At 42.0% G+C, this 144,179-nt stretch overlaps 3 protein-coding genes across 5 annotated transcripts in view; 1 reads left to right on the top strand and 2 right to left on the bottom strand.

Annotated features, from left to right (window-relative positions):
- Positions 1–25,353: 25,353 nt before the first annotated feature.
- Positions 25,354–31,746, bottom strand: kiss2 (kisspeptin 2). The gene is made up of 3 exons (XM_059986905.1): positions 31,667–31,746; positions 31,303–31,405; positions 25,354–26,061 (listed from the first exon to the last, which is right to left on the bottom strand). The coding sequence occupies exons 1-3, from the start codon at positions 31,670–31,672 to the stop codon at positions 25,748–25,750; spliced, it is 423 nt and encodes a 140-aa protein (XP_059842888.1). The 5' UTR covers positions 31,673–31,746; the 3' UTR covers positions 25,354–25,747.
- A 24,028-nt stretch (positions 31,747–55,774) lies between these two features.
- On the top strand, positions 55,775–136,570 carry LOC132403878 (glycogen [starch] synthase, liver-like). Of its 3 annotated transcripts, none has more exons than XM_059987652.1 (16): positions 55,775–56,091; positions 66,300–66,481; positions 70,902–71,093; positions 72,124–72,309; positions 88,806–88,950; positions 92,065–92,182; positions 94,281–94,401; positions 101,473–101,579; positions 102,808–102,867; positions 106,489–106,567; positions 108,102–108,215; positions 118,116–118,242; positions 134,036–134,131; positions 134,233–134,396; positions 135,206–135,286; positions 135,418–136,570. In XM_059987652.1, exons 1-16 carry the CDS (start codon positions 55,971–55,973, stop codon positions 135,607–135,609), a joined length of 2,085 nt encoding a protein of 694 aa, XP_059843635.1. In that variant the 5' UTR covers positions 55,775–55,970; the 3' UTR covers positions 135,610–136,570. The 3 variants fall into 3 exon arrangements, with proteins under 3 accessions (XP_059843635.1, XP_059843636.1, XP_059843637.1); XM_059987654.1 differs by lacking the exon at positions 55,775–56,091 and adding an exon at positions 56,394–56,646; XM_059987653.1 differs by lacking the exon at positions 108,102–108,215.
- A 6,099-nt stretch (positions 136,571–142,669) lies between these two features.
- The window catches only part of spx (spexin hormone), a 4,030-nt gene continuing 2,520 nt past the window's right edge, over positions 142,670–144,179 (bottom strand). The window contains exon 6 of the mRNA XM_059986904.1: positions 142,670–142,822. Coding sequence (XP_059842887.1) covers positions 142,820–142,822 — 3 coding nt within the window. The 3' untranslated portion in view covers positions 142,670–142,819. The remainder of the gene's footprint in view (positions 142,823–144,179) is intronic.

Here is a 144,179-nt window from a genome sequence, read left to right as displayed (position 1 = left end):
TCACTTTGTCTGACAAAACATGGAGGCAGCTTCATGAACTCAAACAGCCCCTGATAATCCTGTGACTTCAGTCTCCGAGATTAGTGTAGCAGCATCCTTCAAGAGGGTGAACTTTCACCTGACCTGACCTGGCCGAGTACTGGAGACCTGTGCTGGAGTATCGACTGACATTTTTAAACTCTTCTTTCAGCAGTCTGAGGTTCCCACCTACTTCAAGCAGGCTTCGATTATTCCGGTGCCCAAGACGAATGTCGTAACTTATCTCAATGACTATCATCCAGCAGCACTTCCATTCACTGGGATGAAGTGCTTTGAAAGGTTGGTCATGAAACATGTCAACTTCTGCATGAGGAGCAACTTGGATCTGCTCCAATTTGTCTACCATCACAACAGATCATCCGCAGATGCCATATCACTGGCTCTTCACTCTACCCTGGAACATCTGGATAGTGAAGGTACATACATTAGGATGCCTTCATTGACAAAAGCATTGTGTTCAATATTATTCTCCCCTCAAATCTGATCAATAAGCTTCAAGACTTTAGCCTCAATACCTCCTTGTGCAACTAAATCCTCGCTTTCCTCACTGGCAGATCCCAGTCAGTTCAGATTGACAAGAACTACATGATCTCCATCAACACACGTTCACCACAAGTCTGCACGCTTAGCGCCCTGCTCTACTAGTTTTATACTTTGGCTGTGAGGACAATCACAGCTCCATTACCATATTTAAATTTGCTGTTGTTGGCTGAAACAAAAGTGGATTCAAATCAAGAGATTGAAAATCTAGCTGATTGGTACCACAACAGCAACCTCTTACTCAATGTCAGCAAAACCAAGGAGCTGATTATTGACCAGGAGGAGGAAACCAGAAGGCCTCTTCAGGGGATCAGGGGTGGAGAGGGTCTGCAATTTTAAATTCCTCAGCATTATCATTTCAGAGGATCTGTCCTGGGCCAACCATGTAAGTGCCATTACAAAGAAGGCATAGCAGAGCATCTACTTTCTTAGGAGTAGTACTTTCTTGACATGCAAAGGTTTGGCATGTCATCTAAAACGTTGACAACCTTCTATAGATGTGTGGTGGAGAGTTTACTGACTGGTTGCACCAATGCCCTTAAACGGAAAATCCTACAACTAGTCGTGACTGCAGCCCAGTTCATCATGGGTAAATCCCTCCTCACCATTGAGCACATCCACAAGGAGCGCTAATGCAGGAAAGCTCCATCCATAATCGAGGACCCACACAATTCAGGGCATGCTGCCTTTTCACTGCCCACATCAGGAAGAAAGTACAGGAGCTACAGATCCCACACCACCAGGTTTAGGAACAGTTATTACCCCTCAACCACTGAGCTCTTGACCCAGAAGGAACAACTTCAGTCCCCCATCACTGATTCCACAACCTATGTATTCACTTTCAAGGACTCTTCAACTCATGATTTTGATATGTCACTTAGTGAGAGAGGAGACATACGCAAAACAATTTGCTGATTTATGGTGTTAAAGTCTGCCTTGTCGCTTTTTCCGAGTTCCCTGACTCGAAAATCAGCAACGAACTCTCCCCACCATGAGAGAAAGTGAGAAAGAGAGAGAGAGAGCATGATCCTGACAGCTGATCTAGTGGTCCCGATGTTCCATTTTCCTCCCGCAACACTCCAGTCGGTGGCACAGGCATAGAATCGGCTCATCTCCAGGGCCACGAAACCTTGGAACATTGAAGGTGCGTTTATGCCCTTGGGAAATCGAGAAAAGGCTGGCCGGTGAGACCCCCGGAGCAGGAACCATCTCTGAAAGTTTGAGTGCAGTTCTGGGTCAGGTTCTTCGACAGGACCCCTCCCACCTTGGAAAGAGAAAAGAGCGACATTAAAGGGAGAAATAAGTTGTTTCCACAGGAGCTCAATGATGTCACTGTCCAGCACCAGCTTAGTTCCTGAGGTTGATACCTTCTTCTGAAACTCCCTTCATCTTCCTGCCTCAAATTTAAGAAAGAATCAATGAGTTAAATATTTATATCACACTTGATATCTTCTAGACGTGAGACTCTCAATTTCTTTGCAAGATCAGGATGTAATTGAACTAAATAAATAATTGATTAAGTTGCCTGATTTGATTACTTAGCAGTCAATGGGAATAAGACAATTCTCAACATTTGCTTCTGTTGCTAAGCTGTAGCTGATTGACATTTGGTGGGAAAAACTGCCATGTTGGGTCCCCTTGACCCAGAACTGACCCCTCTTTCCCTGATAGGAGACTTTAATAACTTCTCATTGCTGTTTGCTTTTCAGGCAGCATTCATGCAGCAGATCATTCGGCTCACCCTGCCAACAGCTGCAAAAGGGAGGAGCTGAACCAGTCGCATTTAACCGAAGCTTCAAAGTTAAAAGAAAGCAGATCCGAAACTGCACACAGCTTCCTGTCTTTCACTCATGGTTATATTTCCTACATTACATCAGCACTGCCACTTTAAAAGCACTCTGTTGACTGGAAGTAATTTGTAACGTTTTGTGATAGTGAAAGGTTTTGCATAAATGCCAGAGTTTTTTTCTGATACATTTCAGTGTGTGTCTTCCCAATCCTCTCTTTTCCGTGTGCTAACTAGTCTGATTCACAGTGAGTCAGACCATCCCATTTGTCTAGAGTCATTCAGAGAGCTAGCAATGAATTTCTGAGCACTGCCCACTAATTTTGAGTAAGTATTATGATGCTTATAAAGTGGCACAGCAATTTGCAATGTGACCTTGAGGCAGGCGCTTTCCACAAACAATATAGATGAAGCAATTAAGGAAATGATGGAACAGGTGACTCTGAACTTATAATCAGTAGCTACTGTATGTTACTGACACCCTTGTTGAGAGACAACCTATTATTCACAAACAAGTTCATTTTTATTTACAATATTGCTGCAAATTACAGCTTAGCTCTAATTCTAGTCACCACAGCTTACAAGAAAAATGGAACCGTGCAAAATCAGTTGATAAGGTAACAAACTCAAGTAGCTACAAGGGAGGCACCAGTTGATGTTTTACCCATCCCAGCTCTGCTCCTACCCCCTTCTCACCATCTGAAAATCTAAACAGTCTTTCCAGTGAAACAATAATTCACTTGCACTTCCAATCTAGAGTAAAGCATTTGGAGATCCATGTGGGTGACTCTACACTGGAGAAGCCGCGCAGACTTTGCTGAGCCCCTGCATTCAGTTTTCAGGAGTGCCCTCATGCTCCATCGGTCTACAATGTTATCACCATCCTAATTCCACTTAGTCCAAGCTGTCTGTGTTCTTGTACATTGTCACAATGAGGCCCAACACAAGCTGAAGAATAATGCCTTGTCTTTTACCTGGGAACATTCAGACTTTTGGACTGAATGTAGATTTCTTGTTTTTATTTTTTATTAATAACAGCACTGAGTAGGCCTTTCTGGCCCTCGAACTGCACTGCCTGGCAATCCCCAATTTCATCCTAGACCAATCACAGGATAACTTACAATGGCTAGTTAACCTACCAACCGATTTGTCTTTGGACTGTGGGAGGAAACCTGCATGGTCATGGAAAGAACATGCAAATTCCTTACAGGCAGTGGTGAGAATTGAACCCTGGTTTCCTGTACTGTGAAACATTGTGTTAACCACTACGCTACCATGCCAACCTCAATCTATTTGTTGAGATATAGCACAGTGTAGGCCCTTCGGGACCGCAGAGCAATCCCCCAATTTAACCTTGGCCGAATCAAGGGACAATTTACAATGACCAACTAACCTACCAATCAGTGCATCTTTGAACTGTGGGAGGAAACCCACACGGTCACGGGAAGAACTTACAAACTCCTTACAGGCAGCAGCTGGAATTGAACCCCAGTCACCTGTGATAAACCGCTACTCTATCATACCACCTCCAACTCTTTCTTTCTGCCATCCATCTCTGATTTTGGTTTAGCTTTTCTCTTTCCTACAATAGACTGATACACTGAGCTGCTGTCACAGTCCAGCTGTTGGCAACAGGTACCCAGGTGAAGAAGTAGAACTGCCACATTAACTTGCTTTGTCACAGAACAGCTCAGAGTGTGCTCTTGTGGTTGGAGAGTGAGGATGGGAGATTTCCATCCATTCTGGCACGTGCTGGGACAAGTATGCAGCCTCATGTTCACCTTTTGAGCAGCTTACAGGTTTATTTAGTTCCAATAGTTCAGCAGTGACCAGCAGTTTCAGTCCGATTGCCAACAAGATGCTAGGTGACCCTCCAGTGATGCCACTGGTCCTATTATTTTGCCTTTGCTCAAGAATCTTCCCTATTTTCTCAAGCTAGACAGACAAATAACCACTGCCCAGGCATAATTGTAGTTAAAGGCAGTTTTCTTATTGACCAACATGTTGCAGTATGTAAGGAGTTGGTGTAAAACACCAGCACTTCTTGTCAATCTAATGAAAGGCAGATTCAAATTCAACAGCTATGAACCCACGAGTAAGCAGTGAGATCTAGTAATTAGAAATAAAATAACAATCCACATCAGGAAAAAGCATTACACTTCCTGTCTGGTATCTGTAGAAGATGCCAACAACTGAACTCATGGCTCTCACAATAAAACATTAAAGATATATGAGTCAAAGCTTTTGATCAATTGAATAGCACAATCAAATACTGAAGAATAATAAGGGCATTATCTGGATTCAAAATGCAGGAATAAAATTCTGTCCTTCAAGAGGGATCCCTACCCAAACTTCAAAATAAGCCAATTAGATAGTATCAAATAAAAACTCTCGCTGAGAAACGGGAACACCTCTTCCTCCCTTATTAAGGACAGAGAGATCCTGTGGTGTGTCGAATTGCCAGGTGAATGAGTTGTCTTTGGGGTACTGTAAGTCTGTGCCTTTCTTGATGCTTTGCTGCACACTTGAGAGCTTGATGGGAGTGTCGTTTTGTTGCGGATGGGAGGGGTCATTGCTTTGTTGCTGTTTACGCGTGGGAGGGGGCAGTTGGGGGGGCTCTGGGGTTCTAACATTTAACTGTCATTCATTCTTTGGGACACTTCTCTGTTTTTGTGGATGTTTGCGAAGAAAAAGAATTTCAGGATGTATGTTGTATATATTTCTCTGACATTAAATGTACTTACTGAAACCTATTGAGAATCTAAACCATATCTACGAACTGTACAAACACAAAATAATAACTTTGTTTTTACAGATTTGTAACCTCAGTTCATGTTTCAATCATTTTCCATAAGTCTTTTTTCTCCATTTATACAGTCTTTTTCTTCCTAAGTAATTTCAGAGTGTTTCACGAGCACGTGTGTAAGTGAAGGAAAGTGGCTACATGCTGGTTTAGTTATTTGGGGGCATTGTCGGGGACTACACAAGGGTAGCAGTACCACCCAGCTGTTTGAGCTGTCTTGATGGAACCCATGATCCATCACCCTCAGGAAAGTAAGATCATCCATTGAAGGAGCTGGTTTAGTGTCAACCTTTGTATGGATAAAGACAGATTCACCCATGCTTGCTGTGCTGCTTGTCAAACCTCTCCGATGCAAGGTCAAGGCCAGAGAGACAGGAGGCTGGCAGAACTGGCTGAAGTTCTTCTTGATGTAGAGGTCATGAGACTGGGCACCCACTTTCTAGAAATGCTAGTTCTGAAGACGTTCACAGGTGAAGGTTTGTGTGCACTCCCTGGGCAGATTCTTCTACTATGTAGGGTAAAGTAATTGGGAGAAATGTATATAATTCACAACTACCGACATTGAGTTGCGGTTTCACTTTAAAAGGCTGGTCTGATGTGATGACATAGTTACGTAAGGATGTTTAGCACACTTAGGCTTCCTCCAACTCCAATAGCAGGTTGAGGCTCCCTGCTAGAAATCTTGACGATGGACTCGATTTTGTTGAAGAAAGTGTCTCCATTGACTCCATGGATCCATAGTACTCTTCCTGTCTTTGCCAGACTAAACTGAGAGCAGGACCTGAAGTTAATTTGACCTTAATCTGCTTGCTTGCAAGTCAGATTTAGTCCAAGTCACTCCAGCAGGTTGAGTTCTTCATGAGACTTAAAAGCGAGGTTTACAGTGGTGTCCAAAAATGTGGACTTCCAAGCCCAGTAACTTTCTGGCTTATCGTCGAATTTGGTGAGTCCGGCCGACGGCAGGTCATCTCGCAAGACCTGACACGTCACGGTTAGGTTGGGGTTCATTGAGGGTGTGATGCTCCTTACCGGGAGGCTGAGCAGCATCAGCACCTATGTTCTTCTGGGGTACGCAGGAACCCTGGAGTCTACCACCTCCTGGCTGCATGTCTCCTTCATATCTATGGACAAGTGAGTGGCCGGTCACTGGATATTTTTAGAAGTCTGTCTGTTCAGTATAAGATTGAGCATGTGAGGGAGGCGGTCTCTGTTCTGTCCCATTTCGATAAGAGGTGTCGAGTTGCAGGTGTTATCTTGTGGAAGAGGAGCCCCCTTTCAGTCTCGATTGGCTGGCCTAAGTCTTCAGTGTCTACTGGTGGGTGTATATAAGAATAAGCAGACTGGTCTTGAACATACTTCATCATCCTCTCAGCTGAGTGGCATGGTGAGATTGATCTAACATGGTCATTGTCAGCTAGCTGCTCACACCCCCCTCGAAGACTAAAGCTGCGTCCGCCTCTTTTTCATGCTGCAGTGCCTCTAATGCAGCTTCCAGGCAACTTTCCACTACAGTTAAATCAACACTTCTCACTTTAGCACCATTTCTCTCTCTGCAGCTGATGCTCCAGCCCACGCTCGGGCTTCCAGTGCCGCCATGTTTGTGCTGATCTGCTGGACCGTCTCGATAATCTAGATGAACGTGTCGAACTGGTGTCGAACTGATCTGGTGTCAAGGCTTCTCTTCTCTGTTGCTGGCATTTTAACTTTCTGTCACACGGGAGCTCACAGAATCAGTCTTATCCACCATGGATTGAATCACCATTGAGAGCTTCTTTTTACCATTCTGCCCTTGCTCAAGAGTTCTCCCCAGATTCTCTGGGCAGATAACTACAGCCCCAGCATTGTTGTAGTTGAAGACAGTTTTATTATTCATCAACACGTTGCAGTATGTAAGGAGTACTTATGGTGTAAAAAAATGGTACTTCTCGACATTCTAACAAAAGTCAGATTCAAATATTGATTGAAATTCAACTTCGTAAGGACATGTTTGGCACAGCTTTGTAGGCTGAAGGGCCTGTATTGTGCTGTAGGTTTTCTATGTTTCCAGCAAATGCTTCTAATTACTAAATGAAATGTATAAATGAGATGAAAGATTTTTTTAACAATGTGATAACGAGCAATCAACCACAGCTGTGAACCTACAAGTAAGCAGTGAGATCTAGTAATTAGAAAAAAAATAACAAACCACATCAGGAAAGACATAACACCTATGTTAGTTCTTCTGTTCATTGAGTTGTACATATGGCTTGCTGAATCCCTCCCTATCACAGCGAACATGTGTAATTACACACAAATCATTGCAAGGTGGATTTACTTGACACCAACTTTAAACTTATGGAGTATAAACAGAAAGTAAAACCAGATTCGTCATTCCAGTGAAGGGAACATACCCATTTTAGAGGTTCGAATCTTTAGAATTTCATAGGGGAATCTCAGTCAGATTTATTGACCAAGATTTATTTTTTACTGCTCGACTGTTATCAAAATTCTCCCTTCATTGACTTCAATTGCATTAAGATATTTCCTTTAGAGGGAGGCTAACCAACTCTCTCAAACCCATTTTAAACTTTCTGACATGGATTATCCATTAAAAACCTAATGTACAGCAAAAGCAACACAACTGATTCCAAGTCTGCCCTTCATCCCCTCCCAATTTGTTCCAAGGCTGGTTATACTTACTGACTATTCTAAAACTGACTGAAGGTGAAAGTACCTCAAGTATATTTTTTATGGTGTGGTGACGATCACTGAGCACAGCCTGCTCTCACAAACTGTAATGTGATTTATATAAATTCCAACCAAGCTAAACTTTCAAAAAACTTCATTGTCAGTGAAAGACTTAGAGGAAACCCAGTGGAGAAACCAGCAACTCAGTCAATGCTCAAACTACTGACCTGAGGGGAAAAGCTTTTTAATGTTATGAGCATTTCAGATCTGGAATAGACTACTGGGTTTTCCGTTCACTACAGAGTACTGGTATATTTGAATGTGATTCAGAAAGGAAACTGGATCAGTACTTGAAAGGAAACTAACTGGAGAGCTACAGTGAGATACCAAGAGAACTGGACCTGGAGCGTGAACCCATTTGTCAAAGGCAAAGATCATTTGATGGCTCTGGACTTTACTCACTGGAGTTTAGAAAAATGAGACAGGATCTCTTTGAAACCTGCCAAATATCAAAAGTCCTAGATAGAATGAACGTGCAGAGGATGTTTCCTATAGTGGGGGACTCTAGGTGCAGAGGGCATAACCTTGGAATACAGTGGTGTCCCTTTAGTACGGAGATTAGGAGGAAGTTTTTTAGCCAGATGGTGGTGAATCTGTGGAACTCTTTGCCACAGATGGCCGGGGAGTTCAAGTCGTTGTGTATATTTGAAGCAGAGGTTGATAGGTTCCTAATTAGTAAAGGAGTCAAAGGTTACAAGGAGAAGGCTGGAGAATGGAGTTGAGAGGGATAATAAATCAGGCATAATGGAATGCTGGAGCCAACTCGATGGGCCAGATTACTTAATTCTGCTCCTATGTCTTATGGTCCAAAGTTAACTATAACACAAACAGCTTTTCCATTGCTCCAGTGAAAACAATCCAATTTGGTCCAACATCTGCTTATTCAACTCCTACCTAAAATTCTTCAAACTAGAACCTGCTATGATACTCTCCACCAAAGTACTCAATCAACATACAATGATTATATAGCTTGCCTGGTGTCTTGGCTATTGTAAGGATTGGCAATTTCTAGGTGCCAGATATTGGAAACAATTTCACCAGAGCATTGGTATAGATTTGCAGTCATCAATCGTGGGATAAGTGGGAAATGTCTGGTTAATTCTAGGGGACAGGGAGATAGTGGAAGGCCTTGAGTGTGCCAGAATGGATTCAGGAATAGAATGTTTGTTTCATCTGGGTCTGGGAAAAATGATGCATAAGTCAATAATGTCTTTAAGGGCGTTCAATGACTTGTGGAATTAGAGCTTTCCTTTTTTTGCTGAGCACTCCATTCAATAAGTCATTCAGTTTGAAATCCAATCTGGGTCTCCTGTCCTTACACCTACTCCAGGTGGGTGGGTATGCATCTATTCCTGGATCAATCTGGAATCCGCACTGGCCAAAGCTTTAGCATCATGAGACCACTGATGTTCTCAGTTCTGGATTTCTTTCTGTTAATCATCATTGGAAAGAGACAAGAAAGTATCTGCCATAATTTAAAAATCTACTCCCAAGCGATGCATAGGTGGACAAAGTAGCAAAAGTTGGCTAAAATCTTTAGATGTGAGTTTGAAAGAAGATAGATAGGTTTCGTTACAATCCCAAATTATTTTCCATGCATTAACTGGAAAAGTTTTGTTTTCAGCCAGAGCTGACCTCTCCAATTCTTATTTTCTCCTTTCAATAATAATTAATGAACAGTTTTCTGCTCAATGTTAGGAATCAGTCGATGGGTTGGAGCCATGAAGCTATGTGGTGGTCAATGTATGTGGGGGGAAAAGAGATCAAAATCTATCCATTGGCCTTGCCCATTATTCTAAGGTAATTAAACTTCTTTCTCCATGAGCCAGTCCTTAGAGCTTGGCTTCTAGTATTCACATTCTCTACTGCTTCACAATGGATAGTTGACCTATTGTTCATAAGACTGTCTACATGTGTCTACCCTTCACCTATGGTGCATCTGGAGGAACAACTGGAAGTGGGAGAGGAACATTAAAAAGAGCAGAAGGAAGAGGCCATTTAGCCCCTTGTACTTGCTCTGTCGTTCAATAAGAACATGCCTGTCACAACCATGGATTCGGCAGTGCATCAGATTCAGCATTTGCGCTGGTGAATATGCACGTGTCAGCTAATTATTATTTCATTGTGATAGTACTTAATTCCATTCATTTGATTGTAGTATTTGTCGAGATTTGAGCTACGCTTTGTTATCTGCAATCTACCTTGCCTGAGAAAATGAACTGTTGAGTCAACTGAGACTGCAACCTCGCGGTATTCATTTTATTCTTCGTTGTTCTTTTCAGCCACAGTGTTGGCTTTGTTTTCCATTTGAGTGGTTTAGTCAACAGCTCTGTTTGGCCTCACGTTTATTGTTTTAGTTTTCTCTTTAACATTGTTCGCAGTAAAGTCAGTGAAATATTGACCCACTTCAGTGTCTCTCACTTAGCACTAGGGCCATTATCGGCACGGGTGACAGCAAGTCTCGACCACACAAAGATGGGCCCAGCGGAGAGAGGGCAGCTGACCTTGGCCATGAGGTTCATTGGTCAGTGATTCGTTGAGGCAACAATGTTCCGTTGGAATTCCTATGTATGAACTCCTCTTTCTGTCTCCATCGTGACAGAAGGATCTTGCCAAATAATGGACCCAGCAAAGTTTGAACAGTGGCATTTTAACATTGGTGGCTTGAGGAGAAGGAGCCGTATATTCTCAGTGCATGTCCTGACTCAACATTCTGGGAGTCCCGAGTCTACATACCGAGCTTCTCTTGTCTACATCGAGTTTCTCTGGTATCCATTCCAAGCTTTTCAAGTCACAAGTACCCAGGTTCCCAGCTTTATGGTCCCGTGACTCGGATCTGCATAACAAATGAGCGCTTCAAGCAAGCTTTTCAATTGATTCAACATTCAAGTCAAGTGTAAATTCTGGAAAAGCGCTACTCCAAAAGCCAGTCCCTGGCAGGAGTGTGCAGATATACAAGTGAAGTAACCCTATCAAGAGTATTTTTAACCCCTTGATGAAAATCATGGTACAGATTGGGAGAATTGAACTTTCATGTAGCAAATTAAACAGATCTACAGAGAACCACCTAGCTTAGTGATGAAAGAAACCTATCTATGCTGTCGTGATCTGTAAAATTGACAGTAGATCCTAATTGTCTCTGGAAAAATTGTTAAAGATAAACCACTGAACAAGATTTGAAAAGGTTCCTTCTCTAGGCCTCAAGGTTCATGGTTTCAAGGTTTCCCAAGGACTTTTCTCTATGTTCCTAAGGTTTTTATTTTTCTGATTGTTTCCAAGGCTTATTCAAGGTTTCTTGATCTCCCTCAGGATTCCCCGGTCTCTCAGTCTATTGGGGCTCCCAGGCCCTTTTCTCAAGTTCCCCAGGTCTGGAGTTTTCAGGTCTTCTTGGGCCATCAGGTGCCAGCCATAGGGAGGGAAGTCCTGTAGTGACTTCAAGCCTGTGCAGGGCATCAGAACTTTTGGGCTCTGAGGTTTTAGAGCACCTGAATTAGGTAATTATTGCTAACAGTTGGTTAACTGTTAGCTAACTATTATCAATGGTTTAAAAGTTCCTTGTGTGCATTGTTGTTTTAGCAACTCTCTTTGTAATGCGGTATCAGTTTAAGTTTATTTTGATTAAATTCAGATTCTGTGTTAGTTTTATCCTTGAAACAGATGCTGGATTAGCTCCAATTGGAGGGTCCTCATTTTGAGAATGATTTGTCTCACCATGTCAATTTCTCAAAGTATTTCTGTACAAGCTCTTGGTTCTGTCTCTACATGGAAGTCTTTGGCTCTGATATTGGCAGTGCACACCATGGCACATATCTACCAGCATTACTGAAGGATATCTTGGACAAGTCCCTCATCTGGGACTTCCAGCAGACACAGGTCTGTGGTGCCTTGGGCTGCGACTAGAGAGGGCAGCCCTGTCACAACCACGGTTTTGGCAGCGCATCAGATTCAGCAATTGCCCTCGTGATTATGCATGTGTCATCTAATTCTTATTCATTGTGGTAGTATTTAACTCCATTCATTCTGTCCTAGTATTTGTTGAGGCTTGAACCCAGGACACAGCAAAGCTTCATTATCTGCATTCTGCCTTGCCTGAGAAATTGGACTGTCGAGTCAACTGAGACTGAAGACTAGTGGTATTCGTTTTATTCTTAGTTGTCCTTTTCAGCTGCAGTGTGGGTTTTGTTTTCCATTTGAGAGTTTTAGTCACGGTCCTGTTTGGCCTGGTGTTTATTGTTTTCTTTTCCCTTTAATGTTGTTTGCATTAAAGTCTGTGAACTATTGACCTGCTTCAGTGTCTCTCACTCCGCACTTGGGCCGTATCTGCACTGAGTGACAATGCCTGATTAGTCACATCAATGCCATTTTCCAGTACTAAACCCAATGCCAAATATCCATTAAAGATTAATTTGTATATATTCAATGACTGATTCCAAAAGTCACCACTGTCTGGATGAAGAAATTTCCTCTCACTTCGGTCCTAATTTTGAGACTGAACATGATCCCTAGACGTCCCAGTTAAATCCTCTAAAAGTTTTGTATGTTTCAGTGAAATGATCAATATCTGTGTTGAATCAAAGGTTCAATTTAATGTCAGAGAAATGCATACAATATACATTCTGAAATGCCTTTTCTTCGCAAAACACTCACAAAAACAGAGAAGTGCCCCAAGAATGAATAACAGTTAAATGTGAGAACCCCAAAGTCTTCCCCCCACCCAGCTTACCCCTCCCGCACGTAAGCGGTGGTGAGCAACAATCCGCTGTCCACCGACAAAACAAAAGGCTCACCTGCTACCGAGCACAAACATGAGCAAAGCGATAGCAAAGACACAAACCTTGTAGTTACCCCAAAGACTATCGCAATTCATCCGGCATTCAGCAACCCAAACGTTGTCTCTCTCCCTAATAGGGGAGAGGGAAGTGTCCCCCCATTTTCACAGTGAGGAGGAGACATAACAACAATCCACTGGTTTACGATGTTAAAAAGTCCATTTCGTTGCTTGAGATCTGTGCCCAAAGATCGTAGGTCTTCGGACCCAATTCCGGCCTCCCCGATGACACACGAGTCTCCTGCCGTGACACCGACCCTCAATCCGCCTGTCTCCAGTGCCCCGAGATCTTAGGCTTCTAAACACTAGGCTGCCTTTCAGGCCTAACCCTGGGCGTGCTGAACATCATCCGGTCCTGAAACCCTGAGAACGGGTCCCAGTCCAGCAAAGAACCGAAGTCAGTGTGTAACTCCAGGTCAGGGTCTTCAAAAGAACCCTGAAAGGGAAAAATAGAGTTATTAAAGATGGAAATAGAGCTGTTTCTGAAGATGCAAGCAAAGGAGTTGCCATTTAACACCACCTTAACTCTGCCTCTGTCTCCAAAAAAAAGAAAACACAAAATCAGTTATATTTTCTGAAAATGATGTAAAAAAGAAATTAACATTCAGTGAGCAGCAGTTCTGTGGGCAAAATCACCTTGTTGATGAGAGCTGTCAGAGGAGAATGGCCAGACTGGTTCAAGCTGACGAGAAAGCAACATTAACTCAAATAACAACAGGCTGCAACAGGGGTGTGCAGAAGGGCATTTCTGAATGCACGACACATCGAAACTTGAAGTGGATGAGCTACAGCAGCAGAAAACTACAAACATACACACTACCTCCTGTACATAATAAAATGAGTGTATATCCATGACTGTTCTATGCTCAGATCAGACATCGAATAACAATTAACATCCAGTCATTGAATTAATAAACCTACATTGAACTCAAAAATGGTACCAGAACTCACAACATCACATCTAAGGATAAAATCCTTGAGCCCCATCGTCCGTTCAAGTCCTTTCAGCTCACATACAAGAGAAAATCTGCAGCTGCTGGAAATCTGAACAACACACACAAAAAGCTGGAGGAGCTCAGAGGGCCAGGCAGCATCTATGGAAAAAAGTACAGTCGACATTTCAGGTCAAAACCCTTAAGCAGGACTGGAGAGAAAAAGCTGAGGAGTAGACTTAAAAGGTGAGGGTAGGAGAGAGAGAAACACCAGGTCACAGGTGAAACCTGGAGGGGGAGGGATGAAGCAAAGAGCTGGGAAGTTGATTGGTGAAAAAGACAGTAGGCCATGGAAGAAATAACATGCAGGAAGAAGAACCAGAGGGAGTTGATAGGCAGACAAGCAGATGAGGTGAGAGATGGAAAAGGAGAAGGAAGAGGTGGGGGCATTACCGGAAGTTTGAGAAATCGATGTTCATTCCATCAGTTTGGAGGTTACCCAAACAGAATGTAAGGTGTTGTTCCTCCAGCCTAACTCCGGCCTTCTCCCAGCAGCGGAGGAGGCCATGGATAGACATATCAGAATCAGAATGGGAAGTGGAATTAAAATGGGTGGCCACTGGGAGATCCCGCTTATTGTAGCTTATTGTAGGTGCTCAGCAAAGCGGTTTCCCAATCTACGTCAGGTCTCACTGATGTACAGGAGGCCACACCAGGAGCACCGAGCACAGTAAATGACCCCAACGGACTCACAGGTGAAATGTCGCCTCACCAATAAGGTCAGATTCGGGCTCTGAATGGTAGTGAGGGAGGAGGTGTAGGGACAGGTTTTTCGCTTGTAAGGGTAAGTGCCAGGAGGGAGATCAATGGGGAGGAGCAAATGAACAAGGGAGTTGTGCAGGGAGGGATCACTGGAAAACAGAAAGGGTGGGGGGAAGGTGTGCTTGGCAGTGGGGTCCTGGTGGAGGTGGCAGGAGTTTGGGAGAATTAGAGGAACCCTATCCCTGGTAGGGTGGCGAAAGAATGGAGTAAGAGCAGACGTGCTCAAATGGAAGAGATGCAATTGAAGGCAGCGTTGATGGTGGAGGAAGGGAAGCTCCTGTCTTTGAAAAAGGAGGACTTCTCCTTCGTTCTAGAATGAAAAGCCTCATCCTCAGAGGAGATGCGGTGAAGACAGAGGAATTGAGAAAAGGGGATGGCATTTTTACATGTAGTAGGGTGGGATGAGGCGTAGTCTAGGTAGCTGTGAATGGCTGCGGAGTTATAATAGTGTCTCTGGAGAGAGAGACAGTGAGGTCGAGAAAGGGAAAGGAAGTGTTGGAAATGGACCAGGTGAATTTGAGGGCAGGGTGGAAGTTGAATGAAGTTGACGAGTTCAGCACGGGTGCAAGAAGCAGCACGAATGCAATCATCGATTCAGTATAGGAAAAGTGCGGGATGGCCACCTGTGTAGGCTTGGCACATAGACTGTTCCACATAGCCAACAAACAGGCAGGCATAGCTGGGACTCATGTGAGTGTCCGTGGCTACACATCTTGTTTAAAGAAAGTGAGAGAAGCCAAAAGAGAAATTATTGAGAGTGAGGATGTTCCGCGAGGCAGAGGAGAGTAGTGGTGGAGGAAACGAGTTGGGTCTGGTGTCCAGAAAGAAACAGAGAGCATTGAGGCCTTCCTGGTGGGGAAGAAGGTGTATAGGGACTGGACATCCATAGTGAAAATAACATAATGATGGCAGGGAACTTGAAATCCTTGAAAAGATTAAGAGTGTGTGAGAAGTCACGATGTTGGTAGGAAGGGACAGAACTAGGGGGATAAAACAGAGTCGAGGTATGCAGATATGAGTTCAGAGGGGCAGGAACAAGCTGAAACAATGGGTCTACCTGGACAAGTGGGTTTGTAGATCTTGGGTAGGAGATAGAAAGGGGAGTTGTGAGTCGCAGGTTGGTGGCGATGGATGGGACATCCGCAGTCAATAAGGTTGGTGACGGTGTGGGAGACAATCACCTGGTGTTCCTTAATGGGGTCCTGTTCAAGGGGTAAGTAAGAAGATGCGTCTGAGAGTTGGTGCTGGGCCTCGGCAAGGTAGAGGTCAGTCCACCAGACTACTACAGCACCTGCCTTGTCTGTGGGTTTGATGTCCTTTCAGCTATTGGCTTCAATTTGACATTCTGGGACTCTTACCTCACCTGACAGTAATTTTAGCATCCCTCTCCATGAAGTTCCCTCTCCATCCCATTCAGTGGAGTGCTTTGAATGGAGTCTAACCCATTATGAGTACAATTAGTGATTCGCTATCACTTTCTGCTACGCATCCAAACTTTTTCACTTGTCAGAAATTTGAGGGCAACTTATCATGGCAACAAGATATTAAGTTACTCATGGAGGTTTGCTCGATTCTTTGCAGAACTGACTGCAGCTGTGGCATGTAACCATTGCCACTGGCCTCAGTGCTGAAGTGCCTCTAGCAATGGCCTGCAGCCATTGGGCTCTTGGACTGGCTTCTTCGCTAAAACTGGCTCAGTGGCTGTGGACTTGCAGGGGCTCTGCAGATCATAGTCTGTGTGTTACTTGTTTACCTTTTATCATTTGCACAAGTTGTCCTTCTTTTCTGCACACTGCAGGTTCTTTGTTGTGTGGGGGTTTTAATGGGTTCCAGTGTTTCTTTGCTTAGTGGCTACCTGTATGAAAACAAATCTCTAGGTTGTATACAGTATACATACTTTGATAATAAATGAACTTTGAAGTTTAAAAGGATTTGTAAGCTTGATGAACATAATCAGACTGGTACTGTTTGCTTCAGTTACTTCCGGTCACTGCATTTTTAACTTCTGCTATGCATCTTTTTCATATATTAAGACTTTGGGATAAGGAACATTTTTGGAATGTTCAAATTTCAGAATATTTGACATAGGACATTTAAGATGCAGCTTATCAATTCCATAACAACCTCACAAAGCTGCTAATGGCCTTCAGTGTTTTCCTAAAATCCTTGAAGCTGGCAGCATGCAGTTGGCTTGATCTGCAAAGCCCTTGTTATTGCTTCCTTTTTCATGACTACAGGAGTAATTCAAAGGTCTGAGTGAGTAGTCACTCTCTGGGAACAGTACTACAGTGATAACTACTTACATTGAATTCTTCACAGTGAGTTCTGGAAGGAAATTCTTCTGTGAAATATCTCACTGCCAAACCATAAGACCATAAAAACCAGGAGCATAATTAGACTATTTGGTGCTCAAGTCTGCTCTGCTCTTCCATCATGCCTGATTTATTACCCCTCTCACACCTTCTGCTTCTTCCTGTAACCTTTGATGCCCAAACTAACCAAGAACCTATCAACATCTGCTTTAAATATACCTGACGACCTCCACAGCTGGATATGGCAATGAGATCCACAGATTCACCACCATCGGGCTAAAAAAATTCCTTCTCATCTCTGTTCTAAAGGGATGTTCTTGTATTATGAGGCTGTGCTCTCTGGTCCTAGATTTCTTCACTATGGGATCCTCTCCATATCCACTCTATCTGGACCTTCAATTTTCAGTAGATTTCAATGAGATCCCCATCATTCTTCTAAACTCCAGTGAATAAAGCCCAGAGCTATCTAACATTTCTCATACCTTAACCCTTTCATTTCCGGGATAATTCTTGTTAACCTCCTCTAGACCCTCTCCAATGCCAGCACATCCTTTCTTAGATAAGGGGCCTAAAACTGCTCAAAATACTCCAAGTGCAGTCTGATCAATGCTTTATAAAGCCTCAACATTACATTCTTGCTTTTATGCTTTAGTCCTCTTGAAATTAATGCTAACATTGCATTCAGCTTCCTGTCCTCACCCAGTAGATTTGCATAATCATTCTTCACACACAGAGACAAAGGCAGCAATAGGACCTTGCTTCCCCTTTACTTCCATCCCTTATTCTATGGCCAAAAGGTAATGTCCCTACAACTGCACAAGTAATAGTCTCTTCATCACTGTAATAGGATTAAGGCATGAGCCACAACCTTTAGTAATATATTCAGCTATGTAAGTGCCTACTCCATTCCTAAATAGATTCCCTCTTGTAAAAAGGATACAGGATTAATCAAATATTTTTATCTAAATTTATTCAGTCTGCACCAGAGTTAATTGTATTTTACTGAGCTGTTGAATATAAATGATACACAGCATTTTCTACAGTATTGAACTTAGTCTGCTAGCTCATGGTGAAATATCAGGCTTTACCCCATTGAATTTTCTGGTATCATCTCTCATTTGAGAATCCACAACACCAACCACAGCATTCACAGAAGCTGGACCAATATACTCCTAATGTGGCAAATAATGCAAGCTTGAAGGGATGCAGGCAGAGGAACCATGAAGCTTGAAGAGCAAGAGGGGATTAAGCCAATCAGAATAAGATATGGTAAGTAACAGCAAAACAGGAATAAGACACAGAGGTGTCTCACCTTACACAGGAAGCAGGTACTGCTCCTCCCTTACTTTGGGAGCCTGGGGTAGAAAGTGTTGTACAGAGCAGTACCATGTAGCACTTCCTTAGGTCAGCATACAGGTTCCTCTGCACCTGCAGCCCGCAGGAGATGGTGTATCATGTATACACAGGGTGAAAGAGGTTGCAGCCTCTGTTTGAGTATATGAAGGTTGCTCCTTTAATTTAGCTGCATTTCAGCTCCATGCTCCTAATAGAACCATAGAACACTACAGCACAGAAACTAAGCCATTCGGCCCTTCTAGTTTGTGCTGAAACTTTATTCCGCTAGTCCCATTGACCTGCACCCAGTCCATAACCCTCCAAACCTCTCCCATCCATGTATCTATCCAATTTATTCTTAAACTTAAGAGTGAGCCCGCATTTACCACGTCAGATGGCAGCTTGTTCCACACTCCCACCACTCTCTGAGTGAAGAAGTTCCCCCTAATGTTCCCCCTATACCTTTCCCCTTTCACCCTAAAGCCATGTCCTCTTGTATTTATCTCTCCTAAGCTAAGTGGAAAGAGCCTACTCGCATTGACTCTGTCTATACCCCTCATGATTCTGTAAACCTCTAACAAATCCCCCCTCATTCTTCTACACGCCAAGGAATAAAGTCCTAACCTGTTCAATATTTCCCCGTAACACAACTCCTGCAGACCCAGCAACATCCTCATAAATCTTCTCTGCACTCTTTCAATCTTACTGATATCCTTCCTATAATTAGGTGACCAGAACTGCACACAATGCCCCAAATTTGGCCTCACCAACGTCTTATACAACCTCCCCATAACATCCCAACTCCTATACTCAATACTTTGATTTATGAATGCTAGGATTCCGAAAGCAACCTGATGATCTTTGATCTTTGGTCACCTGGTGTTGAGCGGGATCAGTTGTTCAGGGGATCTCCTGGTCAGTTTGCTTCTAGGCCCGGCCAAGATGACCATTCACAGGTCCAGAAAGCAGACAGTTGAAAGTCCTGCCTGAGCCGATAGCCTGCCTTTGTTCCAATGTTACATCTGTGCCCGTGCATCCCTGGAGAAGGAGCACATGGTTCAGTGGTTTCCTGGACTGTTGGGTCCAGAAGTGTGTTGCAATTATTATAATTGCTGTAACTTGAAACTGTAAATAGTACCAGGAGAGAGGAGTCATGGTTGGGAAAAGGGGAAGGGAGAGGGAATGGAGTGTGAAGCATGAGAGAGGTATCCTGTAATGATCAATAAACTAATTGTTTGGAATCAAATGGCCTCGCTTGGTGTACTTGAGCTGAGTGTGTCTGCACCTGCACCACCCCCACCCCTGGCACTCATTCTCTGCCACCTATTCCCCATCCAACCCTCACAGCTCTACCCTTGCCATTCCCAACATTCTTTGCTCCCATCAGATTTACAAATTCACTCTCCACTCCATGTTAGCAAACACATGTGTTTGGCTGTTTCAGGCATTTACGTATACATATGACCTTTGCACGCTATTGTATATATTTGAACATCTAAGACTTCACAATTGTATTGGACAAAATGGATGAATCGGCATCTGTTCTGTTGGTTGTTTATATGAAGGTTGCATTCTTTGGGGTGAATGAGGACAAAAGAATCTCTTACATCTGTTTGAATATAAATAACCCATTTTACAAAGACCTTTCTTTGTAGTGCTCCAGCTCCCTCTGTCTAAAGGTTCATGTCGCCAACTCCCTCACCTCCTTTGACTTCTAACCAACCTTAAGCCAATGCGATGCACTTAAATTTATCCACACTTCAACTCACCTTCTCTGCTCTCCTTTTGCCCTGCCCATAAACTGGTCTATGTAACTGCCCTCCCATTTTAGCTTATTCCTTAAGTCACATGGAACTTCTGCAACAGGGGCATGAGAGCATTGTAGATTCATCCGGCTCCCTCACTGATGCAGACCTCACTACCACTGAGGGCGCCTACAGGAAGTGTTGTCAAAAGAAGCTGACATCCATCACTCAGGACCCTCACTATCCAGTGTTATTGCTACCATTGGGGAAGAGGGACAAGAGCGTGAAGACCCACACTCAGCAACTTAGGAGCATCTTCTTACACTCTGCCATCAGATTTCCGAATGGCCTATGAACCCATAAATACTACTTCATTATTCCATTTTATGATTTTTTTTAATTAATAGAATTTTATGTGTTGCTCTGTATTGTTGCTTCAAAACAATAAATTTCAAAATATATAATAATAAACCAGATTCGGATTCAGATTTTGATCCTGATTCTGATCATTCCAAATATTCCCCCTCTTCATAATTAATCTCCCCTTGCTGTACTCCAATCTTTGTGATACTGATGCACCATCAATAACTTTTGGAGACGTGAGGCGAGATATAGGCTTTTATTGGCTGGAAGAAAGAACAAGCAGCAAATGACCACCACACTACATCCTCGAGACCGAGGCCAGGGCGGTATCTCCAATCGCCTTTATACCGGGGTCTGTGGGATGAGCCACAGGAGCAGTCAGTGGGGGGAGGGGGTGTCCAGACAGGTATATGTAGTTCACCACAGATACTCTTTATGAATGCCACCATCTAGTCCCCTCACTATATCCCCTGTAATAATCAGCCCCCCTCCATTGGTCTGCCCAATTGACAACAGCATGTCCACTGGAATGCTTTGCCTGCGTCTTTCATATTCTGTGACTGCATAAATTCCCAGTAGGACTCAGACATCATCCTCGAGCAACTGCAGCATTCACAGTCACAGTCTCCATTCTGAGAGTCATTAATTCCGATTGTACATTTATACTTTTAAATTTCCATAATTCCTCCTCTCTAAATTCAGTTGCTGCTTTCTTGTAGGAAGGGGATATCACAAACACCAGGGGTAAACCAGCTCCAAATAGTGGCTTCTCGCAAACCACTACTTCTACTTCTTAGCATGCTAAATTTATTTTAAAACTTCTAAAGCAGAATGGACTTAGGCCTCCAGTTCTTGTTTAGCAATTTGAAGTAAGCTGGGTAATTTCAGTGAGGTAGGGAAACTCACTGCACACATCTATGCTCTGTTTTGTACCAATAAACTAGAATGTGGGATGACTACTGACGGTGATAGTAAGAAGGATTTCTTTGATTTTTCAGCAAAAAGAATATGGTTTCTCTGACACTGAGTCTGTGGCAGAGTCCCTCTCATCCTGCAGTTTGAGAGGGAGAAGCAAAGATTAGTCATATCAGTATTAGACTAGAGTAAGGAGCTGGCCGAAGTTGATAGCAAGGGGACACTAGCTGGGATGACAACAGAACAACAATGGCTGGAGTTTATCAGTAGGACAGATACATCCCAAAGATTCTTGATTGGTCAGAGTCTGAAGGAGATTGGAGCTGAGAGAAAAATTGGATCAGCCATGATGAAAGCAGACTTGGTGGGCCAAATGGTCAACCCTGCTCCTACATCTTATGGTCTTATGTTCTAAGAAAAAATATTCTAATCGCAGTATAAGACAACCATGACTAACAAGAGAAGTCAAAGATGGCAAAAAAAAGGAAAAGGGAGATATATAATATAGCAAAAATTAGTGGGAAGTTAGAGGATTACAAGCTTTTAAAACCAACAGAAGGCAATAAGGAGAGAAAATATGAAAGAAAGTTAGATAATAATAAAAAGGGGGTACTAAAAGTTTTTTTTCAGATATAGAAAGAGTAAATGAGAAGTGCGAATAAATATAGGACCACTGGACAATGATGCTGGAGCAGTGGTAATGCAGCCACAGAAGTAGTGGATGAACTTAACAAGTATAATGCTGGAAGACACCAGCACTAAACCAGAAATTTGAGAATGTCAGTGGGCAGAAGTGAGTGTAGTTGCTATTACTCAGGTGCTTGGGAAACTGACAGGACTGAAGTTTCCTAAGTCATCTGGACCAGATGCACAACAGGGTTCTGAAATAGCTAGCTGAAGAGACTGTGGTGACATTATTAGTGATCTTTCAAGGATAATTAGATTCTGGAATAGTTTCAGAGGACTGGAAAATTGCAAATGTCCACTCCACTCTTTAAGAAAGAATTAAAATTATAGACCATTTAGTATGACTTCAGTGGTTGGGAAGATGTTGAAGTCCATTATTAAGGATGAGGTTTCAGAGTACTTGGAGGCACACAAAGAAATGTGCCAAATTCAGCATAGTTCCCATAAAGGGAAATCTTGCCTGACAAGTCTGCTGCAGTTTTTTTTTGAGGAAATTAGAGGCAAGGTAGACAAAGGAGAGTCAGTTGCTGTTATTTACTTGGGTTTTCAAAAGACTTTTGACAAGGTGTTGTACATAAGACAGCTTAATAAGAGCCCATGGTATAACAGGAAATAAGTTAGCAAGAATAGAATATTGGGTGACTGACAGGAAGCAAGAATTGGGAATTAGGGAGACCTTTTGTGGTCGTCAGCCAGTGACTAGTGGTGTTCCACAGGGGTGGGTGTTGAGACCACTTCCTGTCAATGATTTGGATAATAGAATTGGCTTTGTGGCCAAGTTTGTGGTCATACATAGGGAGGTGAAGGGGCTGGTAGTGTTGAGGAAGCAGGGAGTCTGCAGAAGGATTTAGACAGATTAGGAGAATGGACAAAGAAGTGGCAGATGGAATAGAGTGTAGGGAAGTTTATGGACATGCACTTTAGTAGAAGTAGTAAAGGCATAGACTATTTTCTAAATGGGGAGAACATTCAGAAACCAAATGTGCAAATGGACTTAGGAATCCTCATGCCAGATTCCATAAAGATTAATTTGCAGATTTACTCAATGGTAAGGAAACAAATGCAATATTAACATTCATTTTGAAAGGACTGGAATATAAAAGGAAAGATGTAATGCTGAGGTTTTAAAAGACATTGGTCAGGCCGTACTGGGAGCATTTTTAGCAATTTTAGGCCACTTATCTAAGAAAACAGGAGTTGGCATTAGACAGGGTCCAGAGAAGCGTCTCAAGAAAGCTTCCAGGAACGAGAGAGTTAACGTATGAGGAACGTTTGATGGCTCTGAGCCTATATTTACTGGAACTTAGAAGAATGGAACCTATCAAATATTGAAAGGCCAAGACAGAATGGATGTGGAAGAGATGTTTTCTATAGTGGAGAGTCTAGAACCAGAGAGAGATGAAAACCATCAAAATAGAGGGATGTCCCTTCAGACAGAAATGAGGAGTAATTTCTTTAGCCAGAAGATGGTAGATCTATGGATTTCTTTGCCACAGATGGCCAAGTCATATGGTATATTTAAGGTGGAGGTTGACAGATTCTTGATAGTAAGGACATCAATAGTTACATGGAGAAGGCAGGAGATTGGCGTTACGAGGGATACTAAAATAACCATAATGGAATGACACAGCAGGCTGAATGGGCTGAATGGTCTTATGTCTTGTGGTGTTATGGTCTCAACGTTCTTATTTTATCCACTGTTGCTACATCTGAGTTTAAGTGTTGTGACATCTTTTAAACTTTGTTGAATATTTCATTGTATTAATAGCTCACGACTTTCACTTACAGTGGCTCAGGAAAGAGTGAGATGAAGCAAACAGTACAGATAAGAAATTGTACAGTACACTGTATTACTAAGCAGTATTACTGATTTGAAACACAAGATCTGTAATTCCATTGCAAGCATTACTTTATAAATGTGCCAAATTAACTAAGGTGCAATGATCTTTTCTTTGGAATAGTTCAACCGGCTGAAGAAATGGCAGATGGAATTTAATACAGACAAGTGTGAGATATTGCACTTTGGAAGGAAAAACCAAGGTAGAACATACAAGGTAAATGGTAGGGCACTGAGGAGTGCAGTCGAACAGAGGGATCTGGGAATACAGATACAAAATTCCCTAAAAGTGGCGTCACAGGTAGATAAGGTAGTAAAGAGAGCTTTTGGTACATTGGCCTTTATAAATCGAAGTACTGAGTATAAGAGTTGGAATGTAATGGTGAGATTGTATAAGGCATTGGTGAGGCCAAATTTGGAGTACAGGTATTGTGTGCAGCTTTTGTCTCTGAATTACAGGAAGGATATTAGTAAGGTTGAAAGAGTGCAGAGAAGGTTTACAAGGATATTGCCGGGACTTGAGAAACGGAGTTACAGAGAAAAGTTGAATAGGTTAGGACTTTATTCCCTGGAGCATAGAAGAATGAGGAAAGACTTGTTAGAAGTATAAAAAATTATTATGGGTATAGATAGAATGAATGCAAGCAGGCTTTTTCCACTGAGGCTAGGGGAGAAAAAAACTAGAGGACATGGGTTAAGCATGTAGGGGGAAAAGTTTAAAAGGAACATTGGGCGGGGGGCTTCTTCACGCAGAGAATGGTGGGAGTGTGGAATGAGCTGCCAGATGAACTGGTAAATGCGGGCTCACTTTTAACATTTAAGAAAAACTTGGACAGGTACATGGATGAGAGGTGTATGGAGGGATATGGTCCAGATGCAGGTCAGTGGGACTAGGTAGAAAAATGGTTTGGCACAGCCAAGAAGGGCCAAAAGGCTTGTTTCTGTGCTGTAGTGTTCTATGGTTCTATAAGATTTGACTCTGATCTGATATTAATTCTTAACAGTAATATTATTGTTGCTGTGCTACTATTGTGATTTACTTCCAAAGCAATCTTTTCATTCAAAAAAATTAAAGTGAATTTGACAACTACTATTTCATCTATTTGTGAAATATTTTTGAATTGCCACATGTTTGATGTGTTCTACGAGCAAACTGTTCCAGTGGTGAATCTTGATAAAGTTTAAATTTTCTATAAAGTTATTTTGTATGAGTGGTTTCAAAGTGCCTCCCGTTTGATTTGGATGTTAGAATTCACTTGCAGTAAAAGTAATTTTGATTTCTAATTTCACCTTGATTAATTCTCTGGATGTCCTCTTTGTGTCTTTGAAACAAGGAACGTTTTCCAGGTGACTGAATGGGCCAGTGTATTTGACTCGGTAGCTGTAGCATGTCACGGTATGTTGTTGACCAATGAAAGAAGGTATTAAGAAATTATCCGACCATGTCTACAAATGTCTATGTATCTTTGAGGCCATTATCGCGCTACCCAGTTCACTGCAGCACAAGTTGCCTTATTCAGTTATTAATTGTTATTAATATTGTTATTCAGTTATTAATTGGTTAAAACTTTATCTTGAGCGGGTAATTAATGGGCACGATTTTTTTTGAACTTTCAAAACGAATACATAGACCAACAAATACATCGTGATAATCCAGCTCCACACTTATACTGGAACGGAAATTGAATTCTTTATTTGATGTAGAACCAGTTGAAAACTGACATTGACCGACAATACACAGAGAAATGGATCTAGAAGTGAGATCAGTGTCTTTGATATTCTAGTCGACATCGAGATCATTCAACACGCGAGTCTACTAAGATTACAAACTAATCCATTTCTGCTACATTTATTGTGTACCTGGACAGAATTAGCTCGCGTTACATTACACATGACATACAAAACTAATGCAACTCTGCTGGAATTATCAAAGTATCATTGGAACGACGCAGATAACAGCAAGTCACTTCTGGTCTCCATGGATACTGCAGTTTTACATCGCATTAACTGAAACGGGGGGGGGGGGTGGAACACCATTCAACAAGCCTCTAATAGAAATAAATCTAGCGCAGACTGTTAGCAATTGCTCTGAAGGACCAGGCATGCCGGTTTCTTGTGCTTCCAAAGATAAGGGAGCTTGTTCCCGTTTACCGCCGTTTTCCAGGCCATTGAGCTGGCGTCACCTCTCTTTCCGAACCGAAGTCCAAACGGGTTGAAGTTAAATTTACTCCTTTGGAATCTCAGTTTGCAGGAAATCTGACTCTCCAGGTCGCTTTCCTGGAGAAAGTAGCACATGCTAGACTGTTCCGATGAGTTCTGGCCATCTAAATTCCGAGCCAGGACGAGGGAGTTGCCGGGAAATTCGGACTCGCGGGCCGGGTATATTGAATCTGCAACAGGAGTTAAAAGTTGTTAAGAAAGGGGAGAAGGGAGAAAAAAAATAAAATAACGAACGTTACAAACGTTCAGGCAACGTCCGTGGAGAGAAAAAAAGAATCCAAGTCATTGTTTTAGCATAAAGAGTCATTGTTTCAGAACTGGGAAGGATAGAAAAAGAAGATAGTTTTAAATTAAAAGAAAGTATGAGGATGGATCTTCGATCTGAAGCCTTAACCCTATTGGTCTTGTCACAATCTGCCCTTACGTTTTTAAAGTTTGTGTTGAATTTTATTTCAGATATCCTGCATTTGCAATTATTTTGATTTTCAAACGTTGGAAAGTGGCCATCATTGCACAGTTCATTTTGATTCTAATGCGACCTGACACAAGTATATAAAATTACAAGTAGCTTAGATAGGGTCGATAGAGTCTTATTCCCAGGGTGGAAATGTCCAATGCTAGAGCACATGGTTTTTTATGGTGGGTGGTGGGGCATATGGGCAATGCAAGTATTTTTCTTACATAGAGAGTGGCTACTGCACAGAATGCACTGCCAGGGGAGCCGGTGGGAGCAGAAATGATAGCAATATTTGAGGCGTTTAGACAGCCCATGAACAGGCAGAGGACCAAAGATCATGTGCTGGCTGATAGAATTAGTTAGATTGGTCATGTGGTCATCTCATGTTGGACCATAGGGCCTGTTACTGTGCTGTATTGTTCTATGTTACTGTTCTAATTAAATGTTGTCCCAAAACTACCTAGGTTGCTAGGTACTTGTAAAAGTATCAAATGGTGATTCAGTGAAATTAGAATTGAAGTGCGGAAATAATGTTGATTAGGATAAATCCAGAGTTTCTTTGGATCTAATTATTTTGCAATGCAAAATCACATTGATAGCTAAAAATAAATTTTTTTCTTTATTTTTCTTCCGAACCAAAACTAGGTTAACAGATCAACTTTCATTTCAGATCAGGAATTTTTGTAAGGATGTAAGAAGCTGCAGAGAGTACAGCATTCAGCCCAGTACTCATCCCCATTATCAGAAGTATATTTAGTAAACACTGCATCAGCAAGGTAACATCCATTATAAACATCTCCTCCATCTGGGCCATGGCATCTACTCGCCACTACCGTCAGACAGAAACTTGAAGTCCCACACCTCCATGTTCAAGAACAGCCACCTCCTTTCAAACCTTTGGTTTTTGAACCAATCCACACAACACTAATCACTCCATTTGGCAAAACCATGACCTCTTTGACCACTGCACTACAATGGACCTTTCTTTTTGGTTCTAACTGTTTTCATGCTGCGTTCTAACTGTGTTTATGTTTACTGTGAATGCCCACAAGGAAGTAAATCTCAGTATAGCATATAGTGACATACATGTATTTTGATAATAAATTTACTTTGAACTTCACCCTTTCTCAAATAATTTATGTTTTTCCTCCTGTGAATGTTGTGTCTTTAATACTACGGTATATCTAATGCCACGCTGCTGTGAGTATTTTTTCATTGCCCTTGTTCACACATGTACAAGTGCATTTGACAATAGCTTTGACTTTGACTTCAAGATCACTGCAAACAGCAATTTTATCATGGATATGAAGGAACATTTATAAGCCAGCATATCCCACCCTTGCACCTTCAACAGCATTGATCATCTTTGCTGAATGTTCTTTGATACCTTTATATAACATAAAACAATTATTCTCCCCTTTAGAAAATGTTGCCCAGCATCAGTGGTGCGCAGAGTGATAGAGTAATGACAAGAAATGGGGAGAGTGTCAAACTTCTCCAACCCATTATGTGAATGTGCTCTCTGATAGCATTCTTAAATGATCTAGAACCAAAGATAAATTATATTGACTACCTGGAATCCAAACATCATTTGCAGAGCATGGAGTTTTTTTTTAACCTTCAAGCTCATTTTCCCATTGAATTTGTCTATGGGTGACTAGTGCCTAACTTCAAAACCTTTTATTTTTTTTCCACTAACAATTTTGTTTAACGTTTAATTTAACCTAATGTACCATTTCCATAGAGGGAATTTCATAGTGTAGCTGTTAGTGTAACACTATTATAGCAGTAATGACCCAGGTTCAATTCCCACCACTGTCTGTAAGGTCTTTGTACATTCTCCCTGTGAACGCACATGGTCCTGATCCAGATGCTCCCATTTTCTCTCACATTCCAAAGACATATGGGTTTGTAGGTTAATTGGTCAATGGTGACTTGGGCTTGGTGGGCTGGAAGAGCCTGTGACTGTCTCTAAATAAAATTAAAATAAAAACAGTTGGCATTGAGACATGTTCCTAACCTTGCTTCTCAAAAGACTGGTTCCAATATTTAGAAATGTCCTTAGCCCAATACTTCCTGGAATATTGATTTACCTGAATGTGGGCATCACTGGCAAGACCAGTAGTTTCTGCCCATTTCTAGCATCTCTGGTTGCCTTCAGAAGGCATTTAAGAGTCAACCCCTTTGCTGTAGGAGAGTAGCAGAGAGTAGCAGTTTTTCTTCTCTTTAAGGACATTAGTAATACCAAATTAATGGTAGTTTCACGTTCACCATTGCTAATAGTTTTTGTTTTAAATTCCAGATTATTAACTACATTTCAAATGCTGCTATGATTAGACTGAACTCAGGCTCAGCTGTAAAACTGGAATACCAGTTGTGTAATAGTTTAACTACTGCATCATTGGCCTACTCGTTGGTAGTAGCAGCTTCTCTCAGTCACTTCCCATTACTATTTTAAACTTTGATCAGTTTAAATGAACAATTAATTCTAGAAAGTCCACTTGGTTAGTCTAATCACTCTTCATATCTGCATCTATAGAGGTCAGATATTATCCTGGGAATTCTTCACTACACTCCCTCTAAGGCCAATATATCCTTTCTAAGGTATACTTAACAGAATTATTCACAGTACAGATGTGATCCAATCTGCACTGTACAGCTGAAGTATTAATTCTATCTGCTAGTATTCTACTCTTCCAGATATAAGGGTCAGTATGTTACTTGCCTTTTTGCTTCTACATGATATTGAAGGTATTGGTATGTATATTTCTTTAAGACAATGTCTATCCATCATCAAGGACCCCCACCACCAGGTTATTACCACCACCAGAGTAATAGTTATTACCCCTCAGCCATCAGGTTCTTGAACCAAAGGGGATAACTTCACTCAACTTCACTTGCCACATCATTGTAATATTTCCGCAACTTATGGACTCACTTTCAAGGGTTCTTCATCTCATGTTTTCTTTCTCTCTCTCTCTCTCTCTCTCTCTCTCTCTCTCTCTCTATATATATATATATATATTTTAATTTTATTTTTGCTTTTGCACAGTTTGATGTCTTCCGCACTCTGGTTGAATATCCAAGTTGGTGTGGTCTTTTATTGATTATGTTATAGCTATTATTCTATCATAGTTTTGAATATGCCTACAAGAAAATTAATTTCATATAATATGTGATTTATATGTACTTTGATAATAAATTTTCTTTGAATTGTGAACTTTGTAAGCTCTTTGCTCCAACCTTAAACAATCTTAGAATTTACTGATATTTCTTTCATTTTTTTCTTTCTTTTGCACACTTAAGGATGCCACTTACATTCAATGTTCACACACACCTTCTGCTACTAGCGCGCAAAGGAATTTAAACTTCACACAAAAGGTTGTCATCCCTATCTCAATGGCATATTAAGTATGTTTCACAATCACATTTCATTTTCCAGATTCTGATGTAGATGGTGTTTTGACAGCATAGAAATGTCTGCAGAATTTAAAACTGGCTTATTTAAACTGTTTTTATTGAAGGAATTATTCAGTGTGTACATACTTCACTGGGCAAAAATTGCATAGCACAAGATTTTTGTACACACTGATCATTACAAATTAAAGGGAACATTGCTTACATTGTTTGTCTTTGTTTAAGAAACTTCATTATCTGGCTTTGCACCCAACATTCAAGACATACGTTGGTGTGGTGAATGAATGAACCTCATTACTGGTTATTTAAGGCAAACCATTAGTCACAGGCTACTAGTTAGTGAACCTGATCTGTGTCTCTCCTCATAGTGTCCTACTGTTAAACCAGTTTTCAAACTGGATCGATAATATGCCTTAATTCAACATTGGCTATAATAAGGTCTTATTAAATGAAGGAAATCCAAATCAATAATACCCCTCACCCACAGATTAGTTTTCACCTCAGGTTTAAAAACAACAAGTGCATTAAGCACAAACTACACTCTCTAATTCCTCCAGATCAGATGAAATATTTCACTGTGTTCAGACACTCCTTGCTAAATTATAGATGTTGATTACTTTCCAGCAGCAGATGTTTGGGAACTTCTTTGTTTTCCTCCTCTCACCTTTCATAGTTTACTGCGTACACAGTTTTTCAACTGGAAGCGATGGTTTCTCTGTTGAAAAAAAAACTTGGGAAGACAATAGGCATCTACTTTTAATCTCCAGAGCACTTATTACTTGTCATTGCTACTGCTTAACCTATTTAATTTTTAATTTTAAAAGATGACAATTTTGAAGAAGCTTTTTGACTGTTCCAATAGTCCTTTGCTTGGGATGGTTACTATGTTCAATCTTTTGCAAATGCTGGTGCAAATTAAGTATTCAACAAAATTCTTAATCTTTGTTAAAACATTACTGTTAATCATTTTACGGTTCTCTCTTTGCTCTTAAACACCCTCTTATACCCAAACTTAATTTTAGGTCTTGTTGCATGTGGCTTTTGATATTCCTCATAAGTTGCTTTCCACACCAAATTTTGCAGTTCTTCTTATTGTTGCTTTAATCTAGTAAATTGTTAACTCAGATAACTGAATAGGGATCTGGTTGACTTAGTTTTCACCAAGAGTATGTTGTAATAATTATCAATTGTTCTTTTTCTCTCTGCAATGCCAGCGTTTAATTTTAGTTTGAAATTTCGAGGAAACAATGTTGCCCGAGGTAGTTGCCTCGACCAGAATCAAGTTTACTAATTGGTATGTTACTGAGCACCCTAGAGCAGTAATTAGATTTTGCAGAACCGTGATGAGAATTAGAATAAAATTATAACAACTCCGTTCAGTGGCAGGTATGAACATTCGCTCTCGATTGTCTTTACAACACCAATTTATAGTTTCCAAACTAACTGAAAACACTATTACATTATATTTTGACTACTTTTGTCCTTACCCAACGAACGAATATAATTTAACGACTACTAAACAGCTTGGTACACTTACCCACGGAAACAAATTTATCATTGGAGACCGGTTTCCCAAAGTATCCATTTTGGCAATGTACTATGACAGCCACGAACAACAGCAGCCTGATCATCTCCCGAATCTGCTCAGAGAGGATAAAACACAAAGCACACTGATATCGGTTCTTCTGAACTCGTTAAAATTTCTGGTTGGAAGGCAGGTAAGGACACGTCTCTCAATGATGAGCTACTTCAACTGACTGAATAACACAACACATCCCTGCTTAGTTGCCGTCAACAAATTCTAATCTGAATGAAAATTGTTTTAAGTTCTTTCTGCTTGAAGACAAAATGATGGGCACTTTTTACAAACTATCAAAAAACAAATCTACACTTCTTCTTACCTGCATTTTAATGAGCAGGGAGCCACGAGGCAAAATCGAAAATTGTCCCCACCGATCTAAGAAGGCTGGTGTTGGTTCGAGGCTGCCCGGACGGCGGGGGAGCTGTCCCTGGATAGAGATGCTGAAAGGGGACTCCAAACTCTCAGAGGTACTCCAAAATGGTCGAACCTGTCCACATGCAAGACGCTTTTATTCCCGTTCACGTTTGAAACCCAGTCGTCATATCCCCACCTACTGATGTACGTCTATTTAAATGTTTGATCCAGACGTTTTTGTGATTATTTATTACGGAAGGATGAATAAATGGCAAATGTATGATATGGAGTGACGGTGGACGTCAACTTTCGCGCTAGTTTCATATTACCATTGAATCGATTCTTCTCCAACAATACCATGGTTTTCACTAAACGTGTAAAGAATTGGGTTGATCTGCAGCAATCAATGTTCCGCCTTACACAAATCACACTCCCATCACGGTTTACTCACGGCCATTTACTAAAGTAGCGCAGAAGACTATTTGGCCCATCTTTGTTACTCGGGTGGCATGGTAGTGTAGTGGTTAGCACAACGCTTCACGGTACCAGCGAACCGGGTTCAATGCCTGCCGTTGTCTGTAAGTTCTCCGCTTTTCTCCCACAGTCCAAAGGCGTATGGGTTGATAGGTAAGTTGGTCACTGTAGGTTGTCCTGTCATTAGGCTAGGGTTAAATCGCACGTTGCTCGAAGGACCTTCCGCGCTGTATTTTCCACTACTATTTATTTCAGACTTCCAGCTACTGTAGTTTTTCTTGTCATTTTCTGTGTCTAAATAAAAATCCGTTCAAATAAAAAAATCTTGAAATAATTCTGTTCAAACTTCTACCGTGAAATTTTGGCCGAAGTATATAAATATATACACAGTAAAACCCGTTCGTGTTTCAGATACTCGGACCGGTTGCCGTTTGTTCTGATTTTACTAGTTAGTTGACTTTGTTCTGAAGTCTTCGTGAAAGTCGCTTTTGCGGTTCTCTGGAAAATCTATTTCAACTATTGAAATAAAAAAAAACACAATTACTGGATTAAAAACCGCACCATCCCCGGTCAATACACTTCCGTCTTCAGATTCACGCACCTCGCACAGTTACATAATGTTTCAACATCCCTGTCCATGCTCCAGAGAACAAGCTTTTTTTAAAAAAATTAAAAATAACCAAATTACAGCCTGCCAACAACAAGAAAATTAAGTATGAGAAAAAGGTAAACATTTTAATCACTTTTCAAGATCGATTCCTCTTGATTCTATCTATAAGATGTAGAAATCATGGGCGCTAGCCTCTCCGGCATCGGGGAATCCTTCAAAAGGCGATCCATCAAAAAGGATCCCTTCGCCCTCTTCTAATTGCTAGCATCAACAAGGAAGCATAAAAGCCTGAAGACGCTCATTCAACGTTTCAGGAACCACACCTCACTAATTTTGATCTCTTTTCTCAGTACTTATTTCGTTTATATGTATGTATTGTGCATTTCTGCTCCTGAAACGCCACAGAGTTTGAGGTATTTGAACAGATACTGAAATAGGAAGGACATAGAACAGAGGACCCCAACCTTTTTTATGCCATGGACCTTTACCCATTAACTGAGAAATCTGTGGATCCCAGGTCGGGAACACCTGGCATAGAGGGATGTGGACCTAATGCAGACAAATTGGATTAATACAGACAGACATCAATATTCGGCTGGGTCAAAAGGGACTACCTCTATGCTCTATGATTTTTGCCACAGTACACAGGGCAGATACCTGGATCTCCCTGCGGTAGAGTCAGATACAGACACTATGTTCAAGGGACATTTAGACAGGCATTTAAATAGGCAAAACAGAAGCATATAGACCTAATGTGGGCAAATGACTAAAAAGACCATTATAGACGTGGGTCCATTTCTGTTCTCTCTGACTGACAATAATTTGGTCTGATCAGTTGCTAAAGGACAACAAACTGCCTCATAATTCTTTAGCAGAGAGTGATAGGTTCTTGCTGAGTAAGATTGTCAAAGGTTATGGAGAGAAGGCAGGAGAATGGGATTGGAAGAGTTAATAAATCAGCCATGATGGAATGACAGAGCAGACTTAATGGGCCGAATGGCCCAGTTCTGCTCCATTGTGTTACGGTCTTGTGATTTCATTATTCTATGATACATTACTGATGGCATGAAAGCTACACAGCACTTAACCATTCTCTGTATTTTCCTCCAATCACCTTAAAATACATCCCCTTGTTGTACTGGGAAAAAGCAATCACTGACCACTTTATCATCTTATACACCTCAGTTAAGACTGGCTTAATCTTTCTTTGCCCTGTCTGGCCCTGGAGAAATATATATCCTAATATTTATCATTAAAAATTATTGTCTCATTTCTATATATATTATATGGTTTATATATGTTATATACATGTATATAGTTAAATGGCAATAAACTTGATTGACTTGACTTGATTTATATGCACATAGAGTGATGCTAGGTACAGGAGTATCAGTACAAAAGGTGACTGAAGGGAAATGATGGGTGTGTGGATGTGGTTGGGTGTTGATCAGCCTGAGGGTTTGGGGGAAGTAACTGTTTTTGAGTCTGGTGGTCCTGATGTGGATGCACAGCCTCTTCCTTGACAGCAGTGGGACAAACTATCCATGAGCAGGTGCATGTGATCCATCATGATTTCTCTGAACTTTATCCAGCACCTTTCTGTATTCCAGTCATATTTTGAGCATACCCCTCACGATTCTTGAATTTAAACCCCCAACTCATGAAGGCCAACACAGAATATGCCTTCTTAGCAACCTATCAATTTGAGCAGCAATTTTAAGGGTTCTATATATATGTGGACCCTGATACCCCTCTGTTAGATATCTACAGGGAAAGACACCAACAAATATGCCAGTAGGTGACCTAGCTCTATGGCACTCATTACACTGAAGATAAAGAATTTAGAATTAGCATTTTGCAATAAATTGCATGACTGGCTCCTGATAGCAAAGCAGAATTTTACCATTCAGGCCCTGATTGGCTCTGCTTTCATCCTCCCCAACCTTCCTCTCCCACTGCCTATGTGCATACAAGTGCTGGCATGGGTGTAACAGTGGAATGAAGGGATGGGCAGCAGAGAAGTACTTTGATACTCTAATGTGTTCACCAAGGTGCAAGCTAGGCACATTTCCAGGCACGACTTCTGGTTTCTTCAGAGCTCTAGCAAGCACCAGGCTAAGTAAATTTCAGCCAAAGATTAGTTGCTATTCTCCCATGGCTGTAAACCTGAAAGCACACAACCCAAGATCAAGGCCAGTTTCTATCTCACTGTTTTCAGACACTTGAACGGACCTTTTATAAGATAAAATGAACTCCTAATCTCACAATCTAGCTCGTTATAATCTTCTACCATATTGTTTACCTGCTCAGCACTATCTCTGTAGTTTTTATACTTTAATCTGCACTGTTGTTCTACTTCGTTTTACTCAATTCACTGTGTAATGAATAGATCTGTATGAACAGTATGCAAGAAAAGCTTTCTACTGGATTTTGGTACATTCGACAATAGTAAACCAATATCAATAAATAAGGCTTGCTGGATCCTGGTGACTTTGCAATGCAAAGATCTTCAGAAGTCAAGAATGAGGCATAAAACTTGTTGGTGATGGATGCTTATTAAGTGTTATAAGAATGAAGAAGAAATAAAACGACAAGCAAAAAAATGCTGTGGTCCTCTTATACTGAAAACTAGCTCAGGCTGGTTGAAAATAAAACATTCCAGTGAAATGATTAACTCATTCAATAGCTAAGTTTAGTGGCAAAACATTGGCGACAGAGGAGCTTCTTGAAATATACAGAATCATCAATACTGAAATTTTCACTGAACAATTACATGTATACAGGTGATAATGTAAAAATACAAGCAAGCCCTACAAGCCATCTTTAAATGTGAAATACCCTTAGAGATTAAGACCATATATTTTGGGTATATACCTCAAGAATGTTTGAAAAGAGATAAATATTTAATGAATATACTGTTACAATGGACATTTACAAAATGGAGAAGATAATAGCATCTGTTAATCATAAGCTGGAACAATTTGATTCATACTGGGAAAAATGGATTAACTACATAATACCCCGTAGGCCTGATTTTATTGTCACAAATCAATGAATATGTTGTAAAAAATCACTCCCTACTTGTACATAGTTCTTTCCTTTTGCTTGTTTTTTTCTTTCCACTCTTTTCTATAAGTGTATACCTCAGATAAATACTTTGTGGAGATTTGTGACATATATGACTATATGATATATATGTACAATGTCTGAAATACATCTTATGGAAATGTTTGCTTGATGATGAACTTCAATAAAAAAATAAAATTTAAAAAAATACAAGCAAGCAGAGTAAAAGTTAAACTACAAGAAAAATAATTTTGTTCTCTCGTCCAACAGGCTCTGGTAAAATGTTTTGCCTTTTCTATGGTTTGTCAAACATATAAGACTGAATGCAGGTCTGAACCCTGGTAGACAATGCTGCATTGGTCCAGAAATATGGAGCTTTGACTAGGACACAAGAGACTGCAGATGCTGGAGTTCAGAGTTTGACGGATAGAGTAGCATCTGTGGGAGGAGAAAGACTTGCAATATTTCAGTCAAAATCCTGAAACAGGATGGAAGGTGGAGAGGGGAGATGGCCAATATAAAGACAAAGAGATGGTGAGACAGGAGCCCAAGGTGATTGTGGGTGTGACATGACAAGCAGGTTGTGCCATGTTGGGGAGGAAAAGGAATTGGGAGGTAATGGCAGATGAATAATAAATGGAGACACACAACACTAAAAAAAGTGTGAGAAGCAGATGAGAGGTGGGGTGCGTGAAGGTGGGAGACAGCTGCGGGAAGGAGATACAGCAGGAACACAAAGGGTTACCAGTGCTGAAACCAGATAATTAAAGGTGGTGATGATGGGAACCATTAATGATTAAAGATTAACTTTTTTTCTCACACGTACATTGAAGCATACAGTAAAATATGCAGTTGACATCAAATCAAACGAGCAAGAATTGTATTGAGCAGCCTGCAAGTTTCATCACACTTCCAACACCAACACTGAATGCCCACAATTCACTAACTCTAACTGGTAAGTCTTTGGAAAGTGGGGGGAAAGCAGAGCACCTGAAGGGAACCCACAAGGTCATGGGGAGAATGTACAAACTCCTCACAGACAGCAGCAGAATCGAACCCTGATCTTACAGCTGCCGCTGTAATAGTGTTACTCTAGCTGCTACACTGTGCCACCTTATTAGGGGACAGGTGAATGACAAATGAAACCAGAACTAGATAGAGAGATAGAGGCAAAGAACACATTGACAATTTCTCCCCACCACTCCCCTTTCTGACCCCCCACCCACAGATGCTGCTCAACCTGCTGAGATCCTTTGATTGCTTGAATTTGATTGAATAGATTGCTTGTTGCTTTGAGTGGGGCAACTGCTTTAAGGTCACAGGCAGGGCTCAGTGATGACATTTAGCTCTGTATCAAAAGCCTGTCGCTTCAACACCTGCTTTGGATGAAGGGATGTCATAGAAGATGCCTGATAAGGTCAGAAGCCTATAAAACACAGGAGTAGGCTATTTAGCCCATTGAGCCTGTGCCACCATTCCATCATGGTGGGGAGTTGATGGCTATATGGAAATGGAATGGGTTACAGAGCAACAAGTGAGGAATAGAATTATTGGGATGACCTCCTCCCAATGCTGGGTTAAAATCTAGGCACCTACTTCATTCACAAGTTTCTGAGGCGAACTGTAGACCATTATTTAAGGAAGAACCTTTGTGTAACACACAAAATGCTGGAAGTACTCAGCATGTCTAATAGTTATGTGAGATCTCTGTTCCGCTGCAGGTCAGTTCATCAGTCTCATTCCTTCCCCATTTGTGATCCTTCTCCAGTCATGACTATCATGTTTGTAACTCCAAGCATAAAACTAAAATAATCGAAAGAAAAACATGGAGCCAGGAATAACTTGTACGCTTTTAGTTTTTACTTTTAGTGAGGTACACACACTTACGACATATGCCATTCAAGCATATTTACATACAACCCATAATGAATTATGTAAACCACAGAGAATGCTTAATCAAACAATATATTTAAAACATTACTCAAGTATTAATCAAATATTAAATACACAACAGTGACCCTGTTCATCCATCTGTGATCCAATGCATCAATGACTCTTCCACACCTGTGACCTTTCTGCATTCATGGCCTTTCTTTCTCAGTGACCCTTCCTCATTTATGAACTTTCCATGTCCAGCACCTTTTCTCATCTGAGATCCTTTCTCATCTGCCAGTCTTCCACATCCAGGTCTCTTTCCAAACCATATGCCTTCCGAAACCATGCATCCTCTCCACCTAAGCCCTCGGATCATCCTTTGAGCCCTGCTTTCGTTCATCATCAAGGGTATGCTCAAAATATGACTGGAATACAGAAAGATGCTGGATAAAGTTCAGAGAAATCGTGATGGATCACACACACCTGCTCATGGATAACTTGTCCCACCGCTATCAAGGAAGAGGCTGTGCATCCACATCAGGACCACCAGACTCAAAAACAGTTACTTCCTCCAAACCCTCAGGCTGATCAACACCCAACCACATCCACACACCCATCATTTCCCTTCAGTCACCTTATGTACTGATACTCCTGTACCTAGCATCACTCTATGTACACACAAACAAGTCAAGTCAATCAAGTTTATTGCCATTTAACTATATACATGTACTGTATATAACATATATAACCATATAATGTATATAGTAATGAGACAATGTTTCTCCAAACCAGGCTGTAAAGTACGGTAATACACATAATACACAATAACTTATGTAGGGAAGGATAAAACCTACAGATGAATCACACATAAATAATGAACTAAAATGCATAAATTAAATACAGTAAAGTACAGAACAGATTAATCAGTGACTCTTCGAATACGACACACAAGGAGATCAGAAACCCAACGACCTGAGGGAAAAACTTATTTTCCATCCTGACTGTTCTTGTTTTTATGCATCATAGTTTCCTGCCTGATGGCAGAAAGTCAAAGAGGATGCTGGATGGATGGGTGGGATCCTTAATAGTACTAAGGGCCCTGTGTACTGATAAACATCCCCAATGGATGGGAGGGAGACCACAATATTCTCACAGTTTTTTGTAGATTCCTCCAGGCTGAGGCTCGGCTGCTCCCATATCACACGGAGATGCAGCTTGTCAGGACGCTCTCAGTGGTGCTCCTGTAAAATGCAGTGAAGATGTGGTTGGTGGGGAGGAAGAGCCTTGCTTGCCTCAATCTTAGGAAGTGGAAGCACTGCCGTGCCTTCTTGTTCAGGAAGGTGATATTAAGGCAACAGAGGAGGTCACCTGTGATGTGAACTCCAGAGACCTTGGTGCACCATGGAGCTGCCATGTATTTTCAGAGGGGGATGGTTCATCTGCACTTTCCTGAAGTCCACAATGATCTATTTGGTCTTCTCCATGTTCAGGCTTAGATGGTTCACATCCACCAGCCTCTCCACTTCCTCCCTGTACTCCATCTTGTCATTAGTCTATATATATAAGCTAACCTTTTGCATTTATATTTATTGTGTTTTTATTGTGCTCCTTATGCTGATTGGCTCTGAGGGTAGTCATATATGAAGGGTGGTGGTGGGAACGAGCTCCCACTGCTAAACAAAGGCTCTTCATGGCGTGCGTCTCAAACAGCCTCTGACAACCAAGTCCAACTCCTGGCCTTCGCGTGTGGCATGGTTCGGGTGCCCGGCGGAGCTGTTCTCACTGACAGGAGAAGGGGCAAAGGTGGACCACTGGCGCCTTAAAACCAGTTGCTCTGGGCAGATGGGGCTCGTTAAGCACGGATGGTAGCTCATCTAGGAGAGGGAAAACTCCGATTTCAAACGTCTGCTGCCTTGCGGCTATACCCGCTCACGGGAAAGGCTTTGGGAGTAAACCCGGAGTCGGAGTTCCGAAGGCGGCTGACTGCTGTACCCAGCACCGACCGGCACGGCAACTCCTGCGACGCTGCTGGCACCAAACTGTATCGACTCTCGTCGCTCCTTTGGACCTGTCGTCAGCATGGGGGGGGGGGGGGGGGAACAGACGGATCTCCATAGCAACTCTGCCCTGGCTTGCGCCCTGGGGAAGCCACTCCCAGTGACTATCAGTACCCATGGTTGACCACGACTGACAGAGGCCACACATGCTTATTGAGTTTTTTATGCTGGCATCAGATCTGGAGTGACAATCATTTCACTTTATTTTCCACCTGTGTTCTGAAGTATGACAATAAATATCTTGAATTTTGAATGGAGATTGTACTGATGTAATGATAAACTTCTATGTTATTTAAGAATACAAATATTAGTATTTCACAATGTAGTACTAATACAGAGCTTGGTTATTGCTGTGATAATTCAGTAACCCTTTTAACGTGGTTTATTCCATATTGATTGTATTTTTTTAGTGGGAAAAACTTGTCTTGTTTTAACCTGTGGTCACCATGACATTAAAAAATGCAAATTTTTGCTTTGATTTAGTTAAGTAATTCAAAAGTTTTCACCTGCAAATACAGTGGATTTCTGAAGGTCTAGTTTTTCAGAAAAAGGGAAAGATGTTATCTCTTGCATGTAATACAGTATATTGGTCTAATCGGCTATCTTCATATATGGACTAGATATCATGATTTTACTCAAGAATGAGTAAAGAACAACACACTATACACTAATATTCATTCCATTGTAGAAGAATTACTTTTGACTTATGCTTATTAGCCCCTAACAGTTTTATCTGACAGAATGACGTAAGAATATTATAGAAGGATTTCCTTTGCTCACCCTTTACCTACCAGGATGTGGAAACCTAATTTAGGATTACCCATTGATCCTTGTGAAAATAAGAACAGGTATCGGTCATTCAGTCTCTCAAAGCATTCTGCCAATCTATTGAGCTATATTAATTTGTATCTGTCTACCTGAGTTCCCAAGTATCTTTGCTAAACAAAACCTTCCGTGCTCAATCGTGATTTTTTCATTCTTTTCTAAACTCAAAGGCATTTTCAGGTGAGGCATTGATATTTCTACCGTCTTTCTGTTCATGAAGTTCTTTCCCATATTAATCCTGATTAGCATGACTCCAAAAATGAAAAATTCTACAGATAGTGGAGGATACAGCCCGGTCTATCACAGGCAAAGCCCTCCCCATCATTGAGCATGTTTACATGGAGCGCTCCTGAAAGAAAGTAGCATATATTATCAAGGACCCCCACCATCCAGACCATGTTCTGTTCTCACTCCTGCAATTGGGCAGGAGTCCTACACCAACCACCAGGTTAATACCCTTCAACCATCAGGTTCCTGAACCAGCTTGGATAACTTCACTCACCTCAGCGCTGAAGTGACTCTGCAACCTACAGACTCATGTTCAAGGACGCTACACATCATATTCTCTGTATTTTTTCAGTTATTATTTGCACAATTTACCCTCTTTTTGGACATTGGATGTTTGTCAGTCTTTGTTGTGTGGCTTTTCATAGATTCTGTTGTATTTCTTTATTTTCCAGTAAACGTCTGCAAGAAACTGAATCTCAAGGTGCACATGGTGCCATATATGTGCTTCAGTAATTTACTTTGAGTTTTGAATATTAGGAGTTTCCTTGTTCTGAACACTACAACTCTTCCTAAGCTCTACACCAATGTTTCTTCCGCTCAAACTGTCAAAATACTTCCATCATCTATAATACCTCAATTATATCACACTTTAATCTTGTATAGTCAAGAGAATTCAAGACTAGTTGAGGCAACCTGTCCTCTTAAGGTTTCTTTTAGAGGTAGACTGTGAAACAGGTCCTTCCAGCCCAATGAGCCATACCACCCAGCAACCTACTTTGTTAATTCAATCCAGGACAATTTTACAAAGACCAATTAACCTACTAACTGGTATGTTTTGGACTGGGGGTGGAAACTGGAGCACCCAGAGGAAACCCACACTTTCACGGGGAGGATGTATAAACACTTCACAGAGGACACCAGAATTGAACTCCAAACGCTGACACCAGAGCTGCAACCTCTTTAATACAAGTATTTCTTCAAAGAAAGAAATCTGATTGCATTTCCTCTTCTCTTTTCACAAACCCTTTAATATTAATCCCTTTTCAGCTATTTACCTAATTTCCCTTCAAATGTCATGATTGACTCAGCTTTAGTAACTGCATGTGGTGAAGCATTTAATATGTTTCTAAACTCCACTCCAGAGAATACAAGTTTTTCATATTTATTGTCCATAATTTTCAATACACCCACAATCAACTCTTAACTTTCTCCATTCAAGTGAATATGGCCCAAGGTTACAACTCTCTTACAATGACTCAATCCTTTAATTTCTGGTATTAAACTTGTGTCATAGAGTCAATAATTCCAATAGGGTAGCCATGACAATACCAGCTTTTACATGAATTATTCACTTGCCAGTTTTATAGTTCTGCTTCCTGAAATGTACCTAAAAATCTTAAATCATTTTAATTGCTGGATGCAGTGTATATCTGCTGAGAAAGTGTCTGTGGAGGGTATGTTTCCTCTTGTGGAAGAATATAGAATTAAGGGTTACTGTTTAAAAATAAGTGGTCTGCCACTTAAGACCAAGATGAGTCAAAATTTATTCTCTCAGATGACAGTGGGTCTTTGGAACTCACTTCTTGATAGAAGCAGTCTTGGAATATCTTAAGATAGAGGTCAATAGAAGGGGTGAAAGATTATCAGGAGCTGGTGAGAAGGTGGAGTTGAGGTAATAATTAGAGCAGAGGTAAGAACAGTGAATTTCAATGTTGTGAGTTGGCACTCTCCAACCTTCAGCTGAGGCCTGGGAAAGTGGCAAATATTGGGATCCTTTCTGAGTATCCTGCCAAAGTCAAAACCTAGACTATTAATGAATTGGGGAAGTGACTAGGGGTAAGGGGCAGGCAATATTTGGGCTGCATAACCTAGGGTGCACTGTCCCAAATCCAGACGGGTTGGTCAGCTCCGATGTGTTTGGTCGAAGAGCAGAGGTAATGTAGGAAATTTCCCCATTAGATTCTCGAGCCTTTTACCTGAAGGAAACTCTCACTAATCCTGTGAATGCAGCTGTGGATCACATCCTGGCACAGCTCTCGGCAACAATGAGCCAGATTTTCCAGGGCAATTGACTGTATTACTTCCCAATTTCAGGGATGAACTATTCAGTGGCAAAAGGATCACAGAAATACTGAATGCCTGGGAAATCAGCAATTGAAGGTGGGCGATAGTTTATGGGTGGTTCATAAAGCAAGATGTGTAAGTAAATACCTTATTAATAACACCTTTTCTGTAGAAAATTGTGATAAACAGTCACCACAAACAGCGAGGAGGCGAGTAAAAGCAAGACTGACTGGAGGGCCGAGGTGCGTCGAGGGAGCAATGCAAAGTCGGAGCGAGGTCAAGACACGTTCGAGATGGAGTTGGAGCAAGCAGAGCAGAGGAGTTTCGGAGCTCATTCCCCTCAAATGAGAGTGAGTTTGAGTTGATCTAAGTGTAAGACTGATTTGTAAAGATGGGCTGGAAAGTCACGCAGAGTCCAGGCCCAGAGTTTATCGACGTGGTGGGCCCGGGTCCTCACCCGACGGCAACGTGGTGTCTGGACAATTTAAATGCCAGGCCAGATGGATTGAAAAGGCAGGGTATCGAGACCAGAGGCGAGGGTCCAGCCAGTTCTGCTCACTGCTCTGTGACTCTCCGTGATGCTGATGCTGAGGCTATGTCCTGCTCCGGGCTTCGTGCCTGCGAGCTTTGCTGCAATTTCTCCCGCTACGTGGTGAGCTGTGGGTGAGGCTATGGGTCTGCTCTGGGCTACGGACTCACTTTCATTCCAAATGCTGTTGTTTGCGTGAGGTGTTTATCGTTTCACTTTCTCTCTGTGTTTTGGGTATTGGCCTTTTTTAAAAATTGTATTCTTTCGGGTTTCTTGTTTCATGCCTGCCTGTAAGCAGATGTATCTCAAGTTTGCATAATTTATACATATTTTGATAATAAATGTACTTTGAACTTTGAAATCAGCGAAACCTCAGAAACACCCGTCAACATTTCAAAGCCATGACCCACCTTGTGATTAAAATTAACACATTGCATGTCCCTGTCACCACCAATACCCATCAATCTAGAGATGGAAAGTATATATTTAATATAGTTCAATTTCCTATATTTTCTTGACTTTCACTGAGCATTCCATGATGCTAGAACTTGTTTCTCTTTTTATACCAAGTGGCCTGTCAGTCTGAGTGAGGTCTCCTTCTCAATCTGGACCCCCACACCTGCTCCGTGTTAAGTGCTCAGAAAGGACCAATGATTTATCCTTGGTCTGAGAATTAATGTGATAACAGTTATAAATGAGGCTTATGGTTCACAAAAAAATCCACCTTATCTTCTGCTGGATTGCAGACTATTAGCATCCTCTCCACGAATGTTCTACAATCACACCTCTGTCCGCTATACCAACCTATCCTTTTCCCCTCCTGCCACCTCGGCAGCAGCTAACACCCCTATCCTAGTCCTCAACATTCCTTTACACAAAAGATTCTGCAGATGCTGGAAATGCAGAGCAGCCCACACAAGATGCTGGATGATCTCCATGATGTGTAATGAACAGGAATTGATGTAATCTTGACGTAAAGGAGCCATTAGGAAGTAGTGATCATAACATGATAAGTTTTTATCTACAATTTGAGAGGGATAAGGGCAGATCAGAGGTGTCAGTGTTGCAATTAAATAAAGGAGACTACGGAGCCATGAGGGAAGAGCTGGCCAAAGTTAAATGGGCGGATGCCCTGGCAGGAAAGACAGTGGATCAGCAGTGGCAGATATTCTTGGGGATAATACAAAAGATGCAAAAGAAGTTCATTCCAATGAGAAGGAAGGATTCAAAGAGGGGGAAGGGGCCACAGTGGTTGACAAAGGAAGTCAGAGATTGTATAGCATTAAAGAAAAAGAAGTATGACAGGGCTAAGATGAGTGGGAATACAGAAGTTTGGGAAAGTTTTAAGGAACAGCAGATCTTAACTAAAAAAGCAATACGGAGAGAAAAAATCAGGTATGAGCTCAGTCTAGCCAGGAATATAAAAGGGGATAGCAAAAGCTTTTTTAGCTATGTGAAGAGAAAGAAGATAGTTAAGAACAATGTTGGCCCCTTGAAGAATGAATTGGGAGAAATTGTTATGGGAAACAGGGAAATGGCAACAGAATTTAATGCGTACTTTAGATCTGTCTTCACCAGGGAGGACACAAGCAATCTGCCAGATGTATGGATGGGCCAGGGTCATAAGATATCAGAGGAATTGAGACAGATTGACATTAGGAAAGAAACTGTGATGAGTAGACTGGTAGGACTGAAGGCTAATAAATCCCCGGGTCCAGATGGTCTGCATCCGAGGGTTCTAAAAGAAGTGGCTCAGGAAATTGCGGATGCATTGGTAATCATTTTCCAATGTTCCTTAGATTCAGGATCAGTTCCTGAAGATTGGAGAGTGGCTAATGTTATCCCACTTTTCAAGAAGGGAGGGAAGGAGAAAACAGAGAACTATCGCCCTGTTAGCCTAACGTCAGTCATGGGGAAGATGCTTGAGTCCATTATTAAGGACGAAATAGTGGCACATCTTGATGGCAGAAATAGGATTAGGCCGAGCCAGCATGGATTTACCAAGGGCAAATCATGCTTGACTAATCTGTTGGAGTTTTTTGAGGGTGTAACAAGGATGTTAGACGAGGGTAAGCCAGTGGATGTTGTGTACCTAGATTTTCAGAAGGCATTCGATAAGGTGCCACATAGGAGATTGGTGAGTAAAATCAGAGCTCATGGCATTGGGGGCAGGGTTTCAACATGGATAGAAAACTGGTTGGCAGGTAGAAAGCAAAGGGTAGCAGTGAATGGGTGTTTCTTGGACTGGCTGGAGGTGACTCGTGGGGTACCACAGGGCTCTGTATTGGGACCACAGCTCTTTATGATTTATGTCAACGATTTAGATGAGGGCATTGAAAACTATATCAGCAAGTTTGCTGATGATACTAAACTGGGTGGCAGTGTGACATGCGAAGAGGACGTTAGGAGAATACAGGGAGACTTGGATAGGCTGGGTGAGTGGGCAGATACTTGGCAGATGTCATTCAATGTGAATAAATGTGAAATTATCCACTTTGGAAGCAGAAACAAGAGGGCAGAGTATTGTCTGAACGGTGTAGAGTTAGGTAAGGGAGAAATGCAAAGAGACCTAGGAGTCCTAGTTCACCAGTCAATGAAGGTGAATGAACAAGTGCCACAGGCAGTGAAGAGGGCAAATGGAATGTTGGCCTTTGTTACAAGGGGAATTGAGTAGAAGAGCAAGGATGTCCTTTTGCATTTGTACAGGGCGCTGGTGAGACCACACCTGGAATATTGTGTACAGTTTTGGTCTCCAGGTTTAAGGAAGGACATTCTGGCAATTGAGGAAGTGCAGCGTAGATTCAATAGGTTGATTCCTGGGATGGCAGGGCTGTCTTACGCAGAGAGATTGGAGAGATTGGGCTTGTACACGCTGGAATTGAGGAGATTGAGAGGGGATCTGATTGAAACGTTTAAGATAATTAAAGGATTTGATAGGATTGAGGCAGGAAATATGTTCCAGATGTTGGGAGAGTCCAGTACCAGAGGGCATGGATTGAGAATAAGAGGTCAGTTATTTAAAACAGAGTTGAGGAAGAGCTTCTTCTCCCGGAGAGTTGTGGAGGTGTGGAATGCACTGCCTCGGAAGATGGTGGAGGCCAATTCTCTGGATGCTTTCAAGAAGGAGCTAGATAGATATCTGATGGATAGGGGAATCAAGGGATATGGGGACAAGGCAGGGACTGGGTATTGATAGTGAATGATCAGCCGTGATCTCAGAATGGCGGTGCAGCCTTGAGGGGCCAAATGGTCTACTTCTGCACCTATTGTCTATTGTCTATTGTCTATCTCAGCAAAATCTATGGAGAGGAATAAAGAGCCCAGTCTTGATGAAAGGTCTTGGCCCAAAATGTCTACTTTTTATTCATTTCCACAAATGCTGCCTGACCTGCTGAGTTCCTCCAGCACTTTGTGGGTGTTGCTTAGTATTCCTTTGTTTGAATTTTCATCATTCCCCAATTATGGCAACACCTCAACATTCCCTGGTGCTATAACAATGTTTGAATCATCAAGTGGGCACCCAAAGGATCAAACAAGCATGAAGTTGCACTTCCTTCCCCTTTCATTCACCTCTTCAGTGTTCACAATCCTGATAACAGTCCAATACCCGATAACACTTTCTCAGTACTGATAATGATCGTATCATACTGAGTTGATAACCAGTCAGACACTACCGGTGAAAAGTAGTGAGCAAGTAACACTAGTTTGATATCTCATTGGTGACTGGCAACGATCACATGATAATCTGATACTCTCCCACAGAGACCAGCAGTGAGTGTGGGAATCTGAGGCTGCAGTGCTTCACTGTTTATCCTTTACAATGATTTGATTGTCTTGAAAGTAATTGATCAATACTCTACATTTCACCACAGTATATATTCACATAAGTCACCGTACATTTATTTAGCTGTCTCAGAGCACAGCATATTGATGCAATTACAAAGAAGGCACATCAGCAGCAATATTTCATTAGGACTGGGGGAATTTGGAAATTCATCAATGACTCTAGCAAAATTTACAGATGTACCATGGAGAGTATTCTGGCTAGTTTCACGTCTGGTATGGAGGCGCCAACGCACTGAATCAGAAAAAGCTGCAGAGTTGTAAACGTAGCTAGCTCCATCATTAGAACTACTCTCCCCCCCTGCCGAGGACATCTTCAATGGGCCATGTCTCTAGAAGGCAGCATTCATCATTAAGGACCCTCACCATCCAGAGCATACCCTTTTCTCATTACTACCATCAGGCAGGAGGTACAGGAGCCTGAAGACACACACTCAATGTCTGAATGGACAATGAACTCCACCTTACTTTTACACTACTAGATTTTTTCAAAATCATTTCTTATTGTAATTTATAATAATTTTTGTATGTACTGCTATCACAAAACAACAAATTTCCTCCTGTACCTACTGAAGTAAGTAGATGCTCATGACCTTCTGCTGTAATCTAAACACTTCAAGGTTCATCACATGGTGCGTCTGGGGATGTTCTTCTGTATGTGACTGTTGTAACAAGTGGTTACTTGAGTTACCGTCAGTTCCTGTCTGCATGAACCAGTTAGGCCATTCCCCTCTGACCCCTCTCATTAACAAGGCATTTCCAGCCATTTACACCATTCTCTGCAAAAGCTGTAAAGGATTTTGCTATATTAAAAAAAAATCCCAGGAGATTAGCTGCTTCTCAGATACTCAAACTACCCTGTCTAACACCAACAATCATTCCAAGGTCAAAGTCACTTAGATCACTTTTCATCTCCATTCTGATGTTTTGTCTGAACACCCACTGAATCACTTGACCACGTCTGCATGCTTTTCAGCATTGAGTTGCTGCCACATGATTGGCTGATTACCGAGCATTTCTCAAGCACTGTTTGCATTAACGAGAAGGTGTACAGGTGCACCTACTGAAGTGATAATAAACCTGGTTCAGATTCTGATTCTGATTCAGTGAACAGAGAGCCAGGTCTGAGATGTACCGTATCTGAATATCTCCAGTTCCATTATCTTTGAAGGTGTCAGTTAGTTCCTACCTAATGAAGGGGGTAGGAACTTTATATGCATTGAAACCATAACCCTTTATTTAATCCAATGGCTGCTTTTCACTCCCAGCCAGGAAGCACCTTCCAGAATATCAGTTGCCTCTTTGCCATCATCAGCAGCTGACTGAGTACGTGTATTGAACGCTAACCAAATCTAAGAAAGACACAGAAAATACTGTATGACGTTGAGGCCAATTATGTGGAATATGCTCTGAGTAAGAATGGTGGAGGCAATTAAAGAGGAATTATTTAAGATATGTGTGGAACGTGTTTTTAGGAGAGGTAGTGGAAATGGATACAACAGTGGTATTTATGAGACATTTAGACAGACACACAAGCAGGCAGGGTATGGGGGTTAGGGATCATGGCAGCAAATAGTTTTACTTTAATTTGGCATAATGATTGACACAGTCATTGTGGGCCAAAGGCCCTGTTACTGTGATGAACTGTTCTGTGTTCAAAGATATATAAATTCTGAAGCTGAAAATCAGTATTCAGCGGCTGCTTAGAAAATATGTAATAATCTTGTAAAATCAAGAGATATGGATTGCAAATATAATATGGAATAGTTCTTCCAAAAATTAAATACAAGCACCAAAAGGACATTACAGCTGCATCAATACAGAAAGGTGCTAGGAAAAGGAGAGCAACGTCATGAAGGATCCCAACCACTCTGTTCATGGACTGTCTGTCCCACTCCCATCAGGAAGCATTCCTGACCAGGGCCACCAGACTCAAACAGTTACTTCCCCAATCAGTCACGCTGATCAAAATTTCTACTCACTAAACCATCCCACCACAAAGTTCCCACCATCGCTACTTTATCATTTCCTATCAGAGTCACCCTATGTACAAATATTCTTAAGTCTAGCATCACTTCATGGTCGCAAATCAATCTATCAATGCACTTAAGCAGTCATATGTATTTATTTTTATTGTGTTATATTGTGCTGCATCAGATCCAGGGTAACAATTATTTCATTCTCATTTTTACCTGTGTATTGGAAATGTCATTAAAAAATCTTGAATCTTGAATCTTCAAACTGCTTTTACTCCTGTGTGATTTGGATGCCAATTACATTAGCTTTTTCTCAGTGGTATGCAGTCTCCACCTGCTGGTAAAGTGTTTTAACTGACATAAAGGTGACATTAACTCCAGAGCACCTTTACTGGAACTTCCAGAGTAAATTTCAAGATAATCAAAAGTCCATGTATGCACAGGTGCAATGAAAAACTTACCTGCTGCAGCATCAGGGGCAAATAGTATCAAATCCACATCATTCACAAACCAAAAAAACATAAATTATACAAAATTATACATGAAAGGGAACAATAAGAACAAAAAAAATCCGTTGCAGAGCAAATTGGTCAAAATGGTCACAGTATTGAATACTAACATAGTGATTATGGTTGTGCAGGTTGGTTTAAGAACAGAATTGTTGAAGAGAAGTAGCTGTTCTTCATTCGAAGACTCTTCAGCTCGTGTTTTTGATATTTATTGTATATTATTATTTCTTTCTTTTTGTGTTTGGACAGTTGCTATTTTCTGCACGTTGGTTGAACACCCAAGTTGGTGTGGAATTTCACTGATTCTGTTACGGTTATTATTCTATTATGGATTTATTGAGTATGCCTGCAAGAAAATGAATCTCGGGGTTGCACATAATGATATATATATGTACCTTGATAATAAATTAACTTTGAGTTAATTGGTGGTGTGGGTCTTCGCCTCTGTACATCTTGCCCAATAAAGCTCAGGGAAAATGAGTATGGCCTGAGTGATGGGAACTTTCGTGATGCAAACATTGACAAAGTGAATTGTGGGTATTTTGAAAATAATCACTTGTGCAGTTGTCAATATGTTTGTGTGTGAATATCCCTGAGACTGTGCTTTTTCGTGCATAATTTTACTGAGTTTATGTTTTTTTGTTTGTGAATGATGTGTATTTGATACTATGTGCCTGTGATGCTGCAGTAAGTTTCTCATTGCACCTGTCCATATGTGGACTTTTGACTATCTTGCAGTTACTCCTAAAATTCCAGTAAAGTGCTCTGGAACTAAGACGACTGCGCTGCTCCAAAGAGTGCTCTATGAGGTCTTTCTTACTCTCAGCCATTAGGCTCTATAATGAGTCAACCTATAGCTGAGTAAGTTATGACCCCCCTCCTGTTAGACGGTTTGAAATAATTTATTTTTTATTCTTTTCTACTTCTCTTCTAATACTTGTATATGCATGCACTTTAATGCTATTGTGACACTGTAATTTCCTTTGGGATCAATAAAGTATCTATCTATCTGAGCATAGAATGAGTAATTTGCATTGCAGAGAATATAAAAACTATATTTGTTTCATATGGAATTATAAAATGTGTACTGATGTACAGTTTTGAATACTCACAGAAAAAGAAAATCAACAGTCCATCGGTGGATAAATCACAGAGAGATGGAAGAAAAGGCTTGGAGCAAATGATAGGAATATTAGCAACAAGAAACAGGCCCTTTGGCCCAAATGGCCCATGCTGACCAAGATTCTCATCCAAGCTAGTCCCATCAACAATATTCACCACCACTAATTCTGTTTTATTCTTTGCAGATGCTACCTGGCCTTCCTATTACTAGTTCAGATGTCCAGGATTCGGAGTAGTTAGTTTGAAATAGGTAGAAGTGCTGATTGTCTGATCTGCCTGAACTTTCTCCTGTATATGTAAATGTATTTGGCCAATAAATTTGCTCCTTGAAAAGGTTAACTGTAGGGACGTTCCCTGCTGATCACACCCTGCTCAATTCCATATGCAAATCCTCGGCAAATGAAGCAGCCTCTGCCCACATGGAGCAAACCTTGGACAATGCTCAGGTATGGGCTGATATGTGACAGGGAAGATTCCTCAGCAGTGTCAGAAACTGACCATCTCCAGCAAGAGAAAGTCTAAGCATCCACTCCAGCTATTCAATGACACTCTCATCATTGATATTAATATCCAGCGCTTCCCGTCGACCAGTAACTCAAATGGGCTAATCATATGTATGGTGTGTCTACAAGATCAAGCCAGAGACTGTGAATCTTTGGAAGAGTGACTCACCTCCCAACACCACATAAGGTCTTTACACCATCTAAAATACAGAAATCAGGAGTACCATGGAAATCTTCCACTTCGCTGGAAGAGGATAACTCCTGCAACTCTCAAAAGGTTTGACACCATCCAGGATGAAGCAGCTTGCTCGATGGCCTCTCAACTGCCTTCCTAAACATTCAGTCCCTCCATCACCAGCGCTTGGTCACACAGTCTTCAAAAGACACTACAGTACTTGTCCAGAAGACTCCACATCAGCTTGAAGGACAAAGAAGGACAAAAGCACACCCTGGGTCTTCCCCAAGTTACCAACCATGCCAATTTCAATAGATATTGCCATTCCTTCTTCTCCGCTGGGTCTAAACCCTGGAACTCTGTCCATCAGCACTGTGTGAGCATCGTTGCCTAGTGGACTGAAATGATTCGAAGAGTCAGCTCACCACCACGTTCTCAAGAACAACGAAGGATGGGCAATAAATGCTGGCCTTACCATTGATGCACCATTTCAGAAAAAAATACAGCACAGAAACAGACCCTTTGGCCCATTTAGTCCATGCCGAACTAGTCCTATCGACTCATACGAATGCCATAATCCCCCATGCCTCTCCCATCCATGTACTTATCCAAACTTCTCTTAAATGTTGAAATGGAAGCTGCATCCACCACTTCTGCTAGTAGTTCGATCCAGACTCAAACCATCCTCTGAGTGAAGAAGTTCCGCTCAGGTTAAGGTTCACGTTAATTATTTCACCTGTCACCCTTTACCCATGACCTTTGGTTCTAGTCTCATCCAACCACAGGGGGAAGAGCCTGTTTGCATTTACCCTGTCTATACCCCTCATAATTTTTGTATACCTCTATTAAATTTAGCCTCATTCTCCTACACTGCAGGGAATAAAGTCTTAAGATATTTCGCAAAGCAATTCCATTTTGCTTGATTTCTTAAGAAAGCAGTATGACAATGAAAAGGGCAGAAGAGGATTGTGGAGAGAACACCATGAGGAATGTGTCAGCATTGTAGTGCCAATGAAGGATTGCCACCTTGTCGTGGTGAAGAGGCTCGTGAGTTCCTGAGGTCCTGTGAGTGATACTCCCCGGAGCTTAGCTCCTGGTAGGGTCACCCATAGCAGTAAGGTCAAGAGGGAGGCTCCAGGCAAAGAGCAATCCAACTAAGGCCTCAACAGTAAAGCTGTCAGAGGATGATGACACATCACAACAGCAGTGAAGGTGGAGGAAGGCTACAGCAGAGAAGAGTCTCCAGTCTTGGACCCTGATCCTTATCTGTCAAGTACCGTGTGAAGGCTGTTCATGCATCAGCCTTCCCTCATTAAACAAAGTAATGCACAGGCGTTCTCCATTAAGGGAATAACCCCTTGGGAGAACATCATACTCAGCTTGAGTGAGTGATCGCCAATGAGGGGATTTAGAGCAGGTAGACGAGAACTTTCTCATTATGGTCCAGGATCTTCATGGTATCTTTAACATTGTGTTGGTGCTTTACATCTTCATGCTCTTCACTTGGAATATATCATATCATTCTCTAAGAGAACCATTGTAACCGAGCAGTGGTGTGGTGAAATGAGTATTACAAACTGGGATGGCAAGCCTAGATAGTGTGGACATGTAGATTATGTTTCCAATAGGGGGAGGGTCTAGGACCAGAGGGCACAACATCAGAATAGAATAATGTCCCTTTAGGACAGAGATGAAGATGAATCTCTTTAGCTAGAAGGGGTTGAATCTATGGAATTCATTGCTCCAGATGACCATGGAGGCCAGGTCATTAGGTATACTTAAAGTCGAGATTGATAGGTTTTTGATTAGTAAGGGCATCAAAGATTGCAGGGAGAAGGCAGGGGAATAGATTTGAGAGGGACAAATCAATCATGATCAAATAGCAGAGCAGACTCAACGGGCCAAATGGCCGAATACTGTTCCTATGTCTTATGGTCTTATGACTTAAAACAGAAATGGTAATGCAAAGGGAAAGGTGGAGGGAGTACTTTAATGCAACAATAAAATGAAGGTGAGCCAAGGTCTGCAGATACTACTGTGATGGCTGGAGGGTCTTTCTGACAGTTACGTACGGCAACAGTGTTCAAATGACGAGGTTGCGATTCAAGGACCAGTGTCACCACATTGGTTCCTGAAGAAGCAAATGATAATTTACAATGTTTGCACTTCTTTTTACAACTCTTAATCACTCCTCCTAAGTCCCTTAATATATTTGCACTGTGCAAAATATAGCCTCATGTCCATTCCACATTTTAACTGATCCACTATCAGGGATCTCCATTGGCCTGTCACTCAGATACATTCTCATTGATGACCTCTACCTCCTGTTCTTTGCCAACATACTCAGAACCGACCCTTCCAATCAAGCTGTTGCTTAATTGCTGAGCTAGCGTCTGTGCCTGAGAGCATATTTTGTAAAAAAACATAAAATGATGTGAACTCTCAGCAGATAAGGCAGCATCTTAGGAGAGAGAAGCAGAGTTTCAGGTTAAAAACTATTTATTGCATATTTGTTTGAAGTTTCTGTCATCTGCAGTAGTTTTATTACTTCTTTTGAATCATATGTCTTATAGGTTGAACAAAATATGGCTTTACTCTTTGGAGCAAAGGACAATGAGAAGTAACTTGATCAAAGTGTACAAGATAAGAAGTATTGATCAAATAGATAGCCAGAGAGTGGAAATGCCTCATACAAGGGGGCAAAATATTAACAAGATTGGAATAATGTAAGGGGGGAGATGTCAGAGATATATTTTTTACAGAGTGGTGGGTGTATGGATCATGGTGCTAGGAGTCATAGAAGCAGATATGTTAGAGACATTTAAAACATAGAAATCTACAGCACATTGCAGGCCCTTCAGCCCACAATGTTGCGCCGACTATGTAACCCACTCTGTAAACTGCCTAGAATTACCCTACCGCATAGCCGTCCATCCCTCTAAGCTCCATGTACCTATCTAAGAGCCTCTTAATAGACACTATTGTCGCTGGCAGTGCATTCCACATGCTCACCACTCTCTGTGTGAAAAACTTACCCCTGACATCCCCTCTGTACCTACTTCCAAACACTATACCCCCTCATGTTAGCCATTTGGGCCTCTGGCTATCCATATGACCAATGCCTTCCATCATCTTGTACACCTCTATCAGGTCACCTCTCATCCTCCGTCGCTCCAAGGAGAAAGGGCCAAGTTCACTCAACCTATTCCCATAGGGCATGCTCCCCAATCCAGGCAACATCCTTGTAAATCTCCTCTGCATTCTTTTAGGAAACTCTTAGATAGGCACCAGGATGATAGAAAAATCGAGGTCTATGTAGGAGGGAAGGGTGAGACTGATCTTGGGGTAAGTTACCAGGTCAGCAGATCAGGGGCTGAAGAGCCTGTACTTTGTTGTGCGCTGTGTTCTGTGTTCTAGTCTATATTGAATTAACACTAGTCCTGTGAAGCACTGGTATATTAAAGCAATTATTGTAAATAATTCCCAGAAGGAAATCAAGCTTTATCATTTGAAAAGAAGCAAAATGAAATTGTAGTGGGCAGTGTTGTGTAGAGATGAATTCTGCTATTTCACAGCTCACAGTGTTAGGTTCGATCCTGACCCTGGGTTCAGTCTCTGTGGCCATTGTAACCCCGAGGTGCCCTGGACTCGAGTCATATCCCAAACACGGACTACTAGATAGTTTAATTGGTCTATTATATGTACTGTTTTCCCATCAGTGTAGGTTAATAGCAGAAAGGAATCAAAGGGGAATTGATTGGCAGCTGTGAGGGCGAATGAGTTGCTGGACTGCAGGGAAAAGAGCGGGGAAGTGTTTAATAAAATTACTTTGGGAACTTATTACGGAGCCTTCTGTCATTATAAGAGCTAAATAAAACACCATTATTTTTCTTTTCTACTGACGGAAACGGCACGTACAACGATAAAGCACGTGGATTCAATAATTTTATGTTATTTCTGGGCATATGGCGATGTGCACCTGCGGATTTAAAATATTCGGTTGATAGATTCATTAATTATTTAAATTAAACGCAAATAAAAGTTAGAGTTTAGAATGACTCACTCGATTACTTTTTTGCATGCAACAAATTGAAGCTAAATTCACTATCGATATTTGAACACCTTATTAGAAAAGAAATAACGGAGTGGAATTGACCTAAATTAAAAGTCAGTGGGGAAGTTTGTGTTGCTTCCGGGGTATGGGCTGGACACCGGGACAATCACGTGACACAGGCATGTCCCAACTGTTCTGAATTTTTCCTCAGCCAGGACCCTTCCTTCAGTCAGTTGTGCGACTTTGGAGGGGGAACTTTTTCCCTACCCAGTCATTGAAATCCCAGTGCGGAGTCACAAGGAGCGACGAGCAATTGAGGCCAATTCTGCGCACGTTTGATCACAAGGAATTTCTCCAAAATGCCTCGGGGCAGGTCACTTTCAGTGACTTCTTTAAGTGGCCTTCCCGACTGGGAGGATGAGAATTTACCCGTGGAAGATCTAATGCTCTTTGAGGTGTCTTGGGAAGTCACTAACAAAGGTGAGCAGTCTGTTTCAGCCGCAGAATTCCCCCCTCCTCCGAAGACATTGGCATCATCCCACTGTCCTTAGACCGATTAAAGTTTAATAATTTCCCGCCGGGTGTTTGTGATAACTTAATTTGAAAATTACCCATATCAAATAATTAAGATTGTCCATTTTTAATAGCGAAATGCTGATATGTTAACCTTTAATTTCCTTGTCAGGTTGTGTGTTATCGACCCACCAAATCTTTGACCTTTACTCGTTGTTCATTAACTTAAAGCCAGTTGACGTTAGGAAATGCCTGTGTGTGTGGCGGGGAGGGAGGACTGTTTGGATGTCCAGGTGCAAAGTTGTGTTGTGTAGAATTTGGCTTTTCGCTTAAGCAACCCAGTAAGGCTGACATAGGAGCTGGAGCCCGTCACGTGCTGGGTTGGGTTCGGAGTCAGTTTTTAATCATATAAATCAGGGCGCAAAGAAATTCCTTGTTGGTGTGAAGCTGAAGAGTTAAAAGACGATAATGAAAAAGGTAGCATTATCGGGTTGAGATCATGACAGCGTCGCCTGGAAGGAGGTGAGTGGGTTAAGTGTTGGGATAACTATTGTTTTGAATATTATGGTTAAGTCAAGAAAGGAGCTCCAATTATCATATGGTCTGTATAATAAAGGTCATTTAATTACCTAATGAAATAGCTCCTCAGAGCTATTAATGTTTTGAGAATTCTAAATGATCAGGTGTGTGGTATAGTGGAGAGTATCCTGACTAGGAAACAGTGTCATGGCCTGGTATGGAAACACCAATGCTCAAGAATGGAAAAGCAGTGGATTCAGCCCAGTTGATCGCAGAAAAAGCCTTCCCCACCATTTTCTTGCAGGCATGCTTTGTTCTACTGTGAATGCCTGCAAAAAAAATCTTAGGGTAGTATTCAGTGATGTGTATGTATGTTGATAATAAATTTATTCAAATTTTTGACCTACTGTATATAAAGAGACAGCACTATATTCAGCCTTCAAAATATAGTTAACAGTCACATATAACTCTGCCATGGATGGTCCCAAGCTTAGCTGCGAAAGGAGGGTTGGGCATAGGGCTAGCAACCCCATCCTGTAAAAACTAAGTTCTGCAGAAACTCCAAAGAACTCAGCCCTGGGAGAGGAAGGATCTTAGAAGATGGGCTGCACTGGTACATCTGGGGACAATTTGATAGACTGGCCAAGAAAGAGGATTCTGGTGAGCTGTTGTTGATGGCTTATGCTCCAGTAGAGGTGATGGGCTAAGAAGAACAGTCACTAATGGGCTTATTAGAATTAAGCTCACCTTTAGTCATTATACAATGTTATGATATTTGTAGTTTACTTCCAAATTTGCGGCCACTTTTCACCCTACTAATGGTGTGGTAAATAATAGGAGAATCTGAGGTAAATGTAAATCAATTTTCCAATGATACTCAGCACAGTATATCACAGTAAGGAAGCTGTGGCTGTTTGTAGTAATTACATTAAAGATATGGTGCTGAAAATGCGTGGTTCAAAAGGTAGGTTTGAATTGAGTGGTAAAGCAGGCTGCTGGCCTGGAGATGTGACAGCCCAGAAGCATATGGGTGAAGCAGAGCAAAGAACAATCGATTAGCAAAGACTAATAGATTGTGTTTGATCCAAAAATCAGTGGGCAGTAAAATGTACTGTTTGAGACCTATATAATCTGTTTTTCTCGTTCCTCAGTGATACTGTTCCAGCAGTCTAACCTAGAAGATCAATAATTAAGTTGAATTGAACCAGGGAGCCAGTAATTAGTGTTTTTGAATCAGAATTTCAGACCACTGTTCAAGAGCTGTGGAGCTCAGGGCTCCACAAAACATGAACCCGAGATTCTGCAGATGCTGGAAATCCAGAGTAACATTTTAAAAAAAAAGCTAGGGGAATGCAGCAGGTCAGGCAGTATCTATGGTTCCATTCCGACTCCCCTTTTAATCTTCCTTTTTTCCTCAACTGCCTGTCACCTACCTTGGGAGTCTGTCCTCCTACCCTTTCTCCCATGGTCCATTCTCCTCTTAGATTCCTACAGTCCTTTACATTGTCCACCTATCGCCACTCAGCTTCTCATTTTATCACCCCTCTCTCAGTTACTACTTCCCCTTCACCTATCACCTTCCAGCTGGTACTCCTTTTCCTCGCCCACCAACTTATTCTAGCTTCTTCCTCCTTCAGTTCCAGTCTCAGTCTGAACTGTCAATTCTTTATTCTTCTCCATAGGTGCTGGCTGACCTGCTGAATACCCCCAACATTTTGTTTGAGGGGAACACTTGCTGTTGTCTTTTTTTTAAAAGATTTTCAATATGTGCTGAGCCAGGGTATTGTTAGCAATTGGAGCAGATCGTTGGGGACTAACTGGGATTGAAGTGCAGGGGCAGCTGAAAAGTGAAGGAACTAAGGTCAGTAACATGAATTTCTGATCATGATCTAGAAAGTGTAATTGATTTACACTTGTAATTGACATGTACTGAATAAGGTTTAAGAAAACATTTTGCTTGCCATCTGCTCAGATTGTTTGAAAATATAAATACACCGAGTTAATACAAAAGGATAATAAATGGTACAATGCAGAGTATAGTGTTTTGAGTAAAGAGAAAGTGTTGTGCAAGACATGCAATTTTGAGAGGACTGGAACATAAAAGCAAGAATATAATCTGAAACTTTATACGGCATTTGGAGTATTGTGAGCAGCTTTAGACACCTTATCTAAGAAAGGATGTGCTGGCATTGGAATGGTCCCAAGGAAGTTCACCGGATGATCCAGGGAATGAGAGGGTTCATATGAGAAGCATTTGGTGGCTCTGGACCTCTACTCTCTAGAGATTAGGAGGGTAGCTCATTGAAACATATCAAATATTAAAAGCCCAGGCAGTGTGGATGTGCAGAGTATGTTTCCAGTGGTGGGGTAGTCTAGCACCAGAAGGCACAGCCTTTAGAACAGAGATGAGGAGGAATTTCTTTAGGCAAAGTATAGTGAATTTGTGAAATTCATTGCCACAAATGGCTGTGGATGCCAAGTAAGTGTGTATATTTGAAGTGCTGGTTGATAGGTTCTTGAGTAAGGGTGGCAAAGGTTACAGGAAGAAAGCAGGAGACTGGGACTGAAAGGGGTAATAGATCAGTCATGATGGAATACTGGAGCAGATTTGATGGGCGTTTTGGCCTAATTCTGCCTCTATACGCTTGAGGTAGACATTAAGGTGCAAGCACCATGATGGGTTAGATTGAGATTTAGTTCATCTTTATCGTTCAGGAAGATCATTTGAGAGGCTTGTAACAGTGAGATAGAAGCCTGGTGCAGGTAAGGATGAGCATTTCATTATGATATCATGCCTTTATAATTGGAGCCATTACTGCACTACCATCTATTCTGATTTTCCGTATGAAAACTGGGAGGAGACATGGGGAGCATGTTAATTTGATTTAACAGATGTGATGTGGGTTGGAAATTGTTCAGCATTTAGCCAGAGTGTAAGATAACAATTCTTGAATTAAGGGACATAAAGAGGGCAGCAGTGCGCAATTAGTTTTTATATTTTGGTAACAGACTTCTGTTTTATGTAGATAGAGGGCACCAAACTGCTACAATTAGTTAATTGTTATCCCTGGATAGAATTTGTGATGCAAAAGATTTCTATATCAATGTCCTGTTTATTAGAGTTAACACTTTTTTGTAAAATCAAGTAAATTGGGTAAGAATTGGAAATGTTAAGACTGGGTCAAAATTGCTTTTTTGGTGATGAAAGTAAACTGAAAGATTAAAATATTTGTAAATAATAAAATACCATTAAGTGAAGCTACTGCTCTACATCTTGAGAGCAATGTCCCACAACTTTGCAGGCCAGATCCAGATTGAAGTGCTGGATGTCTGAAAATGTGGCCCAAGAAGAGCATTTTGTGGGTGATGGGGATGAGGATGGGCAGATGTCATTATGTTGGTGATGTAAAGAGATAGGATACAATGACACAAATAACTCTCAGAATGGGTGGGATAGCAGTGAAGGGTGTTGCTGGAGGAGGGGAAAGCTAGATGCATTGTGGGAGATGATGTGAACCAGACCCCAGGAAGCTCTGAAGTTAATAGTGTAAGTTGCCCCCTGGGTGTTAGAGAATGGTGGAAGAATTGGGTGGGAATTAATTGATAGGTGAAAGAGGATGGGATGCAGGAAAATAGAGGAAGTGGGACAAATGACATGATTTGCTGTGCTTGCAGCCAGGATAGATTTGATGAGCTGAATAACTTGCTGTGGTGCAGTCATTACATAAATTGCGGGATCACACCGAGCCAATGGTCTTTGAAGGCTCACTAGAATGATCAAGATCAAGATCTGTATAAGTAGTTTGGAAGCCATTGAAAGAAAATGTCTTGTCACACTGTTTTCAGAGTTCTGTTAATGTAGTCAGAGTTGAAAATCTTGGTAAAGGATAAGATGTGAGTGAAAGTGAAACATTTGCAGTTAAGCATACACTTGATGAGTTTTATTGAAATTGAGTATTGATATTTGCAGGAAATGGCTTTGACTTTATCAGATTTATTGTGATTTGTGGCTGGGAGAGATTTGTCTTGAAAGTATATATGTCACCATATCAGATTCAGTTTCTTGCAGGCATTCACAGTAGAACAAAGAAACACAATAGACTGAATGAAAAACTACCCACAAGGACTGACACATAATTAATGTGCAAAAGAAAGCAAACTGCAAATACAAAAAAAAATAAGTTAATAAATAATGCTGAGAACATGAGTGGAAAGTAAGTGCATAGGTTGTGGAATCGGTTCAGTGTTGAGCTGTGTGGTTAAGAAGCTGGATGGTTGATAATTCGGTGGTGTGGGACCTCCTTTCAGATGGCAGCAATGAGAATAGTGCATGTCCTGTCTGGTGGTGGTCCTTGATGAATGCTTTTAAGTGCAATTGTTGATTTGTCCTTTCTGGTCAACTGCTAGATTAGTATGAACAACATGTCAAAGAAACATGAGCCACATTTGGTCTGAATGTATTCTTCTGAGGTTGTCAAATAGAAGCCGTTCAGTTTGATATAGAACCACCAAATGACATTGACTGTATCCAGTAGGCACAACTAATAGCTCATCGGCTATTGATATAATCACCACTAGTTGATTTGTAAACGCAGACAGCCTCGAATGTTGTATGTTCATGATATTAAAGATTAACTTTTTTGGTCACATGTAAATCACAGCATTGAAACAGAGTAAATGCATTATTTGCGTCAACAACTAACGGTCTGAGGATATGCTGGGGGTAGCACACAAGTGAGCCAAGCTTCCAGTGCCAACGCAGAATGCCCATAACTTGGCAACCCTAACCTGTATGTCTTTAGAATGTCAGAGGGAACCACAGCAGCTGGAGGAAATTTGCGTGGTACACTGATCGTAGATCAGTGCATAGGCATATTGAGTCTGCACCAGCTTTCCAGCATGGCTGAATTATTATCCCTCTCAACCCCATTCTCCTGCTTTCTCCCCATAACCTTTTGAAGCCCTTACTATCAAGAACCTATTAACCTCCAACTTAAATGTATCCAATGACTTGGTCTTGTCAGCCGTCTGTAGCGATGAATTCCGCAGATTTATCACTCTCTGGCTGAAGAAATTCCTCATCTCTGTTCTAAAAGGACTTTTTATACTGAGGCTGTGCCCTCTGGTCCTAGACTCCCTCACTATAGGAAACAACCTCTCCACATCCATTTTGTCTAGGCCTTTCAAATGTTTCCCATATTAACCCTTTCATTCCTGGGGTCATTCCCGTGAACCTCCTTTAGACACTCTCAAATTCCTTGGATAGGGTTCCCTAAGCTGCTCTCATACTCCAAGTGCAGTCTCACCAATGTCATATAAAGCCTCAGCATTACATCCTCATTTTTATATTCTAGTCCTCTCAATGAATGCCAATATTGCATTTGCCTTCCTTACCACTGAGTCAAACTGCAATTAACCTTTAAGGAATCCTGCATGAGGACTTTCAAGTCCCTTTGCACCTCTCATTTCTGAATTTCTCCCCGTTCAGAAAGTAGTGTACACTTTATACCTTCTACTAAACTGCATGACCATACACTTCCCTACATTAAATTCCATCTGCCACTTCCTTGCCCATTCTCCCAATCTGTCCAAGTCTCTCTGCAGACTCCCTGCTTCCTCAACACTATCTGCCCCTCCATCAATCTTTGTATTTTCTGCAACCTTGGCCACAAAGCTATCAATACCATCATCTTAAATCATTGGCATGTATACAGTGGTATGCATCTGCAATGTGAAAAGAGTAAGTCCCAAAACTGACCCCTGTGGAACACAAGTCACCTGCAGCTAACCAGAAAAGGCTCCCTTTATTCCAAGTCTTTGTCTCCTACCAGTCAACCAATTACCTGTCCATGCTAGTATCTTTCCTGTAATATCATGGGCTCTTATTCAGCAGCTTCATTTGTGGCACTTTGTCAGAGGCCTTCTAAAAATCCAAGTAAACAACATCCTCTGACTCTCCTTTGTCCATCCTGTCTGTTATTTCCTCAAGTACTTCCAACAGATTGGTCAGGCAAGATTTCTCCTTTTTAATGATATGCCTTCAAGTACCTTGAAACCTTATCTTCAACTTCTTTCTAATCACTGAAGTCAGGCTAGCTGGTCTATAATGTCCGTTTTTTTTGGGCCTCCCTTCCTCAAATTTAAAATATTCAAAGTACTTTTATTATCAAAGAATGGATAAATCATCTGACCTTGAGACTTGTTTGCTCACTGGTAGCCACATAGCAAGAAACCTGAAAGAACCCAATTAAAGAAAGAAAAAAAAGTAAGTAAAAGAGTAAAAACTGATATGCAAGAGAAAGATTACAAAAAATCAAAAATCATAATTGTTGTTGAAATGAACAACAACAATCTGAACCAAAAATTCACTCCTCAGATCCAAAGCCTGGAGTACGCCCAAGACCTTGCGTATCAGTTTATCATACTAGCAGGCACGGAACACAGCAGCCAGGCAGTCTTCATTGCCTCAGCGCCATGGGGATGGAGCAAAATTGGCTCTTGACCTGATGAACACCTTGTCGTTCCAGTCTACCTGGGCCGGCATTGAAATTGAACAAACGACAGAACAGCAAAGGCTCAGGCACCCTGGCGAGAGGAGTAAACATTGTGAGAGTAAGCCAAATCTGCTGCCACCTCCAATCTGGGCTGGCATTTAAATTGTCTGAACAACGGATCGTATCTTGCATTAGGACCCACAAGCTGCAGAAGGCTCCGGGCCTAGACCACACTGCCCAGCAACTCGCTCTGGATCCTGAATTCATCACCCAGCCCAAAGCCGCTCTCAAGGTCTTCAAATCAGCTCAGTGCCCAGAGCGGTCCAACCTGTCACCTAGGTCAGTTGTACAGGCACCGAGACTCCTCTGCCTGGGCCCCGACTTCTCCTTTTGGCACCCAAAGTGATCCATCCTCATTCCTGGACCAGCTGTATGGGCATTGGAGCACCATCTGCAACGATTCTGCAACACACTATCTCAGCTCATCGCCTGAACTCACCTTAACATCACTCGTCACTTCACTGTTTGCGGTGATAATTTAACACAGTTTCCCTCAGAAATGTATTTTTAGTGATGTTTTTAGTCAGACTTCTTAGCTTCTTGACTACCAGAAAGCTGTCACTCATGTTCAGTAGCGCCATTTTAACTGGAAGACTTAATTCTGAAGAGTGGATATGCAATTTTCCAGACCAATGGGATCATTCTGTAATCTAGGGATTCTTGAAATATCGCCACTGATGCCTCCACAATCTCATCAGCTACCTCTGAAGCAGTGGGAATTGAACACCATTTGCTGGTGCTATAAATCTTTACACTATCTGCTTTTAGACTGTCAAATGTAGATATGCCAATAAAAGGAAACACTTTTTCATTGAAAAGAATGACATTCATAAGATTGTGCAGCAGATGGGATGCCTCTGTGGGAAAGGGGTAAATTCTTCCTAATTCTCAGAACCAGCAGCAAAGCTTTACAATTTCATTCAGAAAGTGAAGTTTGAACCCTTACTGGGCAGTGCAGTCCAATTGGCTGATATCCATCGAGTCCCTTTTGGGTATTGAATTACCCCTGCCCCTTTGCACCACTGTTTGTTATGCAGTCCTGCTGCCTGTAAAGAGATAGTACGTTCTCCCTGTGACGGCATGGGTTTCCTCTGGGTGCTGTGGATTCCTCCCACAGTCCAAAGTCCTACCAGGTGTCTTTGGAGCATCTGCTAGCATTTCTGTAGTACTGGGTCACTAGGCATTTGTGTAATGAGGTTGTGAGCCACATGCCCAGCCCTCCTCTTTTCATAGCCAGGTTTGGTTCTGTGCTTGGTGGAGTTTCAAAGAATTGTTGGTACAGAAATGGTTGGGAACAGAATTCATTCATACTTTTTTAAAAAAAAACAAAAGTTCATGGTTGTTGGAACTCCATCACTTTAGCACAAAGGTATGGCCACAATTTGCTCCTTGGGGCAGTATGCAAAGTCGCTTCAATGATGGAGAAGCAACAGACTACAGATGCTGGAATCTGGCGCAACAAACAGTGCTAGAGGATCTTAGTGGATCAAGCAGCATCTGTGGGAGGAAAGAAATGCTGGATGTCAATGGGGTGGTGAAAAAATGGCAACAAGAGGTTACTAGATACCCTCTTCTTGCGGGTAGTCATTGGCTGGAATTTCTGTGGCCCAAGTGGCACATGACACTTCTCGGGTCACGTCTGGAGTAGGCCCAAGCTGTGCTACATGCAGGCACAGATGGCTTCACTTGCTGAGGAGTTGTAAACAGAATGGAATGCTGTGCACAACACCACTCCTGACATCCTACTGGAACAGGTTGTCAATGAAGTGACTCTAGCTGGAAGAACAGCATCTTGCAATTCCCCCGGGTAGTCTACAACCGAATGGCACAAATATTGAGTTTCCCCCCAATTTTAGGGAACCCACCCCTCCAGTGTTTAGTTTCCACCCTCATACCGAGCCCCCCCATAATCTCTGGATCTCCCATTTTGCAACCTTTCCCCTCATGTCACCACCAGTCCTCCCTTCACCCATCTTTGTCTCCTCTTCCTCTTGGTTCCATCCACTCATTTCACACAGTTCACCAACAGGTTCCCCCTCCCACCCCACTCCATCAAATCACCTCTATGTTTATGGTTTCAACTGCTAGTCACCTCTCCCCTAACGGCTCACTGTATCTCAGATTCCAGCACACTTAGCTCTTTAAATTCCTGCTCCTCTCCTTCCGGCAGCAGTCACCCGTTTTTACACTTCCTAGTTCCCCAGCCTTGGTCCATTATTGTTTTTCAGTCTTTATCTGCCTCTGTCTCTCATTCACCTGCCATGGACTCCTGTCTTCAGCACTGCTCCCCTCCCCTAATCAGCATAGCATTGCCCAAGCTCTCCTTGCTCTTCAGTCCACCAATCACTGCTCCTCTTTGTACTGGCCATTTCTCTTCTCCACTAAAAGTCCTGGTTCAGGAGTCTTGTGCAGGAGTGCCAGTAAATAACCTGGTCATAACAAACTGTCTTGGCTTGGAGCATTAACAGTTCATTTCTCTCCAGAAATACTGCATGACCTGCTGAGGTCCTCTAGTGTTTTATGTGTGTTCTTCCTGATTTCCAGCATCCACAGAATCTCTTGTCACTCCAGTGGACGTAGCTGATGTATCTATTGCTGGTGGTGGAAAACGCCAATTCATTTTTCTCCAACATCTCCATCACCAGGTCCCCAGTCACTTACACCATGGACCAGAAACTGGGATGGACCAGCAAAAATTTTGTGGTTATAAGGGAAGGTCAAAGGCTGCTTATTCTGGGAGGTAACTCATCTCCTGATTACCCAAATTTTGTTGTCTACCCACAAGGCAATGATCGCAGCCCATCCACCATTCTCTGGATATGCTCCTATCAATACTAGTGTACTCTGGTTTCATGGTGCATAGAGTATAAAATACACTCCAAGGCCACTCTGACATCATTTTCCAAATCTGCGTTCTCTTCCCCAAGAAGGGAAAGATCATCCAAAGTCTGGGCATTCCCAAATGTTCCAGGAGGTGAAAATACCCTTACATTCCCAAATCCCAGAACAAACAGAATGAGGAGAAGCATTCTGATAGACATGAAATACATAATTGCTTTGCTGTTTAATGATGTGTTGCTTAGTTTTACATTTTTCTTTCAGTTGGTGGTATCTACACTGTAATACAAACAAAGGCCAAGATCACAGCAGATGAATGGGGAGAAAACTATGTGCTGATTGGTCCATATTATGAGCATAATGTGAAGACACAAGTGGAAGTGTTTGAACCAAATAACTATGCCATAAAGAAGACAATGGATTTCATGAGGTATCAGGGATTTCGGGTAAGCATTACCCTGGGTCTGAGGAAGCAGCTGATTGGAAAATTGCTCCTGATATTTTATTACTGGTTCTTTGTGACAAAGCAACACACACAATGCTGAGGAACTCAGAAGGTCAGGCACCACCTATGGAGAGGTATAAACAGTTGACGTTTTGGGCTGAGGCTTTCCATCAAGACTGGAAAGGAAGGGGGAAAGAAGCCAGAATAAGAATGGGAAGGAGTGCAAGCTGGTAGGTGACAGGAAAATCCAGTTACAGGTGATGATGGGAAGCTGGGAGGTTATTGGAAAATCCAGTTACGGGTGATGGATGGGAAGCTGGGAGACGATAGGAAAATCCAGTTGTGGGGTGTGGTGGGATGCTGGGAGGTGATGGGTGGGAAAGGCAGAGCTGAGAAAGGAATCTGATAGAAGACGGTGGGCCATGGGGGGAGAAAGAGAAGGAGAGGCATCTGTGGGAGGTGATGGGTGAATGGAAAAAAGAGGAAGAGGAGGGAGGAATTGCCAGAAATGAGAGAACTTTTGTTCACGCCATGAGTTTGGCGGCTTCCAGACAGAATGAGGTGATCCTCCAGCCAGGGACTGACCGCAGCATGGCAACTAAGGAGGCCGTGGACTGGCATGTCAGAATGGGGTTGGAAATAGAATTGTTTTATTCCTCTGCCTAGATCCTGCCTGACCTGCTGAGTTCCTCCAGCATTTTGGTTATGTTGCTCTGGATTTCCCCCCCTGCAGAACCGCTTGTGTTGTTTATTGGACATTTAGTCACGTAAGGTCAACGCTGGTGGATATTGAGAAGCAAGACAAATCCAGGGAGTGCACTTTCTAAATCCAGAGTTTTATCCATGCCTGCAGTGCTTCCATTTCCTTTAGCAATTGGGAGCATTGGTACAAGTCCTAAACAGCCACCTGCTGAAAGCAGGCTGTGGCTGCAATGTTAAATTTTCAAGTCCACACTAATGAGGTGATTATGTTGCTGGTAATTCGGAGGTCTGGACTAAAGATCAAGGGATAGAAGTTTAATTCTTGCTACAGTATCTAAAGCAGGGTTTTTTTTTAATGCCATGGATCAATACTGTTAAGGAACGGGTCCATGTTCCCCAGGTTGGGAACTCCTGATCTAGAGAAATTGTATCTGGAATAAAGTTTGTTCCAGTTATACTTTACTGGATAGTTGTAAGTAAAAGCCTTTTGAGTTTACTAAGCAGCAGAATGCAGTGTTCTTGCATGAATAACCTATATATGACTCTAGTCCCTTGTGGCTGACACTTAGCTGCTGGTGAAAAGGATTAGCAGACCAGTCGATTTTTGAGCAATTATGAATGAGCAATAAATTCTGTCCTTCCTGGACGTATCAAAGTCTCGTGGATGTTTTAAACAAGAAAACTACTGACTTAATTTGTGTTTAGTTACTGAGATGTACTGACAAGCTATTAGTCAATACATATGGCCAAAAGGCAGTAATTCCATCTGAGCAAAGTAATTATATTCAGATGCTGGATAGAGATGAACTGTTGTGGTGTGTGATCTTGTTCTTTGCCAAGTTTTGTGAAGTGAATGAGTAATTATCCTTTCTATCCCTGTGTTTGTGATAGCTACCAATATGGCATTAACTCTAAGAAGACAAACTCTGATGTAAGGTTAAACAATTTGCAGTGTGTTCAAGAAAAGATAGATGGGGGAGGAAACTAATTTACGAAAATAAAAACTATCAAGAAATGTCGGGAAATTGTTAGTGAGCCCTCCCCAAAGTGAAACAGATTGTTCAACCCTGTCATTCCCCAAATGTATCTTTTTTTTTTGCAGTGATGCTCTTTTTGAAATGTCAGCCCACTTTTGCACAGCAAGATCCCATAGACAGCTTTATAATGACCATGTGAAAATTTAATTTTCTAATATTTTAATTGAGTAAGAGATCTAAACCAGGTCACTTAGAAATCAAAGCTACCCGAGAGCACATGGGCCGTGGATTACCCTCCAGTCTAAAAGATGGTATACTTCAGCACCCACCCCAACACTGCACAATCCATCAACACTCCCTTAGTTTGTATGCAAGCTGCAAAGGACAGATGTGTTCTCAAACTACTCTGACTCTAGGCACTCTCTCAAACGAGTGTCTCAGTAATAATTAAGTAGCAATATTTTAAGTCTTTTGCCTTCACTCAATTTAATTTCAGTCTTAATGATGGCAGGAGTTATGAATCTTTTGGGGAGGAGTTCTTAAAATTGGTTTAATTTTTTTTGTCTTGAGCTATAAAGCATGGCCTTTCCATTACATTGGCTGGTTAATATGGTCCTGCTGGAAACCGTGCCTTAAATAGCTGCTCTCAGTCTCTGGAAAACGGAACAGTTGATGTCTCACATCAATGCAAAGGTAGAAATGAAATGTGTTTAGTTGCAGAGAAGTATCAAGAGCAAAAGGAATGTGAGTATCTCGAGCAGTGATTTGGTTAAAGGAGGGTGGGTGCTGGAAATCTACAAATGCAATCCATCTATCAGAAACTGGTGTAAAAGTTGCAGCTTGATTGAAGAACATCCTTTCCCAGAATGCAACAGTGACTCTGAGCTCACAGTGGCCAATCGCATTACTTTGCTGTAGCACTCCTACTCTGATACCACAGCTTGTATCATTTGGTCTCCCTTGGGGTTTATACTTTGTTTTCTCTACTCTTCTTCTCTCTCTGCAACTTAAATATTTCCAACTTCTCCCAAATCTAATCATTAACACAATAGTAATGTACTTCCTTCACAGATGCTGCCTAATCTATTGAATATTTCCATTATTCTCAATTCTTGTTCCTGATTTCAAAGTAAACTCGTTATCAAATTACATGTGCCACAGTATACTAACCCCGAGATTCATTTTCTTGTGGGCGTTCATAGTAGAGTCAAAGAAACAGTGGAATCAATGAAAAACCATCACCCCTACTGCCGATAGCAGCTCACTGGAGTCCTCTGTCCTGGGCCAGTCTTTCAAGTCTTTCCTAGTGAATCTTGTCTTGGTAATCATTCCTCTCCCAGAAATGAAGTCCTTGGAGGTTCTGTTGTTTCTGTAGCACTGGGATTTTACAGGATGGGGTTTGCTAGCCCCATGCCCAACTCTCCTTTGTTCACAATTGGATTTGGGACTGTCCATGGCAGAATTCAATGAAAAATGACTCAAACTAAGGTGGACAAATAACCAATGTGCAAAAGGCAATGAATTGTGAAAATACAAAAAGAAAAAAAATAATTAATTTTGAGAACATCAGTTGCAAAGTCCTTGAAAGTGAGAAATCAGTTCAGTGTTGAGGTGAGTGGAGTTATCCATGCTAGTTGAGGGGTAATAATTGTTCCTGAACCTAGTGGTATGGGACCCAAGGCTTCTGTACCTCATTCCAAATGGCAGCAGTGAGAAGAGAGTATGCCCTGGGTGCCAGGGGTTCTTGATGATGGATGCTGCATTCTTGTGACAGCTCTCCTTGTAGATGTGCTCAGTGATGGGAGGGTTTTTTCTGTGATGACCTGGGCTGTATCCTCTGCTCTCCGTGGGATTTTCTGTTCAAGGCATTGTTGCTTTCATGCAAGTGTTCAGTTTTTTTTCTTGGTTTTTATCATAGTAAGTGCAACAAATCAAGCATTTTGTTTTTTAAAAAAAGTATCAGTGATCTATTGAGAGCATTACTAAACGATTAAAGAATTTAGAGTATCTCCTTTAAGGAATGGGGAAAATTGCTTTCTGCAAGCAAGTGACATGAAAACGTTTGAATGTAGACAAGTGACAACTGTTGCTGGGATCTAGAACAAAAAAAGAATACTAGAATACTTGAAGTGTTGGATTGGGATGTAAAATTGTTATTTTTCTTATTTCTATGCTTAAATTTTTATATAATCACCTAATACATATAATTAGTGAATATTTCAGTATTTACAGTAGTTGCTTCTGTATTTTTCTAGAAGCAGCTTGGTTTTCTGTAGCAGATGATATGCCTCTTGAATATGGCTATTTCATAGGTTAATTTCTATCATCAGAATTTTGTAATCTCCAGTCTGAGTATGAGATGAACATAACTTATTTTTCTTTGCTCTTGTAACACTTAATAAAATGGCAATAAGCAACAAGTTTAATGCCTCATTCTTGAATTCTCCCCCCTCCCAAAAAAAAAATTGTGGATTGTAGATGCATCAGGATGCAACAGAAGCATTTAACATTCAAAGATGTGTCAATGTTTCAGGTCAAGAGAATGCATCAGGACCAGTTTGAGTGTAGGCAGATCCTGATGTGGATAGACACCAGCAGAGGTTGCTACTTTGAAGGAAGCAGTTTTAGTAATATTTGACAGAAGTCAAGGATCAGATAACTTGAGTAAAAATGTGATTTTAATTAAAAACATGTTTCTAATCTGAATCACTCTCCTCTGATTCCTGCAATCTTTGTTTCCAGGTTTGTTTTGGCAGATGGTTGATCGAGGGTAACCCATGCGTACTGCTCTTTGACATTGGATCGGCAACGTGGAACCTGGACAAATGGAAAGGAGAATTCTGGGATGCTTGCAACATTGGCATCCCACATTATGATGGCGAATCAAATGACGCTATAATTTTTGGATTTTTAACTGCCTTCTTTTTGAAAGAGGTATCTTGGCCTTGGTAACAGATCTGGTTCACCTTCACCCGCTCATCAATTTTCTGAAGCTGCTGTGATTTGTCCTTGGAGGCAAATTCTGGAAACTAATGTGTGTAATAGTATAATTGATGTAGGAGCATCTTCAAATGGGCATATTGTTCATGAACTGTGGTTGTTCTATTTCAAAGAGAAAAGATCTATTTCCCAAGGCCCGATGACCATGTGTTTTAAGGAGCTGGAGGAGTGTGGCGAGTGAACCTTGTTCTGATAAGATTGGAAGCCACCCAATGCCTAACAGATTGAAGTGTAAAATATTAAAATACTGGCATAGGACAGGGGTGAATGAATGGAAATGAGGTTCAGGTCAGACAAAACCGAATGAATCAACTTGAACCTTCTGCTTTTTATGTCCAATTTCAATGTCAAGATCCAGTCCAAAGTATCTGAGCCCAACCTTGGCAGATGGGTTGCTGACATTTATTTTAACACAAACAATATCGATTATAGCAAAATCTATTTGTATTAAGTATAGTTTCCTGGTTACACCATAGCCTGTGTTGGTTGATATTCAAACCCAACACAATAGGGGGAAAAATACGTAGAGGAGCTATGAATTTAGTCTTGAATTGGTAACAGATAAAGGCCTGGTAGGTATTTATAAATTACTTATTGTGATACATAATGAGGGCATTTTGCCCATTAGGTTTGTCAGAAGAGAAACCCCATCAGTCCTGTCTACCCTGGTGTGTGCCTCATTCATGTATAGGGATTCCCAGCCTTTCTTGTGCCATGGACCAATACCGTTAAGCAAGGGGACTATGGACCCCAGATTGGGAACCCCCACTCATGTACAAATTCTACAAGCAACACCAAAGAAATGGAAAACATAGCGCTTTGTAAATTTATAAAGATCTCCACTCTTTTTGTTCTTAAGAAGAATCGTACCTGGACATATTGATGCACTTTTACCCACTGATTTTTGCTGAGTTGGTTTGTTTGTAATCAATCTAGTCACAGCTTGCATTTTTCATCATTTCAGCTTGCTGAACAATTCCATGACAAGCCCAACATCATTGCCCACTTTCACGAGTGGCAGGCAGGTGTGGGATTGATTCTGAGCAGAGTACGAAAGTATCCCATCGCAACAATCTTCACCACCCACGCCACATTGCTGGGCAGGTATTTGTGTGCTGGCAACACTGACTTTTACAACCAACTCGATAAGGTAAGCTTTTAATCACCCGACCACTGAGAACTTCACTGGATGTATATGGAAGTTGGTTTACACTGTTGGGGATGTCTTTCACCTTTTGGCACTGCCTATATTTCTTGTCCTTTCAAAAATTGTATAATACTGTGCAAAGGTCTTGGGCACATGTATATCTGGGGAGCCTAAGATTTTCACCTTGTACTGTATTTGTCAACTTGGAGTGGAGTGAGTTTGTAAATCTGTAGGGAGAAAAGGATGAAGCTCCGTGGGTAGGGTGTGGGGCAGTTGGCAGAGAAGTGTTGGGGGCAGAGGGTGGTGTGGTTGCAGACGCACCCAACCCTGAGACACGAGGCAAGGTCCATTTGATTCCAAGCAGAAGGATATGATTCCACGATGTCTTGCTGGTGCTTCCTGCTCCTTCCCCTCTCCATCCCCCTTTCCAACTCATGATTTCCCCTCTTCATGCCCCCTCCCCATTCTGAGACAAAATAGTCACATATCAAAATTGGGTGTATCATCGGCCACATTTTTCATGAATTTTGCATCAGCAGTACAGTGCAATACTTAAAATTACTACAGTACTGTGCAAAAATCTCAGGCACCGTAGCTATATATACATGCCTAAGACTTTTGCACATACTGTATGTTTAGACACTGGTTTGTTATGCAAACTTTTGCTAAGAGTAGGGCTGCTGAATGATGTGCATGAAGCTGGAAGTGATGTGTCAACACACTCGTGTGTGTTTATAGAAAACCAATATACTGCTGAGAGCAAACTCGATATCCAAGCATAATGTTGGCTTAAGAGGTAGGATTATAGCACCATGCTGCAGCTTTTAATGAGTAGGGAAAATATTAGCCTGGAGGCAGGAATTATGATTAATTTGGCCTTTTAGTTGTAAAGGGTTGAGTACTTGGTGCTAACAATGAATTGTATATTTTGGGATCTGGGCATCACTAGCAAAGTCAGCTTTTATTGTCTGTCCTTAATTGTCCTGAACAGTGTGTATCTGTAACCACACTGGTCGGACTGTCTGTCCAAAGGGCATTAGTAAGTTTTAGGAAATTAGTAAATTCACTCAGTGGCCATGTTATTACGTGCCACCTGTGTCTAGTGAAGTGGTCACTGAGTGCATGTACATGGTTGTCTGCTACTGTGGCCCTTCCACTGCAAGGTTTGACATGTTGCGCATTCATAGATGCTAACCTGCACACCACTATTTAACCTAGTATGGTTTTGAGTTACTGTCACCTTCCTGTCGGCTTGAACCAGTCTGGCCTTTTACCTTTGACCTCTCTCATTAACGAGGCCATTTCATTCACAAGACCGCTACTCGCTGGATGTTCTTGGTTTTTACATCATTCTCTGTAAGTGCTACAGACTGTGTTTAATTTTTTTTAAGAAAAGACAAAATCCCAGGAATCAACAGTATGAGATACTCTACCCCATCCAACACCAATAATCAGGCCATGGTCAAAGTCACTTGGATCACATATCTTCCCCATTCTGATACTTGGTCTGAACAACTGAGTCCTTTGACCATGTCTGTGTGCTTTTATGCATTGAGTTGCTGCCACATGATTGGCTTATTGGATATCAGCATTAATGAGCAGGTGTACCAAAAAAAAAGTGGCCACTGAGTGGAGATGGGTAGTTTTGAGTCATGCAGCATAGAAACAGGCCAGTCAGCCCTCTGCATCCATTCATCTGTATTAATCCAATCTTTGGCACTTGGTCTCACCAATTCAAGTGTTTGTCTGGACACTTAATTCCTGTCAGTGACTCTGCTTCCACTACTCTCTCTAAAACACTGATGGGTCTCAGCCCAAAACATTGATTGTTTATGCCTCTCCATAGATGTTGCTTGACTTGCTGAGTTCCTTCACCATTTTTGTGTATGTTGTCATTAATTGAGTTTAAATTTTGCATTTGCCCTGGTGAGATTTGAACCTGTTTCTCATTTCCCAGTGTGGTAAGTTAACTGCAGAATAAGCTTGCCCATACCACGCAGGTGGACCTTGAAAGTTCTTGCATCACTGCTACCAGTGCTGCATGTGATGGACCTGTCAATTGTGCTTCTGCACCCTGTGGAAGGTTGCTTGGCAACTGGAAATCCTCACAATTACATTCAAGGGTGTGGCTTTCCATGAGAATTGGTTCTAACAGTGAGATTTACAAGCTTAGAATGGACAGGTACAAAGGTGATGCATGAGGGATGTTAATTATTTCAGCTAGTGAACACACCCCCATCCCTGCATGGTAGGCTGCTGTAAATGGATTCTTGATTGTCAGCAGTACAGATTTGCTGAGCTGAAGGGCTTTTATTCTAGGCTGTATGACTCTAACTCTATGCTGGAGGAACTTGTTCTTCGTTTTCACGTTTCTGAGCACCCAAATGGGTTCCCTGTTTCCTCATAGCATAGATAATGGTGTGGTATTGTGTGCTGCAATTTGCTTTGTGCTGTGACCATCTGTAGTCAGCTGATGCCTTCCATTAGTGACGTATTACATTGACCGATTGGCCGGCCAAGTGAGTGAGCTTGACTGCCTTCACCATTGTCTAGAATTCAATCCGTTTGCTTTCAAGTGCAAAGTTAAATATATTCCCTTTCTTATGACCTGTGTCCTAAGATTTGCCAGGTTCTCCTTCCTGTTCTTCTGTATTACTGCTGCGATGCCTCTCTGACAAGAGGTCCCTACTTCTGTCCAGCCTGACAGCTCAAAACTTGCCCATTTAGGACATTCTTCAGCCATCAAGAGCACTAATATAGCCTAGGAAAATAATATGATGGTTTCTGATATTAATTTTGAGACTGATCATGCAATAAATTGATGCCATGATACAGGGACTGGCATGTTCTGAGGTTATAGTGGGAGATATTTGAAGTGATCTTCAGTGCAATAGTAGCATTGCTGGAGAACAAAGTCCTCCCCATAACAGTATCAACTTATTTTAATACAAACCTGGAAAATTATCACTTTTCCTTAAAATACCAGTAAATTTAAACTTGTTTATCTTTCTTCTCCTTATCAATATTTTTGCATTATTGTTGTATTTCAATTTACTATCGAGTCCCAACTGGGTTTCTTAAGGATTGAAAGCATTCCTTGAGGGTTTGAATGCTCTTTTTTTTAAAATATTTATCTACATTTTTTAAATATGTCAACTTGCTATCTCTGTAACTTGAAAGAAATTGCCAGTCACAAATCAATTGAGTGTTAACTCATTTAACCTCAACTGCCTAGGTCCAACATCACAGGAAGTTTATAAGCACAAGAGATTCTGCAGATTCTGGAAATCCAGAACAACACACAAAATGCTGGAGGAACTCAGGAAGTCGAGCAGCATCTATTGGTTGGGGGGGGGTGGTAGATGATGACTGTCTCAGGCTGAGATGCTTTATCAGGACCTAATGAGGGGTTTTGGCCCAAAACGTCGACATTTATGCCCCTCCGTAAATGCTGCATCACTCACAAGAGATTTGCTTATTGTTGCTGATATTGGTTGGAAGTGGGTGTGTTAAAAATGTACTTGAAATTATAAAGCTGCATAATTTAGATTGGTGACTTGTACAATGTGCAAAGAGTGATTTATTGTTTTATCAGACATGGGACTGAATAGTTTCTACACTAAGCTAAATATGTTTGTTACCTGGTGCTGATGAGCATTGAAGTGTTTTATTTAAAAAAAAGTTTGTTAGGATGGATGTAGAGAAATATCCTTTTGAGTTTTAAAAAGAAAAGATTTGTTAGGATAGACGTGGAGAACGTAATTTCTTTGAGTAAGTCAAAGTTCAAAGTACATATGTCACCATATACTGTTCTACGCTGAGATTCGCTTTCTTGCGGGCATTCCTTGTAACTGCAAGGAAACACAAGTCTATGAAAAACCGCACACGACAAAGATGGACAAATAACTGATGTGCAAAAGGTAGCCTGCAAATATAAAAAAGGATTTAAAAAACAATGATGATGAGTAAGTAATAAATACTGAACATGAGTTGTAGAGTCTTTGAGAGTAAATCCATAGGTTGTGGAATCGTTGGTGTGAGTGGGGCTGTTTCCTCCAGTTCAAGAGTTTGCTGGGTGAGGAGGAATGACTGTCCCTGAGCCTGCTGGTGTGGGAACTGTAGCTCCTTCCTGATGGTAGAAGGAAGAAAAGAGCATGGCCCGGATGGTAGACCCAGCATTCCTTTCAGATGTACACTGGAGGGGATGGCTTTGCCCATGATCGACTGGGCTGTATCCAATACTTCCTGTAGACTTTTTTCTATTCAAGGGAAAATGTTTCTGTACCACACCATAATGCAACCAGTCAGTATACTCTCTAACGTGCATCAATAGAAATTTAGCAAAGATTTTAATGTGCCGAATCTGTGCAAACTTCTAAGAAAGTTGAGGCTATGTTGTGCGTTTTCTGTAATAGCAGTCATGAGCTGAACCCAGGACAGATCTTCTGAAATGATGAGAATTTAAAGTTGTTTACCCTCTCCACCCCTGATGAGGACCTCCAGTTTTTTCCTCCTGTAGTCAATAAGCTGCTCTTTGGGTTTGCTGACATTGAGTGAGAGGTTGTTTTTGTAGCACCATTCAGCCAGATTTTCAGTCTCCCTTCTATATGCTGTTTGAGTTGGCCAACGACAATGGTTTTGCCAGCTAACTTGGAGCTGTACTTGGTCTCAGTCATAAGTATAAAGTGAGTAGAGCAGGTACCTTTTAGTGTACCTGTGTTAATGGTGATTTTAGAGATGTTTTTGCTGACTGGGGTTTGCAAGTGAGAAAATCGAGGATTCAGTTGTTGAAGGATATATTGAGTCCTAGGTCTATGAACTTATTGATTAGTTTTGAGGGAATGGTATTGCTTAATATAGAACTATAGTCAATGAAGAGCATCCTGATGTATGCATCTCTACTATCCAAATGTTCCAGGTTGAGTGAAGAGCTAATGAATTGGTGTTTGCTGTGCACCTGCTGTGATAGGCGAATTGGAGTGTATCCAAGTCACTCCTCAGGCAGGAGTTGGCATGTTTAATCCCTAACCCTTCGAAAAACTTTACCACAGGGGAGTTATCAAGATCAAGGGAGTATGACCTTAGAATTGGAGTGAACATTAGAAATTGCTTTTCATGAAGTACAATATATACAACTTTGTTTTTTGACAGTATCACTGACAGATGCTGATGTCAGCTGAAAGGTTCAGCCCTACAGAAAAGAGCTATTGTGATTACAGATGTGCCCTAAATGTAGGTAGAAGAGCTCAGTCTAGAATGGATTGAATATGTGTTTCTTGTTTCTTTAAATATTCTCCCAAAACATTAAATTGATGTACATGTACAATCTCCAGAGTAAATGCTTTGTTTTTCTTCCATCCATGAATTCTGCTTCATTCTGAATTGTTTTTGTCTGAAATGAGCTGTTCAGTCCACTGCTGACCATCTGGCACCTATTTACATTAATGCCATTTTATTTTGTTCCTATCAGGTCTCCCCACACTCATCCCAAAAACTAGGGACAATTAATATGGTGCGGGCCAAAAGAAAGCTTGTTGGCTTATCCTGCAGTGATGTGAAAAGCACAAACTGAAATACAACAAACCACTGGGAATACTCTGCGGGTTGGACAGTATTTATGGAGAGAGGAACACAACTGGAGTTTCAGATCAATAGAACTGAGGGGAAAATAGGAAAAACATTGTTTTGAATAGCAGAGAAGGGAAGGGTTAGTGGTAATGGGGGAGCATCTGTGATAGGACAGAGACTGTGGTTATTCAGTTGACACAATTAACATAGAAAATAGGTGCAGGAGTAGGCCATTCGGCCCTTTGAGCCTGCACCGCCATTCAGTATCATAATGGCTGATCATCCAACTCAGAACCCTGTACCTGCTTTCTCTCCATACCTCCGATCCCTTTAGCCACAAGGGCCATATCTAACTTACTCTTAAATATAGCCAATGAACTGGCCTCAACTGTTTCCTGTGCCAGAGAATTCCACAGATTCACCACTCTCCGTGTGAAGAAGTTTCTCCTCATCTCAGTCCTAAAAGGCTTCCCCTTTATCCTTAAACTGTGACCCCCTTGTTCTGGACTTCCCCAACATCAGGAACATTCTTCCTGCATCTAGCCTGTCCAATCCCTTTAGAATTTTATACTCTTCAATAAGATACCCCTCAATCTTCTAAATTCCAGCGAGTATAAGCCCAGTCGATCCAGTCTTTCTTCATATGAAAGTCCTGCTGTCCCAGGAATCAATCTGGTGAACCTTCTCTGTACTCTCTCTATGGCAAGAATGTCTTTCCTCAGATTAGGGGACCAAAACTGCACACAGTATTCTAGGTGTGGTCCAACCAAGGCCTTGTACAAATGCAGTAGAACCTCCCTGCTCTTGTACTTGAATCCTCTTGCTATGAATGCCAACATACCATTTGCCTGTCTCACCGCCTGCTGTACCTGCATGCCCACTTTCAATGACTGGTGTACAATGACACCCAGGTCTTGTTGCACCTCCCCTTTTCCTAATCGGCCTCCATTCAGATAATAATCTGTTTTCCTGCTCTTGCCACCAAAGTGGATAACCTCACATTTATCCACATTAAATTGCATCAGCCATGAATTTGCCCACTCACCTAACCTATCCAAGTCACCCTGCATCCTCCTCACAGCTAACACTGCCGCCCAGCTCCGTGTCATCCGCAGACTTGGAGATGCTGCATTTAATTCCCTCGCCTAATCATTAATATATTTTGTATGATGTATACAATTGCATTTGGTGTTTCCAAAGAATTGCTGCTGTGGAAATAATTTTGGATAACAATTAGTCAAAAGGAAAACTGATGTGAGAGCCAGGTTTGGGTTTTTGATCCTCCACAATATTCTGTGCGAGAATTTAAACTGGAGGTGGCAGTGTTTTTTTTAAAAGAGGCCGAGTTGTGAGCTGGACATCAACATGGCACGGATGGAGAGCACGCTCGAGAGCGGTCTGTCACTGGATTGAACTCAGGGGACATAGAAAAATGGAAATCCCACTGGATTGAAGAGCTGTACTTCAATGTTTGCTTTTCTGGAAGGCAGGATGCAGGGAATTTGTAATTGGAAAGCAAAAAGTAAACATTGATATTGAAGGATATTAGTTTAGCATGTTAACCTTGTTCCTCCCACCTCAGAAACTGCCTGCCCTGCTGAGTGCTGAGTATCTCTATTATTTTCATAGAACAGGTAGATTTACTTGCCAACATTTTTCCTTTGCAAAGAAAATCCTTCATTGCTGAGCCTTCACCCGTGAATCAGAGTTGAGAAAGGTATTGTTACATTACACAGGGAAATCCAGACACCTTTGGAATAGCAAGCTCTTTCTCTGTGTTAATGCAAAGAGAACTCTGGTCAAGTTCACTGGTGGTTAGTTCTCTTGGGGAAACGATGTGTGCAATTGTAGAGATGTGAGAGGTCAGTATATGAATAAAACATCTGGGATGCAGAGAGTTGAAGTAAGATCCTGTTCCAGATTAAAGCTATGCTAGTTCCCTTTGGTTGATCTATATGCAAATTGGCCAATGCGCTGCTTTTAAATTTTGAATGCATGATGACCAAAAGTTGGAATGAGAATATTGGTATGGAAAGGCTCAATTGGTATTGCTGTCGAGAGGCCAAGTTCAATTGTCAAGGTGCATGAGAATCTGTCAAGATTTGGTTTGAGGGGCAGAATTGGAAGCCAAAATTTGGGAGATGCACAAAACTAACTGGGAATTGGGCAAAATAATTTGTTTAGTTCCTAATGATTTACTTCAAAACTATCAATTTGGTGCTTTGTACAATTGAACTGCAGTGATCAATGACACACAAATGTAAGGAATCTTGACTTTTAGTTAAAAACAGCTTAAGGAAGGCACTCGCCTATTTCCAAATCACTGATCTCTCCCTTCAGGAAGGGAAAGGTCCTCATGCACATGGGAACATTAACAACAGTTTAATGGTCATTATTATTTATCTTCTCCCTGGACAGTACTTTGTCAGCAGGATGATGTTTCCTTTCCAGGTTTGGGTGTTCCTAGGTGGCTGAATCGGGCAAATATAGGAAGCAGAGACTCTGCCACACATGGGGCAGAAAGTACCCAGATGGGATGGGTAGGCTTTTAGTCTGAAGCCTTCCACCATTTACGTAGGCTACACCTTCTTCTGATACCTGTGTCTGAGGTTGTCGGTACCATCCCAAATGCTGCTCCTCCATTTTAGATGGTGAAATCTGTTTTTTTTGGAGTTCAAAAGAATGGGTGATTTTTCCGTTCCCCCCCCCCCCCAGTTATGAAGCAGTATAATGCAGCAACAGGCCCTTCTGTTCTCAATGTCCACACAGAGCATGATGCCAAATTAAATTGAATCACTTCTGTCTACACATGATCCAAATCTTCCCATTCCCTGCTTATTCATGTGCTTATCTATGTTGTTCTTCTCCATGCCTTGTGGTTCATCAGGCAGCTACCTTGCCTTTTCTTTAGTATTTTGTCTTTATAAAACAAGGCAGAGTTGCTCGCTGGCTGCTCAAGCCCAGATAAAAGCATGCAATGTGCAAGCCAGATTTGAACCTGGGACCACTTGCCTCAAAGTCTGGTGCTGATGCCACTGCACCCCGGCCAGCTATATGTGCCTATCTAACAGCCTCTAGATATCTGTTTCCACACTAGCTTAGCAGCTCCTTCCACATGCTCTATGTATATTAAAATTAAAAACAACCTTGCTCACTTTCCTAACATCTCCCCCTCTCACCTTTAATCAATGTCCTGTACTGCTTGACATTTCTACCCAGTGAAAAATAATCTGATCGTCTTTCCTGTCTCTGGCTTTCCATAATTTTATAAATTCTCTGACTCCATTCCAGAAAAAGCCAACCCAAGTTTGTCCAACATTTCCTTATGGCTCAGGCCCTCAAATCCAGGCAGCATCCTGGAAAACCTCTTCTGCTCCTTTTCTAAAGCCTCCAGTTCTTCCCTGTAAAGGGGTGAGTAATTAGCAGAAGGACAACTCACAAACACAAGAAATTCTGTGGCTGCTAGAAATCCAAATGCACACAATGCTGGAGGAACTCAGCAGATCGGGCAGGTTCCATGGAAATGAACCAACAGTTGTCATTTCAGGCTGAGACCCTTCTGCAGGACTGGAAAATTCAGAACTGTTTTGCTTGCTGCTGTTCCAAGTATACAGGTTTGGAGATGGCAGAAATATTCAGGAGTGAAAATGAAATTCTCGCTACAAGTTAGAAATTATGAAGAATTTGAAGGTATTGTGGCGGCTCATTTCCTAGCGTATGCGAACCGACTCACAATTAGATAGCCTACGGGGATTTGCGAGCACAGAGCTTTGGAGCCTCTTCGCCATGGGGGGCCGGTTGACAGAGGCTTAAAAGTGAGGCTGAAGTTTTCGAATAAAGTTTTTTCCTTCGACTGCAGTTACCGACTCCGTGTCGTAATTTTAGCGCTGCGTGTAGCACACCGCTACAATTGGTGACCCCGACGGTCCAAACGATTTTTGGACCAGAAATGACCGACGCCGCCTCTGTTCATGCGGTTTCCTTGAAACTGCCGGGTTTCTGGACACAGCGCCCGGACCTATGGTTCCAGCAAGCCGAAGCCCAATTCCACGTTCGCCGGATCACCTCAGAAGACACCCGCTACTACTACGTGGTGGGCTCCCTCGACCAGGACACAGCTGCCCAGGTCGCGGAGTTCGTACAGTCGCCCCCGGCAGACGGCAAGTACACGGAATTCAAAGCCCTGCTCCTCAAGACTTTCGGACTCTCACGGCGCGAGCGGGCTGCCCGTTTACTGCACCTGGATGGCTTGGGCGACAGACCTCCATCGGCTTTAATGAATGAGATGTTGTCTCTGGCCGAGGGACACACAGGCCTCATGTTTGAGCAGGCATTCCTGGAGCAGCTGCCCGAGGACATACGCCTGCTGCTGTCCGACGCGGATTTCAGTGACCCCCGGAAGGTGGCAGCCCGGGCGGACTTGCTGTGGAACGCCAAAAAGGTGAGCACAGATCTCCCAGCCACGCTCGCGGCAGCAAACCAGTCCAGGCCCGGCCGCAGAGCCCACTAACCCCCGGCCCAATGAAGCCCGCCGTTGCCGCCCGCCCTGCAAGTTCCCGGGAAACGCCAGGGCCAGCCGCCGCTGATGGCTACGGCGGCTGGCCATCGGGATAGCCTCCTGTGTGTGTGGGATAGAAGGTCGGGACGCCGGTTTTTGGTCGATACTGGGGCTGAGATCAGCGTTTTACCTCCGACGAGTTACGACACCCGCAGCAGGGCACCGGGTCCCCCCCTGAGGGCCGTGAATGGCAGCACTGTAAGGACCTATGGCACCCGTCAGGTGCAGCTACTGTTCGGCCCCAGCCAGTTCACGTGGGACTTCACACTGGCCGCCGTAGCCCAACCGCTTCTGGGTGCGGATTTTTTGCGAGCTCACAGCCTGCTGGTTTTTCAGCAAACACCTGCGGCCACCCGAGCTCAAGTACAGTGCTTTTGACCGGGAACTGTTGGCGCTCTACCTGGCAATCCGGCATTTCAGGTACTTCCTAGAAGGTCGGCCCTTCACCACGTTCACGGACCACAAACCGCTTACCTTTGCGTTTACGAAAGCATCCGACCCCTGGTCATCCCGCCAGCAACGCCACCTGTCCTACATCTCTGAATACACAACGGATGTCCGGCACGTCTCGGGTAAGGACAATGTCGTGGCGGATGCGCTCTCTCGCCCTACCGTTCATGCCCTTTCCCAAGGGGTAGACTTTGAGGCACTGGCAGAGGCACAGCAGGTAGATGAGGAGATTCCGAGTTACAGGACTGCAGTCTCTGGTTTGCAGCTCCAGGACCTCCCCGTGGGCCCAGGTGAGAGGACCCTACTCTGTGACGTCGCCACCAGCCAGCCCCGTCCGGTCGTCCCCGCAGCCTGGCGGCGACGTGTTTTCGACTCCATTCATAACTTGGCGCATCCCTCCATCCGGACAACTGTCCGGATGGTTTCCAGCAGGTTCGTTTGGCACGGACTCCGCAAACAGGTCAGTGAATGGGCCAGGACGTGCATGCACTGCCAGACGGCCAAGGTTCAGCGGCACACCAAAGCCCCACCGCAGCAGTTCCATCCCGCCCACCGGCGTTTCGACCACATTCATGTGGATATCTTGGGCCCCCTGCCAGTGTCGCGCGGAGCGCGTTACCTCCTGACTATCGTGGACCGGTTCACAAGATGGCCAGAGGCGGTCCCGCTCACCGACACCACCTCCGAATCTTGCGCCCGAGCCCTGATCGCCACCTGGATATCCCGCTTTGGTGTACCAGCCCACATTACCTCCGACAGAGGCGCCCAGTTCACCTCCAGCCTGTGGTCAGCTATGGCCAGCCTTTTGGGGACTCAGCTGCACCACACCACTGCCTACCACCCACAGTCGAACGGGCTAGTGGAGCGTTTCCACCGTCACCTGAAGTCGGCCCTCATGGCCCGCCTGCGAGGAGCCAACTGGGCGGACGAGCTTCCCTGGGTCCTTCTCGGCATCCGCACAGCGCCCAAGGACGACCTGCACGCCTCGTCGGCCGAGTTGGTATACGGCGCGCCCCTGGCCGTCCCCGGGGAGTTCCTACCAGCCCCGAGGGGGCAAGAGGAAGAACCCGCTGCAGTCCTGGGCAGACTTCGCGAGAAGCTCGGTAACCTGGCCCCCATACCCACTTCACAGCATGGGCGGCACCCGACCTGCGTACCCAAAGACCTACGGAACTGTAAGTTTGTGTTTGTACGAAGGGGCGGGCATCGGCCACCGCTGCAGCGGCCATACGAGGGGCCGTTTCCGGTGCTCCGGAACAACGGGTCCACGTTCGTGCTGGACGTTGGGGGGAAGGAGGAGGTTTTCACGGTGGACCGCCTCAAGCCGGCCCATGTGGACCTGGCGCAACCGGCCGAGTTTCCGGCGCCTCGGCGCAGAGGCCGACCTCCCAAGCAGGTTCTGGCCCAGGCTGTGGACATTGGGGGGTGTATCGCCGGTTCTGGGGGGGGGTTATGTGGCGGCTCATTTCCTAGCGTATGCGAACCGACTCACAATTAGATAGCCTACGGGGGTTTGCGAGCACAGAGCTTTGGAGCCTCTTCGCCATGGGGGGCCGGTTGACAGAGGCTTAAAAGTGAGGCTGAAGTTTTCGAATAAAGTTTTTTCCTTCGACTGCAGTTACCGACTCCGTGTCGTAATTTTAGCGCTGCGTGTAGCACACCGCTACAGTATCAACAACCACTTCGAGTGTTACAATGATAATGAAGATTTGGAGGATGCAATCCTTGAAGGAATAGTTTGAAGGCATTATCTACACTGCTGTTGTTCATTTACGGTTAAAAGAACACAGCCACATAACGCACACTGTATAAATTCTTCCATCAATAACTGTTAGAAACTAATACACGGATCACTAGTATTGAGTAGTATTGATAGTTCTCTAATTTATTCTGTATTTCATTTACATGCATAATTTGTTACTCAGTTTGTCTGAAACTTAAGCTAACTGAAGCAGCTGCTTAATTGGGCCAAAATGGTCTGGTCCTGATGTGTCCCAATTAACCAGATTCCACTGTATTTGATTATATTTTCGGCAAATATATTCATAAAGTGAAAGGTCCACACATATCAAGATCCCTGGAATGCTTATGTTAGTGAACAGGAGTTCAATTCTTTACATTAGTGGTCGCCAACCAGTCGATTGTGATCGACCAGTTGATCTTTGAGACTTTCCCAGTAGATCCTGAAAAAAAAATTATGCCTGATAAACCTTTTGATGCAAATATGTAGTAACTTCTACTTTGAAAAAGGACCACTCGACAACTTCATGCCCAAAAGGAACAACTTTATCTAGGATGGTAAAACAATATTCAAATACAGAGGTTATCACTAATGCGCACCGGGCAGAAAAGACTGGAAGGAAAACCCCGCAACCCCGGAAGCAATCTCTCTTTACAAACAGTTTCTGTAGTGGGCGTATTGCTATGTTACCATGATCCTAATTGGTATTAACTTACCTTTATACTGCTCACATTACGACCCTTCTTTCCCTTTAAATTCCAACATTCCCCAAATGTACAAGAAATGGGGAAACAAAAATATTGGTGTCATTAGCTTGCGTACCCCTGAAACTTATATTGGTGTCTCAGTAAGTTTACCAATACCGGGAAAGTTGAGGAGCTGAAGTCGGGGTTGAAGACCCAGCAAACATGCTGTTCAGAGGACGTGGACCTACAAGTGTTAAAGGACCTGTCACTCTGTGAATATTTTTCACGACAATTTGATGAATCCCTGGATGTAACGCAAACAGCTCAGCTTGTTGTATTAGTCAGAATGGCTTTCCAGGATTTTACAAAAGAGGACCTCCTCACTCTTTTGCACTTAAAGGAGAGAACAAGAGGTGAGGATATTTACAATGAGTTTTTTTAAAAAGTTCATAAAAATGACATCTCCATTCATAAACTGGTGGCAATTACTACTGATGGGGCCCCAGCAATGCGCGGTGTGCGCGTTGATTTTATAGCACTGTGCCATAATGACCCTGATTTTCCCGACTTCCTGGATTATCACTCTGATTCATCAGCAGGCCTTGGCTGGGAAGGTTTTGGACTTTCCTCATGTAATGACACTGGTGGTCAAACTGATAAACTTGATTTGAGCAAAAGCATTTCAGCACCGCTTATTCAGGACATTATTGGATAAGCTCGATGCTGCTATGGTCTGTTTGATATGCTAGTTACAGTGCTTTCTTGGTTAAATTTGAAAGTTTGACAAAAGCATTTTATGTAATTAAAATACAATTAGACAAAATAAAGGGCCTCAAGTTGGAAGTACAATCTGAGCTGATTTTTTTTCTCTAAACAATTTAGTAGGCCGATTTTGCCTTTCACTAAGGTACGGGATCTTGGGCTTAAAAAGGTTAGTGACCACTACTTTACACTATCTATAGGTGCAGGGATAACTTTTTTTTATATTTTTAAAAAATGGGATCAAGCAAGAAGAGACTTAAAATAAATGACAAATTAATTCAAAGGAAGACTATTGAAGAGCTGGAAGTTAATAAATGAAAGATTGCAGCTGAATAGAGAGCAAATGTTAATGTGTGAAGCTGAATGAGTACAGTCAGAATTCTCCTAGTTTGACTTGGTATCTATTCCTTTGGTAATAATGATTTATATGTTTTTTTAAAGAAATCTGTTTCTGTGCTTGGGCCCAAGTTAAGTATATGGCAGGCTCTATATTGTATCTGTGGTACATAACTGGTGGGTAGGTGCTTGTGCTGAGTGAGAATCTGCAATCTAGCATATGCAGACTTGTCCTTGCAAGGCAAATATGTGGAGGTTGGGGAGAGTCCTGATGAATCTACACTCAGTGGCCACTTTAGGTGCACCTGGACACCTTGTTAATGCAAATCGCCCCATCATGTGACTGCAACACGATGCATAAAAGCATATGCACGTGGTCAAAAGGTTCAGTTGTTCAGACTCAACCTCCGAATGGGAAAGAAATGTAATCTAAGTGACTGGTGCCAGATGGTGTAGTTTGAGTAACTCAAACTACTGATCCCCTGGAATTTTCACACAGTCTCTAGAGCTTATGGAGTGGAGCAAAAAGCAAATTTAAAAAAAAATCCACTGAATGGCAGTTCAGTGGGTGAAAACGCCATTAAATGAGAGTGGTCAGTGGAGAAGGGCCAGATTAGTTCAAACTGGCAAAGTGACAGTAACTCAGATAACCATGCGTTACAACAGAGGTGCGCAGTAGAGCATCTCTGAATGCACAAGACATCAAACCCTGAAGTGAATAGACTACAGCTGCAGGAGACAGGAGCATACACTGTTACAGGAGGTACCAAATAAAGTGGTCACTCAGTGTGAAGTGAAGTTCTGATAAATATCCTATAAAATGAATAGGAACAGGTTTATTGTCATATGTATCAAGGTGCCATGAAAGGTTTGCCCTGCATATTATACAGATCAGATTCATACAGTGCATTGAGGTAGGAAAAGGTAAAACAATAACGGTGCAAGGGAAAGCTACGGTGTGGGTGCAGTGTAGGTAAACTATAAGATTACAATATCTAATGAGGTTGATTGGACTCGACCTCATAATTTAAAGTATTAGGAAACTATTTAATAGTCTTATAACAGTGGGATAGAATCAGGATTGGATTTATTATAAATAAGGCATAGGAACATAATTAGGGTGCCCTGTTATTCAATCAAGGTCGATTTCTTTACCTCAATCCCATTAGATATCTTGTGGCAGTGGTAGAATGCAATACATAAAATGTACTATAAGTTACAGTAAGGAATGTATATAGGTTGGAAGTGAATTTCTTTCAAAGGACGAGTCTAAGCGACAGTGTATTGAAGGCCTTGAAAAGAGGAGATTGAAAGGATGTTTACCTTGGCAGTCTCAACAATGGAGGGTTATAAATACTGTATAAAGGAATTGAGGAGGAGGTGAGATAACAATGTTACCCCAGAGATGATTGAGGGTCTGGATGTGTGAAGGGGACTGAGTTCATTTAAGTAGTGCTTGAAATCTGGCAATCCCTACAAGGCGGTGGGGAAAAATGTTCCAAGGAAATTTATTGTTGAAGTACATGTGTCACTGTGCTACCCTGAGATTAATTTTCTCAGTGGGAAAAAAAAGACAGACTACGCCTGATATTTTATTTTTAATCAGCTGACCTCCTCATAAAGAAGAGAATTGTTTCTTTGCATCTTGTTTATATTTAAAATATATGCACCTAAAGGCTGTTAACAAAGTAGTTATTTCTGTAACCGTAATCTTGTGATGCTTTTTAGGAAGCTTGTGCTAAAGTGCTCAATGTTTCCGGTAAGACTGGAACAGAGCACATCCTTGCCAGAATTGGTGTTTAAACCTCTCATACATATTGTAAATTTGTGTCTATCTCTTTTACAGAATTTTAAGTTAGTTTTTTATGCTTGTGCTTATACAATGTTTGTCTAGGAAGTAAAGTGCTCAGAGCAGCATTGGGCATTTAGTCTCGTCAAACGTACTATATCCCTCAGCAGCTGTCATTGACATGGAAGCCTTTCTGCTTTCTCCTTAAACCTGACATTTGTGGAGTGCTCTGGCCTTTGGGGATCTGCCCATCAATGGAAATTAATAAGCAAACTGCAATGGAAAATGGCTGTCTTCTGCTATTGGCCTTTTGGGCTTTACTGACCTTTTTTTTACAGTCAGGACAACCCTTTGTTAGGACATCTAATCTTGAAGTAAATGTTAGTTTGTCAAATCTGATTGTAATACATAATGGCTGCAGAATTGTAACTATAGATTCTAACAATGATCTTGTGCTATTTCATGATTTCTCAGTGATGAAAAGACAAATTATTTGTGTAGTATTGGTGTTTATTGGTTGGTGTGGAGTTGGAGGATGGAAGGGTCTGATTTTACACTGGCTGAATAATACAAGCTTGTTCATTCCCACTTTCTCTGTTTTGGAAACAGTTTGATGTTGACAAGGAAGCAGGAGAAAGACAGATCTACCATCGCTACTGCATAGAAAGAGCGACAGCCCACTGTGCACACGTATTCACAACGGTCTCTGCCATCACCGCAGTTGAAGCAGAGAACATGATCAAGAAAAAGCCAGGCAAGTTTCATGCTGGTCAATGAAGTCACCTCCCCCATCCGCTTGTCTCACTAAAGTGCCAGTTCCCAACTTTACTGAATGAATCTGATTCCTCACTCATTAAATCATGAGTTCCCAGTGGCCAACCATCTTAATTTCTCTTCCCATTTCCATTCCAAAGTGTTGATCCATGGCCACCTCTACTGCCACAATGAGGCCACTCTTGGGTTAGAAAAACAAAACCTCAGTCTGGGTAACCTCCAACCTGATGATATGAGCACAGATTTCTCTAACTTCCAGTGATTTCTTCCTCTCTCCCTTTTTTCCTCATTTCCCCATTCTGGCTCCCTTCTTACCCCTTTTTCTCCTGCCCATCACCACCTCTGGTGTTCCTCCCCTTTCTCCCATGTCCCACTCCACTTTCCTACCAGATCCCTCTTTCTTTATCCCATTGCCTCTTCTTCCTATCACCTCCCAGCTTGTCATTTCATTCCCACCTTCCGTCTCACCTGGCTTCACCGATCACTTGCCAGCTTGTACTCCTCCCCCTTTTTCATATCCTGCTTTCTTGCCCTTCCTTTCCAAGGGTCTCAGCCCAAAACATCGACTCCATAGATGCTGCCTGACTTGCATTTTGTGTTTGTTGATCTGGAACTCCAGCATCTGTAAAATCTTTCTATTTTTCTTTCTTTTTTAAAAAAAAATCATTTGATGCAACCATTCACTGTGCACTTTAAATGCCCGATGATGTCAGTGCCTGCACCTTTTAAAGGGCTGGGCCTGACCCAGGATTTCATGGGAATCTTGGAAACTCTGCAAGATATAAAGTGTTGTTAATACAGCAGCCTCTTGGTTACACATGACATCACATTTTGCAAATTATCCCATACACTTTTAAAGCCTTTTGCAAGCTATTAATAATAATAAAATGTTTCCTGGTATTTATAAATGACTTTGCACAGAATATATTACATTAATTAGGGTGGGTATCGACTCAAATAATTATAGCATGTGTGTGTTGTGTGGTATGAAAAGTGTTACAATAGAAAATAGATAATTGACCAGAACCCTTCTGTAACTTAGGAAATGCGTATATTACACAGGCATGTATTCATTTTTTTATACTTGTGAAGTTTCTAACTACATTACCTTAATGCTAATGGCCTGAGGTTTGGCCCTTTCTGTGACGATCCAGCACCCAAGGTTGGGACCCACTGCTCTAAACCAACGAAATTATGGGGATTATTACTATTTGCTCACTACTATAGAATAAAAGATTTCATTCCAGTATTCATGATACTACGGTCATATACAAGCTATGGTTTGTGTTTGTATTGGTCCAATAGTTGTTCTGTGTCTTCTGAATCAGTTGCGAGAAACTTTATGGGGAAATTAAGAAATGTTGGAATATATGTGCACTGATAGAGAATTGTCCTTCACAAATGTTAATTAAAGTAGGTGTGTTCACTTAGACGTAGATTCAGCCACAATATGTTTTTATAAACTGCCTCTAACAAATGGAATAAGGGAACTAACTGTTCATTGGAGTAGCAGATACAGATGTTTCAAGGTGCTTCTAAAATGCACTTTATCTTACTTCATATTAAACCAGCAGTTTATAGAAGGAATATTCATACTATGATTGACACATAAATGGAGCTAATCGCACCTCTCTAACCCCTACCTTAATGAAGATCCATAAACCTACTTCTCAACTTGCATTCTTTGTTATTTCTTATGAATTTCTGCAATAATGTCATTGGTTGCCCGCAGACTATGCCCTAGTTTGCATAGTGTTGACAGTGGTGGCCATTTATCCTGTTATACAGTAATTCATCTTTCATTGCCTCCATCAGTTACTTAAAGTTATTTTGTCTGCTCTTCTGAATACAAGGCATCAGCCTACTAACCTGAAGGTCACTGGTCCGAGCCTCAGCTGAGGCAGTGTGTTTGTGTCCTTGAGCAAGACACTTAACAACACATTGCTCTGCGATGACACTGGTGCCAAGCTGCTTGGGTCCTAGTGCCCTTCACTTGGACAACTTCGGTGGCGTGGAGAGGGAAATGCCTGCAGCTTGGGCAACTGCCAATCTCCCATACAACCCTGCCCAGGCCTACGCCCTGGAAACTCCAGGCGCAGATCCATGGTCTCTCGAGACCGACGAACGCCACCACCACCACCACCTTTCTCCGGCATCTCTGTGCACGTGCCTCTAAGACACTTTTATAGAATACAAGGTTCAGGGTTCCAGCCCTGTGGTTCTGGTGTTAGCGATGATTCTGTATGGTAAACACAAGAGAATATGTAGATGCTGGAAGTCCAGAGGAACACACACAAAATGTTGAATAGATTCAGCAGGTCAGACAGCATCCATAGAGAGGAATAAGCAGTCACGTTTTGAGCCCAGACCCTTCAGGGCTGAAAAGGAAGGTGGGGAAGAAGCAGAATAAAGAGGTGGTAGTGGTGAGGGAGGACGAGTACAAGCTGGCAGGTGATGGGTGACACCAGGTGAGTGAGAAGATAAGTGGGTGGGGGAGGTGCTCTGGAGTTGAGAAGCTAGGAAATGATGGGTGGGAAAAGGTAAAAGGCTGAGAAAATCTGACAGGAAAGCGTGCACCATGAGAGAAGGAGGGATACCAGTGGGAAGTGATGGGTAAGTGAGGACAAGGGGTAAGAGAGCCAGAATGGGGAATGGAAAAGAGAAGGGGGGTGGGAGAAGAATTACCAGAAGTTGAAAATCGATGTTCATGCTAACAGTGTGGAAGCTACCCCAACAAAATATGACATGTTGCTCATCCAACCTGAGGGTTGCCTCATCGGGGAAGTAAAGGAATCCAAGGATAGACTCTTTTGTGCAAGTTCCAATGTTTGAATGACTTCCATGTCTAATAGGCATTGAGGTCACATTTGATTTACTTTTACACCGGAACGCATTTTGGTATTGTAGTATAGGTGAGTGTGAATGTCAAGGGATTGATGAAAGAACAGCTCATGATATTCATAGTAGTATGTTTCCATGCTGGAGACCGCTTCCCTTTTCCAGTTCAAGTGTAGGCCCACTATGGTACTTTTAAAACACGTTACATCAAGTAACCACCACAGAAATCAAATTTCTATTTGTTAACTTGGTCTAGATGTAATCACACCTAATGGATTGAACATCAAGAAGTTCTCTGCCATGCACGAGTTTCAGAATCTGCATGCCCTGTACAAGTCTCGCATCCAAGAATTTATTCGGGGCCACTTCTATGGGTATTGTATGCTGCATTTTGCATTTCTTCATTTCACAGTGCTAGGATTTTTGTGTCTGTCGAACAGATGGTATATTGAGACACATAATCGAAAGTTGACACCCATTGAAAGCCTAAGAGCCATAAAGCAGTTTTCCAAGCTGATTAAGTGTTTGTGTGTACAGTGAGCAGACTAGTGTGCTGAAAGAAAACTTGAATGGATGGATACTTTATTGATCCCAAAGGAAATGACAGTGTCTCAGTAGCATTACAAGTGCACAGTTATAGAAATATTAGAGGAGAAGTAAGAAAGAATTTAAAAAAAAGTTATCTCCAAACAGTCGAACAGGAGGGGGTCATCACTTCCCTGACTATAAGTTGACTCATTACAGAGCCTCATGGCCGAGGGTTAAGAAAACCCTCATATAGCGCTCTTTGGAGCAGCACAGTTGTCTTGGTCTATTATTAAAAGTGCTCCTCGGTTCAGCCAAGGTGGCATGCAGAGTGTGAGGAACATTGTCCAGAATTGCCAGAATTTTCCAAGGGGTCCTTTGTTCTACCACAGCCTCCAGTGTGTCCAGTTTGACTCCTATAACAGAGCCAGCCTTTCTAATCAGTTTATTGAGTCTGTTGGTATCACCCATGTTGATGTCATTGTCCCAGCTGTACTGGTGACAACAGACTGGTAGAATACGTGAGGAAGCCTGCAATCTCCAAAGGACCTCAGTCTCCTCAGGAAGTAGAGGTGACTCCAGCCCTCCTTGTATGCAGCCTCTTGTGTTGGTTCTCCACTCAAATCTGTCATCCAGGTGCACCCCCAGATACTTGGGTCCTCAGGACATCCCCGTTCTCACCAACAGTATTAACAGGGAGATGTGCAGGCTTGGTTTTCCTAAAAGTCCATTACCCATCTCCTTTGTCTTACTGATCTTGAGCTGCAGATGATTCAACTTGCAGCAGGACCCTGTATTCATCCTTCTGTCCTCCCTTTATACACCAAAGTATAAAGTACCAAGGCATTGGTTTAAAAAAGGATGGGAGAGTGTGAAAACACTCCCAAGGATACTTTGGAAATAAAGCCTAGAAATTCTTAAGCCTTGGAAAAATTCTTTCCAATGGAAACAACAGTTGCAGGAATAGTTTCATGCTCTTTCAGCAGTGAGAATGGTTGTGTTGGCCACAGATAATATTACCAAGACATAGTGTGCAAACCTGTCTGAAAATCAGTTCATGATTAGGCTTCCTTGTATCACATTGATCTCTCTTCTGCAAATCCTCTCCAGTTTTTTGTTTTCTGATTGTTGCTTAGACTTTCTGAAACAATGCATTCAAAGACCATTTTCTCAGGCAAAATGTGCAAAGTCAAAACTCATAATTTAATTGCACTGTATTGCTTTCCTGTAACACACATTCTCTGTAGCTGTCACGTTTTATTCTGCATGTTTTGTTACCTTGTACTACCCCAATACACTGTAATGAACTGAATGGATGAACAGTATGCAACACAAGGTTTTCATTGTACATTGGTATAAGACCATAAAATATAGGAGCAGAAGTAGGCCATTCGGCTCCACCATTCAATCATGGGCTGATTCAATTTTTCCAGTCATCCCCACTCCCCTGCCTTCATCCCATACCCTTTGACATCCTGGCTAATCAAGAACCTATCTGTCTCTGCCTTAAATACACCTCCCACAGCTGCTCACGGCAACAAATTCCACAGATTTGCCACCCTCTGACTAAAGTATCTCAGTTCTAAATGGTCGTTCTTCAATCCTGAAGTAGCGCCCTCTTGTCCTAGACTGTATATGTGATAAACCAATTCCATTGGTATTATTTGTAAAAACATAGAACAGTACAGCACAGGAACGAGCCCTTCAGCCCACAATGTTGTATTGAATTAATTAAATTAGTAATCAGATGTCCAACTAAAGTAATCCCTTCTGTCTACACAATGTCTATATTCTGCACATTCTTCTAAGAGCCCCTTGAACACCTTTAGTAATTTGACTCGTTCACTAGTGTTGATGTAAACACAACAGTACTGAGTAGTATTTTTATGAATGGAAGAAAAGTGTTCTAGTTGCTATGAATATTTAATTGTTTAAATTTTATCCTAGCCACCTGGATTTCAATTTGGAAAAGACGCTCTTCTTCTTCATTGCTGGCAGATATGAATTTACAAATAAAGGGGCTGACCTCTTCATGGAAGCTTTGTCAAGGTTAAACTTCCTCCTTAGGGTAAGAATTGTGGCCGGCTTTTTACAAGTACAAATTTCTGTTATAGGCTTGTGTTGAATTGTAGCAAAAATACGTTACTTGCACGTTGTGATCATCTGTCATTAACTCGTTCTGTAATTGCACAATACTAGTTTAACCGATGTTTAAGATATCCATTTGAGAGGTATGCAGGTAATAAATCTCACCGGGATGCGATTGTTTAAATTGCTGGTTTATCATACGAAGTGATTTTATTAAATTGTCACGCATTAAACCATTTGCAGTGTAAGTAAACTATGTTCAAGCTGTAAAACCAATAAACATAAATCAGAGCAGTTGTCATCCTGAGCACCACCACTACTTTGCTCTTTTCTTTTTAATAAATATCAGAGTCATTTACTTCTCTCCCTCGAGTCTGAGCTTAATTTCTTTACTATGCTTTTTCACCTGAAAGACAAAGCTTAAAGACGGTGGGAATTGAGACCAAAATCAAAATGTGCTGGACTTGCTCAGCAGGTCAGGCAGCATCTGTTGTGGGGTGGCAGGGAGGCAGCAACCCCCTCATCAGAACTAGTAAAGAGAAAGTAAAGTTGGTTGTAGGGTGGGGAGAGCCGAACAGAATGGAGAATATCTGTAAGGTGAGAACAGGATTGCTGTGGGAATGAATTGTAGAGGCTGTCCAGTCTGTGGGTTAATGGGAGCAGTTAGAAAGGGGAAGTAACCAAAGCTTTGAGAGAGTGAGTGAACAAAGGAATATAGCCATGAAGCATAAAGAGCATTCGGCTGCAGCTCCTTGAAGACCGTGTTAGGGATCCAGAGGAGCAGCTGGATGGCCTTCAGCTTGTACGGGGTGCAGAGGAGATAATTGATCAGAGTTGTAGAGTAGTAGTCACCTTGAAGTTGCAGGAGGCGAGTAGCTGGGTGACTGTCAGGAGGAAGGGAAATATAAATGGGCTTTTAGAGCAGAGCAGCCCTGTGACCATTCCCTTCAAACATAAGGATACCACTTTGAATACTTTAGTGGGGGATGACCTCCTGGTGAAATGCCATGGCAACTGGGTTACAGGCACTGAGCATGGGTCTCTGGTGCAGACAGGAAAGAGAGAACAAGGGAGCAGTAGTGATGGGTGACTCAGTAGTCAGGGGAACAGACAGGAGTTTCTGTGGACATTAACGGGACACCCGGATAGTATGTTACCTCCACGTGCCAGGGTCGGGTATGTCTCAGATAACGTCCCCAACATTTTGGAGAGGGATGGAGTGCAGCCAGATATTTTGGTACATATTGGTACCAATAACATAGGAAGAAAAAGCAATGGTGGGGTCCTGAAAAGAGAATTTAGAGAGCTAGGTAGAAAGCTACGAAGCAGGACCTCCTTGGTGGTAATTTCTGGATTGCTGCCCGTGCCACGCGCCAGTGAGGGTAGAATAAAGATGATTTGGCAGACAAATGTGTGGCTGAGAAGCTGGTGCAGGGGGCAGGGCTTCATATTCTTGGATCTTTGGGATCTCTCCTAGGGGAGGTATGACCTTTTCAAAAGTGACGGGTTGTACCTGAACCCAAGGGGGGGACCAGTATTCTCGCGGGCAGGTTTCTTAGAGCTGCAGGAGAGGGCTTAAATTAACGGTATGGGGGTGGGAACTGCAGTGATGGAACTCGGGATAGGACAGATGGTAAAAAGTAAAGATAGAGTGCGGTCAGACTGTCAGGAAGGGCAGGCAGGTGATGGGACATAGTCGCAGCTAACAGGTTGAGTATCAATATGAACATGTTGAATCCTTGTGGGTTGAGTTAAGAAACTGTAAGAATAAAAAGACCCTGATGGCAGTTATATACAGGCCTCCCAACAATGGCTGGGAGCTGGACCACAGATTACAACAGGAAATAGAAAAAGTGGCTTAAAAGGGCAGTGTTATGATAGTCATGGGAGATTTTAACATGCGAGTTGGTTGGTAATGGACTGAGTTTGTTGAATCCCTAAGAGATGGCTTTTTAGAGCAGTTAGTTGTTGGGCCTACTTGGGGATCAGCTATACTGGATCGGGTGTTGTGTAATAAACTGGAGGTAATTAGGGAGCTTAAAGTTTAAAAAAAAAAACATTTAGGAACTAGTGATCACTATTATTTGAGTTTAAGTTGAAATTTGATGGGGAGAAAGTAAGGTCTGACATAGCAGTACTTTAATGGAGTAAGGGAAATTACAGTGGTATGAGAGGAGTTGGCCAAAGAAAACTGGAAGGAGCTGCTGGCAGGGATGTCAACAGAGCAGCAATGGCAAGTGTTTCTAGGGAAAGGATGAGGAAGGTGCAGGATAGATTTATTCCAAAAATGAAGAAATACTCAAATGGCAAAATAGTACAACCATGGCTGACAAGGGAAGTATAATCTATTGTAAAAGCAAAAGGGCATACAACAAAGCAAAAATTAATGGGAAGATAGAAGATTGGGAGGTTTTCCTACAGAGAGCAACTAAAAAATATCAGAAGGGAAAAGTTGAAGTATGAAAGCAAGCTAGCAAATAATATCAAAGTGGACAGTAAAAGTTTTCTCAAGTATGTTTAAAAATAAGAGAAATGAGAGTGAAGCTAGAACCACCACAGACTGAGGCAGGAGAAATAAAAACAGGGGAGAAGGAGGTGGCTGATGAACTAAATGAGTATTTTGCATCAGTCTTCACTGTGGAAGACACCAGCAGTATGCCTGATGTAGTGTGTGAAGGAAGAGAAGTAGGTGCAGTTACTATTACAAGGGAGAAGGTGCTCAAAAAGCTGAAAGGCCTAAGGGTACAGAAGTCACCTGAACCAGATGAACTGCACCCGAGGGTTCTGAAAGAGGTAGCAGTAGAGATTGTGGTGACATTAGAATTGATCTATCAAAAATCATTGCACTCTGACATGGTGCCAGAGGACTGGAAAATTGCACATGTCATTCCACTCTTTAAGAAAGGAGGAAGGTAGCAGAAAGGAAATTCTAGATCATTTAGCCTGACCTCAGTGGTTGGGAAGGTGTTGGAATCAATTGTTAAGGATGAGATTATGGAGTACTTGGTGACACAGGACAAGATAGGACAAAGTCAGCATGGTTTCCTTCAGGGAAAATCCTGCCAGATGAACCTGTTGGAATTCTATGCGATTACAAATGTGATAGATAAAGGGGATGCAGTGGACTTTCAGAGGCCTTTGACAAGGTGCCACACATGAGGCTGCTTACCAAGTTAAGTGCCTATGGTACTACAAGAAAGTTACTAACAGAGCAATGACTGATTGGATGAAGGCAGCAAGTGGGAATAAAAGAATCCTTATCTGGTTGGCTGCTAGTGACTAGTGGTGTTTTTCAGGGTTTGGTTTTGGGAACTCTTTTTTTATGATGTATGTCAGTGATTTAGATGATGAAATAGATGCATTTGTTGCCAAGTTTGCAAATGATACGAAGATTGGTGGAAGAGCAGATAGTGTTGAGGAAGCAGATAAGATGCAGAAGGACTTGGGCAGATTAGGAGAATGGCCAAGAAAGTGGCAAATAAAATAATGTAATGTTTGAAATTGCATGGTCATGCACTTTGGTAGTAGAAATAAATGTGCAGACTATCTTTTAAATGGAGAGAAAATCCAAAAATCTGAGATGCAAAGGGAATTGGGAATCCTTGTGCAGAACACCCTAAAGGTTAACTTGCAGGTTGAGTCGGTGGTGAGGAAGGCAAATGCAATGTTATCATTCATTTCAAGAGCCGTGATAGGATGCTAATGCTTTATAACACACTGGTGAGGCCTCACCCTGAGTATTGTGAACAGTTTTGGGCTCCTCATCTAAGAAAAGATGTGCTGTCATTGGAGAGGGTTCAGATGAGGTTCACGAGGATGATTCCGGGAATTAAAGGGTTATCATATGAGGAACACTTGTTAGCTCTGAATCTGTACTTGCTGGAATTTAGAAGAATGAGGAGAGGGATCTCATTGAAATCTTTCTATTGTTGAAAGGCCTAGACACAGTAGATGTGGAAAGGATGTTTCCCATGATGGGAGAGTCTAGGACAAGAGGTTACAGCTTCAGTATAGAGGGTCGTCCATTCAAAACAGATGTGAAGAAATTCCTTTAGCCAGAGGGTGGTGAATTTGTGGGATTTGTTGTCACATGCAGCTGTGGAGGCCAGGTCATTAGGAGTATTTAAGGCAGAGATTGATAGGTTCTTCATTGGACATGGCATCAAAGGTTACAAGGAGAAGGCTGGGAACTGGTGTTGAGGAGGGAAAAAAGGATCAGCCATGATTAAATGGTGGAGCAGACTCAATTGGCCAGATGGCCTAATTCTACCTCTATATCTTGTGGTCTTACAGTCTTGTAATGCAGAGCTGTAGGACATGCCTGACAGCTCAGGCTCTGCTAACGGAGAGAAGAGAAAATGTGCCAGTTGGATAAGTTGCAGCAGAATTGTCACTTAAAATAAGTTTGGCATTTACTTCTAAGTGTTCCATTATCTAATAATTATTTTTCTGTCACCTTCATTCCTTTAGATCTGTTACTCTATACTGGCTTCAGAGCAGTTCCTATCTTAAGGAAATCTCTTTGATACTAAATGACACTAACTTGTGTTGTCAGTCAACCAAACCTTTGGTATTTATTCCATAAAACCAGAAGACACAAGAACAGAGTTAGGCCATTTGGTCCATTGTGTCTGCTCCACCAGTCCATCATGGCTGAACTTATTATCCCTCTCAACCCCATTCTCCTGCCGCCTTCCTGTAGCCTTTCACATTCTGACTAATCGAGAGCCTATCAAACACGAGGAAATCTGCAGATGCTGGAAATTCAAACAACAACACAAATGTTGGTGGAACAGAGCAGGCCAGGCAGCTTCTATAGGAGAAACATTGTGGACGTTTCGGGCCGAGACCCTTTGTCCTGACGAAGGGTCTCGGCCCGAAACATCGACAGTGCTTCTCTTATAGATGCTGCCTGGCCTGCTGTGTTCCACCAGCATTTTGTGTGTGTTGTTGAGAGCCTATCAAACACCACTTTAAGTATACCCAATGATTTGGCCGCCTCTGTCATCTGTGGCAACAAATTCCACAGCTTCACCACCCTCTGACTAATAAAAGCGGCTAATGTCTGTGTATATTTTAAATCTGTATCTTAATCTAGCAAATGGTAGAAGTGTTATTACTTAGTGGTTGGAGCAAATAATATTTGATTTCAGAGGAAGTCTGATAAAGCAGGAAATACAGTGATAATGTGTAGATAGGGAGAATGGCAGAAATAGAAAGGAGCTGTTAATGGATTAATAAAGTGAAGATTGAAATTGAGTTGGAGAATGAATGCCAACTATTCTGACTATTTGCATATTTCTCTGTTAATTTAGTTTAAGAAAAATGAGATTATCCTATTTTAAATACCTGAATGCAATACAAAGTATATCATTGGATTAATGAACTGAAGGAGAAAAAAATGATGGGGGTGGCAGGGGTTGGAGGGCAGGGGAAATGCCTTTACTTTTGGTGCTGAAGGAGGATCTTTGACCCGAAACATTTAACTGTTTTCCTTTCCACAGATATTGCTCAACCCTGCTGAATTTTTCCTGCATCTTGTATTTTTATTTCAGTTTGCAAGCATCTGCACATTCATATTTTCTTTTCAAAGAAATTTAGTTAGGTTTCTGCTCAAGGGTCATTTCAAGGTGTCAGGGGGTCAGTTGCACATGTGATGTCCTTTCACCTGGATCTGTAGCAATACAGAGTTCTACAAAAGCTGTCAATATTGTGCTACAATGGACCACATCGAGATAACTGAAAGGCAACATTGGGTGTTTCAGATTTAATCTGCGAAATCCTGAATTGGGTCCTTATGAATTTTGATGGAGCCAGTCATTTAATGAGCTATAAAAAACACAGTGGTCACTTTATTAGGTATACCTTGTTAGGCAAATAACTTGTAGAGCACCATTCATACAGGTGTAGTTCAAAGTGCTTTATGATGGGATAAAGTGCAAGCATGAAAATAAAATAAAAATGAAAAGAAAAAAACAAAAAAATATTAGTTAAAAGGATAGTTAAGTTTTTTTTTGCTGACATTTAAGTGTCAACTGCATCCCTTTTAGCTTTGGGTATTGAATTCCACAGTTTACCAGCATGATTCAAAAACAATCCGACCTGCTGGTTAATCTGAGTGAGCTTCTTTAAATTTAAGAGACCAGTAGAAGACCTGAGAGCTCGAGCAGGATTATAAATCAAAAATAATTCTGTGATATATTCCAGTCGTAGTCCTAGAATTTTCACGCACAGTAGTCTTTAGAGTTTAGAGAATGGTTTGAGAAACAAACATTAAGTGGCAGTTTAGTGGTCCAAAACGTCTTATTGATGAAAGACAAATTCTGCAAATGCTGGAAGTCCAAAGCAACAACAACCAAATGCTGGAGGAAATCAGAGCAGTCCTAAGACAGTCCTGAGAAGGGTCTCTGCCAAAACGTTGATGGTTAAGCATTTCCATAGATGCTGCCTGACCTGCTGAATACCACAGCTTTTTGTGTGTTGCTTTGTTAATGAGCGATCTGAGAAGAATGGCCAGACTGAATCATGCTGACAGGAAGGCAACAGTAAGTCAATTCACCACACATTGTGACAACACTGTGCAGAGGAGCATCCCACAACGTGTTGAGCCTTGAAGTGGGCTGCAGCGTGAGAACACCACAAACACACACTCAGTGGACTCTTTAGGTACAGGAGCCCAATCAATGTTAATACAACTAGGAATCAATGTCTGATTAAACTTGGAGTTCCTTTCGCTAGCCCGTTTGGTGCTCAGCTGTCAGTGTTCAATGAATAGTTCCATTCATTCATAAAATCTTGGGCTACTACAAGAATCCTAATTTTATGAAATCTGACCCAGGACAGCTTAGTGCTTGTTCAATGCACTGTAGTTGCTGTCCCTGTAGAAACACTGGGCAGTGCTGTTAATGGAAAGCATGACACTATACAGTTTTCAAACATAGCCAATTAATGGCTCATAGTAGATAGTGAAGCATGCTCTGGAGATCCTTCCCTATGCAGGGCGTAACAGGAGTTGTTCTGTTTACATGTGACATATCTTTTCTCTTATTAGGTTCAGAAATGTGATGTAACGGTTGTGGTATTTTTCATAATGCCCGCCAAAACTCACAACTTTAATATCGAAACCTTGAAGGGGCAGGCAGTCAGGAAACAGCTATGGTAATATAATCTTTTTTTAAACACTTTTTAAGTGATCATTAATGCGTTTATATAGTTAAACTTGTGGCTCCAGAATGAGTTAAATTTCTCCAGATTCTCATGTTTTGACCATTGATTTTTAGTCTTACTGAAACAATTTATAAATAAGACTTTACACAGAGCTTTGTTCAGACTTACTGGATTGGAAACTTACTGTTAAATCGAGGGCAAACTAAATCCTCTTCTGCAAGTGAGAGGCAAGCAATGACCATCAGATAGCTGCCATGAGGAAATGGAGGAGGGTTAAGGTTAACAAATGCCTCTTTGCTATAGCTGGAAGAGTACTGAAGTTTCTCGTTTTATCACATCATTGAATGCTTGATGACATTACTGGACATTTTTGAGCAAAGTTTCACATTTTTGAAATGGGAGCGGGGAAAGCTGTTCCGTGAAGTACAGCCCACCTGGTTATATTCTCCAATGCACCACTGATAATACAAGGAAATATACCCTTGGTGTAGTTCACTGCCAGTAAAACCTGAACTGTAAGCATAACAACTCTTGGCTATAAACTTGCAGATGCAGCACCTGTGCCCTGACCAGTCCTGATTATCCAAAAAAATTAATATGTTAATTATCACAAGGGGGCTTGCATCAATTTCCATATTTTCCTATTTTACAGCTGACTAATCAGAATCTCACTGTGACCAAATGGCTGCCTTTACACACTCTCATTAACTCTGAGCACTTAGTACTGCAGTTCCCATTTGTAACGAGGGATAAACTCACCAGACTGATGATTTAAGTTACAAGTGAGGAACTGACTAAAAGTAAAAAGAAACACATTTTGCGAGGATGCTTCCCTTGTGTGAATTTAGATGTGAAGGCTGATGTCAGGTGTTCATAGTGACAAGTTATTTTTGGTCTCTGAATTCCTTCCCTGGCCCAGTATCAAACCTAATGAGTCTGTACATTTGACTCTTGTGTAAAGCCTTAGAGAAAGATTTGCACTGGATTTGTCCACATCCAGAGTTTTATTCAGTACTGGAGGGAAAGATGATTTTAACTGGTATGACTCCTATAAATATCCTGGCTGTGAAGTGAATCCCAAAATGGCATGAGGAAGGATTAGACAGAGAATGTTGGTACTGAGTATTTTTGTGCCCTAGATGTAACTGTTGTTTGCTAAGTGTGTTTATACAGAATACCAGTGTGCCATATAATGCTTTTGTATGTTTGTTGTTCACAGGGATACTGCCCATTTAGTCAAGGAGAAATTCGGAAAGAGACTCTATGAAGCATTGTTAAAGTAAGTTACACAGGTCCTTCATAAAATTACAATGGAAAACAGATGTGTTTGTTAGTAATAGTATTTGATTGTTAGTGTTTTAAAACTTAGTCATACGGCATGGAAAGGAGTTATTTGGACTAACTTACCTATGTTGACGAAGTTGTTAACTACACTAGCCTGTTTGAATCAGCTTCAGATGATACTCCTTTGGACATGAAATAAACAGAATATATCTGTGAGGCAGCACTAAGATATTCTGCATGAACACATACTGATTATCTTTACTTGCATCTGTGCTGTCATCAAACTTGTACTGGCTTTCACCACACACACCCGTTTGCATTAATCATAATATAAGCATAATCTTAGAACAGTAAATACTGATTTGCTTAGTGTTTATAGAGCCAGGCACATATGATCTGACCATTTGCTCTTGTGCAGCAAAATCCTGTAATAGTTTGCTGACAGGGATACACCAGGCTAGGACTATGAAACACTTCAAAACACTTATAAAAGCCTTCTTTTTAAATTTGGTCTACTTGTGGGATTACTTAATGCCTTTTGATGTTGATTACATTTATATCATTTGATATATTCAATCACGCTCTATTCTATGTAATGATTGTCTTTTCTTATTTTTAATTTTGTTTTGTATTTAAACGACTGTATTGATTTACCTTTAAATCTGTCAAGCACTGAGCCTGCATTTTAATGTTGTTACCATTAACCAATAGGAGTTTCTATTAGGCTTCAGTAACCCTGATTCGTAGCTCGCAGTGCCTTTTGCACATTGTTCTCCCTGTGATACGTTGTGTTCCACCAAGGGCTCTGGTTCCTCCCACATCCAAAGTTGCTCTAAGTTGCCTCTAGTGCAGTGGTTGGTGGTTGTGAGTATAATGTTAATGAGTATATGATGACAATAGTTTACAGGGAAATAATTGGGAATTAAAGGATTACTCAGAGTCATCTTAAATTCAATGGCCCAACTGTCATTAGCAAATGAGAAATAGCAGCAAAATTATAGTTTATACTTATTTAACACTTATTGAAGCTTCATAGTAGTCCTGTCAAACAGAATTTGATGTGGAGCGTCAGTGTAATGAGATTTTAGTTCAGGTGATTAAAAAGTCTTGGTAAAAGTAATAGATTCCAGGGAACCTACTGAGCATGGAGAAGCAGAGGTTCACAAGGCCCTCAACAGCTGAAAGTGAGGAGGAAGCAGTAAAATTTGGGCATGATCAAGAGGATAGATTGAGCAGAAGGGAGGGTGGATGGTAGAGATGCTGAAGGCTAAGGTGTCAAAGTATGTACTGTGGTTTTCAGTTAATTGGGCCATTGGTTAATCAGGGCAGCCACTTATTTGGGAGAACTCTTAATGAACAAAATCTAATTGAGGAATTTTGGACACTATGCTGCTTAATTGGGACAGGGGACTTGCAGAACAGTTTCTAATTAACATCAATCATGTGCACTTATGTGACTTTTGGACTTCACCCAGTGCTTAGAACAAACAGCTTTTTAAGTAACATCACTGGCATGTTTGTATTCAAAAAGCAGTGTTTCTTTTGTCACTGATAGTTGGTGAGAAATTAGTAAGACAATTTTGTTCACTGTAGTTTCATGCATTCAGACTTGGCAGAAACAGCTGGGAGTGAAAATGAAACTTTCACTACTTCAAATTAAGATCTACAAAGATTTTGAAGGCATCAACAATCATCTTGAATGTTACAATGAAAATGAAGATTTGGAGGATGCAGTCATTGAAAACATTGTATGAAGGCAGTCCATTTTCTGCACTAAGTGACTAAAAAAGAACAAAATTAGCACAGTCAAAAGAACATGGCAGCGTACACTGGATGAATTCCTCTGACTATCTGATAGCTTTTGGGAGCTAATACAGTATTGCAATATTGTATTGATAGTGTTCTAATTTGTTCTGTATTTAATACATAATTTGTTACTCAGTTAAACAGTAGTTTCTCTTTTTTATACCTTAACTATTTCCATGAAACTTTGGCTATTATGGGGCAGCTGCTTAATTGGGCCAATAGGGTACAGGTCACAATGTGTCCTTATTAACTGGCATCCACTGTATACGTTAACGTTTGCCACCTTGAAATTCATTTTCTTGCAGGCATTTACAGAACATTAAAGAAATACAATTGAATTTCAATAGAAAATGCAACAGAAATATAAACACCCTACCAGGGGTTGTGGTGGAGGTATAGACATTTAGGGATATTTAAGAAGCTCTTAGTTAAGCACATGGATGTTAAAAAATGGAGGGCTATGTAGGTGGGAAGAATTAGATTGATCTTGGAGTAAGTTAAAAGGTCAGCACAACATCATGGACCAAAGGTACTGTGTTGTACTGTTACGTTCTTTGTTTTTATTTATGAAAAACTATATGCAAAGTCTACAAACAACCAATGCATAAAAGATGACAAATTGTGAAAAGAAAATTGTTAAAAACTGTATTAAGATCATGAGTTATTGAGTCCTTGAAACTGAGACTGTAAGCTGTGGAACCAGTTCAGAGTTGAGATGGGTGAAGTTGTCCACGACAGTTCAGGAGCCTGATGGTTGTACGGTAATGAATGCTCCTGAACCTGGTGGTGGAGGATCAAAGGCTCTGTACCTCCAGTCCGAAGGTGTGAATTGGATGGTGGGAGTCCTTGATGGGTGCTGCTTTCTTGTGGCAGCACTCCATGTAAATATGCTCAATGGTGATGGTCTGGGATATTTCCTCACTTTTCGGTTCCTGGGCATTGGTGTTTCCATACCAGGTGGTGCTGCATTTGAGATGATTGGGGCATTAAAGTCCATTTGGGCTTCCTCCAACCTGATGGCATGAACATTGATTTCTCTAATTTCCAGTGTTTTCTCCCCCACCCCCTTGCCCTTCTGTCTTTTTCCATTCCCCATTTCTGTTTCCTCTTTTCCTCACATCACCTCACTTTGGTGTCCCTCCTCCTTCCCTTTCTCCCATGGTCCACTGTTCTCTCCTTTCAGATTCATTTGGCCTTTTACCTCTTCCACCTATCATTTCCCAGCTTCTTCATTCCCCCTTCCCCCTCACCTGATCTCACCTATCACCTGCCAGCTTGTATTCCTCCTTTCTTCCTTCTCCTTGCCCCCTCCACACTTGTTCTGCTTCTTCCCCCTTCCTTTCCAGTCCTGATGAAGGGTCTCTACTTAAAACGTTGACTTTATTCCTCTGCTGAGTTCCTCCAGCACTTGTATTTCTAAATAAAATAATTTCTAAAATATTCAGATTTATTTGGAGAGGCCCTTCCGGCCCTACAAGTCACGCTGCCCATTGATTTAACCCTAGCCTAATTATGGAAAAAATTTATAATGGCCAATTAACCTACTGAACTTTGTGTCTTTAGACTGTGGGAGGAAACCTACGCGCACACTGGAAGAAACGTACAGACTTGCTTACAGAGGACGCTGGAATTGAACTATGAATTCAAACATCCTGATCTGTTATTGTGTTTTGCTTTGTGTTACCCTACCGTACATTTTCAATTTCAAAGAGACTAAATTAAAATGAATGGATATTAAGTAGACTAGGCCAACTGCAACAAAATTGTTCTGATCTATCCTGTTAATACCACACCTGTGTTGTGTTTACAGAGGGGAAACTCCAGACATGACCAAGTTCCTCGATCGGGATGACATGACTATAATGAAAAGAGCCATTTATGCAACGCAGGTATGCCTGGGAGTAGAACCATTGTTTCAGCAGGGTGGGTAGGTACTGAAAACTATATTTTCCCATGGTTGAGAAACTGTATAAATTCATGTAAATTGCATAAAAATTCATTGATTCTGAAATCTTTACTTTTTATCTTCTGATTGAATCCTCCGGAGGGACTGGTAAGGATTTTTCGTGAATTTGATGTCAGAGGATTTCCATTGCAATGATATTGAATGAAAGTGCATGTATTTCTCATAATATTTAGATGTTAATGTCTTGGGTGGTTTTAAAATATTGTTGACACTGGATTTGGCAATGGTTATCTTTGGATGTGATTTGGGCCATGATTTTGAACAGTCAATCTTGCATATTTTAAAGACTTGCTAACTTTGTGCCAATTGCCTCCTGATTTTTAATTCTGATTAAAGCCACTCTTTCTATCCCCTCAAAGCTGTTCTCCCATTTTGCACATGTCATGCTAGAGGAGCTCAGCAAGTTGAGCAGCACCAATGGAGGGAAATTTTGGGAGGTCTGAAATGTTGACAGTTATTTCCCTCCATCGATGCTGCCCGACCTGCTGAGCTCCTCCAGCATTTTGTAGGTGTTGCTCAAGATATCCAGTACCTGTAGAATTTATTGTCTCCCTATTTTTTTTAAAGATCATTGCTTTATTGGTTCGTAAACGCTCTACCCATCTTTGATCCCTATCCCACTAGTACCATTACTGACCTCTGCCTTGAGTTTCAACTACATGGGGGAAATTTTTTCCAAAAAAGGAAGAAATACAATATGTAAGCTAATTTGTGCTGGGGTGGTACTGTAGCACAGCAGTTAACGTAATGCTATTACTGTACCACTGACGCATGTTCAATTCCACACCATCTGTAAGGAGTTTATAAGCTCTCCCTGTGTCTGTGTGGGTTTCCTCCCACATTCCAAAGATGTACAGGTTCATAGTTTAATTGGGCAGATGGGTGTAATTGGTCAATCGGAAGTCTGGGTGTCAAAGCCCAATGGCTAAAACCTAGAGAGGGGCATTGGGAGCCAAGTTCTGGAGTTGAAGTGTCCGTGTGTGCGTGGGAGGGAGGAAAGAGGATTGTTTTTGCTGCTGTTTTGTTAGTGTTCTGTGTTGTTCTGCCATGTGACTGCTATGCTGCCGCAGGAATGTATGGCAATGCTGCTGGGGTGTGTTGGTTGTTAACACAAGTCGTCTGTTTTAGTGTATTTAGGCTAAATAAATGTGAATCTGAATCTAACTGGAGGGCCATGGGCTCATTGGGCCAGAACCCCTGATATTCTGTATCTAAATCTATTTTTGCAGTACTTTGATCTTAATTTGTTTTTTTTTGCTTCAATACAGAAGGGTTATCTTGCTAAAAATTTTTTGTATTGGATGATACCACAGACTTTGTTCCTTTATCAACGAGTCAATTCCATTCATGACCTCAACTGTGAATTTAAAGTTTACCAGTTTTATTGCATGAGGCTAAGTTGTATTTGCTGTTACTGCACGTACTGATTTTTGGAGCTTTTTCCTACCTAACTTCAGCGTCACACATTGCCTCCAGTGACCACCCACAACATGCTCGACGATGACAAGGACCCCATTCTCAACACCATCCGACGAATCGGACTATTCAACAACCGGGCTGACAGGGTCAAGGTTTGTCATTGAGCTGCTGTCCATGAGTGAGGGAAGCATTGCCTTCAGCTCCAGGCTGACTGGCTGCACATTCGGCTGTACATTCTTCTGCTGTCTGTGTTCAGAATACATTGTCATTAAACAATTAAAGATCTTGAGGGCACAGTATTAAGACAATCGGGGATCTAAGGGGGCAACTTCATGACGCAGTGTGGTGTGTGTATATATAGAATGAGCTGCCTGAGAAGTGGTAGGTACAGTAATGGCATTTGAGCAACACATGGATAGGGAAGCTTTAGGTGGATATGACCCTCAGCATGGACAAGTTGGGCTGAAAGGCCAGTTGTTGAGTGTAGTCGAGTCACTATATGGTTAGTGTAGATGCCCATAGGGTTTTTATGGAAAGATACAGAAATAGATTGCCAGGCCTTATTTCCACGCAGGTACTGGTGCTGCCCAGGTCAGGACCTGACCGGATTTGAACTCAGGACCATCTGCCTCAAAGTCCAGTGCTGATGTCACTGCACCGCTGGTCGGCCCACATTATAACATTCAAGAGAGAGTTAGATAGAGCTCTTATAGATAGCTGGGTCAAGGGATATGGGGAGAGGGCAGGAACAGGGTACTGATTGTGTATGATCAGCCATGATCACAGTGAATGGCGGTGCTGGCTAGAAGGGCCAAATGGCCTACTCCAGCACCTACTGTCTATTGTCTATTACCCGAAGGTGTAAAATGAACTGCTTTCTTGGCAAATCCAAAACTCTGCAATATTATGACTGCCACTGTTTTGGAAAGAGGATTTACTTAATGAATCACTGATGTGATTTTATTTCAATAGTAATAAATTGGTATGCTGGCCTTTATAAATCAGAGCATTGAGTATAGGAGTTGGGATGTAATGTTGAAATTGTACAAGGCATTGGTGAGGCCGAATTTGGATTATTGTGTACAGTTCTAATCACCAAATTATAGGAAAGATGTCAACAAAGTAGAGAGAGTACAGAGAAGATTTACTAGAATATTACCTGGGTTTCAGCACCTAAGTTACAGTGAAAGGTTGAACAAGTTAGGTCTTCATTCTTTGGAGTGTAGAAGGTTGAGGGGGGACTTGATAGAGGTATTTAAAATTATGAGGGGGATAGATAGAGTTGACGTGGATAGGCTTTTTCCATTGAGAGTAGGGGAGATTCAAACAAGAGGACATGAGTTGAGAGTTAGGGGGCAAAAGTTTAGGGGCAACATGAGGGGCAACTACTTTACTTAGAGTGGTAGCTGTGTGGAACGAGCTTCCAGTAGAAGTGGTAGAGACAGGTTCGATATTGTCATTGAAAGTAAAATTGAATAGGTATATGGACAGGAAAGGAATGGAGGGTTATAAACTGAGTGCAGGTAGGTGGGACTAGGTGAGAGTAAGTAAGTATGGACTAGAAGGGCCGAGATGGCCTGTTTACATGCTGTAATTTTTATATGTTTATATGGTTATATAGAAGATTTAATCCCATAATTTTGATCTGCTCACCTACTGCCATTACCTATCATTGGTTTCTGTGTCATATTTAAATGAACATTATCCCCAAGTGTTGCTGATTGAGGCAGGAATCATTGGAGCAAAGCAGACCAGACGCAGCTGCAACGTACAGTGATATGAAAACTGGTCTGCAAAGTGCCTAATGAGGTGGAGGGAATGCATTTCTAAAGATTAAATTAAAGATAAACTGAACTGCATCTTAATGAGGTGAAATGTGGGTATTGTTTAGACTGGTGAAAATAAGCATTACTTTAACGAGTACAGATGGCTGAAGCGTTGGCTTCCCCCTTCTAATAGTTTTCTGGATGGCAGGTGTAATTAAATACTGTGATCTATCATTCAGAATTTGGTGAAGCATTAAGGGATAAAAGGTTTGTGGTATTGATTACCCTCTCTGAGAAAATCGTGCAGTACAACTTGTGGTGGTGGGGGGGGGGGGGGCGGGGACTGTTTCATTGTATTTTTGTTTAGCAAAATCTACTAAACTTGTCTCAAGTCTCAACCTCAAGTGGAAAAGGCTACGTATATTTACCCTGTCCATAGCCTTCATAATGTTGTATGCCTCTATCATATCTCCTTTCGTACTCTGCTGCTCCAGGGAATAAAGTTCTAATCTATTTCCTCTCAGTCTCTCTTTAACTCTGTTTAGATGCACCCTATTTCATAGTATTTGCTGCTCCTTAATCTTCAATTGCTAGCACACCCCAGAATCCCAGTTGTGACCATTAAGGATGAATACAAGGATGATTCAGGGAAAGAAAGGGTTATGAAGAATGTTTGATAGCTCTAGGTCTGTACTCACTAAAATTTAGAAGGATGAGTGGGGGATCTCATTGAACCCTTTTGAATGTTGAAAGACCTAGACAGAGTAGATGTGGAAAGGATGTATTCCGTGATGGGGGGAGTCTAGGACAAGAGGGCACAGTCTCAGGATAGAGGGATGTCCATTTAAAACAGATGCGGCAAAATTTCTTTAGCCAGAGTGTGGTGAATGTATGGAATTTATTACCACAGGCAGCTGTGGTGGCCAGGTTGTTGGCTGTATTTAAGGCAGAGCTTGATAGGTTCTTGATTAGACGCAAAATCAAAGGTTACAGGGAGAAGACTGCGGGGTGGAGCTGAGGAGGGAAAAAAGAATTGGCTGTGATTGAATGGTAGAGCAGATTTGATGGACTGAGTGGCCTAGTTCTGCTCATATGTCTCACAATCTATTATGATCTATTCAATATTTTCCTATAACTCAAGTCCTTAAATTCTGGCGACATCCTCAAATTTTCTTACATTTTCAATTTTGTTTGTACAGCCAAAAGAAACACTGTTCTGTGCAAAACACAGAACCAGTCTCGCATGGCACATACAATTATGGTAGCAGAAAATCATTGTTACTTAAAATTAATATTGGGGAAAAAAATAACATTCTAGCCCATGTCCCTGAGTGTCATGGTCTGTAGATTGATGGTGTATGGATGTGGTCCCAGAGCCATGTTTCTGCAAAAACTGTCTGCAGCAGTTCCTCATCTCACACAGTGCAGTTGCAATCGAACAAAATCCAGCTTGTCTCCCACCAAGTGAACACTTTTGGGCAGCACCGACAGATGTGGCCAGCATCCAACACAGTGCTGGGCAGCAGTGATGCCGCCATCTTTGGCGGCCGCTCTGGGTAACTCCGAGATATGAGTAAGGTCTGGTCCATGCAACAGCAGACGCCATGTAACTCCCCTGCTACTGGTCTCACCCAGCAACCAGTGGGTCGAATTTGCAGTATTCTACGTTACCAGTGTCCAACAGGGCCTTGCGATGACAACAAAAATATTCGACATACCCCTCCCCTCACCTCACCATCCATTGAATTGTGCACTGCCTCCACACACCGCTGATGCCTTCTCAGACTGCAACATGCAACACCCAGCTCCATCACTATCGAGCAACTCGCTGATGGGCTGGAGCCGCAGTACCTGATGTCCTTGATAACCAGCAGCATCTTGCGATTGTGAAGAAGGGAATCACCTTTTTGTTGGACCCAGAGAGGCTGCTGTGTCTGAATGCATTGCCATCTTACTGGATTTTAAGCCCGCACTGATCCCTGTGGCACATCATTAGTCACATGCTCCTAGTCAGAGAGAGAACCATCTGCTACCACCCTTTCTTCTCCTGCTAAGCCAATGCTGAATCCAATTTACTACTTCAAAGGTTTCAATAGGTACATTTAGTGTCAGATAAATGTATACAATATACATCCTGAAATGCTTTTTCTTCGCAACCATCCAGGAAAACGGAGAAGTGCCCCCCAAAGAATGAATGACAGTTAAATGTTAGAACCCCAAAGTCCCCCCCAGCTCCCCTCCCTTCCACGTGTAAGTGGCAGCGAGCAACAGTCCTCCCCATCCTCCCCCCACCGGCCAAAAAAAGCATCGGCACCCACCACTGAGCACTCCAGCATGAGCAAAGCCACAGCAAAGACAGACTTGCAGTACTCCAAAGACTACTTGTTCGCCCAATATTCGACATACCACAGGCTGTCTCTCCCTCTAAGGGAGAAAGAGGTGTCTCCATTTCACAGTGAGATGAGAGACAAAACAAACAACTCGCTGGCTTACAATGTTAAAAGTCTGTTGTGTGGCCTTTCTTTTATTAAGCTCTGTGCCCAAAGATCTGGTCTCTGGTCATATAACCTTAGATCTTCCATCTCCCACAACACACCGACCTCCAATTTTCACCCCCGTCTCCAGAGCCATGATATCTTGGCCCTCTGAAGACAAGCAAAGCTCTTGGGCTGAGCCCTTGGTGTGCTGAATAATGGCCATTCGTGAAACCCTGAGAGTGAGTCCCATTCCCATAAAGAACCACAGTCAATGTGTAACTCCAGGTCAAGGTCTTAAAAGGAACCTGAAAGGGAAAAGCAGAGATATTAGAGATTGACATAGACCTGTTTCCGAAGATGCAAGCAAAGGAGTCGCTGTTAGGCGCCATTGACCCTTCGAAGCTCCTCCCCTCCAAAGCTCATCCTCAATGTGAACAGACTTGAGTTTCTGACCAGTCTTCTATGTAGGAACGTCAAAGGCCTTGCTGAAGTCTATGTGGACAATATCAACCTTCACTGATCTACTCAGAAAAGTTTAGACATGACCTGCGGACACAAGGGTATGTTGACTATTCTTAATTGGGCCCTGTCAATACAATACTATACAATATTCTGTCCCTTAGAATACCTTCTAGTCATTTACCCACTGCCAATGTTTGGCTCACTGGCCTAGAATTTTCTAGCTTATGTTAGAGCCTTTCTTGAACATTTGCTATCCTGCAGTTTTCTTGTACCATGCCTAAGAAAGATTCAAGCAACTCTGCCTGAGCCTCTGCAATTTCTGCACTAGACTCCTGCAAGGTTTGAGAGGACATCTTGTCAGGCCCTGGTGATTTATCCATCCTAACATGCCTCAAGACAGCAGATCAAGTCAATGACCTCACTACTCTTTTTGCCTCAGTTCTATGGACCCTGTGTCTGTCTCCCAAGTAAATACAGGTGCAAAAATTCATTTAAGATCTCCTTTATCTTTCACTCATCTCACTAATCTTCAAGAGGAACAATATTGTCTGTTGCTATCCTTTTGATATATCTATAGAAGCTTTTGATATTCTCTTTCACCTTGTTTGCTGGAGCAACTTCATGTCCTCTTTCCTTGCTCCTGATTTCTCTCTTAACCGTTCTCATGCATTCCTTAGGCTCCAATAACTCGTTTGTTCCTTGTTGCCTCTACCTGATGTGATTCTCATCTGTAGCTAGGCCTCAATATCTCTCAAAAACCATAGTTGCCTAAACCTGTTAGCCTTGTCTTTTATTCTATCAGGAACACACAATCTCTGTACTCTCAATATTTCACTATTGAGGCTCTTCTACTTACCAAGCATTCTGTAACCAGAAAACAAACTGTTCCAATCTACACCTGTCAGATCTCTTCTGATGCTATCAAATCTGGTCTTTCTCCAGTTCAGAATCTCAACCCAAGCTTCAGTCCTATCCTTCTCCGTAATTATCTTGAAACTAGTAGAATTATGATCATTAGGTACAAAATGTTCCCCTACACACACAATTCTGTCACATGCCCTGTCTCATTCCTTAAGAGGAGATTCAGTGTTGTGCTGTCTGTTAAAGATTATTGCCAATAATTAAAATAAATGGGCCCAGAATACACAGACTCGTACAACTCAAACTTATTTTTATTTTACTTGTGCACCAGGAGAACAGCATTGGTCTCTGTCACCCACGCCACACTGTTCTGAAGTTTTTATACAGAATCAACTTGCCAATTATGGATACTGATCATTGTTATTTGTATATGTCTGATTTCCTTACTTGCAAGATCAATCAATGTTCACAGTAGAGGTTTTAAAAGTCAACAGGAACTATAAGCTGACAACTGATGATATTTTGAGGTTGGTAAAGCAATTGTCCCATAATTATTTGGTATATTTCTCATGATTCCATTGTTCCTCTCTTGTCTGTCTCCGGCACCCCCTACTGTTCAAAAGAAAGCTAGGTTTTTCTAGATCAGGAGTTCCCAACTTTTTTTTATGCCATGGACCAAAGCCATTAAGTACGGTGTCCTTGGACCCCAGGTTTGAACAGTTCTAGATTGATTGTACACCGCCATAGTCACTCTCGCCTATCTGTCTGCGGTAAGCAAGCTTGCCTCTAGAGGTCTCACTTGTCTGGGTTTGACTGCACACTGCCACAGTCACTCTCAGCTGGGTGTTGTCTTTCATCGTTGCCTGCAACTTCCACGTGATCTCTGCATAATGACAAAGGAAAGTTTCCTGAAGGCATTTGACATGCTCTATCCCATCCAGTCCTTTTACACCTTGGGCAATGCAATCTTTGTACAGGAAGTTCAAATCACCCACCATCACAGCCTTATTTGTCCTGCAACTGAATTCTATTCCTACACATTTGCACCTGTAAGTCCCACTGGGTGGTCTATAGTAGAAACCCATTAACATGGTCATCCCTTTCTTGTACCTCATTTCCACCCATATTGCCTCAGCAGATGAGTCCTCCATATGTCTTTGAGCCCAGTTGACATTTTTCCAGATGAATAATGCTACTCTTCCCCCCCTTAAATACCCCCAACTGTATAAAACAGCACACTGAGCTGCCAATCCTGCCCCTCCCAGCAACAATTCTCACTGATGACTACAACATCATGATTCTGCATGTTTATGCATGTTCTGCCTTGCCTTCAGTGCTCCTTGCATTGAAATGTATTCAACTTAGAACAGGGTCTCGTTGTGCTTTGGCTTTGTTTCTGACTGTGCATGTAGGATTAATATCTACTTTCCCAACAAGCACTCCACTAGCTGTACTGGCACTAGTTCTTGGTCCAACCCCCGCAACTCCAGTTTACCCCTCCGCCCCCTCCCCCCCCCCCCGAGCAGTACTACCTTTCCACAAGGATATTTGCCCCCCTCCTGTTTAGGTGCAACTGTCCCTTCTGTACTGGTCCCTCCGACCATGAAGGAAGCCCAATTATTCATAAATCTGAGGCCCTTCCTCCTGCTTGACATCTTCCTGCCTATGTCAATGTGGACCATGACATCTGGCTGCTCACCCTCCTGCTTAAGACTTCATCAGAGACATCTCTGACCCCAGTACCTGGGAGGCAACACTCCATCCAGGAGTCTTGTTTTCATCCACAGAACCTGTCTGTCACCCTAACCAGAGAATCGCCCATCGCTACTGCTCACCTCTCCTCTATACAAACTCCCACCTTCCCATCTGGGGCACAGAACTAGCCTCAGTAGCAGAGACCCACTGTGGCTTTTCTCTGCCACGTTGTTTCCCCCCAACCCCACTCACTAGCAGAATCTAAAATGATATACTTACTGAGGGGATGGCTTTAGGAGTACCCTGCAATGACTGTCTCTCACTCCTGACGGTCACCCATTTACCCACGCCTGAAATGTAAGGGTAACAACCTCCTTTAACTTGTGTCAATGAACCTGCCAAATGATCAGTATGTCATCCAGCTCTACCTCCAGTTCCCTAACAGTCTTTGAGGGGCTGCAGATGGATGCGCTCCTTGGAGATATAGTCATCAGGGATACTGGAGATCTCCTTGACTTCCCAGATCCCACAAGAAGAGCACACCTCTACCTCCTGGGTTCCATACCAACTGCTCTAATCAAAGAAAGAAAGAAAGATGTAAGAGTTTTTGAGGAAGTTAAGATCTATCTACAGTTCCCTAACAGTCTTTGAGGAGCAAGGTCTTTGACAAGATTCCACATTGGGAGGTTGGTCAGGAAGGTTCAGTCACTTAACATTCAGGATGAGGTAGTAAACTAGATTTGCAGGACAAGCCAGAGAAAGGAAGTAGATGGTTGCCTCTTTGACTGGAGGCCTGGGACTAGAGGTGTGAAACATAGATCAGTGCTGGGTCTGTTGTTGTTTCTCATCTATATCAACGATCTGGATGATGATGTGGTAAACTGCATCAGCAAATTTACAGATGACACCAAGGTTTGGAAGAGTTGTGGATGGTGAGGAAGATTATTAAAGCTTGTAGCGGAAGCTGGACCAGATGGGAAAATTGGTTGAAAAATGGTAGATGGAATTTAAATTGGATAAGTAGGAGGTGTTGCACTTTAGGATAGGACTTGCACAGTGAATGTTGGGGCATTGAGGAGTGTGGTGGAACAGAATACAGACAAAATAGGAATACAGACAAAAAAAACAGGAGCCACTTAGTAAATCTGTCTCGCTCCAAGTAGCAGCTACTGCTATCTGCAATTGAACTGGAAGTTCCAACAGATGCCTCTTTTTATTATTTAACTTTGTTATTTAATAGCTTTCTAAATCTTAGATTAGCATTGCAGAAGTCTGCTCATTCATAATATGGGGGTTTAGTAATGATCTTTCAAGAGACACAAAATTCAAGAATGGTTCCACAGACTGGAAAATTACAAATGCCACTTCACATTTTTGGAAGGGAGGGAGGAAGAAGAAAGGAAATTATAGGCCATTTAGCCTGACTTCTGTGGTTGGTTTAGTGGTGGCTGTAAACCTGTCAATCAAAATCCAGTTTATTTTCATTGACATACCAAAATTCAAAGTAAATTTATTATTAAAATACATGTCAATTTATATTAAAGTACATACAGCATTAATGGCAAGACTCTTGGCAGTGTGGCAGATCAACGGGATCTTGGGGTCTGAGTCCATAGGACACTCAAGGCTGCTGCGCTGGTTGTCTCTGTGGTTAAGAAAGCGTATGGTGCATTGGCCATCGTCAATCACGGGATTGAGTTTAGGAGCCAAGAGGTAATGCTGCAGCTATATAGGACCCTGGTCAGACCCAACTTGGAGTACTGTGCTCAGTTCTGGTTGCCTTACTACAGGAAGGATGTGGAAACCATAGAAAGGGTGCAGAGGAGATTTACAAGGATGTTGCCTGGATTGGGGAGCATGCCTTATGAGAATAGGTTGAATGAACTGGCCTTTTCTCCTTGGAGTGAAGGAGGATGAGAGGTGACCTGATAGAGGTGTATAAGATGATGAGAGGCATTGATCATGTGGATAGTCAGAGGCTTTTTCCCAGGGCTGAAATGGCTAGCACAAGAGGGCAAAGTTTTAAGGTACTTGGAAGTAGTTACAGAGGAGATGTCAGGGGTAAGTTTTGTTTTTGCACAGAGAGTGGTGAGTGCGTGGAATGGGCTGCTGGCGATGGAGGCAGTAACAATAAGGTCTTTTAAGAGACTCCTGGATGGGTACACGGAGCTTAGAAAAGTAGAGAGCTATGGGTAAACCTAGGTAGTTCTAAGGTAGGGACATGTTGGGCACAGATATGTGGGCCGAAGGGCCTGTACTGTGCTGTCAGTTTTCTGTTTCTATGTCACTATATGCAACCCTAAGATTAATTTTCTTGCTGTCATACATAATAAATTCATAAGAATAATAACCATAATGGGATCAATGAAAGGCTGCACCAATTGGGGCATTCAACCAGAGTGCAGAAGACAAGCTATGTAAATACAAAAAGAAAAAAATAATAAATGAGCAATAAATATTGAGAACATGAGATGAAGAGTCCTTGAAAGTGAGTCCATAGGTTGTGGGAACAGTTCAGTGATGGAGCAAGTGAAGTTATCCACTTTGGTTCAAGAGCCTGATGGCTGAGGGGTAATAAGTGTTCCTGAACCTGGTGGTGAGAGTCCTGAGGCTCCTGTGCCTTCCTAATGGCAGCAGTGAGAAGAGAGCATGTCCTGGGTGTGGGGTCCCTGATGACGGATGCTGCTTTCCTGCAATAATGCTTCATGTAGATGTATTCGATAATGGGGAGGGCTTTACCCCGATAGAGATTTTTTTTTAATTTGTTTTTTAATCCATTTTTATTTTCTAGGTTGTTTTTCACCCTGAGTTTCTATCATCCACAAGTCCACTTTTACCCATGGACTATGAGGAGTTTGTCCGAGGCTGTCATCTTGGAGTATTTCCATCCTATTATGAGCCTTGGGGATATACTCCTGGTAAGTGTCATCAGCTCTGTAACTAATCTGACTTTCAGACGATTGAAAAAGTTTCAACTTGTAGTGTCAGGAGAAGATCTTAGGGAATTCACCTGGAGTTGGTATGAGAGATGAAGGAAGAGAGAACTTGTGCTTAATGAAAAAAACATTGAACATAAAACTGCAGTACCGTACAGCACCTTTGGCCCACAGTGCTGTGCTGATCTTACAATCTGCTCTAAAATCAATCTGATCCTTCCCCTCATACATTGTCTTCAATTTTTTTTTTACATCATTCATGTTCCTATCTGAGAGTTTATTAAATGATTCTAAAGGCCACCACCACCACCCCCTGAAAGGGCATTCCACACACCCACTACTGTTTTTTTATCCCCTCTATAATTTCCTCTAATCACCTTAAAATCATGCCCTCTCATATTAGCCATTACTGCCCTGTGGGGGAAATATCTACACAAATGATATCTCTTATCATCTTGTACACCTCTATCAACTCACTTATCCTCCTTTGCTTCAACAGGGAAAAACCCTAGCTTTTCGGCCTATCCCTCACAAAACCAGAAGAGTTAGGCTATTGGGCCCATTGCGTCTGTTCTACCATTTCATATCTGATCCATTTCCCTCTCAGCCCCAAACTCCTGCTTTCTCCCCATCTGTTTTAAATATACCCAATGAATTGGCCTCCATAAATTCCTGTGGCAACAAATTCCACAGATTCACCACTCGCTTCTTAATGAAATTCCTCCTTACCTCTGTAATAAGTGGACGTCTCTCTATCTGAGGCTGTGTCATCTGGTCTTGGGCTGCTCCACCATAGAAAACATCCTCTGTGCATCCACTTTGAGTCCTTTTGATGTTCGATGGGTTTCAGTGAGACGCCCACCTCCCATTGGTCTGAATTCCAGTTAGTATAGACCGAAAGCCGTCAAACGCTCCTCATGTTATAAAGCTTTTGAATTCAGGAATCATTTTCGTAAACCTCCTTTGAACCCTTTCCAATGTCAGCACATCTGTAATTGGGAGCTTAACATCAAAGGACATACTTTGTATTGAAAGGCATAGGCAGTACTGTGGCTCTCATGATAAGAAATGGAATCGCATCTTTAGAAAGGGGCGACTCAGGGTCAGAGAATGTTGAATTTTTGTCGGTGGAGTTAAGGTTTAAAACAAAAGTATGGGAATCATGTATAGGCCTCCAACTAGCCAAGATGTGGGGTTGAGATTGCAAAGGGAGCTAGAAGAGGTGTGCAATAGCTTAATGACACAATTGTAATGGGGGACTAAAATATTCAAGGGGATTGGGAAAATTGGTTGGTGTTGGATCATAAAAGGGAATTTGTTGAATGCCAACAAGACAGCTTTTTAGAGCAGCTTCTGCTTGAGCTTACTCAGGGAAAGGCTAGCTTAGAAGGCCCACCAGTGCCTTTACTTCCTGAGAAAGCTGAAGAAATTTGGCCAGTCCCCTAAAACCCTCACTAATTTTTATAGATGCACCATAGAAAGCATTCTTCTAGGGTGCATCACAATCTGGTATGGAAGTTGTCCTGTCCAAGACTGGAAGAAACTGCAGAAGATAGTGAACATAGCCCAGCACATCACACAAACCAATCTTCCATCCTTGGACTCACTTTACACCACACGCTGTCAGAGCAGTGCTGCCAGGATAATCAAGGACACGACCCACCCAGCCAACACACTTTTTGTCCCTCTTCCCTCCAGGAGAAGGTTCAGGAGCATGAAGATTCGTACGGCCAGATTTGGGAACAGCTTCTTTCCAATTGTGATAAGACTGCTGAATGGATCCTGACCCAGACCTGGGTCGTACCTTCCAAATATCCGGACCTGACTGCACTACCTTACTTTCCCTTTTCTATTTTCCCTTTTTTCTATATACTATTTTTTATGTACCCTTTTCTATTTTCTAATTATGATTTATAATTTAAATTCTTATTATATTTACTTTGATCTGTACTTAAAGGAGTGCAAAGCACAGAATCACATCGCTGTGATGATTGTACGCTCTAGTATCAATTGTTTGGTGACAATAAAGTAAAGATTGGGTGTAGTGTAATAACCCAGATCTTATTAGGGAGCTTAATGTAAAGGAATCCTTAGGCAGTGATCATAATGATTGAATTTGTACTGTAATTGGAGAAGGAGAACTGTAAGTCAGATGTATTAGTATTGCATTAGAATAAAGGGAATTACAGGGGCATGAGAGAGGAGCTTGCCCAGGTGGGTTGGAGGAAGATGCTGGGGAGGATGACAGCAGAGCAGAGATGGCTGAAGTTTCTGGAAATTGTTCACAAGGCACAAGATATATACTTTACACAAAAGAACATGTTCTCAAATGGCAGGGGTGGGCAACCATGGCTGACAATGTAAGTTAAGGACTGTATAAAAGCCGAGGAAAGGGCATATAAGGTAGCAAAAGTGAGTGGGAAGTTGGGTGATTGGGAAGCTTTTAAAAAATCCATCAAAAGGCAACTAAAAAAGACACAAGAAGGGAGGAGATGAAATATGAGGGCAAACTAACCAATAATATAAATCAGGATACTAAAAGTTTTTTCATTTGTATAAAGAGTAAAAGGGAGGTGAGAGTTGATATTGAACCACTTATAAATGATGCTGGTGAGGTAGTCATGGGGGACAAAGAACTGGCAGATGAACTTGATGGGTACTTTGCATCTGTCTTCATTGTGGAAGACGCTAGCAGTGTGTCAGGGAGCAGGAGTGAGTGCCACTGCTATTACAAAATAACAAAGCAAACTCCAAGGTCTTAAGGTGGACATGTCACCTGGACCAGCTGGACTACATTCCAGAGCCTTGAGAGAGGTTGCTGAAGAGGTAACGGATACATTGGTCATGATCGTTCAAGAATCAGTTGATTCTGGCATGGTCCTGGAGGACTGAAAGACTGCAAATGTCTTTCTTCTTTAAGGAGGGAGGAAGGTAAAAGAAAGGAAATTGTAGGCCAGTTAGCTCTGTGGTTGGGAAAGTGTTGGAGTCTATTATTAAGGATGAGGATTTGGGGTACTTGGAGACCAGTGATAAAATAAGTCAAGTCACCATGGTTTCTGTAAAGGGAAATCTTGCCTGACACATAGTTCTTCAAGGAAGTAACAAGTAGGGTGGACAAAGGAGAGGCAGTGGATGCCATTTACTTGGATTTTCAGAAGGCATTTGATTAGAAGCCACACATGAGGCTGCTTAATAAAATAAGATCATATGGTGTTGCAGGAAAGATACTAGCATGGATAGAGAAATGGCTGACAGCCAGGTGGCAGCAAGTGGGAACAAAGGGGGCTTTCTCTAGATGGCTGCCAGTGACTACTGGTCCTCGGGTCAGTATTAGGACCACTACTTTTCACATTGTTTCTCAGTGATTTGGATAATGGAATTGGTGGCTTTGTGGCAAAGTACATGGATGATACAAAGATAGGTGGAGGGATAGGTAGTGCTCAGGAAGCAATGTGATTGCAACAGGACTTGGACAAGTTTGGAAGAATTGGCAAAAAAGAGGCAGATGTCAAGTCAAGTCTCTTCTATTGTCATTTCAACCATAACTGCTGGTACAGTACATAGTAAAAATGAGACCATGGTGTTGCATGACAGAGTACAAAAACCAGACTGAACTACACAAAAAAAAACAGCACAGGAAAACTACACTAGAGTACAGACCTACACAGGACTGCGTAAGGTGCACAAAAACAGTGCAGGTTTTACAATAAATAATAAACAAGACAATAGGGCAAGGTGTCAGTCCAGGCTCTGGGTATTGAGGAGTCTGATAGCTTGGGGGAAGAAACTGTTACATCGTCTGGTCGTGAGAGCCCGAATGCTTCGGAGCCTTTTCCCAGACGGCAGGAGGGAGAAGAGATTGTATGAGGGGTGCATGGGTTCCTTCATAATGCTGTTTCCCTTGTGGATGCAGCGTGTAGTGTAAATGTCTGTGATTGCGGGAAGAGAGACCCCGATGATCTTCTCAATGGACCTCACTATCTGCTGCAGGGTCTTGTGATCCAAGATGGTGCAATTTCCAAACCAGGCAGTGATGCAGCTGCTCAGGATGCTCTCAATACAACCCCTGTAGAATGTGATGAGGATGGGGGAGGTGGAAGATGTAATTTCCTTAGCCTTCGCAGAAAGTAGAGACGCTGCTGGGTTTTCTTTGCTATGGAGCTGGTGTTGAGGGACCAGGTGAGACTCTCCGTCAGGTGAACACCAATAAATTTGGTGCTCTTAACGATCTCTACTGAGGAGCCGTCGATGTTCAGCGGGGAGTGGTTGCTCCCTGCCCTCCTGAAGTCAACAACCATCTTGTTCACATTCAGAGACAGGTTGGTGACTCTGCACCAGTCCGTTAGCCGCTGCACCTCCTCTCTGTAAGCTGACTCGTCGTTCTTGCTGATGAGACCCACCACGGCAAACTTGATGATATGGTTCGAGCTGTGTGTTGCAGCACGGTCATGGGTCAGCAGAGTGAACAGCAGTGGACTGAGCACGCAACCCTGGGGAGCCCCTGTGCTCAGTGTGATGGTGTTGGAGATGCTGCTCCCGATCCGGACTGACTGAGGTCTCTCAGTCAGGAAGTCAAGGATCCAGTTGCAGAGGGAGGTGTTCAGGCCCAGTAGGCTCAGCTTTCCAATCAGTTTCTGAGGGATGATTGTGTTGAATGCTGAACTGAAGTCTATGAACATCATTCCAACGTATGTGTCTTTTTTGTCCAGGTGGGTTAGGGCCAGGTGGAGGGTGGTGGCAATGGTATCATCTGTTGAGCAGTTGGGACGGTACGCAAACTGCAGGGGGTCCAGTGAGGGGGGTAGCAGGGTCTTGATATGCCTCATGACGAGCCTCTTGAAACACTTCATGATGATGGATGTAAGTGCAACGGGACGGTAGTCATTGAGGCAGGACACTGAAGACTTCTTCGGCGCAGGGACGATGGTGGCGGCCTTGAAGCACGTTGGAATAGTGGTGCTGCTGAGGGAGATGTTGAAGATGTCAGTGAGAACATCTGCTAGCTGGTCTGCACATCCTCTGAGCACTCTACCAGGGATGTTGTCTGGTCCAGCAGCCTTCCATGGGTTGACCCTGCACAGGGTTCTTCTCACATTGGCCACGGTGAGACACAGCTCCTGGTCATTTGTAGGAGGGGTGGACTTCCTCGCCGCCACGTCATTTTCCACCTCAAACCGAGCGTATAAGTTATTCAGGGCATCTGGGAGGGAGGCATCACCTGCACAGTCAGGTGATGTTGTCCTGTAATTGGTGATGTCCTGGATGCCCTTCCACATGAGCTGCGTGTCGTCGCTGTCCTGTAGGTGTCTGTGGATTAGCTGGGCATGTGCACGCTTTGCCCCTCTGATGACTTGGGACAGTTTGGCCCTCGCTGTTAGAGCTGCCTTGTCGCCTGCTCTGAAGGCGGAGTCGTAGGTCCTCAACAGCGCACACACCTCCACTGTCATCCATGGCTTCTGGTTAACGCGTATAGCGATGGTCTTGGACAAAGTAACATCATCAATGCACTTTCTGATGTAGCTGGTCACTGATGCTGTGTACTCCTCTAAGTTGGTAGAGTCGCCATCGGTTGCAGCCTCCCTGAACATGCGCCAGTCAGTGTGCTCAAAGCAGTCTTGAAGAGTGGAGATGGCTCCTGCTGGCCAGGTTTTCACCTGCTTCTGAACTGGTCTGGAGTGTCTGATGAGATGGAATACAGTGTTGGGAAATGTATGATAATGTATATTAATAAAAGGAGCAATAGTGCTGACAATTACCTATATGGGGAGAAGTCTCAAACATTAGAGATACTGAGGGACTTGGGATTCCTCGTACAAGACTTTCAAAAAGTTGATTTGCAGGTTGAGTCTGTGGTAAAGACGACAAATGCAATGTTGGCATTTGTTTCAAGGGGAATAGAATATAAAAGCAAGGAGATGATGCTGAGGTTTATAAGCCATTAGTAAGGCCGTACTTGGAGTATTGTCAATGGTTCTGGGCTCCATACCTCCAAAAGAATGTGTTGCAGTTTGTCCAGAGGAGGCTCACGAGGATGGTTCCGAGATTGAAGGGATTAACATATGAGGAGCATTTGGCAGCTTTAGGCCTGTACTCACTGGAATTAAGAATAATGTAGGGGAATCTCATTGAAACTTACAGAACATTGAAAGGATGAGATGAGGTGGATGTGGAGAGGAGAGGATGTTTCCAGTGGTGGGAGTATCCAGAGCTAGAGGGCATTGTCTCCAAATTGAGGGGCTACCTTTTAGAACAGCGATAAGGAGGAATTATTTTGGCCAGAGAGTCATGAATCTGTAGAAAGCTCTGCTGCAGTCTGCGGTGGAGGCCACGTCCTTGGGTATATTTAAGGTGGAATTTGATAGTTTCTTGATCAGTCAGGGCATCAAAGGATCTGGTGAGAAGGTAGGTGTATGGGGTTGAGAGGGATCCAGGATCAGCCATGATGAAATGATGGAGCAGACTCAGTGGGCTGACTGGCCTAATTCTGCTCCTATGTCTTATGTTTTTTCATGGTCTTGTCTTTTCTTAGATAAGGAGCCCAAAACTTCACAGTACTCAAAGTGAGGCCATAGTGCCTTATAAAGCCTCAACAGTACATCCTTGCTTTTGTATTCTCGTCCTCTCAAAATGAATACTAACATTGCATTTGTCTTCCACACCAGATTCAACCTGCAAATTAACCTTTTAGGGAATCCTGCACAAGAACTCCCAGGTCCCTTTGCACCTCTGATTTTTTGATCTTTTTTCTCCATTTAGAAAATAGTCTATGCTTTTATTTCTTCTGCCAAGGTACATGACCGTACACTTCCTGACATTGTATTCCATCAGTCACTTCTTGGCCCATTATCCTCATCTGTCCTTCTGTAGCCTTTGTACTTAACACTACCTGCTCCTTCACCTGTCGTCATACTGTCACAAATCTGGCCACAAAGCCATTATGTCAGTCATCCAGATAGCTGACATATAATAGAAAAAGTAGTCCCAACCCAGACCCCTGTGGAACACCACTAATCACCTGCAGCCAACCAGAAAAGGCTCTCTTTATATTTCCAGTCTTTGCCTCCTGCCAATAAGCCTATGCTCTATCAATGCTAGAATCTTTCCTGTAATTCAGTAAGCTCTTAAGTTGTTAAGAAGCCTCATGTGGCACCTTGTCAAAGGCCTTGTGAAAATCCATGTGTCTATCTTACTATTTCTTCAAAAAGTTCCAACAGGTTTGTAGGCAAGAGTTTCCTTTAAGGATCCCATGCTGACTGGCCTGTTTTAACATGGGTCTCCAAGTCTCCAAAGCCACGTCCTTAACAATAGACTCCAATATCTTCCCAACCATTGAGGTCAGAGTCATACCATCTCATCCAAGCAGCACCCTAGTAAATCTCAGCAGCCTTTTTGAAGCTTACACACTCTTCTTATGGAACTGAATAGAATATTCCACGTGTTGTCAAACCAGGAATTTAAAGATTTGCGACGTTACCACATAGCTCTTGAACTCAGTCCCCCAACTAATGAAGGCCAACACATCAATCACACCCTGCCTTAACAACCCTGTCAATTTGAATTAACCAAAAATATTCAATGGCTCTGAAATTATCTGGAAGCATCGTTGCTTTGTATTATAGGAAAGGAGCAAAACCGGTTTGATTTGTACTTTAGCAAAAACACTGAGCAAAATGTAATGGTTGCGATGTAGGAGAACTAAGCAGAGTAGAATTCTACATTGTCTTGGGTGTCCTTCTGGGGTAATTATTTAAAGTCTATTTGTTCCAAAGTGCAGGAGATATTTTACTCTGTCCACTGAACTCCTTTTTCATCAGGGTTAAGATGCATGAAGCACAAAATAAAAACTAAGTGATAGAGGCTGTCTGTCAGCAAGCCAACACTCACTTCCTCTCCACCCTAAAATGCTATCTGTTTCTGTCAACAAATGCTGCCTTGTCTGCTGTTTCTAGCACTTTTGGATATTATTTGTTTCTTAGCATGTGTAATTTTGTTTTGATCATTGTTTGGAATGCACAATCTGACCAACTATTGCACTAAACTGTGAACATAAGATCTCATTTTTTTGTATTGTAGGTTTCCAACTATTTCCTTTTTAGTAATTCAGGCGTGCATGTAAAGTTAACATAGAAAGCCTACAGCACAATACAGGCCCTTCGGCTCACAAAGCTGTGCTGAATATGTTCCCACAGAATGGAGTAGGAGGCTCCTGACAATCTCTCCTTCCATCGCTGAACTTGGTGTTGTGTATGAGTGTTCATTCATTTCCTCCTTATTGTCCTAGAAGCGAGTCTGAATATGAAGCAATGGTGGACTAAAGGGGGGAATAAGTCATCGTAGGAAACTGCTGCTCAACAATGACTCGAATGTCTTTTCGCGTGTAATGCTCACTATTGTGTGACAGATAGTGAAAGGTGAAGCAAATACAAATTGCTGGAGGAACTCGGCAGGAGTACTATGGGTAAGGGTGATGAACTTGGAGCATGGATCAGTACATGGAACTATAATGTATCCATGACTGAAACTTAGAGGAGAGAGGGGCAGGAATGGGCAACCATGGGCAACTAAGGTAGAGGAGATAAAGGGGGGGGGGTGTAGAGTTGCACTACTAATCAGGGGCAATATCACAGCTGCACCCAGGGGAGAGACAATGGAGGATACAGAGTCCATTTGGTTGGAAGACAGGAGAATTGGATTGGTGTGATCACACTGTACTACAGACTCCCAAACAGCCACCAGGAAGTTAAGAAACAAATATATAATCAGATTAAGGAAATATGTGCTTTTTTTAAAAAAAAAGCATTAAAAAAAATCATTAATTTTATCCAGGACGATTTCTTAAATCAGTATGTGGATGGTCCAATGAAATGAGGGGCTGTTCTGGATCTGGTGATGGGTAATGAGCCTCCAGGTGACTGACCTTTCAGTGGGGGAGAGGTTAGGGAACAGTGACCACAGCTCCTTAACTTTCAGGATAGTTATAGATAGGGATAGGCATAGTCCCTTGTGGGAGAGCTTTAAAATGGAGTAGAGCAAATTACGAGAGCATTAGGCAGGAACCAAGAAGTGTCAATTGGGAACACCTTTTTTCTGGGAAAGCCACCATCAGACATGTGGAGGGTGTTTAAAGGTCAATCACACAGAGTATAGGAACGGTATGTTCCTGTCGGAAGGAAGGACGGGTGAAAAGATAAGAAACCTTGGATGTCCAAAGAGGTGATGCATTTAGTCAAGATGAAAAAGGGAAAGTACATAAAGCATCAGAAGTTAGGATGAAACAAAGCACACAAGTATAAAGAAGCCAGAAAAGAACTAAAGAAAGGAATTGGAAAAGCCAGGAGGGGCCATGAAAAGACCTTGGCAAATAGGATCAAGGTGAATCCCAAGGTATTCTGTATATCAAGAGGAAGAGAATAACTAGGATAATGGAGGAAGCATTTGCTTGGATGCAGAGAGTGTGTGAGGTATTTTCTTACCCCTTGGAGCGACAGAGGTTGAGATGTGACCTGAGAGAGGTGTACAGGATGATCAGAGGCATTGATCGTGTGGACAGTCAGAGGCTTTTCCCAAGGGCTGAAATGTCTAGCACGAGAGGGCACAGTTTTAAAGCGCTTGGAAGTAGGTACAGAGAAAATATCAGGGGTAAGTTTGTTTTCTTAAAAAAAAACTTCAATACTTACCAAGGAAAAATGAGGAGAAACAGGAGATCAGTGCTAAGTGTATAATGGTGTTTAGTGGTCGAGGAGGAGGAGGAAGCGTTGGGCTTCCTAATGAGGATTAAGGTGGATGCCCCTAGGGCCTGATGGGATTTACTCTGATTTTGAAGGAGGCAAGAGATGAGATTGCTGGGGCCCTTGACCAGTATCTTTTTTGTTTTCTCTAGCCACAGGTGAGGTCCTGGAGGACTGGCAACAATGTACCTCTAAGAAAAGAAAAAAGGAAAATCTTGAACTATAGACTAGTGAGTCTCACATCTGTGGCTGGACAATTGCTGGAGAAAATTCTTAGGAGTTAGACTATATGAGCATTTGGAAACACATGGACTAATTGGGGAGAGACAGTATGGCTTTGTGTGTGGCAGGTTGTGCCTTACCAACCTGAATGAGTTGTTTGACAAGGTAATCAGAGAGACTGAGTCAGTGAATGTTGTCTACATGGATCTTAGTAAAGCATTTGACAAAAGTTCCTCATGGGAGGCTAGTCCAGAAGATTGAGATGCATGAGGTCTGCAGCAAATTAAATGTAGAAAATTGGCAAAAAATACAGCACAATTTAGATCAGTTGCAGATGTGGGCTGAGAAATGGCGGATGGCGTTTAACTGAGATAAATGTGAGGTGTTGAAATTCGGTAGGGCAAATGCAAGAAAATGATACATTGTTAAGGGCAAGATTGTTAACAGTGCTGAGCAGAGAGATCTTGGGATACAATTTCATAGTTCCTTGAAAGTAACTACACAGGTGGATAAGATAGAAAACCTACAGTACAATACAAGCCCTTTGGCCTACTAAGTTGTGCCGAACAAGAAATTTTTACCTGAGAAATTACCCAGGGTTACCCATCTATTTTTCTGAGCCCCATATACCTGTACAGGAGTCTCTTAAAAGACCCTATTGTATCTGCTTCCACCACCGTTGCCCGCAGCCCATTCCATGCTCTCACTCTCTGCGTTTTTTTTAAGAAAACAAACTTTCCCCTGATATCTTCTCTGTACCTATTTCCAAGCACTTTAAAACTGTGCCCTCTCGTGCCAGACATCTCAGCCCAGGGGGAAAAGCCTCTGATTGTCCACACGATCAATGCCTCTGATCATCCTGTACACCTCTCTCCGGTCACATCTCAACCTCCGTCGCTCCAAGGAGTAAGAAAAAAAGGCCAAGTTCACTCAACTTATTCCCATAAGGCATGCTCCCCAATCCGGGCAATATCCTTATAAATGTCCTCTGCACCCTTTCTATGGCTTCCACATCCTTCCTGTAGTGAGACAACCAGAACTGAGCACAGTACTCCAAGTGCGGTCTAACCAGGGTTCTATATAGCTGCAACATTACCTCTCGGCTCCTATACTCAATCCCACGATTGATGAATGCCAATGCACCATAAGCTTTCTTAACCACAGAGTCAACCTGTGCAGCAGCCTTGAGTGCCCTATGGACTTGAACCCCAAGATCCCTCTGATCCTCCACATTGCCAAGAGTCTTACTGTTAATGCTATTTTCTGACATCATATTTGACCTAACAAAATCAACCACTTCACACTTATCTGGGTTGAACTCCATCTGCCACTTCTCAGCCCAGTTTCTTTGCATCCTGTCAATATCCTGCTGTAACCTCTGGCAGCCCTTAACACTATCCACAACACCTCCAACCTTTGTGTCATCAGCAAACTTACTAACCCATCCCTCCACTACTTCATCCAGGTCATTTGTAAAAATCATGAAGAGTAGGGGTTCCAAAACAGATCCCTGAGGCACACCACCGGTCACCGACCTCAATGCAGAATATGACCCATCTACAACCACTCTTTGCCTTCTGTGGGCAAGCCAGTTCTAGATCCACAAAGCAATGTCCCCTTAGATCCCGTGCCTCCTTACTTTCTCAATAAGCCTTGCATGGGCTACCTTGTCAAATGCCTTGATGAGATCCATATACACTACATCTACTGCTCTATTATCATCAATGTGTTTAGTCACATCCTCAAAAATTCAATCAGGCTCCAAAGCACGACCTGCCTTTCACAAAGCCATGCTGACTATTCCTAATCATATTATACCTCTCCAAATGTTCATAGATCCTGCCTCTCAGGATCTTCTCCATCAACTTACCAACCACTGGTCTATAATTTCTTGAGCTATCGCTATGCCTTTTGTTGAATACTGGAACAACATCAGCAACCCTCCAATCCTCCGGAACCTCTCCCATCCCCATTGATGATGCAAAGATCATCGCCAGAAGATCAGCAATCTCCTCCCTCACCTCCCATAGTAACCTGGGGTATATCTCATCTGGTCCTGGTGACTTCATACCTTCCAAAAGCTCCTGTACATCTTCTTTCTTAATATCTACATGTTTCAAGCTTTTCAGTCCACTGTAAGTCATCACTACAATCACCAAGATCCTTTTCTGTAATGAATCCTTTGCTTCAGTATTCGCTAAGTACCTCTGTCATCTCCGGTTCCATACACACTTTTCCACCATCACACTTGATTGGTCCTATTCTCTCACATCTTATCTTCTTGCTCTTCACATACTTGTAGAATGCTTTGGGGTTTTCCTTAATCCTATCCAACAAGTCCTTCTCATGGCTCCTTCTGGCTCTCTTAATTTCCTTCTTGAGCTCTTTCCTGCTAACCTCATAATCTTCTAGCTTTCTATCATTAGCAAGCTTTTTGAACCTTTTGTAGGCCTTCTTTTCTTCTGACTAGATTTACAACATCCTTTGTACACCACAGTTCCTGTACCCTACCATCCTTTCCCTGTCTCATTGGAAAGTACCTATGCAGAACATCACGCAAATATCCCTTGAACATTTGCCATATTTCTTCCATTCATTTCTTTGAGAACACCCATTTCCAATTTATGTTTTCAAGTTCCTGCCTGATAGCCTCATATTTCCCCTTACTCCAATTCAACACTTTCCTAACTTGTCTGTTCCTGTCCCTCTCCAGTGCTATGGTAAAGGAGATAGAATTGTGATCACTATCTCCAAAATGCTCTTCCACTGAGAGAGGTTCATTTCCCAAGTACAGCCTCTCCTCTTGTAGACATATCTACATATTGTGTTCAGGAACTTTCTTGAACACACCTAGCAAACTCCATCCCACCTAAACCCCTCACTCTAAGGACATGCCAATCGATATTTGGGAAATTAAAATCTCCCACCTTGACAACCCTGTTATTATTACACCTTTGCAGAATCTGTCTCCCTATCTACTCCTTGATATTCCTGTTACTATTTGGTGGTCTCTTTTTATATAAAAAAAACATCCAGTAGAGTTATTGACCCCTTCCTATTCCTAACTTCCCCCCACAGTCTCTGTAGACAATTGCTCCATGGTGTTCACCTTTTCTATAGCCATGACACTATCTCTGATCAACAGTGCCACACCCCCACCTCTTTTGCCTCCCTCCCTGTCCTTTCTGAAATACCTAAAGCCTGGCACTCGAAGTAACCATTCCTGCCCCTGAGCCATCCAAGTCTCTGTAATGGCCACAACTTCATTGCTCCAAGTAATTGCTCTAAGCTCATCCGCTTTGTTCATAATTCTCCTTGCATTAAAATAGACACATCTCAAACCATCGGTCCGAATGCATCCCTTCTATATCACCTGCCTATGCTTCCCCCTCGCACTGTCTCTGTGCTTTCTCTATTTGTGAGCCAACTGCCTCTTCCTCAGTCTCTTCAGTTTGGTTCCCAACTCCCAGCAATCCTAGTTTACTCTCCCAAATAGCCTCAGCAAACCTCCCCACCAGGATATTGGTTCCCCTGGGAATCAAGTGCAACCTGTCCTTTTAGTACAGGTCATTCATGCCCCTAAAAGAGGTCCCAGTGATCCAGAGATCTAAATTCCTGCCCCCGCTGCAATCCCCCAGCCATGCATTCATCCTCTACCTCACCCTATTCCTATACTCACTGTCATGTGGCACAGGCAGTAATCCTGAGATTATTACCTATCGTGGTTCTGCTTCTCAACTACTATCCTAATTCCCTGTAGTCTGCTTTCAGGACCTCCTCCCTTGTCCTGCCTATGTCATTGGTACCAATATGTACCACGACCTCTGGCTATTCTCCCTCCCACTTCAGGATATCTTGGACGCAATCAGAAACATCCCGGACCCTGGCACCTGGGAGGCAAACTACCATCCATGCTTCTTTCCTGCATCCACAGAATCGCCTGTCTGACACCCTAACTATAGAGTCCCCTATCACTGCTGTCATCCTCTTCCTTTCCCTACCCTTCTGAGCCACAGGGCCAGTCTCTGTGCCAGAGGTGCAGCCACTGTTGCTTCCCCCAGGTAGGCCGTCCCTACCCCCAACAGTCCAACAGGAGTACTTATTGTTAAGGGGGATTGCCACTGGGGTACTCTCCAGCCTCTGACTCCTGCCTTTCCCTCTCCTGATTGTTACCCACTTAGCAGTCTCCCCAGGCCCCGGTGTGACTACCTGCCTATAGCTTCTCTCTGTCACCTCCTTACTCTCACTGACCAGACGAAGGTCATCGAGCTGCATCTCTAGTTCCCTAACATGGTCCCTAAGGAGCTGCAGCTCAATGCACCTGGTGAAGATGTGGCCGTCCGGGAGGCTGGGAGTCTCCTGGACTTCCCACATCTGACACTGAGCGCAGAAAACCGGCCTCTCACACATACTTCCTGTCTGTATTCTACTCGGGCAACCTGCCTCGCCTCGACCCGTTAACGCGAAAGCCCCATTGAGTCCCCTTCCTACTCTCTCCCACTATCTGTCGTCTACTCTATAAGGTGTCTATGTAAGATGATCAAGAAGGCTTGCGGAATGCTTGTTATTGTTAGTTGAGGCATTGAGTTCAAAAGTCAATAGGTTATGTTGGAACTTTGTGAAACTCTAGTTATGCCACATCTGGTGTATTGTGTACAGTTCTGTTCACCCCCACTATAGAAAGGATGTTGAGGCTTTGGAGAGGGTGCTGAAGAGATTTACCAGGATGCTGCCTGGTTTAGAGGGCATGTGTTATCATGAGAAGCTGGACAAACTTGTGGTGCTTTCTCTGGAGTGCTTAAAGCTGAGAGGAGATTTGGTGGAGGTTTATAAGATTGAGAGGCATAGATAAAGTAGACGGAGAATCTGTTTCCCAGGGTTAAGATGTCTAGTACCAGAGGGCATGCATTGCAGGTGAGAGGAGGTAGACTCAAGTGGAATGTGAGGGGTAAGTATTTTACTCTGAATGCCAGGAATGTGCTGCCTGGTTTGGTGGTAGAGGCAAATACATTAGACTTTTAAGAGACATTTGGATAGGCACAGTTTATAAGGAAGATGGAGGGATATGGACATGGTGTAGGTAGGAGGCGCTAGTGTTTGAGTGTTTTTTGATTTGCTTTTTAGCTGATTTAGCACAACATTGTGGGCTGAATGGCCTGTTCCTGCGCTGTACTGTACTAAGTTCTCTCAAGCAGTATGGAGAGGAATACAATTGGCATTTTTGGCCAAGACCCACAGAAAAGGAAGGGGCAAGATGGCGGGTATAACCAAGTGAGGGAGAAGGTTTGGTGGGGTATTAGGGTGAAGGGAAAACCTGGGAGGTGATGGGTGGAAGAGGTAAAGGGCTGAAGAAGAAGGAATCTGATCAGAGAGGGCAGTGAACTATGGACGAAAGAGAAAAAATTAAAAGATGAATTTTAACTTGCCCAAAATATGAGTCAGTGGAGGTCTTGTAGAGGTATAGAGATTTCTGAGGAGTATAGATAGGGTAAATGCATGTAGGCTTTTTCACACCTTGGTTTGAATGATACCAGAACTGAGATCATAATTTAAGAATGAATGTTTAAGGGAATCTTGTGGGGATCATCTTCACTCAGAGGATGGTGTGAATGAGGAATGAGCTGCCAGCAGAAGTAGAGGATGCAGGTACAATTGTAACATTTAAGAAGTTTGGATGAAGGGGTAATGGAGGACCTGAGTGCAGGTAGATGACATTGGACAGTAGACCAGGTTAGCATGGATTGGTTGGGCTGAATAGCCTGTTTTTGTGCTGCAATACTCTGATTCTAAAGCAGAATTGTTAACTCGGATATTTGCATTTATAGCTGAGTGCACAGTGATGGGAATTCCCAGTGTGACCACCAACCTCTCTGGCTTTGGTTGTTTCATGCAGGAACATGTGGCAGATCCAACAGCTTATGGTAAGTTCTGTGATTCAAATGTAGCACCACAGGACACTCTGCATTTAATTTCTCCAAAAGGGTTTGTGCTTCCTTGACCTGTGTGTTTTTGCTGCATACAGGGATTTATATCGTTGATCGGAGATTCCGGTCTCTCGAGGACTCGTGCAATCAGTTGACTCAGTTCATGTTTGGGTTCTGCAAGCAGTCACGTCGCCAGAGGATTATCCAGAGGAATCGGACCGAACGGCTTTCAGAACTTCTAGACTGGAGATACCTGACCAGGGTAAATATAAGTACATGACTCCATGAAGGAAGAGTTGTTGAGCTTGGTTATGCCTTTGGAAGTGAAATATAGTAAAACTTAAATATTCCTTGGGATGGTGCTGCAAGACTAGGGGTTTTCTGAACTTCTGGATGTTGTTCCCATAATATCCCAACACTTTTCCTTCATTTTTGGGGGGTATTATACAGTAGTATGATGGATTTCCAGTGAACACTAAGTTTGAAGAGACTGGGAAATATTAAAGCAACTGAAATCATAGCTCCAGATATAAAAGTACCCAAGTTCTTGATCCTAGGGATTCTGGACCCCAGTCTTGGCTCCATCTGCTCTCCGAGCCTGTCGTCCAAACCCTAAGCTCCAGCTACACACTTCTCGCTCTCCAGACTTGCATTGCAGATTAATGAGTGAACCAAAAGTTGAACCATCAGGATCTTCTAACATTCAGATGCTGGATTACTGTCTGGTACTTTTTAATACCTTATTCCAAGGTGCAGTGGAAACAAGTTTAATAATTTTAGCTTATTTACTGAATGATCAGCCATGATAGATAGGAAGTAGGACAATTAACTAAGCTGTAAAATTTAGTAATAAATTTGCCTCAAACTTTAAAAAAAAACTAAACAATTTCAAAATTGAATAAATTAATTGAGGTTATTTTGCAAGAGTTGTTTTTTTTGCACTGTTATTTTGAATTCTGAAGCTCTAGCTCAATCTGAAAACATGGCACATGAAGGATCTGCAGTATTGGCTTCCATAAATTTCACTGCATTCTTTCGTAGTGATGACAATTTTCAATTCTTTGTCTTCAGTATTACGTGCATGCCCGCCATCTTGCATTATGTAAAGCGTTCCCAGAAAAGTTTCAGATGGAGCCGACTGCGCCACCACTGGTAAGTCCACTTGTGTTACCAATTGATTTGATTGGTGTTAAGGCAGGATTACAAAAACTGTATGCCACAAAGACCTGCCTTTCCTTAAGGGGCAATGTCATAGACTAACCTTTCTTTTTTTTTTATGCCAGACGGAAGGTTTCAGATATCCCCGGCCAGCCTCTGTGCCCCCATCCCCATCTGTGTCTTTGCCTTCAAGTCCACACGAGAGTGATGATGAGAATATTGAGCGGTATGATGAGGAGGAGGAGGCAGAGAAGGATCGAAGGAACATTAAAGCACCTATAGGGATGAACCAGTCAAATACGGAGTACCAAAACTGAGTTGATGGCTAACATAGCCCTTTGAAGTTTCACTTACAATATCTTGATGGGAAAGTGGAAATGTGAAAGCTAGCAAACTAAATCCAAATAATGTGGTTATGCATTCTCAACTATATCAAGGCCAGAATCTTTTATGAAAGACCCGTTTGCAAACACACAGTGAACTTACAGTGAAATTACAATAATTAGGGAAGAGATGGTGCATTTCCCCCATTCCTGCTGCAGTTTATCAAGCTAGGTCCGTATGAATTATGCACTTTGCTGTACGTCTGATTATGTCATCCACCTCTCGGCATTACAGAAGTTAATTCCAGTAATAGCTTTCCACTTTAAGGAAAAATGAACTGTCAAAACCGTCCTTGATTCTATTGCACACACCATCTCCACAAATTTGTTAGAAAAATTTTAAGAATGTAACATTACATGATATTTGGTCTTTGGGAAATATTTTCTGTAATCGGTTTTTGAATTGAAGGCATGGCTGGCAATGATTTTTATCACTAAATGCCCAATGCTTTAGAATCCATGAATTGAAGGACCTCCCAAGATTTGTCATTTGAACTGGTATTTCAGTGTAGAGGTTGAAGTTTATTATTACTACTTTTGACACACACACAGTATTAGTAAACAAAACCAGTTTGTAATAGTGTGATTGGAAGCACTTTTTTGGATGCTAATCATCATTGTTGTGGGTGAGGGCAGTAGTTGACCCATTCACTGAAGACCACTTACAACACTACTTTCACCACCGAGCACTTGCCCATCCCAACCCCCGTATGAAATGGGGCACGTTAATCATCCTATCCCCGATACAAAAGAAGACAATATAATTTGAAATTGACTCCTTCACAATAATGCAGCTGAGAATCTTTTCTATAACCGGAGATTATCAACTTGAAACTGGTGACATGTTACTTGAAGAAAGACAAGATATTCCTGCTGTATAACCTGCTTTTTTTTTCTCTCCCTATAACCACACTTTTATACACACTACAGGTTTGGGTCTGTTCTATTAGTTCCTAGTAAGAATAATTTCCACCTCTTCTGCATTTCTTTGCAACTTGTGGTTTTAGAATAAATTATTATTTTGTAGCTGTATTTATAATCTAAAGTTGCCTTGGGAAGAAATGTATCCAATTTCAAACAGTTTTGAATCTGTTCCACAAAGGTCAGTCAAACTGCAAAAAGTGAGAAGCTTACAACCAATTGATGCTATCAGTATGGACTGAATCTTGCAACTAATTAGCACATCAAACTCTTGCTTCTGGAACCAGACTGAGATAAAAATCTTACTTCATCTGAGTGGAAAGTCTGAAATATGACAGTCACTGCATATCATGCCCATAAGGCAAGAAAATCTTTTAGTTTAATGCTGGACTATATTGAAACACGTGGGGAATAGAAAATACCCATGAGTTATTCAACAGATTTAAGGTAGAGTTAACTTGATTTGAATTCCTTCAAGCAAAACTGTTCATTTTTATTAATGTTCTCTCATCCCTCTAAGCACCATTGCAGGGAAACACTGAAAGGTGATGGTATGTTTCCAAGGTGGATAATCTAGGAGCGATGCACCAGCTCTTTTGTTTTCCCAAAACTTAACAGCTGTTCCAAAATGCATCAGCATCATTAATTCACCACACATTACTTAACTGCAAAGCTTTTCTTTAAATAGTGGCATGAGCTGCCAAACAACTTAAATTCTATGAGCTGACAAACATGAAATATTTAGTTCATTGTTTGAATTTGTGTTGCAAAACCCAGAAGAGGACAAAGGTCTTCAGTACTTGTGTATTGTCTCTATTTTAATATCCAATATGTTGTTATCTTTATCTTATTTTGACATTAAACAGGGTTTCTAAAATGTCCTTGGCAAGGAATTTGACTTCCAAAATTATGTGTGTATAAAAGAAATGACAAGTTGATCTAACCAACATTTATTCGGAGAGGATGGAAGGAAAATTGTGCTTGGTCATGAGTTACGTGGGCAGATGTCTCCAGTACAGTCAGGTTTGAGCTATTCAATAGCCCCAGCTACCAATGGCAAAAGTTAGATAGTAAACATGTTATTGCTTTGAGCAGTACAAAGGGCAATAAAATGTGTCCAGTGAGATAGGTAATCAGTGGTCTATCTCTGAATCAGATAGACTGCAAAAGTCCACAGGTAATGCAGTAGGAATGAAATTAGTGTAGTGACAGTGTACACAGACTGGTTTTAATAGGTGCTGTTTTATAATTGCAGCAATTAATGATCCATTTTGCATAATGTGGAAGCAATCGCAATGACTGACCGCCACCTTAATTTCTGAAAACCATCAAAAATGCTCAATACTACAGTTTCATCTCAATTAGAAATTTTCATTCTGGCTAAATGTGGTGAAGTTTGCATTATTTTGCCAAACTGTTAAATGCTAACTTTCATAATATTGGCCTGTAAGTGCGAAGACTGCAAATTAATATTTTGAACTTGCTTGCCACTAGCTCTGAATCAGAAATTGCAGACTGCATACGAACTTCTTAATTTCAGATCACAGTACATCATACAATGTCCAATTTGCTCTTTATATTATCCAAGTTTAATTTTGGTATCTTTTAAATATTTACTTATGTGATCAGTGTTCTTGTTTGTTATGCTGTAGTAGGATATCAGATGATACATTCTGCTACTGGAACCGCACTGCCAGCACAAAACACTATGGATAAATGGTTTATATTGATATCCAAAAACTAATTTATTTTGATTAATACTAATTGGGTGTAATTGACGATTGGTGTGCAATAAATATGTAATATTTAAGCTGTTAAATTTATATTAAAAAAACTTCTCCATTCTGCCTACTGTTTGGAGTATTTGGTTAACCTATTATCGCCGTTGCTCAATTCTCTCTTTTGAGAGACACTTGTTCACAACATTAAGTCTTGCAATGTGTTTCAAAGCCAGACCATCATCTTTGACTGTTTCGGGTTGTTTTAAGAGGTGTAGCTATCCCATACTTCACACAAATGTTGGTCTGCAGGCCAGAGAAATTATCACGGGGTTTGTTGAGGAAAACCATTTGGTTAAATTGGGTTGCCTAAGGGAGAAAAATTGAAAGCCACAGCTCTCTTGCAAAAATGATGAATGTGACAATTTCAAAGGTGTCAGTTCCAGTTACCATCTGCTCTTTCCAGATGAATATAAAAGACTGCTAATTTGAGCACAGCAGTGCTCGTCCTCTACATCCTAGACACAAAATGTTTTAAGAATTTGATCTGGTTATTTATCTCCTGAACAACGATTCCACAAATTAAGGTGTACAAATTGCCTGCAATATTTTGTAATGGTGACTACACTTCAGTAATACTTAGCCACTAAGTGGTGGGGTATCATGAGGCTGTGAAAGGGATTGCTGAAAGCAGGTTGCTCTTATCCTAGATTACAGACTTCCTTGTAAAGTGAGCATTAACTTCTATAACCCTTTAACATAATTTGTCAGTAAGTAAAATTATTCCAAAAGTGCAAAATTATTTAAAGCTTAATGTCTTGGGAGGATAGATTGAGATGGTAAGAGGAAAAGATTGTGGATATCTAGAGACTTTTTCCCATGGTGGAACTGGTTAATATGAGGGGGCATAATTTTAAGGTGATTGAAGGAAAGTATAGGGGCAATGTCCTTGTTTGTTTTCTTTCTTTTAAAGTGTAGTGGGTATGGCAATACCCTGCCAGGAGCAGTGGTAGAGACAGTTGCATTAAGTACACCAACTCTCAGGTAAGTGGATGATGGAAAAATGGAGGAAGGTGCTAGATTGATCTTGGAGTAGGTTGAAGGTCAGCAGAATATCGTGGGCCGAAGGGTTTATAATGTACTCTGTTTCTACTTTGTTTTTTTTTGCTAAATTGAATTGGGATGTAATAAGAATTTTACTTTTACAAAACCATATTTCATATTTTGAATGGAAGATATTAATTTGAAATAGTATTAAAATTGAGGGAGAACATTTCTAATTTTCCAGATTGTAAATGTGCCTTAAATTGGATGAAATTATTGCTGAAAGTATGACTGAAAGCCATGATACTTGGGCAGGAGTTTTGTGTTCAAGAAGCTAAAGAATTTTTAATTCGTTAAACAGTTCTGTATTGCACAGATGCAAAAAGTTGTATATCCATTACCAATTACAATGTGATCAACAACTTATAACCATTATTTTGTGTAGCCATTGGTACAGAATCTAATAGAACAGATGAAATCAAAATTTAATGGATCAATACAGAAAACTCTGCAGAAGTCCGAGTATTTAGTGATTTTCTCCAGTTTTGATTCTCTTCCCAGAAATGCTACTGTTTAACTTTTCTTTTTCTTATCTGCAATTTCAAAAGAGTTACATGTAACAGGAAATAATTCATAGCCACAGGTTAATCAAAATAGGTAAAGATGGGTTGCCAAATCTAGTTGAATGTTGCTTGGAGGCTTTAACACATGACTGCTTGCCCTTGTGTTCCTTCTATTTAATGGCCTGACTTGCCATCACCATAATACCACGTTCTGCTATGCTAAATAGAAAATGAAGAGGTTCTTGGCTGCATGGTTTGTGGCTCAAACAAGCTCTTACCATTTGCACTCCCCAAAAAATGCATCCACCCTATCAAAGACATGTCCAATGTCATTCTACAGTTGGGGTTCCCAACCTTTTTATTATGCCTTGAAGCCTTAGCATTAACTGAGAAGTATGTGGACCTCAGGTTGGGATGCTCTACAGCAGATGTAGATAGTACATTCAGATAGTAGTATCTGAAAGTGTTTAAGGAAAAACACAGCGTTGGGCTTTAAAATTAAGAGTTTAAATATTGACTGTTCCAATTATTTTTAAATCTAGAGTTGGATAAGATTATAAATTGTCTTAATCTATATTTATATGATTTGTATATGCAGTAGGTATATAATTGTAAAATAAGAACAGCACTGAAGTGTAATACTAATCTAGGAAATCTTTTCTCTTTATGCTATCTGAGTTATCATCAAGTTTTCTCATCTGCTTGGCTGCAGGAACAACAACCCCAGCTTCTTACAATTTATTTTAAATGTGCAGGTCCTAGAAATGCTTAGCAGATCAGGCAGCATCTGTGGAAAGTAAAATAGTTGATCACTTTGTCTTGCACCTTCTCCCCGCCCCCAGATAGAAAGGGGAGGAAATGATTTGGATTTAAATTCAGAGAGGGTGGGAGAGAGATAGATAAGGCAAGAGAAAGATGAATCCCATTAGAGCAAATAACCAAGCTTCTCCCAGATTGGCAGCCCTAGAAGAGAAATGGCACTAATACTTTATCTCTAAAGCACTATAAATCTAACTTCTATTTCTTCAAAGCCTCATGGCCTTTCAAGAAAGTGTTATCTAGAGCTGGACACAAATGAGTTAAGTATTTGCATAAGTTTTTGTTTGTATTTATAAAGCCTGGATTCCTGTATGCCTTATTGACAGTTTTATTAACTTATCTTGCTACTTTAAGGTTTTATGTACAAATAGTTCCTTTTCCGCTCTTTAAAATTCTACCGTCTAGCATTACCTTTTCACCCTTTGCATCAAACTGCATCATCTCACACTTTGGTACATTGAATTTTATTAGTCACATCTGACCATACCCTTTGTTCTCTTAAGAGTCACATCTGTTGCTGTTTGCATAAAATTCAATAGTACTGTTACACCCAAGTTGTACAAGTAGAGGTGATCCCAAAATCTTGAACTTGAGTGATATGCGTCACTCAGTCTATTGAACATTTTCTAGAGCTGTGCTCTTTTTGTACCTTTATTCTATGTATTGCTAATAAGACACAGGTAGTACTTGTCTAATAAGGGGTATACTGGTATGGGGGGTTGGGCAGAGGTGGTTCACAAAATTGAACTCAGGAATGTAAGGGCTAATGTGAGGAGTGTTTGATACTCTGTGCCTGTACTCACTGGAATTTAGAAGAATAAGGGGTACTCAATGAAACCCCTCAAATATCAAAAGGCCTGAATTGTGTGGATGTGGAGAAGATGTGTCCTATGGTGCAGGAGTCTAGCACCAGTGAACTCAGCTTTAGAATACAGGAGTGTGCCTTCAGAGATGAAGAATTTCTTTAACCAGAGGATGGTAAATCAGTGAAATTCATTGCTACAGAGAGCTGTAGAAACCAAGACACTGGGCATATTTAAAGTGGAGGTTGATGAGGGCATCAAGGGTTATGGGGAGGGGAGCAGAAGGGGGTTGAGGGATAATAAATCAGCTGTGATGTAATTGTGGAGCAGACTTGATGTGCCAAATGGCCTAATTCTGCTCATGTGGTCTGCTTTTTCATTTGAAAATCATATACAATGATCAACAGCATTGTCCTCATTTCCTCATGATAAAGACTAACAAAGTTTCATAATGCCAGTTATTCTCTGAATCTCCTTAATTAGCCTGTGGTTGTTAATCTTCTACCAGTTTGATTTAAGCTTTTATTAATCAGGCCACAATTGTGATTAAGGATTTCATCCTACCCTTTCATTTGAACAAGAGATAATCTCAAATTCTTAAGAAATCCTGCTTCTACTCATCAAACAGCTAACTGAAAATTAGGTAAGAACTTAAAGACAATTGCTGGCTTTGGAGAGGCTTCAGAGGAGTTTTGAGAAGAAAGAGTTGATCGAGAGTGTTTGATAACTGGGCCTATACTCCCTAAAGGTACAAGAATGAGGAGATAAAGAGTAGCTCTGGATAGAATGTTTCTAAAAGTGACTGTTTAGGACCAGACAGCACAGCTCTGGAATAGAACAGAATTGAGGAATTTCTTTAGCCAGAGGTTGGTTAATCCAGAATTAATTGCCACAGATGGCTGTGGAGGCTAAGTAATTGGGTGTACTTAAAAGTGGAGGTTGATGGGTGTTTGATTAGTAATTGTGTCTAAGGTATTGGGGATAGGGAAAATACATCAGCCGTGATCACATGGTAGAGCATTCTTAATGAGCCAAATGTCCTAATTCTATTCCTATGTCTTATGGTCTGTAGTGAAATCTGAGTAGTCAACAAGTCTGAAAACATTCAGCTTCCAGGTGTCAGGTAGTAGTGAGATAAAGGAGATTTGTTGGTGGCTGCTGAACTTCACTGCCTTGGAAAAAGTATTCAGCCCCATCCCTTTGTTCATATAGATGAGTATTACCTGGGATTTTGATCAATTTAGCTGATTTCTTGTGTGAATCACATGCTCCTTTTTCACTGTAGAGCCCAAAAGAGAAAATTGTAAAGCATGAGAAGTTAAAAATTCAAAAACTGAAATGTTAGCAGTTCAAAATGAACTACCTCTTCTAGCAATTACAGTTAGTAGTCTTTTTGAATAAGTCTTTATTAGCTTTGCACAACATAATAGAGCAAGATTTGCCCATTCCTACTTGGAAAATTGCTCAAGTTGTACTAGGTTAGTTGGGGGAGTGCTGGTGGATGGCAATCCATGGTTGCTCTAGCAGTAATCTTTGGGTGGTTGTCCTGTTCAAAGACAAACTTTCTCTACAGTTTAAGCTTTTGGGCAGGGGCTAGCAGATTTTTATCCAGGATCTCTGTATTTAGCAGCATTCATCTTCCCATCAATCTTGACCAAATTTCTAGTCCCTGGTGCTGAAAAGCATCCCCATAGCATGATGCTACCTCCACCATACTTGACAGTAGGCATGGCTTGTGCAGTATCAGATTTACATCATATGTACTACATATATATCCTTGCCCATAAAAACTGCAAACTGTCACTTGGAAGATGCTGTAAAGATGTAGAAGGCCTTGTGGTCACATGAGACTAAAAGGGGACATTCTGGCCTCAACACTAAGTGGTATGTGTGGAATAAAGATCTCAACTCCATCTTGGATGTAGAGTTAGTAAACTATCCTGATCTTAGTTGGCTCAGATCACCATAGAGGATGTATGTCTATTGAAAAGTTACAATTTTGCATTTTGAGAAATCAATTGTAATTCTGATTCTTCATACAGCACCTAAACAAGCTCTGTTCCAGTAGTTTAGACTTTCTGATCTAAGTTATCTAATTTTATTAACTACTGCAAGAACCCCTCTGTGTAGCATTTAGAGAGCAAAAGAGAGCTAGAATTATCTTGGTATGGTGAAGCTCTGATATTCTAGTACTTTGATGGGATGGGGAAATAGATCTTCCACATTACTGGATGCAGTTAATAATAGCCAAATTCTCTTTACATATCATGTTCTTGTGAAGTCCATGAGTTTAACCAGATCAGGAACTACAGAAGCATTCCGGACCCAACTTAGAACATAGAAAAGTATACCATTGCCTGGGCTTTTGGCTGGGCAAGAGTTTTCATTGCACCTGTATGTACAAGTACTCATGTATATGACAATAAATTCGATTTGAGGTCTCCTCATGCCCATCTTGGTTCCTTCTGCACACCCGGCCCCTGGTACAGACCTGCTGCACTCTCAACTCCCAGATTTGGCCACATTCACCCTCTTGCAGCATGAACCCCAGATGCCATTCCGGACCAATGAATGAGCCAGACACGGATTTCCAAACAATCCGACACGGGATTATTGGAGTATCTTGCAAAATTTGC

This window comes from Hypanus sabinus, chromosome 13, assembly GCF_030144855.1.
Source record: "Hypanus sabinus isolate sHypSab1 chromosome 13, sHypSab1.hap1, whole genome shotgun sequence".
Lineage (NCBI taxonomy): Eukaryota > Metazoa > Chordata > Chondrichthyes > Myliobatiformes > Dasyatidae > Hypanus > Hypanus sabinus.
The sequence above is the reverse complement of the archived record's forward strand: the minus strand, read 5'-3'. Positions and strand labels throughout refer to the sequence as shown.

Excerpts from the sequence above, each read along its gene's own strand:
- kiss2 (XM_059986905.1), bottom strand. Across the intron at positions 26,062-31,302 it reads TGATAAATTTGTTTCCGTGG|ATTCAATATACCCGGCCCGC; the intron begins GTAAGTGTACCA and ends CTCCTGTTGCAG.
- LOC132403878 (XM_059987652.1), top strand. The coding sequence starts at position 55,971 with ATGCCTCGGGGCAGGTCACTTTCAGTGACTTCTTTAAGTGGCCTTCCC. Across the intron at positions 71,094-72,123 it reads CTGCCTTCTTTTTGAAAGAG|CTTGCTGAACAATTCCATGA; the intron begins GTATCTTGGCCT and ends TCATCATTTCAG. Across the intron at positions 72,310-88,805 it reads TTTACAACCAACTCGATAAG|TTTGATGTTGACAAGGAAGC; the intron begins GTAAGCTTTTAA and ends TTTTGGAAACAG.